At 46.2% G+C, this 144,179-nt stretch overlaps 1 long non-coding RNA gene across 3 annotated transcripts; it reads left to right on the top strand.

The window, feature by feature from the left end:
• Positions 1 to 24,664: 24,664 nt before the first annotated feature.
• On the top strand, positions 24,665 to 91,008 carry LOC121280302. 3 transcript variants are annotated; one of them, XR_005943587.1, is made up of 5 exons: positions 24,665 to 24,910; positions 34,861 to 34,910; positions 75,170 to 75,286; positions 75,824 to 76,009; positions 90,562 to 91,008. It is a non-coding gene; the product is annotated as an uncharacterized LOC121280302 (long non-coding RNA). The 3 variants fall into 3 exon arrangements; XR_005943586.1 differs by lacking the exon at positions 90,562 to 91,008 and adding an exon at positions 81,493 to 82,120; XR_005943588.1 differs by lacking the exon at positions 90,562 to 91,008 and adding an exon at positions 81,493 to 82,120 and having other exon boundaries at positions 75,821 to 76,009.
• The last annotated feature ends 53,171 nt before the right edge of the window (positions 91,009 to 144,179 follow it).

Genomic DNA, 144,179 nt, shown 5'->3' with positions numbered 1-144,179 from the left:
AGAGTGAACTCGAAAACCCGAGTGCCCGATTGCAAGAAACTAACCAACCCAGCAACATTCAACTTCACACGCGAAAAGTGAGTAAATAGAAAGTGAAGTTCACTGAGGCCCAGCAAGAGAGGAAGGAACAAACCCTCTCATGATAAGAATTACTTATCAAATTCAATAAATCCGGAAACTCCCAGGACCCGTTTTGTAGAGAGTTAGTGCAGGGGTCCTGTGCAGAGAGTGATACTCTAAACAGAGATGCAGCATCTTTTAGCTGCTTGTTTGAGTTCAGGCAAGTGTTAATGCCTGAACAATAACAGCAGTGACAGATTAAAGGCCTCTCCTTTCATTCTCATCAGCAGGTTTCGAAATGCTTGTCATTTACGAACAAGGGCCCTTGTTTCTTTTTTAAAAATCAAAGAGACCTGCAGTGCCCACCAGGCAAAACCCTCCACAGCATGTCCAGTAGCTGTGGACAAAGCCTTAGGAAGAACATAGTCCTCTCTCTCTCTCTCTCTCTCCCTGTGTGACTGATCAATGAACAGGCTCCTTTGCAAATCTTCAAGAACTGTCCAACTGAGCAAGATGCTTCCCGCTTTTTCCTCCTTCCTGATGCCTGTCATGTAAAATCTGGATGAAGGAACCACCTCAGAAGGAAAAAGCAGTAGAAACTGGGAAATAAGAATACTGGCCTGAACTGGTCTTGTATACCTTAAAATGGAACACCAGTAAAACTGGGAGATAAGAGTACTGGTCCGAACTGTTTTTTTCCTCTTCTGGCATGGTCTCTATCTGGCTTTTAGTTCACTGATAAAAAGGAAGCGTTGCGTTAATAGTGTACCCTTCAAGACCTGAAGATGCCCCAAAGCACAATTTTCAGGCCATTAATTTTTTCTGAAGTGTAGTCACTGCTTTAAAGTAGGAAACGTGGTTCCCACAAACAGCAATGGGATAATGACCAAGTAATCTATTTGAGGGATGTTGGTTGAAGTAAAGATTTTGGGCGAGGACACTGGGGAGAGCTCCCTCACACTGCTTCACGATAGAGTCATGGGATCATTTGCTTACACCTGAGAGGGGCAGGCATATCACATTCTAACATAGCTGAAAGATGGCACCTCCGACAGTGCAGCTCCCCCTCAGTACTGGCACTCATTAAAGTATCAGCCCGGATTACATGTTTAAGACTCAGGAACCCATGTGACCTCCAGACAAGGGCTACCAAGTGAGCCCCAACAATGTATGTGGGATATTGGAGAGCGGTGTGGGGGCAGGCAGAGGGGGGGTTGTGGGGTGGGGGTGGGGGTGATGGGTTGGGGGTGGGAGGGGAATTGGTGTGGGGTGGGTGCAGGCATTCAGGCCCCTGGAAACCGCCTGCAGTGGGATTGAGTTCAGGCTACACGAGCTGTCAGGTGAGCTAAACGTCATGTTATCAATGCATCTTTGAAAGCAGGAGGTGGAAGGTCCTTCAAATTAGAGATTGGAGCAATCTTTGCCCTTTTGCTAACTAAAACACACAAAGACGTTTACTGTTCCTTTAATCAAACAGCTGCTTTCACTTTAGTAAGGCTCCCGTAGCTCATGGACTCAGGCGCTAGATAACCAGGACAGGAGGAGAGGGGGTGGGGGAGTCCTTTACAGACCTGGTCGCGTCAGGGATTTGGGAACCTCCAGGAAGTAATGATTTTCCACTAAATTTCTGGACAGCTAAGGGAGCTGTAATCAGTCAAGAGATCTGCGGAATTCATTGCAGTATTATGAAGCTCTATCACATTGCTCATTGGGTGAGCAGACCTGTAACTGGCTTAAAGGTACACAACTCCACAATTTATTTAAAGGGACAGTCAGCTACATGCCATGGCTTTCTTTTGAAGAAAGATTTCTGGTTTCTCCTCTCCTACCCTCCGTTCCTGGGCCTTATCCTACAGGCACTAACACCTCCAGCACTGTCACCATGTATCCATCCTCTGTGGCTGAACTTAAGTGTTGACAGACTGTGGGCTATTCAACAACATAGGCATCGCATACCATACATTTGTGCAGGCCCACTTCCCAGCAAGGCTCACTGGTTAGAAGTCCGCAGTGGGTAGGAGATAATGTCCAGTGTAACTTTAAAGGACACAAATTCAAAATGGTGTTGGGTGTCACCCACAGCAACAGCTTATATTTATATGGTGCCTCTGACATATTAAAATGTTCCAAGATGCTTGGGGAGGAGCACTGTCAAACAAAACTTGATAACGAGCCACACAAAGAAACATCAGGACAGAAATAATCATAGAACCGTAGAATGATTACAGCACAAAAGGAAGCCATTCGGTTCATCATGTCCGTGCTAGCTCTCTGCAAGAGCAACTTGATCAGCTCACCCCACTCCCCCACCCTGTGGCCCAACCTACAAATTTTCTTGATTGAGAGAATTATGCAATTCCCTTTTGAAAGCCACGATTGAATCTGCCCCCACCACATTCACAGATACCACATCCCAGATCCCAACCATTATCTGCATAAAGAAGGTTTATCTTCACATTCCCTATAGTTCTTTTTACATTCGCCTTAAATCGGCTTCGCCTGAGGTAAGTTTTAAGGGATGAGTTGAAGGACAAGGAGGAGGCTCAGGTCATTGATGGAGCAAAAGAGGTGAGGGATGGACTCTTCCTTCCTGAGTTCTCTGCCTGAAGCCAGGTCCAACCAACAGTGCTGTGGCCTCCACTAAAGGTCAGGCAAGAAGGTAGGCACTGAATTCACCCCAGGGTTCAAACCCCACTCTGTCGGCACCAAGCCTATCCTCACCAGCTGTCCAGCCAACCGATCCAACCAGCCCCTGCCCAGGCTGCTATGGCAACATGCACTTTTACATGCATGTTGTAGTCCAGAGCTACGGACAGTGATGGTAGAGGCTCCAATTTCTTTTCATCCCATGGCTGAGCAGGAATCTGTCCCACTCTTACCATCACCATGTGTTGGCAGTATTTACAAGTTGATGCACAGTCTGTTTGACCACATTATGAACACACCTTCCTTGGCCACCAAGCCCTGGAGTGGGACTTGAACCCAGAGTTTCTGGCTTAAAGGCAGGGACACTACCCATTGCACCACAACGGCTTCTTCAGAGGGATGGATAAAAGGCCAGAATTGGAGGAATTCATAGATCATATTCCTGCTGGCAGCCCAGTCACCACCACCTTGGGGAGGGTCCTGAGATGTATGGCTGGAGCCCTCGGCTGTTTTATGCAATAGGGCCCACTTCTTTGAATTTGAGTTTGAGGTATGATTTTCTCGGTCTCAACACCCTCTGCACAGGATAAAACCTGGTTGTCCATCTTCTCCTCCTCCTCCTTCCTGGTTCTTGTGCTGATGCCTCTTCTTCATGACCTTCAGCACTCCTTCTGGGCTCCGTGTATTCATGTTGACTGGCTTCTACTGCCTCTATGTGAGACGGTGCCATGCCCAACCTCATATGTATTTGCGGATGACACAAAAATGGGTAGGGTGGTAAATAGTGAGGAGGATAACCATAAACTGCTGGAGGATATCAACGGACTGGTCAGGTGGGGCAGAGCAGTGGCAAATGGAATTCAACCCGGTAAAGTGTGAGGTAATGCACTTGGGGAGGGCTAACAAGGCCAGGGATTACACTATGAATGGTAGGGCCCTGCAAAGTACTGAAGATCAGTAGGACACTGGTGTGCATTTCCATAGATCCCTGAAGATATCTCCAGGGCAGGTAGATAAGGTGGTTAAGAAGGAAGATGGGATACTTGCCTTTATTTGCTGAGGCACAGAATAGAAGAACAGGGAAGTTATGCTGGAACTGTATAAAATGCTGGTTAGGCCACAACTGGTGTACTGTGTGCAGTTCTGGTCACCACATTATAGGAATGATGTGATTGCACTGGAGAGGGTGCAAAGGAGATTGACCAGGATGCTGCCTGGGCTGGAGGGTCTGAGATATGAGGAAAGATTGGATAGGCTGAAGTTGTTTTTTTTGGAGCAATGTATGTTGAGAGGGGACCTGGTGGAGGTGTATAAGATTATGAGGGGCATAGATCGGGTAGATAGGAAGATACTTTTTCCATTAGTAGAAGGGTCAATAACCAGGGGGCATAGGTTTAAGGTAAGAGGTAGAAGGCTAAGAGGGGAATTGAGGAGAATTTTTTTCACCTGGAGGGTGATGGGAGTCTGGAACTCACTGCCTGAAAGGGTGGCTGAGTCAGAAACTCTCATAACATTTAAACTCTCATAACATTTAAGAAGCATTTAGATATTCACTTGCATTGCCACAGCCTCCTGGGCTGTAGGTCAAGCACAGGAAAATGGGATTAGTGTAGTCAGGTCTTTGTTGACCTGCACAAACACGTTGGGTCTAATGGCCTCCTTCTGTGTCGTAAACGTTTATGAGTCTATGAGTGAGAGGGTGCCACGCCCAAGCACTATGAGAGGGTACCATGCCCATTCTCAGTGAGAGGGTGCCATGCCCTACCCATCTTCTGTGAGTGAGGGTACCATCCCCTTCCCCTGTGAGTGAGGGTACCATCCCCTTCCTCTGTGAGAGAGGGTACCATCCCCTTCCCCTGTGTGAGAGGGTGCCATGCCCTTCTTCTGTGAGAGAGGATACCATCCCCTTCCTCTGTGTGAGAGGGTACCATCCCCTTCCCCTGTGTGAGAGGGTACCATCCCCTTCCCCTGTGTGAGAGGGTGCCATGCCCATCCTCTGTGACAGGGTACCATTCCCTTCCTCTGTGTGAGAGGGTGCAATGCCCTTCCCCTGTGAGAGAGGGTACCATCCCCTTCCCCTGTGTGAGAGGGTGCCATGCCCATCCTCTGTGACAGGGTACCATCCCCTTCCTCTGTGAGAGAGGGTACCATCCCCTTCCTCTGTGTGAGAGGGTACCATCCCCTTCCTCTGTGAGAGAGGGTACCATCCCCTTCCTCTGTGTGAGAGGGTACCATCCCCTTCCTCTGTGTGAGAGGGTACCATCCCCTTCCTCTGTGAGTGAGGGTACCATGCCCATCCTCTGTGTGAGAGGGTACCATCCCCTTCCCCTGTGAGAGAGGGTACCATGCCCATCCTCTGTGTGAGAGGGTACCATCCCCTTCCTCTGTGTGAGAGGGTACCATCCCCTTCCCCTGTGTGAGAGGGTACCATGCCCTTCCTCTGTGTGAGAGGGGGTACCATGCCCTTCCCCTGTGAGAGAGGGTACCATGCCCTTCCTCTGTGTGAGAGGGTGCCATGCCCTTCTTCTGTGTGAGAGGGTACCATCCCCTTCCTCTGTGAGAGAGGGTACCATCCCCTTCCTCTGTGAGAGAGGGTACCATCCCCTTCCCCTGTGTGAGAGGGTACCATCCCCTTCCTCTGTGAGAGAGGGTACCATCCCCTTCCTCTGTGTGAGAGGGTACCATCCCCTTCCTCTGTGAGAGAGGGTACCATCCCCTTCCTCTGTGTGAGAGGGTCCCATCCCCTTCCTCTGTGTGAGAGGGCACCATCCCCTTCCTCTGTGAGTGAGGGTACCATGCCCATCCTCTGTGTGAGAGGGTACCATCCCCTTCCTCTGTGAGAGAGGGTACCATGCCCATCCTCTGTGTGAGAGGGTACCATCCCCTTCCTCTGTGTGAGAGGGTACCATCCCCTTCCCCTGTGTGAGAGGGTACCATGCCCTTCCTCTGTGTGAGAGGGGGTACCATGCCCTTCCCCTGTGAGAGAGGGTACCATGCCCTTCCTCTGTGTGAGAGGGTGCCATGCCCTTCTTCTGTGTGAGAGGGTGCCATGCCCTTCCCCTGTGAGAGGGGGTACCATCCCCTTCCTCTGTGTGAGAGGGTACCATCCCCTTCCCCTGTGTGAGAGGGTACCATCCCCTTCCTCTGTGTGAGAGGGTACCATCCCCTTCCTCTGTGAGAGAGGGTACCATCCCCTTCCTCTGTGAGAGAGGGTACCATCCCCTTCCCCTGTGAGAGGGGGTACCATCCCCTTCCCCTGTGTGAGAGGGTACCATCCCCTTCCTCTGTGAGAGAGGGTACCATCCCCTTCCTCTGTGTGAGAGGGTACCATGCCCTTCCCCTGTGAGAGAGGGTACCATCCCCTTCCTCTATGCTTTCTTGGACAAAATGCTATGCATACTTTTGAAGCATTAATATCTTCCTTGTACCTGGTACAAGATTCAGCAGAAGCAACAGAAATTCTCTGGCAGAGCAGCAGCCCCATCCTCCCATTCCCTTGGGTCACAAGGAGACAGTGGGAGTTAAAGGCACTTTTGGCGCATTAAATGAAAACTTTAACATACCTTTACAGGGGTACTTCACCTCTCCAAGGGGGTACCCTGGCTCTCCAAAGCAAATGCACAGAAAATAGATAAAAGCAAAAAACTGCGGATGCTGGAAATCCAAAACAAAAATAAAAATAAAAATACCTGGAAAAACTCAGCAGGTTTGGCAGCATCTGCGGAGAGGAACACAGTTAACGTTTCGAGTCCGTATGACTCTTCAACAGAACTAAGTAAAAATAGAAAAGAGGTGAAATATAAGCTGATTTAAAGGGGGGGGTGGTGGTTAGAGCTGGATAGAGGGCCAGTGATAGGTGGAGATAACCAAAAGATGTCACAGACAAAAGGACAAAGAGGTGTTGTAGGTGGTGATATTATCTAAGGAATGTGCTAATTAAGAGTAGAAAGCAGGACAAGCAAGGTACAGATAGCCCTAGTGGGGGTGGGGTGGGGGGAAGGGATCGAAATAGGCTAAGAGGTAGAGATAAAACAATGGATGAAAATGCACTTAAAAATAATGGAAATAGGTGGGAAAAGAAAAATCTATATAAATTATTGGAAAAAAAGGGGGGGATCGGAAAGGGGGTGGGGATGGAGGAGAGAGTTCAAGATCTAAAATTGTTGAACTCAATATTTAGTCCGGAAGGCTGTAAGGTGACTAGTCGGAAGATGAGGTGCTGTTCCTCCAGTTTGCGTTGAGCTTCACTGGAACAATGCAGCAGGCCAAGGATGGACATGTGGGCATGAGAGCAGGGCGGTATGTTGAAATAGCAAGCGACAGGGAGGTCTGGGTCATGCTTGCTCACACAGAAAATAGGCCTCCTCTGCCCTGGTCTGCTCTGCGCACTTCAGGATTTACACAGTCTGGTGCAAAAATCAGAGGTCAGTGGAGGGAGCTGGTGATTTAAGTGGTCAGTTGCCCCTGTGAATCACGCATGCAGGAACCCCACCCCAGATACTGCCCCAGTGAATATGGGAAATGTGTTGGATCTGGCCCATTCTTAGCCTCTCCAGACGATGAGCTGCTTTGGAGTGCTGAACGGAAATACAACTGAACTACATAGAATTTACCAGACAAACAAGCCATTAGGCCAACGCTGGTGTTAATATTCCAAATGAGTCTCCTCCTACCTTACTTCATCTAACCCTATCGATGTACCCTTTGATTCATTTCTCCCTCACTTAATTTATTCTTTCATCGGATGTAGGTGTAGCTGGCAAGGCTAGCATTTGCTGCCCATCCCTAAATGCAGTGAGCAGCTTTCTTGAACTGCTGCAGTCCCTCTGGTGCAATGCTGTTCAGGAGGGGGGGTTCCAGGATTTTGATCCAGTGACAGTGAAGGAATGGCAATATAGTTCCAAGTCAGGATGGTGAGTGACTTGGAGGGGAACTTCCAGGTGGTGGTTTTCCCATGCATCTACTGCCCTTGTCCTTCTAGGTGGTAGAGATCGCTGGTTTGGAAGGTGCTGTTGAAGGAGTCTTGGTTAGGTTCTGCAGTGCATCTTATAGATGGTACATACTGCTGCCACTGTGCGTCAGTGGTGGAGGGAGTAAATGTTTAAGTTGGTAGATGGGGCACTAACCAAGTGGACTGCTTTGTCCTTAATGGTGTTGAGCTTCATGAGTGTTGTCCAGGCCAATGGAGAATATTCCATCACATTCCTGACTTATGCGTTGTAGATGGTGGGGAGTCAGGAAATGAGTTACCCCTTGGCGAATTCCCAGCCTCTGACCTGGTCTTGTAGCCACAATATTTATATGGCTGGTGCAGTTCATTTTCTGGTCAATGGTAACTGCAATGCATTCAACAGTTTGCTGTATGTCTTAGTTATCTGATTTATCCCAGAATATACAGAGGTGACTCTAGTTCTAATTCCAAACAGGTTCATTTGCGGTACTTTAAAACATCTCTGAACTTTTGGTATATTGTGTACACACATGTCTCTGCAGGGAGCCGTAGTCTTTTTGGAACTTTCTCAGATTTCTTAATTCTTTAGATCCTTCCACAAGCTTAAGCAATCAAGTATAGTTGCAAGGACCAGAGGAGACAAGAATAACATAATCAAACCCAGATCTACAGGATGTTGATCTTTGGGTGTTCAGGGACGGTAATGCCATCAAATGTCAAGGGGAGATGGTTAGATTCCTTCTTGCCATGTACTTAGCAGAAGTATCTGGGAACTAATTTGACTTACGGGTGAGATATTGGCTCTGTCTTCCCTCACAGGTAGACGTATAAGATCCCGTGGCACTATTTCAAAGAACAGGGCAGAGGAGTTATTTCCAGTGTCCTGGCTGATATTTATCCCTCAATCAATTTAATGAAGACAACAGATCTAGTCATTGCTGTTTGAGGGAGCTTGGTTTGCTCAAATTGGCAGTTGTATTTCCTGTAACAGTAACTACCGTTCAAAAGAGCTTCATTGGCTGTAAAGCGCTTTGGAACGCCCTGAGATTGTGGAAAGCGCTGTATAAAAGCAAGTTAGTTTTGTTAAGTCTTTCAAATATAAACACCGCGTTTTTGAAGACCATTGGATGTTATAGTATATAGTAAATTATCCTTTAAAACTGGCTAACCTTTACATTGATGGCAGGAGCAGTACTTTTATGTAAAGTATCTTAAAGCCACTTAATCCCTCGAGTATTACAACCTGTGTCCATTGCTCATCCCCAAAATGTAGGGAAATTGCTTTTCCTTAATGAAATATTTATCAAACTACCGTTTCCACTGCAGATGTTTTGATTCATGGCCAAATCAATTAGCACATCTGCTCTTTCGCTGCAAAGTCCTTCAAAGACACAGCATGGCTTTTTTTCAGAAGTATTCCGTGCAGCTTTTGAATTTCATAGGACTGAGCCCTTTGAAAGAAGATTAGGGGTTACAAAAAGATCAGACAATCTCTGCTAATCATTACCCTCCCATTCTCCCCTCTCCCAACATCCCCCCCCACCGCCCCACCAACCACCACCTCCCCCCTCCACCCTTGAAGCTGCTGACAATTCATCCCAGGTCTCCACACATTTTCTAGGAGGAGTAAGTGGAGATTGGTCAGAAGCAGGAACCAGTTGGTTTCCCTACAGCTCAGAGACACAACAGCAGTTGTAACACTTTAACTGCAACCCCAGCCTATCATCGGTCAGCTCCACACAGTCCGAGAATTTGATGATGGCATCTTCTGGTCTTAGTGCCACAACAAGTGCCTTTTGGGCAGAAGAGTGATGACACTGTGTATAATCCTAAATGATGCAATTTTATACAGGGTGCTGGAAGACAGAGACATAAGAGTTCACATACAAAGATCATTAAAAGTAGCATGGCAAGTTGATAAAATTGCTCTAAAAAGAAACATACTGGCTTAATAAATAGAGGCACAGAGTACAAAAGCAAGGGAGTTATTCTAAATCTTTACAAAGCACTGGTTAAGCCTCAACTGGAGTATTGTCTCTGTTGTGTGCAATGGTTCAATTGCTCTGTGTTCAATTATGTTTGTCTGGTAACTGATCTATGCTGACAGTGTTTGATTGATTAAGTCTGGGTGTGGACTCAGAGCTAAGTTAACAGACAAAACAGAAAGACCTAGAAATTGGAGTTTAGATAAGCATGAGTACAGACATTTTGTGATTGCAGAGATATTTTAAAACACTTGCAAATAAACCTGTTGTCCACTTAAGCTGGGATTTTCTGGCCCTGTCACGGGTGGGACCCGCCCCAGCCAGAAGTCCATTGACTTGCGGTGGCACCGGGAGATCCTGGCAGGGGGTGGGTGCAGAAAACCCCACCCTTAGAAACTAGTGTCATCTCTGCATTGCTGTGAGGTGTGTGAAATATACAACAGTGTCCAATTCTGGCACCAAACTGTAAAGTGGATATCAAGGCCCTGGAAGGATACAAAGAAGACTTATAGAGATTCTATCAGGGATGAGGAATTTCACTTATGCGGGGAGACTGCAAAAGGTTAGAAGGAGATTTAATAGGAATGTTCAAGGGTTGATTGAGTAGAGAGGGAGAAGCTGTTTCCAGTGGTAGGAAGTTGGGGGGAGGTCGGGGGGGGGGAGGTGGGTGGTCAGGTAGCCAGTGGATACAGCTTTAAAAAATCGGGAGAGGTGAAGAGGATTTTTTTTATGCAGCGAGTTGTTATGTTCTGGAATGTGCTGCCTGAAAGGACGTTGGAAGTGGTTTCAGTGGTAACTTTAAGAAGGAAATAACTCTTGAAAAGAAGAAAAATTACAGGGAATGAATGGGACTATAGAATTATAGAATGAAACTGTACAGATGGAGGCCATTTGGCCCACTATGTCTATGCTGGCTCTTTGGAGGAGCTGTCAGCTAGTTCCAAGCCTCACAGCCCTGCAAACCTTTCTTTTTCAAGTATTTATCCACTTCCTTTTTGAAAGTTACTATTGAATCCGGTTTAGGGATTAGGCTGTATAGCTCTTCTCCAGGCTGGCATAGACATGGAGGGCTGAATGGCCTCCTTCATTTTGTATGTTTCTGTTTCCATGTCTCTGCCTCCACCATCCTTTCAGATTCCAGCTCAAAGCAACTTGATGCTTAAAAAAAAAAACAAATTCACCTCATCCCCTCCCTGGATCTTAGGCCAATCATATGAAACCTGTTTCCTCTGTATCAATCTTCCTGTCAGTGGAAACTGTGTCTCCCTACTTACTCTGTCAAAACTCTCCACAGTTTTGAAGATGCTGTCAAGAGCCTGCAGAGGAACAATGGGCTGAATGGTGTCTTCCACATGATTCTATATTTATGCCATTTTGAGATAAAGATTGTGTTTGTCTGTTCGATAGGATCATCGGATATGGAGTGGGCTCGTTACCCGTATAGGAGGGAACACAGAGCGGGGAATCTGGATTCGGTCCAACCTGGAAGCTAAAGTGATTCCCCTGAAAGATATCGTTTCTCTCTAGCTGATGAACTGAAATCTGGATGGCTGAGAGCATCTGCCAACACACAGAGACAGCTGTGGATACAGGTAACCTACAGTAACTGCTGGCAGCAAAGAAAGACAGCCAAGGGTTTTATAACACTTTTTCTGTTACAGTGGCTGAGAGAAAATTCTGGAAGTTGTCCGACCAGACACGGATGTAATTAACTGTCTGAATATCGGTGAGGTGGTGAGGTGAGGAGGTAGGTGAGACACATTCAACGGGTTAAGCTGCATTGTTGGCACTTCACTGCTCCGTTCCTTCACTGTCACTTGGTCAAAATCCTTCCAAACCTGCAGCCTCTACCACCTAGAAGGACAAGGGCAGCAGATAGATGGGAACACCACCACCTGGAAGTTCCCCTCCAACACACTCACCATCCTGACTTGGAAATATATCGCTGTTCCTTCACTGTCGTTGAGTCAAAATCCTGAAACTCCCTCCCTAACAGCACTGTGGGTGTACCTACACCACATGGACTGCAGCGGTTCAAGAAGGCAGCTCACCACCACCTTCTCAAGGGCAATTAGGGATGGGCAATAAATGCTGACCCAGCCAGCAACACCCACATCCCGTGAACAAATACATTTTTAAAAACCGGACAGGCACTTTTAACAAATGACGTGCTGCTTCTGGGCCCCTTTTCAATTTTGAATTTCACTCATACTGATGCCAGGAAAATCCATTTAAAGAAAGAGAATATTCGCAGCAGGTCCCGCTGAGGGGAATTTTTAAAAAGTAACGCTGCTCAAGTCGCACAAATTGTCACAATTTGAAAAGAACTTGCCAAGTACAGTTCCAGGAAAGACGTTGTACATGGGATCTATGACTTGGGACGGAGGTCAATATTATAGGGCGAGATGTATTCAAGCAAAGGGATCACTGTACAATCATGAAAAAGTTGAGGAGTTTTGGATCGATTATTCTTGCATGTCAAGGCTGCCAATCCGGCTGGAGTCTCCAGAATATAAGATTAACCTCTGTGTATTAACACAAGCGACAATCAGCAGAAGAATTACCAGGGCATTAAACAAAAATAGTGTGCTTTTGTTTTCACTTTCTTTGACCGTTTTTGTTTATGTGTTATAAGATTACAGGACAAAGGGATAATGGCTGTTTGACTGACAATGAAGAAGCATCCAGATGAGTTATGAAAAAGTTTCCGGCTTTCCAATTGGTACATGAAGGCATGACATCATCAGGATGTTCATATCAGGTGTCCAATTGCACCTGTGGGCGGGGTGGGGTGGTGGTTAGGGGGGTTGGTGGCAGTGGAAGGTGGGACATTGTCATAAAACCTCCAGGAACGTGTCCAAATCAGCGTTGGCAAATCTACTGTGCGCCTATAATGAACTTACACACAAACAGCCACGATTTTTTGGGCTGTGCCTTTCCTTCCCTCCTCACCGCCCATCATCTACAAGGCACAAGTCAGGAGTATGATGGAATACTCTTCACTTGCCTGGATGAGTTCAGTTTCAACAACATTCAAGTGGCTTGACACCATTGAGGAGAAAGCAGCCCGTTTGATCAGCACCTCATCCACCACTTTAAATATTCACTCCCTGGTGCACCACAGGTGTGTAGCAGCAGCAGTGTGTACCATCCACAAGATGAACTGCAGTAAATCACCAAACTTGCTTTGACAGCACCTTCCAAATTGGTAACCTCTACTACCTAGAAGCACAAGAGCAGCAGACACATGGGAATATCTTCTCTTGCAAGTTCCTCTCCAAGCCACACACTATCCTGAATTGAAAATATGTCTCTGGCCCTTCACTGTAACTGGGTCAATATCCTGGAACTCCCTTCCTAACAGCACTGTGGGTGGGACTGCAGCAGTTCAAAAAGGTGGCTGACCACCCCTTTCTCAAAGGCAACTAGGGATTGCAATAAATGCTGGCCTTGCCAGCGATGTTCACATGTCATGAACGAAAAAAAGGGTAGGGGCTTTTATAAGCATATAAAAGAACAGTTTCTTTATAGAGAGGGAGGATGGAATGCTGTTTCAGGCAAAGACCATGGTTTCTTTTAAACGTAAATTTGATCAATGTTTGAGGCAGATAGTAATTAGACAGAAGATCACTTAAAGTGCACTTTGGTTGTGTTGTTTGAGTTTGGTCAGGATATTGAAACACCTCCTTGAGTAGCCTAAGGAAGCCTTGGAAAACCACCTGAGCCACTGAAAGAAGCAGTTTAATACTTCACCTGTAGAGTAGTACATCTGGCACTGCAATCTTGCCTTGGCACTGAAACTCTGGAGCTGGAGCACCAATGACATTAATTCAATGTAAATAGGTTTAATAATGCGTCATGTGAGAGGGACTAAGACGTCACAATAGATTTTTGTAAAATGTGTATGGAAACCCTCATTGATATTTCCAGAGTTTTTAAAACAGAACAAAGACCTTTAAAATGGCTGAAATCTTGTGTGTCTGTGACACTCAACAAAAGAAGCCACTTGGCAGTTTTAGCAAAACTCACATCTCGTTGTCTCTGAGGAGCCACTAAGGACCCCCTATGGGTTGTACAGCCCAACTTCAAAGAAAGCCATACAAAGGCCATCTGCATTTCATAACCTAGGCTGGCCAGAAGGAGATGGATCATCTGCTAAGACAAAGGCCCTGCAACCTTCCTTTCGGTTGTTAATAGCGGAGACATTTAACAGTCATTGGAATGCTGACGATGGATACAAATCCTTTGACAAAGATGGTGGAGAGGTGGGAATCAGGTGACATGGGCTTGTGGAACGAGTAATACTGCCTTGCTGATCTGAAAAGCCCAGTCTACCATTTACCACCTGACTAGCAGCCTCACAGAAAAGGAGCTGTGCCCAGGTTGAACATCTGGCCCCCATCTGCACTGTTTCAGTTGAAAGTCCTGTGCCATTGCTTACAAGACCGAATCATGTCTGCATGCTTATCTCATCGTGTGAAGTCAACGCCACTGGAAAAGGGAATTCTACAACATCTGTTTTCAGCCTGTCGACCTCCATGAAGGAATACCTTATTGGACTTTGATTCTGGACTTTGGAACCCACGTGAAACAATATTTATTCTCCCTGTGGTGTCTCATACAGTAAAACCTTTTTTTCTCTATCCTCTTTGCTGTCTGTGTGGGGGTGATGTTGCGACCCTCGTTTCGTGCCCTGAACGTGTACAATAAACTAACCTTTTTTTTAGTTTATATTATCTTGAGTTTGCTGTGGGGTTATTAATAGAAAATTGGATCACACCAAAACCTAGGTGTTCGGAAACACGCCACCACCTTTTAAAGAGAGGAACAAATCAAAACACCCTTCTGTTTATGGACGGGTTGTGAGAGAAGAAATTAGTGCTGGTTAAATTAACGGCCCTCCTGTCCATAACACATGCATAAGCATGATTCCTGTGTAACACTTTATCAATCATTTAATGAAATCTCAAACAAAACTGTCTTTAAGCAACTTGTCCTTCTCCCCCACAAAGCCCAAAAAATTCCTCTCAGAATTTACATCAACAAATTTCAGGAGTATGACAATTGTTTATTTTTAATAGTTTCTCTGAGATTTCCAAGCCTGGTTCTAGCCTGAGAAAGTGTACTTACACAGAGATACACTGCCCGAGATCTATGTTTAAAGTTTTGGCTTTTAAATTTTCATGAGATCCACACATAGTTTCAACACAACAAATAGCATCAATCACCATTTTGTGATATGAATACTAAAGGGAGCTTGCTATGGGTCTGATGTGCCTGCCATCCAGATTGCACAGTTCTGTGAGGCCTGGCTATTAAAATCAAGAAAGAGAGGCAAGGGCCTTACACTTCTTCCTCAGAGCTGCTATGTGTGGGCCTCCCTTCAGCTGAGTGCTGCTTATATTACACCATGCATTTACTCCTTTTGTATTACTCCAGATATGTTACTCCAGGTGTATTACTCCAGACATATTACTCCAGATATGTTACTCCAGGTGTATTACTCCAGACATATTACTCCAGGCGTATTACTCCAGGCGTATTACTCCAGGCGTATTACTCCAGGCGTATTACTCCAGGCGTATTACTCCAGGCGTATTACTCCAGGCGTATTTCTCCAGGCGTATTTCTCCAGGTGTATTTCTCCAGGTGTATTTCTCCAGGTGTATTTCTCCAGGTGTATTTCTCCAGGTGTATTTCTCCAGATATATTACCCCAGAAGCATTACTCCAGAAGCATTACTCCAGAAGCATTACTCCAGAAGCATTACTCCAGAAGTATTACTCCAGAAGTATTACTCCAGAAGTATTACTCCAGAAGTATTACTCCAGAAGTATTACTCCAGAAGTATTACTCCTGTTATGATTGCAGCTGATGTTACTACTCGACAAGCCCAATCACAAGGTGAAACCAGGCTTGATAAATCCTAACTTTTCTTTTTTGTTTCGAAACATGGAGGGCGGCTACTGAACAGAGTCACAGGAGTCAGCTGATGATCTTTTAACAAAAGAATAAAACATTTATTAAACAACTATACCTTTACAGATATATACAGATTTGTAAGGATGACACAAGTTACAAAAGCTATCTTATACTCTCATGTTCCAAGTATGTACCCAGTCCATGTAAACTAATAGGCGACCTGTGGTCAGGCACACCACACTCTGAAACCAAGTGACAGATGCCACCCCAAGTAGATGCTATAGATCGTTCCTCAACTCCCCCCAGGCGCTTACCACAGCGTGAGCCAACCGGTCTCACTGAACTCCATCTTTCACATGAGGGTTTTGAATCTCCACTCTCGAAGAACCCGCATGTTATAGAGTGGCAGATGATGTGTTTCAGGCATACCAAATCCACTAGGGAAACTTGGGCGCACTATCACAACCATTTTGCAATTTGTATTTATTATGTGATGCGTGCTCTGAATTCAGAAGTAATAAGTCCACCAAGACCTTTAAAGATTTTTAAAATTAAATTAAAACATTTATTAACAAAATAAAAGATTTCAAGCACATACATAAGACTAAAAATTACTTACAACTATAATAACTCCTAAAATTCTTAATTAATCTGGCTTCCACTTATGCCCCCTTTAAGTCAATGTTCCAAAAATAGATTTTACATTTTAAACTGATCCAGCAAAATAACCACAATACCCTGGACCTCCAAATGAATTTTCTCCAGCTTCTGTTTCGGTAGAGAGCAGACTTATGCACAAATACTGGAGGCTTCATTAAGGCTATTTTGCACATTTCTGTTAGATATTACTTCTTCTAATGAATATCCCATCATTCTCCTTTATGTATGTTTCTCTCTTTTTAATATGTAAATTCTATTGTTTCATATGTCTTTGAAACTGTATCTTCCTCACAATATAAAATATAAACTATCACCCACCTCCAGTATTTTCCCTCCACCTGGACCCCTCCCTCTGGCCTCTTACCTGCTCGTGATCTTTTCAATGAGAACTGTCGGTGTGACATCGGCCATCTCAATTTCTCTGCTTCTCTCACCCACTCTAACCTGTCTCCTTCTGAACCTGCTGCACTTCACTCTCTTAGGTACAACCCTGACTTTGTTATTGAACCTGCTGACAAGGGTGGTGCTGTTGTTGCCTTGCATATGACCTCTATTTTGCAGAGGCTGAGCGCCAACTCTCAGACACTTCTCCCTACCTCCCCCTGGACCATGACCCCATCACCGACATCAAGCCATTGTTTCCAGGACTGTCACTGATTTCACTTACTCTGGAGATCTTCCCTCCACAGCTTCCAATCTCATAGTCTCCCAACCTCGGACAGCCCGCTTCTATCTCTTTCCCAAAATCCACAAACAGGACTGCCCCGCTAGACCAATTGTGTCAGCCTGTTCCTGCCACGCTGAGCTCATTTCTTCCTATCTTGACTCTGTTCTCTCTCCTCTTGTCCAGTCTCTTCCCACCTACATCCGTGATTCCTCTGATGTCCTATGTCATATCAACAACTTCTAGTTCCCTGGCCCTAACCGCCTCCTCTTCACCATGGACGTCCAATCCCTCTACACCTCCATCCCCCACCGGGATGGTCTGAGGACTCTCCACTTCTTCCTTGAACAGAGGCCTGAACAATCCCCATACACCACCACTCTCCTCCATCTGCCTGAACTAGTTCTCTCCCTGAATAATTTCTCCTTTAACTTGTCTCGCTTCCCCCAAATAAAAGGTGTGGCTATGGGTACCCGCATGGGCCCCAGTTATGCCTGTCTCTTTATGGGTCATGTGGAACATTCCTTGTTCCAGTCCTACTCAGACTCCTACAGATCTTTTCTCAGTACATTGCTGACTGTTTCGGTGCTGCTTCATGCTCTCGCCTGGACCTGGAAAAATTGATCAATTTTGCTTCCAATTTCCACCCCTCTATCACCTTCACATGGTCCATCACTGACACTTCCCTTCCCTTCCTTGACCTCTCTATCTCCATTTCTGGTGACAGACTGTCCACCAATATTCATTACAAGCCCTTCGACTCCCACAGCTACCTCGACTACAGCTCCTCACACCCCGTTTCCTGTAAGGACTCCATCCCATTCTCTCAGTTCCTTCGCCTCCATTGCATCTGTTCTGATGATGCCACTTTCCAAAACGGCGCTCCTGACATGTCTTCCTTCTCCCTTAACCGAGGTTTTCCACCCACTGTGGTTGACAGGGCCTCAACCGTGTCTGGCCCATCTCCCGCGCATCCGCCCTCACACCTTCCTCTCCCTCCCAGAACCATGATAGGGTCCCCCTTGTCCTCACTTATCACCCCACCAGCCTCCGCATTCAAAGGATCATCCTCCGCCATTTCCGCCAACTCCAGCATGATGCCACCACCAAACACATCTTCCCCTCAACCCCCCACTGTCAGCATTTCGTAGGGACCATTCCCTCCGGGACACCCTGCTCCACTCCTCCATCACCCCCAATACCTCATCCCCTTCACTTGGCACCTTCCCATGCAATCGCAGAAGGTGCAACACCTGCCCCTTTACTTCCCCTGTCCTCACCATCCAAGGGCCCATACACTCGTTTCAGGTGAAGCAGCACTTCAAATGCACCTCCTTCAATTTAGTCTACTGCATTCACTGCTCCCAATGCGATTTCCTCTACTTTGGGGAGACCAAACGCAGGCTGGGTGACCAGTTCACCTTCGGTCTGTCCGCAAGCATGACCCAGACCTCCCTGTCGCTTGCCATTTCAACACTCCACCCTGCTCTCATGCCCACATGTCCGTCCTTGGCCTGCTGCATTGTTCCAGTGAAGCTCAACGCAAACTGGAGGAACAGCACCTCATCTTCCGATTAAGCACTTATCAGCCTTCCAGACTGAATACTGAGTTCAACAACTTCAGACCATGAACCCTCTCCTCTATCTACACCCCTATTTTGTCCCTTTTTTTCAAAATTCATTTTTATTTTTGTCCACTTATTTTTACTTTTATTCATTTTTATTTTCAGTCAGTTTTTCATTTTTTATCCCTCTTCTTTATCCTCCCCTTTTTATCCCATTTATGATCCTTTTTTCACCCATTAACATCCCCTCCTGCACCCCAACCCCACAAGGGCCATCTCTTACTTGCTCATGTTGTTCTTTCCAGAGTGCTTACCCTTGTCCTATTATCATATTATGCTTTCTTACCTTAATGCCACTGTCAGCAACGTTTTTAGCCCTCACTGTTACCATTATCACTCCCTTTGTCCTTTTGTTCGTGACATCTTTGCCAATCTCTCCTTTACCCCCACCTATTGCTGGCCTTCTATCCAGCTTCACCTGCTCCACTCCCCTTAAACACCATAAAGTTCAATACATTTTTCTATAGCTCTGAAGAAGGGTCATATAGACTCAAAACATCAACTCTGTCTGTCTCTCCACAGATGCTGTCAGAACTGCTGAGTTTTTCCAGCATTTTCTGGTTTTGCTTCAGATTTCCAGCATCTGCAGTATCTTGCTTTCGTAAAAACTTTCATGTTGCTACAATTTATTGTCAGTAAGCTTTGGGAAAAATAAACACATTCTTTAGCCATGCTTATCTGGCTAGCTACAAACAGATTAAAATCCCTTTGAAATCCAAATCTCCCTTCATTTATCTAAAAAATACAAATTCCCTTCACACCTTACATGCTAAGTCAGCATCCATGTTTACTCATTAACATGTCAAGCACCTAGCTTCTTTTGATGAGTTAAGTTTGCAGTCTACTTGACTCCAAATGTAATTAAATCAGACACAGATAGACCCAACAATACTTACTCCCATAAACCTACTTCACAATAAGCTAGAAAAATATTATGAAAATTATTATAATTTCATGACCCCGCTTTGGAATCTTCTCCCAACGATGCTTTCTCTGGACGCCTTCCACAAGAGTCCACCTCCAAGGTCTCGAACTTTTCTTCCAATGTTCCTCTCCCCTGGATCACCATGTGCATTCAAGTTTTGCCTGCCATGCACTCTCTCAGATGCTCAGCCATGCCAATAGAACAAGACTGCTTCACATGCCCATAGTAAGGAGTAACTAACTTTTGGCTGTCTCCTTGGGGCTTCTGGCTTCTCACAAGCCTATTTTGCCATGAGTCTATCTCCTGCAGATTTCTGTCTCTAAACTTGGTGCCTTCCTCTCTGCTCCTTGCTTTCATTTCCACTGAATAGGGTCTTGTTCCAGATTCCTGCCCTGGTCCTTTGACTTAACTTAAAGAGATTCTTGGGGCCTTTTCTTTTTTTCCTTTAGGACCTGCTCCCTGCAGTTCCCTCTCCCAGTAGACTGCTGACAACTTGGTATCTCCCTTGAGATCCAGAACTCACATGACATTCACTGTTACTTTAACTGTAGAGCAATTAATCTAAAACTCTTGGACTTATTTTCCTCAGCAATCTGCTGGTATGTCCAGCGAGAGAGAGACTTAAACTGCTTTCTTCACCTTAGAGCATAGTCACCAAATGAACTCAAGCTGCTTTCAGTTTCTCTGTATCTGTGGGTCCCTCTCTCTCACCCCTGTTGCTCGGCAACAGCAGAGTTTTTTCCTACCTTGCATTCATTTTAACCTCCCTTCAAGAGTCATAAAACCTCATTAAAATGCAGGCATCTTTTACAGTGAAACTAAAACTTAATTTCCTCCCGTTCTTAGCACACAAATATAGAAATGCAAATTAAACTTAAAGTTAAAGTTAAAACTCATTCCTAACATCCAAATATACAAATATATCTTACTTAAAACTATCGCTAGCTCCTAACACTCTTTATATATTTCTCCAGGTGTTTAACCCAGATGTATTACTCCATATGTATTATTCCAGACATATGAATCCAGATGTGTTCTAGGTGTATTAATCCAGACATAATACTTTAGGTGTATTAATCCAGGTGTATTACTCCAGGCATGTTATGCCTTTTTTATTTTTTCAAGAGTTATTAAATAGTTTAATAGTAGTAGAAAATTAAGAACAGTGCAGCTTTTGTGCAAGTGCTATTTAATGCTTTCATTCTAGGCAAAAGGAAAGTTGTTATAACAGTGAGACAAAAATCAAGGGAAATAAAAAGAAAGGACAACATTAAAAATAGCCTAAAGGGTGTAGATAGGTCCCTCGTGTTTGAGAGACAGGGTGGTCCTTGTCATGGGCTGCTCTCTCTGATCACTGCGCATCCCAGCAGCCTCACTGCTACGCGGTCAAAGTAAGCAGCGTCAGCCTCCCATCCACGTCTCCCTGGCCATTCCTGGTGACCTTTCCCTTCAACACCCTTCACTTCTCAACTTTCAGATTCCTCGTCACGCCTCATTAACAAAATGTCATCTGTTAACAAGGTGATTGGCAGGGTTGGGGAGGAGGTTGTCCTCCGAGGCCAAGCTCACTCATCAACAGGGCCTTCGTCAGGCTTCCCTGGCAAAGAACAATCAGCGCTGCGAGGCTCCTCTGTTCCGACGCCATGCACTCACTCCTAGTTTGGCTCCCTTTCCTCCCCCTGCCCACCTCCTTCCCCCCTCCTACCCTGTCCCTCACAATTCCCTGATTTTCCTGACCTCCTGAAAGGCAAGAGGGACACTTGCACTCCATCAGAAAAGCTCCACATATAAGCACACAAACTAACAACTCCATGGCTTCTATAATACAAGTACATGAAGGACATATATTCACTTGAATGTTACCAGGACAAAAAGAGTTAAATTATGAGAACGGGTTACATAGACAACACGCTTAGTCATAGCCCCTGACGTATAGAAGATTAAGGGGGCTTAAGGTGATTAAAATGTATGATATGGTAGACTGACAGAGGCTATTTCCTCTGTTGGGGATGACTCCAGAACTATTAGGGGGCACAATCTTAAAATAAGAGCCAGGCCTTTCAGAGGTAATGGCGGCATTTCAAAATTGTAGTGAAAATCCGGAACTCCTGTCACCAAAACACTAGAGGGGCTGTGGAAAATTTCAAAACTGAGATTGATCGATTTTTGTTGGGTAAACATGGGTAGATGGAGTTAAGGTACAGATCTGCCAGACCTAATTTAGTTTGGGGGAACAGGCTCAAGAGGCTGATTAACCCTTTCCTGTTCCCCTAACTGGAATGAAACCCTACACTCCGTGACCTTCAATGGGAGTGAAAATTGAAAGAGGCGTTCAATGGGGGTGGCGGGGCTGTTATTGAGCATTTTGCACCTTTGATCAGGCAGACACTGCGGAGAGCTACTGAGAGGGTGCTGTACGATTCTGCACAAATCCACATGGGAAATACACCGGTGGCACATCCTGGATCAAGGATTGGAAAGGGGAATCACTACAGCAAAGGAGGGGGAAAAATGGAAAAAACTTGTTCTATAAAATATGGAATGGATAGACGGGAATTGACAGAAACATGTACCTAGTGCCCTCCAACAATGACAAAACATGAGGTATTCATCCACACAAACCACAAAGACCAATCGTTTCCAAAACAGTTTATCAACAATCTTTCTTCTGAAAGACAATCCCACACTGGAAGAAGCTGCCAAAGGAAATAATCACAGCCCCATCACTGGAAATCCTCAAGGCTCATCTTTAGATTATATTCATTTATAAGTTTTCATTGTCAGGACTACCATCTCAACAGGTCAAACCTGGATTAGCTAGCGCTACCCATCCAAATGTTGGTGGAATACAGATATTAGTCTGTGATAACGACAACAACGAAAGCAGGAACGGAAGCATTGCTGGATTTGCTGTCCTTGGGGATGAGATGAGGAGCCAAAATCTAGTCTGTCCATGTCTGTGGTTCATTTGGAGGTTAAGGTTTTATAGCATCAATGCATTAAACACAATTGTCTAACAAAAATTTAATGAAATTTTCAATTGACCCCCCTACCCCCCAGTCTTAACAGCTCTGTGGGCTGCACACTCACCTCTGAGTCAGAAGGTTGTAGGTTCAAGTCGAAGCTAGATACTTGAGTGTATAATCCAGGTTGACACCTCAGTGCAGTACCCAAGAAGTACCGCACTGTCGGAGGTGCCATCTTTTGGATGAGACCAAAGGTCTGTCTGTGCTCTGCATTGGAGGCAAAAGATCCTATGGAATTATTTCAAATAAAGACAGTGGAGGCTTCCTCAGTGTCCTGGCCAACTTTTATCCTTCAATCAGCATCGCTAAAATAGATTAATGGTCATTATCAGATTGCTGTTTGTGGGAGCTTGCTGTGCACAAACTGGCTGTCATGTTGACTGCGTTTCAAAAACGATTTCATTGACTGTGAATGTTTTTTGGGATGTCCTGAAGGTGCTATATAAATGCACGTATGTTGTTCCTGGAGTTTATTCACCATCCTCCTTCCGTCAACAATAACGACGTCAACCATCACTCGTCTCATTGGTGGTCGTTGCATCATGACAACGGCCCACAGGACAATAGCCACTGCACTTTCAAACAAGAAAGCTCATTGCCCCGGGTACTTCCGGATGTTTCAGGGCCAAAAGACTGGGATTCCTTGGAGCTGCTCCATCTCCGCCATTGCAACCCCACTGCCAATGCAGCCGAAACCCTGGTGACCTTTACCACCCGGGTTTCTGTGACACCTCTAGCGAAGTTACTGGAACAGGGTTGGAGCAGCTTCAAGGGAATTCGGGAGATGCAGCCTCATTCAGTTGCAAGTACTAAATAGCATATAGTCCTATTTTCTTCCTATTCATTCTTGGAATGCAGGCCTCACTGCAAGGCCGACATTTATTCCCCATCCCGGGATTCCCTGAGGAAATGGTGTTAGGATTTCGTCTTGAAGCACTGGCGGTTTGAGTGGTCGCTTCTGAGGGCAGATAAGGGTCCAGGACAATAGGGAGTCATAGCCTGGGTAAAGACCCCAGGTTTCCTTCCCTACAGGGCAATACTGAACCAGATGGGGCTTCTTTCGTTAATGCCAATCTGACAGCTTCATGGTTGCCTTTTTACTGGCACCAGATTTTTACCTCCAGATTTCGCAGAATCCCAGAACCACCCAGTGCAGAAGAGGCCCTTCGGTCCATCGAGTCTGCACCGACACGTGAGAAACACCTGACCTACCTACCTAACCCCATTTACCAGCACTTGGCCCATAGCCTTGAACGTTATGATGTGCTTTATGTCTTTTTTAAACAAATTCAAATCCTTAAAGTGTCATTGAGGAATTTGAGCTCACAGGATTATTAATCCAGGCCTCTAGATTGCCCTGTCCAATCCTGTAACCACCAGGACGTCCAGAGTCAGGGGATTACTGGAGGAGAGCTAACAGCTACTGTCCCACGTTTGAGAGGGAGACAATAACATATTGTCAAATGTCAAATTTTGCCTGATGCCAACACACCACTTGCACAAATGCAGTGTGCTCGAGTGGTATGTCATTGCCAGTGACAGGTCAGACAGCTGCCAGTAGGAGAGGTGGTGCTGCCCATTTGTTCACAATCAAGTAATGGAAAGCGACTCTGGAATGTTCCCCGGCTTGGGAATGGCAACTTCTACAAACGACAATGCCGATGTGAACGGACCCTTAACGGCAATGAACAGTTGTTGGACCCCGGGTAGCGGGAGAAATCAGACAGGATGACAGGCCCCGGGGTTAAAGGCCTCGTTGTCGTGTTGGTTGGCTGAGGAGATTGCAGAGGTGGCAGAGTGGAACGGTGGGGGAGGGGGGCCGACGGGCGGGCAGTTGGCGCCGGACTCGTGCTCAGGTAAAGGCAGCGGTGGGGTCCGGGGTCCTGTGGGAGGGGAACTGGGGCCTGGGAGCCCATCCCCCCCCCCACCTGCATTCGGAAGGATGCCACCCCTTCCGACCTCCACCCCCCCCCCCCCCCCCCCCCCAACCCCCGCAAACCCCCCTACCACTCTGGGCGTAGTGATGTCATTTGCGCATGTGCAAGTCGATACTGGCAGCTCCCCTGAAGGTTTTGGAATGACTGCGACCCACTGCACATCCACAGAGCAATCTCAGCCGCCTTCCTTAACGTTGGCGGCCATCTTTAATGTCAGCAGCCACCTCGGTCGCCATGGCAACACACAGAGTGGTGAAAAACAACCTAACTGAATTGGCTTAAGCAGCATGCCGGTAGATATAGAGGCTGGAGTCCATTAGCTTTCTAGCGAGGCTCCAACACAAACTGTTGATACTCCTCCCACCACAGCCTAAGAAATTGTGGCAGAGGCGGGGTCAAAAATCAAAGGACACAAACTTAACGGTGATTAGCTGAAGAGCCAGAGGTGACATCAGGAAACGTTTTTCCGAGCAGTGAGCTGTTACGACCCGGACTGCACTGAACGAAAGGTTGGTGGAAGCACATTGAACAGTCGCTTTCAAAATCGGATAAAGATTTGCCGTAAAAAAAAAAAATAAATAAATCTTTCACGTGGCCTATGGGAAAAGAGCTTCAGGAGGGGGATGAATTGGATGGCTCGGCCAAAGAGCCGGCACAGGCACCAAGGGTTGAATGGCCTGTACTGTGATGCTACCCATGCGAATCTCCATCACAGCAAAACTTTCCCCATGCACGGATTTGTTCCAAAGCTTTGCGTTCGTATAACATGAGGCGCATCAATCTTGCACAATGTGATATTCCACACCACCCCCCCTCCCCCCCCCCCCCCCCCCCAGTGAAACCGCCAATTCAGTAAAAAGGCCGAGGGGCGTTGTTTAAGGCTAGCGTCCAGTTTCCATGGGTGGAATTTTTGTGGCCCCCCCCCCCCCCCCCCCCCGCCGTTGGGGTGGGGGAGGGGCTGTAAAACGCGGCAAGCCGTTCAAAAGTCCCGCCGACTGCAGCGGCTGCACAACGTCCCGTCGGCGTAAAATGCCTGGTCTGATCTTTGCTTATCAACCCGCTTCACCCCTGGACCCCTGCGGCTGACAGAGAGCGCGGTCAAACAGCTGCAGAAAACCCTTGCCACGTTTTGCAAAGTTGATTTGAACACGGTGAGGGCTGCACTGCAGTGGTTTGCTGCCAGCCCCCTCCCCAAGTGGAGTTGCACCTCCCCCCCCCCCCCCTCCCCTGCAACAAGCTTCAGCACGACAACATCTGTCTCCCCCCAACCTGAAGCCCCAACAAAAAACCTACCTCTTTCACCCGGCCTTTCAGCCGCCAAACTCACCATCCAGCTCCGACTTATTGCTGCTGGGATTGGCCCACACGAGGCCTTTGCCATGGTGGGTTCACCACTACAAGTGGGTTGAGTTTTACCAGCGCTCTGGCGATGGACTGCGGGGCTGAGACGGGTGGCAGAATGATGTCCAACGGGCAGCGGGATGTGTTTTTACCCTCCAGGGGACGTTCCCAGCGGTGGGAAGGGCCACAGCTCGGTCACCTGCTGAGCGGAGGAGGGAGGCTAATTAATGAGCTTAGTGCTGGGCCTTTTAGCAGGCTGCTGGGATTCTATGAGTTAAAAACAAAAAAACTGCGACTACAGCTCCTCACACCCCACTTCCTGTAAGGACTCCATCCCATTCTCTCAGTTCCTTCGCCTCCGTCGCATCTGTTCCGATGATGCTACATTCAAAAACAGTTCCTCTGACATGTCCTCCTTCTTCCTTAACCGAGGTTTTCCACCCACGGTCGTTGACAGGGCCCTCAACCGTGTCCGGCCCATCTCCCGCGCATCCGCCCTCACTCCTTCTCCTCCCTCCCAGAAACATGATAGGGTCCCCCTTGTCCTCACTTATCACCCCACCAGCCTCCGCATTCAAAGGATCATCCTCCGCCATTTCCGCCAACTCCAGCATGATGCCACTACCAAACACATCTTCCCTTCACCCCCCTTATCGGCATTCCGTAGGGATCGCTCCCTCCGGGACACCCTGGTCCACTCCTCCATCACCCCCTACTCCTCAACCCCCTCCTATGGCACAACCCCTTGCCCACGCAAAAGATGCAACACCTGCCCCTTCACTTCCTCTCTCCTCACCGTCCAAGGACCCAAACACTCCTTTCAAGTGAAGCAGCATTTCACTTGCATTTCCCCCAACTTAGTCTACTGCATTCGTTGCTCCCAATGTGGTCTCCTCTACATTGGAGAGACCAAACGTAAACTGGGCGACCGCTTTGCAGAACACCTGCGGTCTGTCCGCAAGAATGACCCAAACCTCCCTGTCACTTGCCATTTTAACACTCCACCCTGCTCTCTTGCCCACATGTCTGTCCTTGGCTTGCTGCATTGTTCCAGTGAAGCCCAACGCAAACTGGAGGAACAACACCTCATCTTCCGACTAGGGACTTTACAGCCTTCCGGACTGAATATTGAATTCAACAACTTTAGGTCGTGAGTCCCCTCCCCCATCCCCACCCCCTTTCTGTTTCCCCCTTCTTTTTTTTCCCAATAAATTATAAAGATTTTCCTTTTCCCACCTATTTCCATTATATAAAATAAAAAAAAACCCACTAGAGCTATACCTTGAGTGCCCTACCATCCATTCTTAATTAGCACATTCGTTTAGATAATATCACCAACTTTAACTTTAACACCTATGTGTTCTATTGTACTATTGTTGTTGACATCTTTTGATGATCTGCTTCTATCACTGCTTGTTTGTCGCTACAACCACACCAACCCCCTCCACCTCTCTGTCTCTCTATCTCTCCGCCCCCCACACACACACCTTAAACCAGCTTATATTTCAGCTCTTTCCTGGACTCGAACTCAAGTTCTGTCGAAGGGTCATGAGGACTCGAAACGTCAACTCTTTTCTTCTCCGCCGATGCTGCCAGACCTGCTGAGTTTTTCCAGGTAATTCTGTTTTTGTTTGGGATTCTATGAGTGTTGGAACAGCCCGCATCACCACCCCCAACTGACCCCCACCCCACCCCGCCATGGGGTGAGTCCACCGGCTGCCTCAAGTCAACTTCCCAGCAGCTTCCTGGTGAGGAGACCTTCCTCTTCGGACGCTCCATGGCCCAAGGAGGGGGTCCCCCGGCAGCTGCGGCCACCCTCGCCCAAGGCTCTGATGCCACCGCCGGAGGCTTCACCCCTCTGATCGCCAGGCCCTGCCCTGTCTGCCCGGCACCAACACATCAGTCAATCTCCTACTAGCCCCCTCCACCGGTGACGCTTCCGAGGCTGCAAAGCTACCCGCCCTCTGATTGGGCCAGCAGCTCAGAAAGACAGGCTGGCATCTTTAATTGGGTGGGTGCCCCAGCGGTGGCTCCCTAATTGGTCACCACCCAGTAAAATTGCTGCCAGGGTCCAACCACCCATCCACCCACCCAGGCTTGGGTCCCCGTTTGGTCCCGATGTTTGGATCAACAACGTGACAGGAAAATCCAGCCACAGAGTTTAGAACACAGAGACAGAACAGAAACCTGCTGTTTATGCTCCATACGATGTTCCTCCACTATACTGATCTTATCTCTCCCTATCCATATACCCATCCGTTCCTTTCTCCCTCATGTGTTTATCTAACTTACCATTAAATGTATCCCTCAGCCACTCAATGTGGTAGTGACCCCAGCCATTCCTTCCAAAGAAGTTTCTCACGCGTTCCTTAATTGATTTATCCGTGACTATCTTATTTATGGTCTCTTTTGTTCTTCCGCACAAATGAAACCATCTCCTCCACATCTCCCCTATCAAACACTTGCGTAAATATTTAAGACATCTGTATCAGGTTCCTTTTCAACCTTCTCTTTTCTAGAGAAATCTGACCCAGTTTCTTACTATATTAAAGGAATGTAATGTAAGTGCTCATTGCTGGTATTATAGTTTGCAATGCTATTGCTTCTAAACTAGAAGGTTGAAGATTGCCTAGGTTGGCAATCCCACTAAATGTAATGTCAGAGATGCTGTCTTTTTGATGTCAAGTGAAGTGTAGACCCTGTTTGCATGTACAGGTTCATATGTGTGTGTGTGTGCATGTGCGCGCACGCAAATGGGTATGTGTGCATACACATGTTTGCGTGTTAGTGTTTGTGTTTGTGCATGTGTGTGCACGCATGTATGTGTGTGTGTATATATAACTGAGGTCATTTTCTGCTTTCATCTTTTCACCAGGGGACATACCCATGCATCTCAAAAATCTACAGGCAAGGAATAGCAAATCACTAGGTAGCACACCTGTAATGTTCCAATAGGTGCTAGTGATTGGCAAGATTTCCCTGAAGCATCTTTCTATGGTGCCACAATCACTGTGGTGTATCCAGTGTTTGATTTTATCTTGCTAGAGCCAATTACTGTCAGTGTAATGTCACCGTGAAGTCACCAGGTCCATGAAATGTCAGTGACCTCAATCCCAGATGATTCCTGTTGACTTATCTCCAGTAAACAACATAACTCATTCAGGACTTGCTAACAGGGACAGTTGAGGGGATGGGATTGGGTCAGTAGGTCATGTGCTGTCCTTTCACCTCTTGCCTTTAGATTTAAAACCCAGTCCAAACAGATGAGGTGACAGTCTGCTCTGTGTAATGTAGGACTGGTTGGTATAATGGGTTGGAACATTATTCTCTCACCTCTTGTGATCTTGACTCTAAACTCAGTGTAAACAGACAGGGTGAAAATGATCACTCTCCATTATGGGACTGAGGAGTTTAATGGGCTTGAACAATGTTCCATTATCTCCTGTGTTGATAAGTGGAAACAGTTTTCTTTGCAAGGATGGGAAGGGCAGTGACTAGTAGAGCTCTTCGGGCCCTGTGTTTTGACTCTCCAGTTATTCCCTCTCTTTATAAGCGCTTAGGGAAGGACCAGTTTTTCTAAGAGGCATGTATGTTTTTCACAAGTTCCACACAAGTAGTCCCCGAAGATTTGCTATGCTGGGGGAGTTTGACGAGCTAAAGACAATTCAAATAAACCGTTCTGACAAGATTTACTGCCCACTGATGGTGAAAACCAAGCCTGATTACCCTTGCAGTTTGACAACTGAATAGTTTTAGTGATGGGTCATCAGTGGTGGGGTGTGTGTCGGGGAGGGGGTCTGTTGGTTGCGGAGGGAGGGGGCGGGGGTGAGGGGGTTGCAGTATTTGACAGGGTCCGTGTGCAAAGATTCGATTTGGGCATCTACATTTTTCTATTTTCTAAAATACTACCTACTGAGCCTAGCGTCAAATTATGAGACCCGGTTGCACAGATGAGGCTTGTATTCCTTTGAATATTAAAGATTAACGGGTGAATTTGTCGAGCACTTTTTTGGCGATTTATGGAGTTGAGAGGATAGTTAGAGAGGAAATATTTCCTCTCGTGGGGAGAGGCCAGAATAGGGGGGGGGCATAACCTTAAAATTCAAACTAGGCCATTCACAGGTAATGTTAGGAAGCACTGCCTCACATAAAGGGTAATGGAAACCTGGAACTCTGCCCTCCAAAAGCCTGTGGAGACTTGGGGGTCAATTGAAAGCCGAGACTGATAGATTTTTGTCAACCACAGGTTGTCAACCAAGAGGTTCAGATACAAATCAACCATGATCTCATTTTCCTATGCTGCTTCTTATACCTGTAGATGTACAATCGTGGCAAGGCACCTTGCAACAAGTAATATCAAGCCAGTTGTCAAAACGATCAGGGATTACCCATTACCACTGCATGGATACCCTTCCACTGGATCTGCCCAGCACCTGTGCCATTGCACAGGTCGTAGGGTCTTAGCGGCACCACCCACTTATACGCGAGGGTAACAATGCCATCAATGAAGGGTCAATAAATCAACCCCTAAAATGTGTTCTCTTTCCATCTTTATTATAGATACCCCCCCCACCCCCGCCAAGCTCTTGAACTCTCTCCCTTAACCTCTCCACCTCCCTCTCCTCCTTTAAGGAGATCCTTATTTGACCAGGCTTGTGGTCACCGGTCCTATCATCTAATGTGTCAAGTCTTGTTCTGTTGCGCTCCTGTGAAGTACTTTGAGATGCTTGGCAGTATTAAAGGTGCTTTATAAATGCAAACTGAGCACTGGGGGATTTGACAGGGTGGCCGCTGAGGGGATGTTTCCCCTTGTGTGGGAGTAGAGAACCAGGCCACACAGTTTAAAAATTAGAGGTTTCCCATTTAGGAGAGAGATGAGGAGAAATGTTGTCTCTCAGAGGGCTGTGCGTCTGTGGAGGTTGGGTCATTGAGTATATTCAAGGCAGAGTACCACAGATTTTTGATTGACAAGGGAGTCAAGGGTTATTGAGCGGGGTGGGGGTGGATCAGGCTGCAAAGTGAAGTTGGGGCCACAATCAGATCAGCCATGAACAGCGTTGATCAGCAGAGCAGCATCGAGGGGTCGATTGGCCTTTTCCTGCTCCTAATTCCTGTGTTCTTCTCTATGTTTTCAAGACTGGCATGCGATTCATTGGCCCTTCAGAGGGATTTAGCGTATGGTAGACAGAGATACGTCTGCTTTTACACAATGGAGCTTTCCCGGGCACTGCCAGTCGTTGGGACCACTTTTACATTTGTGACCTCTCCCAAAGATTTTCAAGGATCCGGGAAGCCACATGTCTCCAGCACACGCCAGTCTGTGTCCTGTGATACTACACAGCTCGAATGGGAGGTGGTGACATAGTGATATTGTCACTGGACTAGTATTCCAGGGACCCAGGGTAATGCACTGGGCTGACGATGAAATATGAATTTGATAAAAAATCTGGAATTAAAAGTCTGATGTTGGCCACGAAACCATTGGCGATTGTTGTAAAAACCCATCTGGTTCACTGATGTCCTTCATGGGGAGGGAATCTGCTGTCCTCACCTGGTCTGGCCTACATGTGACTCCAGACCCACAGCAATGCAGTTGGCTCTTAAATACCCTCTGAACAAGGGCAATTAGGGATGGGCAATAAAAGCTGGCCCAGCCAGCGACGCCCACATCCTACGAATGAACTTTTAAAAAATGACCATACCGTGCTGCACTGAGACTTTAAGATGCAGGATGATGTGAGGGATGGTCAGAAAAAAGCCTCTGTGCCTATAAAATAAGATTATGCTACATTTCAGTCTGATGTGACTAAAGTGAGCGCTTTAAAGCATGGCAATGTGCACAATTCTGGTCTCCATGTTACAAGAAGCACAGAGAAAGTTGGACAAAAGATTGACAAGAGCAATAGTAAAACTGAGAGATTTTAACTATCAGAAAATATCATACAGTCTGGGGCATTATTCTCCGGAAAAGAGAAGGCTGAGAGCGAACCTGAAAGATATCTTTAATATGATGAAGGGGCCAGATAGGGTAGACATGGAGAAAATGTTTCCAGTTTATGGAAAAATCCCAAACCAGGGCCGGTAATGTAAAATAGTCACTAACAAACCCATTAAGGGATTCAAGAGAAACGTCAGTATTCAGAAGTGTGCTACCACATGGCATGTCGAGGTGAATAGCGTGGATGACCTTATGGGGGAAGCTAGTTAAGTGCATAAAGGAGAAAGGGATAGAAGAATATGCAGATAGAGTTGAAAGAAGTTGGGTGAGAAAAGGCTCCGTGTGGACCATTAACACCATCATGGACCAGCTGGGCCAAATGACCTGTTTTGCCTCTGTAAATTCAATGTAAATAAATAGTTAAACAGGCCAAAATGAGACACCGGACATCTGAGGTAGTAAATTGCATAATAGCCATCCAGGGATTGAAGAGTCGTGTTTACCCACCGTGCCAACTAGCTCCTGATGCCCCTTGCGGTTAAAACAGCAACAGCTTCAGTGAATTTTATACCTTTTCTTACATCCCAGAGCGGATGTCAGAGGTAATGACCTTTACACCTACCCAAGTGAATTCAACTCTTCCCAGAGCTCTACCACTAAGATAGATCAAACACGGCTTGGGGGGGTGGTGGGTGGGGGGGGGGGGGGGGGGGGGGGGGGGGGGGGGTGGGGGAGGCTCCTGTTGCCATGGCGAACACAAGCGGCCGTGTCTTTGGGGCGTCTGTTGGCCATCTGTTGATCTCATCTTCGCTGCCTCTCGGCATCAGGTTTCCGCCCAGTGTTGAAGGGAAGCCAAGGAAAATCATATTCCCTCCGGCCCCCCCCCCCCCACTAAATTAATGGCAAATTTCCTAACCAGTTTGAAGTAAATGAGCCCGTAGCCCCTGGACTCCACATCTGGAAGCTATGAAACTGCATCGCACCAAGATTAAACCCTCTGCCATTTTTGTCCCGAAAAGAATGGAGAGGAAGTGGTGATTTGGATTTTTCTTTAATGAATGAAAAGAAATTGAAGCCTTTGAGAAAGGAAGGGAGCCGGATTTCCGAACCGCCCGGGCAGTCAGCAAGCGCTGACTCCATACACGGAATTAGCTGTGGCTGTAAAGCCTCCCAAACCTTCTGCCAATCCCCGGCAACGAAACGATCGATCACTCTCCGGGATGCTGACGCCAGCACAGATAGGGAGAAAAATGGCCGGGCAGAACTTTCGGCCTGTCGGGCGGGCCAATCGGGGGAGCGGGCGCGGAGCCGATCGGCGCCCACGGTGGGCTGTGCGCCGCCATTTTACGTGGGTGGGCCAATTAAGGCCAGCCTGACGCATGGCAGGTAGCCCTCAGCACAAACTGCACGGGCAGGGGGGGGGGGGGGGGGGGGGGGGGGGGGGGCGGTGGTGGGTGGGGAGGAGGGAGAGTCGGGGCCTGCGCTCTTTGGCGCGTGCCCATGAAAGAGCGCGGAAACCTCCCTAAGGCACGGAGCTGCCTCGGGGAGATTCAGTTCAAATTGAATGTTTCAAATAAAGAAAGATAAGAATTAATTAGACCTGTCCCCTCATGTGACAGTGTCACACGAGCTGGGACATGTTTATGGATTGTGGGAAAAATTATTTATTTATTTAGTAAGACCTTCAGGAAACCTCGCCCTGCCCTTGGATGAGGCTTCCTGAAGAAGGGGAAGGCCGCCTGAGCTCTTCGCCTGCCCCCACCCCCCCCTCCCCCCTCCCTTAAGCTTGGATGGGCAGCATTGATAATTACTGCCATCGGCTTCTTAACGGCCTTAACCAGGCCTTTGGCAGTTCGGAGGGCGCTCAGCTGCCTCCAGCACCCACCCGCCGGGTGAAACATCTGAATGACGCGCAGTGACCTCAGGACACACGCCCGATGTCACCGCGCCTCATTTTACGGGTCAGCAAGACAGGCTCAGCCCCACCCACCGACGTGAAAATTCTCCCCGTCGTGTACATTTTTAATTTTTGTTTACTAGGAGCGCAAGAACAGAAACAGCCCCTTGGGCCTATTCTGCCATTTAATGAGATCATGGCCGACCTGCGACCAAACATCTTTGACCCAAAAGATCCTTTGGCAACTTCAGTTAACAAAAATCTGTCAACCTCAGATTTAAAATTAACATTTGAGTGCTCTAAATTTCTACTGCCCTTTGTGTGAAGAAATGTTTCTTCATTTCACTCCTGAAAGGTATGGCTCGATTTTTTTGACTGTGTCCTTCTAATTCCAAAGTACCCAACAAGCAGAAATAGTTTATCCAAATCTGTTCCCCTTACTGTCTTGAAATCTTTGATTAATTCCTCCCCTTACACTTGTAAATTCCTAGTTTGTGTAATTTCTTCTTATCCATGCGTCATCCTGTTAAACTTATGCTACGCCAATATCTCCTTCCGAAGGTGCGGCACCCAGAATTGCTTCCCCAGGACTTTGCACAGCTATTGCATGACTTCTCACCTTTTGCATTCTAATTGTAAAGTGTTCTGTTGAAAGGTGAAGAAAGACTGATCGAGCTGAGTGGCTGAAGGTGGGAAATCATATAACGCAACCTCTAAAAAACATGAATGCAGCTAGAGTTGGCATCCCTAGAGCTACCTCAGCTCAGGACCTTTCTGCCAACGTCTTACAAATGGTTTAACCTTGCAGCAAGCAGCAACTCTTTGGCACAAGCCAACTGCTGTGAGGTGGAAGCCATCCCAATCCCAATCCCATGACTGTTGTGTGCAGCGTGAGGAACCAACCACTTCTCCTAGACCCCATGCACTCAGGGCCCACACCGGAGGCATGAGCACAAATATCCAGGCTGAGGGAGCGCTGCACAGTCAGAGATGCCATCTTTCAGGTGGGATGTTAAACCGAGGCCCCGGCTGTCCTCTCAGGTGGATGTAAAAGATCCCGCTGCGCTAATTTGAGCAGGGGAGTTTTCCCAATGTCCTATTTATCCCTCAAATGAAAATCTGAAAATTTATCTTATTGCTGTTTGTGGGTGCCAAAGTGTCTGCCGTGGTTTCGTACATTACAGCAGTGACTAGAGTGGTGCTTGGATGGCTGTAAAACGCTTAGCAATGTCCTTAAATCATGAAAGGTGCTATATAAATGCAACTTTATGCTCTCTTAACAGGAATGAGCGAAACCAGAAAATCCACCTGTAATTCTTTCTGCCAACCACTGGTGAGCGCCATTTTTTTTTCTAATCAGCCCAATTGACTTTGAGGAAATTATGGGTTATTTCATTAGATGCTGGGCCGAGGAGGCTTAATTCATTCCACATAGGCCTCTTTCTGACTAGCAGACAGAAGAGACTGTCACATGGTGGCCAGCATAGTAACTGAAGCAAAATCTGACCAACAGCTGCAAAAAATGCTTCCTCTAAGCAGCAGACGCTTTGAGAAAAAAAGGCCCCCTTTTTATAATCCTATAACGTGCGAAAAGAAGTAGTTTAAATAAATTTTGTAACCTAAGCTATTGGCGTACACTTGTATTCGAGTAATAAAACTTTAATTGTAGGAAAGGGTGGAGCGGTCATTGAGGTGTTGAAGTCAGAAAGTTGGCAGTGCCCAAATCTTCCAGACTCTCCCTGGAAATGTTGAATTTTTGTGTCGAAAGCTTTTCTACTTCACAAATCACGGATTTTTAATGGGGATTAGGAGAACTTTTGGGTTTTGAATAGAAGCTTACACTTTTCAAAAGGTTACCACAAAAGTCACAGCCCCATGTCCAAACCCTCTGTTCCAGTTCAAAGGGGCACTCTGCACCTTCAGTCCCAGTTCCCCCTTACCATCTGCAATCTACTCCCTCCATTCCACCAAGAGCTTTTTCCCACCCTTTTCTCGGAAGCGCGGGTGGCCATTTTACTCTGCAGTAGTTCATATAATCACAGAACGATACAGCCCCAAAGGAGGCCATTCAACCCATCGTGCCCATGTCAGCCCTTTGAAAGAGCAGAATGATTTAAGGGGGAGATAGTGGTGTACTGGCAATGTCATTAGGCTAATAACTCAGAGGCCCAGACTAATATTCTGGGGACATGGGTTCAAATCCCACCATAGCAGCTGCCAGAATTTCAATTCAATTAAAAAATCTGGAATATAAATCTTGTCTCAGCAGTTGAGACTGTAAAACTATCATTGAAGGTTGTAAAAACAATCTGGTGAAGGAAATCTATCATCCTTACCTATGTGTGACTCCAGACCCACAGCAATGTGGTTGACTCTTAACTGCCCTATGAAATGACCTAGTAAGCCACTCAGTTCAAGGGCAATTAGGGATGGGCAATAAATCCTGGCCTTTGCCCGTGAGAGAGTAAAGAAGTTCCATTATCTTTTGCTTTGGAGCACAATCCAAACTCCTTTACTTGGGAGTCTATCTTAGCCCTCCTGAGGGAGACTGGCTGGGGAATTGGCAAGAGTTGAAGGGCAAAAGTCACCACTTGCCTTGGGCACTGGGCAGGACAACACTGAATGCTCTCCTACAGAGGTCGAGTACCGGTTGGCCACAATGTTGTGGTACCGCTTGATCACTTTGTTCCCTCCCCCGGAGTTTGTCACCAAGATGCAGAATAAGCTCATTGACTTCTGGGACAAAAGATGCACTGGGTAATTGAGGAGGTACTGAGTCTACCACTTAGAGAGGACAGTCAGACGCTGGTGTGCCTTCACATCCTGCAGCGATACCTTTACATCGAGCCCCCTCCCTGATGGTGTGCACTGTGATGTATTTCTTCTGCCGGGTGTACGGCCTCAATTGTGACCCGCAACTCCCGTTGACAGACCCAGGAGGGTGTTGCACGCAGCAGTCTGGTGCAACTGAAGACTATGGTTGTTCACAGGCTCCCTGGCGGCTTGTATTTTCAGCAGGCCTGAGGAGCCCGTGTTCCATGTGTACATAGGTTATGCAAGGTTGCAGCCCCTTGTTGATTATTTGAGGAGGTTGCTTCTCAACTTTTGGTTGGACATCGGCCCCACGCTCCTGATCTTTGGCCACCCAGTGTGGAGGGAGATGGACTGAGGGAAGAGCCTCCTCGTAAGCCTGCTCCTGGATCTGGCCAAGGTAGCCATCAACAGGCCCAGGCAGCGGACAGTTGAGGGGGTCATTTGACCAGACTGCCTGCCCCTCTTCTGTGGTTACCTCCGTGCCTGGATGTCCTTGGAGAGGGACGCGGTGTCTGCCGGTACACTTGAGGCCTTCCACAACCAGTGGGCACCGCAGGGGCTGGAGTGCATCATCACTCCCCAAAGGGTTATTTTAAGTGAATTTGTTAAGTTTCCTTTGATGTTTGGCTTTTGTTCCATTGCCCCTTTAAGGGGTCGTCAGCCTGTTAATTTATTTATTTGTTAATTTGTTTATTTGATTATAAGAGTATGAAGAGACAGTTTCCACACAAAATGTTACTTTGCTTTAATTTGATAAGTTTCCTTTAAAGTTTTGTCTTTGTTCCAGTGCCCCTTTAAGCAGTTGGTCATTTAGTTAATTTGTTCATTTGTTCAACGGGACTCAAAAGAGCACAAAGTCTCAGCAGTGGTGACCATGACAACTATCATCGACTATAGTGAAAAACCATCTAGTTCACTATTGCCCTTTAGGGAAGGAAATCTATCATCCATAGCCGATCTGGCTTACACGTGACTCCAGACCCACAGAAATGTGGTTGACTCTTAACTGCCCTCTGGAGTGGCCTAGCAAGCCACTCAATTCAAGAGCATTTAGGGATGGGCAGTAAAAACTGGCACTGCTGGCAATGCCCACATCCCATGAAAGAATAAAGAAAAACCAATTAGTCCCACTCCTCCCAAAGCCCTGCTTGTTTACTAAATTTCTGAGTTTTCTGTCATCCACATACTTTGAAATTATGCCTTGTATGCATAAGTCCAAGTGATTAATATATATCAAAAAGACCACTAAGCCCAATACCAATGCTTGGGAGACACCATTGCATACTTCCCTCAGTCTGAAAAATAACCAACCCTTCACCACTATTCTCAGCTCTCTGCCCTTTGCTGAAAACTCAATACTGTAATCCAATCAATGTATTCTAGTGTGATAAATTGCTTCACCCAGGTAATTCTTTTGAAGTGCGGTGTCTTGGAGTTATACAGGAATTTGGAGTTGCCAATATAGGACCAGGAACATCCCACCACCAGCAAGAGATGAATAACTCATTAACCTGTCTCTAGAGGTTGTCGGTTGAAGAACAGTGGGAGGATTCCTTGCTGTCTTTCCAAAGCTTTCATGAGTTCTTTGATATTCACTTGAGAGAGTCAGGATTGATAGCTCCCTGAGATTAATAACACCCTATGATTAATCTCTCAGACATTGCTACGAAAATTTAGGAGAATTTTTAAAAATCCTTAAAAAATTGTGAGTGTTTCTTTTCATTTTCTTTGAGAATTTTATTAGTTGTAAAAATATTGGAGCTCAGGGCGGGGGAAGAGGCTAGGGCAGTTGGAGCAGGAGGCCATATTATGTAACCTCCAGCGTTACATCTGACCAGAGCTGGCAACCTGAGAGCATGCCGCAGATGAACCTTTCATCTGAAGGACAGCGTCTCGAGCAAGGCAAAATGGAGCCTTGGTCCTGACATCTCATCTCCAAACAGTAGAGCACTCTCTCAGGACTGGACTTACAGCCCAGTTTATATATTCAAGTCCAAGAGGAGGGCTTAAACCAATGACCTTATGACTCTGAGAATAGAGTAGTGTCCCCCCATAAGCTGTACTGTTGTGCAGCCGTGCATTCATCTTGAATGTACCGCTCAGTGCAATAAAGGGAAGGAGCATTAGGTATGAGGATTTCACCACCTTTGATGGTTAGCTACGTCTCTGGCTACAACCTCAACCATGGCCTCTCCATTGATGGGGGCCACTGTCTCCTTTGCTGGGTTCACGGTTTGCAGTCATTCCTGGTTAGACCTGGCTGCCTCTGGTTACGCACCATCTTGCCCTGCAAGAGAGAGGAAAATGTGTTGGTGAGGTTTTTTTATTCATTCATGGGATGTGGGCATCGCTGGCTGGGCCAGCATTTATTGCCCATCCCTAACTGTCCTTGTTCAGAGAGCATTTAAGAGTCAATCACATTGCTGTGGTTCTGGAGTCATATGTAGGCCAGACCAGGTAAGGACAGCACATTTCCTTCGCCCCAAGGACATCGGTGAACCAGATGAGTTTTTACGACAATCGACAATGGTTTCATGGTCATCATCAGACATGACACGGGGTGACGTGGGGCGTGTGTCCCGACATCAGCCTGCGTCATTTACATTTTCATGTCGGCGGGCGCACAGCGACCTGACAATGGGTTTGGAGGGAAGATTGGGTGGAGAGGGCTTCCAAATGAACCAAAGGAAGCAATTGCCCTATCCTGTTAACACTGTGGCACTGAGAAGCTCGTCGATATTTTTCCAGACACACTGACCATTTACAGTGCTTCACTTGGGCCGCACACTTGACACACTGTCACCTCTTGTTAAGAACTTCAGTCATTTCAACAACCTAACAGATTACAATGAGTTAAAGAGTCACAGCAGAATGGAGCACTTTTCAGGCCTATCCATCATGAGGAAGTGCAAGATAAGATTATTGATAGTGATTTAAAGCATGAACAAAATCCAAAAGGAAATGGGGTTATTCACTAAACGGGACTCGACTGTGAGGCTCTGACAGTTTCAGAGGGAGTTCAGTGTTAAACGCTATTATGATGCAGTCTCTGGATATGTCAGGGTAAGCTTTCATCAACTCTGGGAAAACTGTTCGGGGAATGGGAGAGCTCACGTTGAATTCCTGACAGGCGTTCACAGTGACAGGCCGAAGAGGGAAATTTCATCCCTTCACTCAATGATAGGAGATGTGCAAAATCCAGCAAAGCAGCAGTACTAGCTTCTGGCTCTCCGCTGGATATTATTTTGGTGCTTCTCCTCAGTTAGAGGTTGACTCCTTCTATGATTCATTCACAGGGGAGATGGTGGCATAGTAGAATTGTTACTGGGCTAGCATTCTAACAACTCAGGGTAATGCTCTAGGGACCTGGGTTCAAATCCCACCACAGCAGATAGTGAAGTGTGAATTCAATAATTAAAAAAAAACAAAAATCTGGAATTAAGAGTCTGGTAATGACTATTGGCAATTGTTGCAAAGATCTGTCCAGGTCGTTAATCCCCTTTAGGGAAGGAAATCTGCATTCTGTACCTGGTCTGGCCTACATGTGACTCCAGGCCCACAGCAATGTGGCTGACTCTTAAAAATGATCCCTGAACAAGGGCAATTAGGGATGGCCAAGCCAGTGAGGAAACCCCCACAGTCCATGAATAAATTTAAAAAAAGGACAATTTGGGATGGGTAACAAATGCTGGCCTTGCCACTGATGTCTACAACCCATAAAACAATCAATGTGACTAAAACAGATTATCTGGCTGTTATCACATTGCTGCCTGTGGGACCTTACTGTGCCCAAATTGGCTGGTGTATTCCCTATGTTACAAGTGAATAGACTTCAAAAGTATTTCATTGATTGTAGAGTGCTTTGGGATGTCAAAATATAGTATAGAAGTGCAGGTCTTGGAGTCTCTGCATTGACCATTGTAATGAACAGGTTTCTTACTTGAAACAGATAACTTTATTTACAGAGCTCGTGTAGAAGCTATATGCTTGAGCCTGGCCCATCACTAGAAAGATCTGCCCCTAGGATTGCCTGCACTTAGGGCTGATTCGTCAATACAATCATGTGACCCCCCCTAAAGGCAGTAGCAAAGGTTTTACCCACAATCACTACATTCCTCCTCCTTTAATTTTTTTTTACATTTCTTATTTACAAGAATATCTTAACCCACAACATATACATGTATACACAGGTCATGCGATTATAGATTAAGTCTTTGATGTGGTTTTCTAATTCGGTTAAGAGTGATGTAGCTCTACGACTTGAGATTCTCCCACTGGATCAACCTGATCAGGAACTGCAGCATCAGGGACATCCTTAGACAATGGCAGTTCAGAATTAGGTAATCAACAGAGATGTTAGGTCTGTCTATTCTAAGTTGATCTGTCACCTCAGGGATTAAAGGTTTGGCATCAACTACAGGTAGAATAACTGGTTGTTGGAATGGCTCTCTAGTTCTTAGATGATCCACATGTTTTCGACTAATCCGGCCTTCTGTTTCCACTTGGTATAATGAAGGTCCAATTTCAGAGACAATTATACCAGGAAGCTATCTAGGTCCATTTCCAAAATTTTGCATGAAAACTGACTCTCCCACAGTAAATCTTCGAGCCTTGCTATGAATATCATGATTCACCTTCTGACTACTCTGGTCCTTTTCTATCTTCCCCTCTAAGTTTCGAAACACCAGACCTAACCCAGTATGAAGGAGAAATTTCATCAGTAATTCAGACGGTGTTGAACCCATAGTTGTTTGAGGAGTCATGCGATAATTGAGAAGAAAACGTGAAATTCAAGATTCTAACCTTCCTTCAGATAACTTCTTCATTCCTGATTTGAAAGTTTGCATTGCTCTTTCTGCTAACCCATTGGATGAAGGATGATATGGTGCAGTTTTAATATGTTTAATCCCATTTAGGCTTATGAATCTCTGTTTATTCCATACTAGTGAAGCCAGTGCCATTAGCCGAAACAACAACTTCTGGCAGGCCATGCACACTAAAACATTGGCGCAGCATTTCAATAGTTGCAGACAATGTCAGTGATCCACCTTCACACACATCCATCCACTTAGAATGGATGTGTAAAGTGGCATGACTGTTCTTTCTTTCTTTAAGGATTAATATACTCACATTCACGAGGGTAAGGTGTAGCGTCAGAGCTACTTATCCTCATCACTAATTGTAATAAAATTGGTGCACTGGGCAGGTTTCTAACTTGAATCAGATGACTCTATTTACAGAGCACTTTTAGAAGCTACATGCTTGACCAGGTCCACGACTAGAGTGCTCCGCCCCCAGGATTACCTGCGCTTAGGGCTGATTGGTCAGTATAATCACATGACCCCCTAAAGGCAGTAGGAAAGGTTTTACCCACAATCACTACAACCATGGACTGGGGCCGAGGCTAATTATTATTTACTGTCCTGTACGCAGGCCAACAACATAACCCTCAATCTGTCCTCTTCCTCTATGGCATGGACCTGCCTTTCCTTTTTGACTGGTGCTTTTCCCTGCTGCGCAATTCTAATTTATTCTACTTTTATCAATGGCCGATACAAATTCCCTTCTGCCATAGATACCTCTTTAGGATTCAGTGCTGCCAGTCACTTGTGCAACCTTATCCCACATCCTACCTGATCTGGTCTACATATGACTCCAACCTCACACCATGTGGTTGACTCTTGCTGCCTTCAGGTCAACTTGGGATAGGCAAAAATAAACATTGGCGCTCAAATCCCAAGAACGTTTTTTTTATTAAAGGGCTCTGTTTAATTAGAGATCCGTCTGTTAAGCGTAAATAAACTGCTTCAAGCATTGCAGCAGTCAGCACTGTGCACGTCATAAACTCCCATTTCCTCAGCTTGCCTGAGAAACAGATCATTGGACTCTTCCTCCCGGCCAGTAGGTGTTCGAGTGCCCCCCGCTGGTCGGACCCATGCGGTACGGAACACTGGAGGCACCAGGGTGAAAACCCACACTTGATTCAAATCAACTCTGCTGATTTCCCCACCATTTGAGCGGGGATCAGGGGACGTTATTCTCCTCGCAAAGTTGCCTAGACTTTTCAGCTCTGTGTCCCCATCTGCCATTCCCACTGGAGCTAATTCCTCCTGCACAGGTCCCACATTTTGGAGCAAAAAATACCCCCTGACTCCCAAAGTCATTCAAGGTGGTTGTCAAAGGTCGTTGTTGCTTGTGGAGAGAGAATCTTCTGTTTTTATTATCCCTTCATGGGATGTGGGCATCGCTGGCTTACAAAGGCCTACAGGTAAAAATATATGTAGATTCGGAGGCAACACCCCAATTCTTTGAGGCCTGCCCTGTGCTTTATGGTCTAAAGGTGGATACAGAGAAGCTAGGCAAAATCCAGCCAGCCCAATTTTCAGAATAGGCAGCATTTAGTGCCCATCCCTAATTGCCCTTGAGAAGGTGGCGGTGAGCTGCCTTCTTGAACCATTGTCCTTCTCGGTGGTAGTGGTCGTGGGTTTGGAAGGTGCTGTCTAAGGAGGCTTGGTAAAGTACTCTGCCATTTGTTTCAAATGGCTTTTTTTCTGCACACATATAGGTTTAGCTTTCCAAAATGTCCCTGCTTCAGGTTTTCCATGCACGAAGATGGAGAAGGTTTAAGCAGCGGTGACACTAAGATAAGGTGACCCAGAACTGAACTGCCAAAAAAAAGTGTCAATGACCCAAGCAACAGGGCACAGGGCCCTGGCGATGTCAGATGAGAAGTGCCCTGGCAAGCTCTGGGCTCAGTAGGGAGAAATTACGGTGCTCTGCCACCTACTGTAGACTACCTGCATCCAAGGGATGGCACTGCGGGTAGCACTTGAGGTCACCTCCCTCCTCAGCATGGGTGAGGCCTATGTTGCCATTTGGGTAACATCATTTACAAGCCCAAGGATCCAGTACAAGTTATCAGTGGGGATAAAACCTGCTGTCATGCAGTTCATAGTCTCAGTGGGTAGCTCCCACACCTTTTAGTCAGAAAGCTGTGGGCCGCAGGCCAGGGATTTCAACACAAGGTTGAAGCTGACACAGTGCTGAACTGTTGGAGATGCTGTCTTTCAGTAGAGACCTTAAACCTAGACCATGGCCACCCTCCCAGATGAACGTAAAAGATCCCACAGCACTACTTGAAGAAGAAAGGGGACCTTTGGCCAATATTTATCCTTCAACCAGCATTTAAAGCAAATAATTTGATCATTTATTTGACTGCTGTTTGTTAGAGCTTGCTGTGCACTGCTTCTATATGTCATCGGTGACTACACTACAAAATGTACCTCATTGGCGGGAAAGCACTTTACAATGTCCTGAGGTTGCATTAGGGTTACCAACCCTCCAGGGCTGTCCTGGAGTCTCCAGGAATTGAAGACCCGTCTCTAGGACACTGCTGTGTGCAATGCTGGAGAAAAAAATCATCGGGACATTAAAAAAAATTGTTGTTTTTTGTCATTTTCTTTGAACATTTCTCTTTAATAGATATAAAAGTATTGAAAATGAAAACAAAAGGGCTGCTTGGTTGACAGTCAAGCATCATTCAATTAGGTAATGAATCTTTTTGCCGTCCAATCAGCATAGGAAGGCTGTGCATCACAAGGATGGATGTGTTGGTCAACGAATGGCTGGAGTGTGGGGGCAAGTCATGTGATGAAACCTCCAGGGATGCATTTAATCCCAGTTGGCAACCCTAGGTTGTATAAGTGTGAATTTTTCACCCTATCAGTGATCACTTTGCACACATCTGTTACGTTGCTTTCATTCTAAGCCATCAGCTGAGTCAACCCAACCTGTTCAATAATGCACTTCATGGATGGGAAGCTCGAGTCCCTATTCACTCTTGCCTGCATGTGACTCCAGTTCTACATAACTGCTATCCTAAGCATCAAGTCTAGGTCCCGGATAGAGTCACCTGACACAATTTTCAAAGGAATGGCCAATTAATGGAAAGAGAGTGAGCTCGCCATCCTACTAAGGATGGAGGGCAGGCTCAGGAGAGAGAGGGCACCACAAGATGGAGGTGTCCCCCTGGTACTTTTTTAAAACCTTTAAAAAATAGGCCACAGCTGCTGGACCACCACTGTTTTTTTTTCTTTTTATGGGATGTGGGGTTCGCTGGCTGGGCCAGCATTTACTTCCCATCCCTAATTCACAGAATTACAGAATCACAGTGCAGAAAAGGCCCTTCGGCCCATCAAGTCTGCACCAACATGTGAGAAACACCTGACCGACCTACCTAATCCCATTTACCAGCACTTGGTCTGTAGCCTTGAATGTTATGACGTGCCAAGTGCTCATCCAGGTACTTTTTAAAGGATGTGAGGCAACCCACCTCCACCACCCTCCCAGGCAGCGCATTCCAGACCATCACCACCCTCTGGGTAAAAAAGTTTTTCCTCACATCCCCCCTAAACCTCCTGCCCCTCACCTTGAACCTATGCCCTCTTGTGACTGACCCTTCAACTAAGGGGAACAGTTGCTCCCTATCCACCCTGTCCATGCCCCTCATAATCTTGTACACCTCGATCAGGTCACCCCCTCAGTCTTCTCTGCTGCAACGAAAGCAACCCAACTCTATCCAACCTCTCTTCATAACTTACATGTTTCATCCCAGGCCACATCCAGGAGAATATCCTCTGCACCCCCTCCAGTTCAAGCACATCCTTCCTTCTGCCCTTGAGCAGGTTGTGGTGAGCTGCCTTCTTGCCTGCTGTTAGGGAGGGAGTTCCAGGATTCTGACCCAGCGACAGTGAAGGAACGGCCGATGTATTTCCAAGTCAGGATGGTGAGTCACTTGGAGGGGAACTTCCAGGTGGTGGTGTTCCCATCTGTTTGCTACCCTTGTCTTTCTACATGGTCGTGGGTTTGGAAGGTGCTGCCTAAGGGGCCTTGGCAAGCTCCTGCAGTGCATCTTGTAGATGGTGCACACTGCTGCTACTGTGCGTCGGTGGTGGAACCTCTCCACAGCTGAGCCTGCAACTACATCCCTGTCCATGTAGTTGTGGCTGCTCCTGCAAGCTGACTGGAAAATTCCAGTTAGTTGGGCTTCATGGGCTTTTTGAATATGTCAACAAGCTTTCCACCACTGCTGTCACCCTGCCCATTCTGCCCCCTTAAAAATGGCCCAGAGGCAGGAAGATGCTGGAAAGCTGGCATGAGAGCCGGCACTGAAGAATTCCATGCTTGCCCACCTCCGTTCCCACTTCCATCCCTGCTCCTGGCGGACTTCCAAACCCCAGACCAAAGTAACAGGGTAGAGTCAGAAATAGAAGCAATTTCAGGAAATTCTTTGATTAGGATTGGAGCCAAGCAAGAGCGATCCCACTAAGCCAGGCAAAGGGAAAGGAATGGCAGGAGAGAGGGAGCACACACTCACAAGAAAATGCACCAAATTTTCCATTCATTTCAATTAATAGATAGAAAACTGAGTGTAGTCATTGTAAGCTAGACCATTTGTTACTGTTATGGGGAGCATGTGACTGTACAGGCGAATCAGCCCTAAGTGCAGGGAATCTTAGGAGCGGAGCATTTCAGCCTTGGTCTTGGAACAAGCATGTAGCCTCATCTGGAACCTGTAAACACAATTTACTGTTCTTTACAAAGAACCCGTTGTGCACTCCAAATTTATTACAATTGGTGAGGAGGATAACTAGTGCAAATGCAGCACCTTACCTCCCAACTGTGAGGAATTCATTTTTTTTAGGGGAAGAAAGCTAAGAAGTATACCCACCAGCAATGCCTCTCTTTGGCAGAATTAACCCACATGATTCATCGGTCGAGGACTGCAGTCAATACATTGAGCAATTAGGTTTAAACTTCGTAGCTAACAAAATAACGGCAGAGGAGAAACAGAAGGCAATTCTCCTAAGTGTCTGGGGAAACAAAATGTATAATCTAATCTGTAGTTTGACAGCTCCAAACATGCCAAATTCCAGGTTGGAGTCATGCCCAGCACAAAGGAAGATAGTTGTGGTTGATAGAAGTCAGTCATCTCAGCTCCAGGACATCACTGCAGGAATTCCTCAGGGTAGTGTCATCGGCCCAACCATCTTCAGCTGCTTCATCAATGACCTTCCTTCCATCATAAGGTCAGAAGTGGGGATGTTCGCTGACGATCGCACAATGTCCAACACTGTTCGCGACTCCTCAGACACTGAAGCAGTCCCTGTCCAAAAATAGCAAAACCTGGACAATATCCAGGCTTAGGCTGACAAGTGGCAAGTAACATTCACACCACACAAGTGCCAGCCAATGACCATCTCCAACAAGAGAGAATCTAATTATTGCCCCTTGACATTCAATGGCATGACCAGCACTGAATCCCCCACTATCAACATCCTGGGAGTTACCATTGATCAGAAACTGAACTGGACCAGCCATATAGATACTGTGGCTTCAAGGCTACAAGAGCAGGTCAGAGGCTAGGAATCCTGCGGCAAGTAACTCACCTCCTGACTCCCCGAAATCTGTCCACCATCTACAAGACACAAGTCAGGAGTGTGATGGAATACTCCTTACTTGCCTGGGTAAGTGCATCTCCCACAACACTCAAGAGACTTGACACCCTCCAGGACAAAACAGTCTGCTTAATTGGCACCACATCCACAAACATTCACTCCCTCCACCAACGATGCACAGTAGCAGCAGTGTGTACCATCTACAAGATGCACTGCAGGAATTCACCAAGGCTCCTTCGACAACACCTTCCAAACCCACGAGCTCTACCATTATGGGAACACCACCACCTGGAAGTTCCCCTCCAAGTCACTCACCACCCTGACTTGGAAATATATTGCTGTTCCTTCACTGTCGCTGGGTCAAAATCCTGGATCTCCCCCCCTAACAGCGCTGTAGGTGTACCGACACCACATTGACAGCAGCAGTTCAAGAAGACAGTTCACCACCACCTTCTCAAGGGCAACTAGGGATGGGCAATAAATGTTGGCCCAGCCAATGAAGCCCACACCCCATGAATGAATTAAAAAAATGTTAGTAGACCTCGTGAAGGGACTTTTTCAGCCTGAGCCCTTGGTGATCATGCAAAGATTCAAGTTTAACTCTCGAGAAAGGACCCCCAGTGAGTCAATCGCAGCGTACATCACGATGTTAAAACAGTTAACGGAGCACTGTGACTTTGGTGATACTTTAAACGACATGTTGTGAGATCGTTAGCTTGCGGCACAAACGACGACGCCATTCAGTGCCGTTTGTTTGCTGGAGTAGGGATAGACCTGAAACGCAGCATGGAAATAGCGCCAGCAATGGAGAGCGCCGAGAGGGACTCGCAGGCTCTGCAGAGTGTGCAACATGGTGTCTTTCTGCAGTTAGGGTGGGAAGCTGCGACCAGGCGTGGTGCAAAAACCAGGGAGGCAACCGTGAAGCGGGACACAATCCCCACCGCTAGAAAAATAAAAATAAATGCTGGAAGCAGCTCACCAGTAACCCAGAAGTAGACTGTTAGCATTGTAGGGGAAATCGTGCACCCAAAGTCTGTTGACTTAAAGAGGCAGAATGCCACTGCTGTCATAAAAAAGGGCATGTTGCTAAACAGTGCAGGACATGACCCAGGCAGCCATTCAAACATCAGGCCAAGTTAAATAAAGTGCACCATATAGAAGAGCCAGAAGCTACTGAGGCTGATGTTTATTCCCTACACAATCTGAAGGCCAGAAAAACTGCACCAATCGCTGTTACACTTTAAGTAAATGGAAAGCCTCTGCTCATGGAGGTTGACACAGGAGCATCGACCACAGTGGTGGGGGAACACATCTTTAAATAGCTCAGCAAAGGTACCCAGCCATTGAGTTTGGAGAAATCCGCTGCTCAGTTAAAAATATATACAGGAGAAGCAATACAGACAAAAGGCATCACCTCTGTACCTGTATCATACAGGCAACAGACAGCTCAGCTGCCAATAATTGTTGTAACAGGAAAAGGACTTAGCCCTCTGGGCCATGTGTGGTTGAAAGAAATCACACTAAGCTGGTCAGAAATTTTTCAGGTCAGGACAGGAGGAATTCCAGAGCTGTTGAAAAAGTGTGACAGAGTATTTCGAGATGAGTTGGGGAAAATCAAATGTCTATAAGCTAAAATATATGTGGACACTGAAGCAACACCCTGGCTTTTTAAGTCAAGGCCTGTCCTTTATGCTCTAAAAGAAAAGGTAGATGCGGAATTTTGTCATTTGGAGAAGTTAGGAATAATCCAGCCAGTCCAATTTTCAGGATGGGCAGTACCCATAGTCCCTGTGATGAAACCAGATTAAACCATTCGCATCTGCAAAGATTATAAACTAACGGTAAACAAGGTTGCGAAATTATACAAATACCCAATCCCAAAGATTGAAGATCTGGTTGCTAAACTTGCAGGAGGAAAATCCTACACTAAACTGGACAGGAGTTATGTGTATCAACAGCTGGAACTGAACAATGCTTCAAGAGGTTGTGTCACCATAAACACGCAAAAGGGCCTGTACCAGTACACACGCCTATCCTTTTGTGTGTCCTCTCTGTGTGATTTTCCAAAGAACTATGGAGAACTTACTACAAGGACTTGTTCATTTAACAAAAGAAAAGTGCACTTTCCAAGCATAGGAAGTTACACATCTGGTTCAGAGGAGAGAGTCGGGGCAATCAATGAATCACCCTCTCCTACCAACGTCATGGAGCTCAAGTTTTTGTTAGGCGTGTTAAATTATAGCAGTTGATTTTTGCCTAATCTATCTACAGGGTTAGCCCCTTTACACTTACTATTGAAGAAGAACCGCAGATGGTCCTGGAAGGCACAGCAACAGGAAGCATTCACAAGAGTTAAGAAGCTTTTACACTCGCGTCTGCTAGTGCACTATGACCCGCCTAAGAAATTGACATTCACTTGTGATGCATCTCTCTACAGAGCGGGATAGTATTGTCACACAAGATGGAGGATGAGTCTGAAAGACCGATAGGATAAGTACCCAGAACCCTTTCTGTAGCCGAGAAAGATTACTTGCAAATTGAAAAAGAAGGCTTCTCTACCGTATTTGGAGTTAAGAAGTTCCATCAATATTTGCACGGTCAACACTTCACCATAGTGTCAGATCACAAACCACTGGTAGGATTGTTTAGTGAAGGTAAGGCAATCCCACCAATAGCCTCTGCTAGAATTCAAAGATGGGCTTTAATTTTGTCAGTATATGAGAATATTTTTATGCACTATCCGGGTGTGGAAAGATGAAAATGCAGACTCCCTCAGTCATCTCCCTTTGCCCGATAGTATTACACATGTTCCAGCACCTCAAGAAGTAGTACACGCGTTGAATTTTCTGGACTCTTCACCGGTCTGCGTGAAACAGATAAAGAATTGGACAAATCGGGATCCAATTTCAGCAAGAATCCGTGAACAAATATTGCAAGGAAGGTCAAATGCACAAGTCTCTGAAGAGTTAAAATCATTCTTTGTATGTTGATCCAAACTGAGTTGTCGAGATGGTATCTCGATATGAGGAGCAAGAGTCATTATCCCTGATCAAGGAAGAGAACCATTATTGGATAATAACCATCATAGTGTGCATCCTGGTATTTCTAAAATGAAGATGCTCACACAAAGTTATATCTGGTGGCCAGGTATAGACAGTGATATAGAAACCAATGGTGAAACACTGTCTCCAGTGTCAGCAACAACAGAAGTTCCTGTTTCAGCTCCACTGCATCTGTGGGAGTGGCCTGGCCGACCCTGGGTTAGACTACAAATAGACTATGTAGTTCCCTTTCTAGGTATCATATTTCTTGTGATTATCACAGCGTATTCCAGATGGTTGGATGTGTTTGCAGTGAGATCACCTACACTGTCTACAACCAGTGAAAAAACTGCGCTAGTTACAGTGTTCATGGTTTACCTGAAGTTATTGGGCAGAATTTTGCCCTTGTCGGGTAGGCTCAGCGGGGGCAGACGAGTGTCGTCGGGAAGCCGACCACAGCCCACAGTCAGCGCCGGACTGTCATTTCATGCCGGTGGGGCCAATTAAGTCCCGTCCAGCATGGACCATGTGCTGCAATGCCCAGCGCTGCCTGAGTGGGCGGTGGGAGGAGGGCGAGCGTGGTGAGCGGGGAACTTCGTGCCTGTGCATTGGGTGCGCACTGGAAAAGCTCCCTGAGGCACAGCGCTGCCTCAGGGAGAGGGAGAGCTCTGAAAAACAAAAATTAAGAAATTTTGAACGCTAAAAAAACAGGTCCCCTCATGGGACTCAGTCACATCAGCAGGGACATATTATGAATGAGATGCAAAATCTTTTTAAATTTATTTTTATTTGCTGTTGGAAATCTTATCCCGTCCAGGCCTTTTTGCCACAAGGTTGGACAGGCAGCAAAAAATTTAAGTTACTTAATACCTTCATGGCCTTAATAGGCCTTCAAATTGTTGGTGGGCGCGCTGCCGATTCCTGTGCGCACTTGCTGACCGAACTATCGTGCAATTGCGCATTGACGTCCAGATGCTCGCCCGACATCACAGCGCATCACTTCACCCTCCGGGGTGAAAATTCTGCCCATTGTGTCAGACAATGGTACCGCTTCCACCAGCACTGAATTTCAAAGAGTTATGAAGCTAAATGGGATTAAACATGTCGGAGCAGGGACCATATCATCCCTCATCCCCAGCGTTAGCAGAAAGAGCAGCACAAAGCTTTAAAACAGGCATCAAGAAACTAACAGAGGGAACGTCACAAACATGAATTTCAGGATTCCTGTTCAGCTATCGCACAACTCCTCACGCGGCCACTGGTTTCACACCTCCAGAATTGTTGATGAAGCACCGAATTCGTGCAAGATTTGAGTCTCGTTTTCCCTAATTTAGGAGTGAATCATGACGTTCGCAGTAAAGGTCGAGAATTTACTGCGGGAGGGACAGCTTTTGTACGGAATTTTGCAACTGGACCGAGATAGGTCCGTGGTACAATCGTCTCTGAATGAAGACCTTTATCTTATCAAGAGTAGACATACCGGATGTCTCTGTTGAAGTAAATAATTCTGAACTGCCATTGTCTAGGGATGTCCCTGATGCTGCAGTTCCTGTTCAAATCAATCCAATGGAAGAATCTCCAGTTGTAGAGTTGCATCACTGTACGCAAATCCAAAAACCTCCTCAAAGACTAAATTTATAATGGCATGAACTGTATATAATATGGATTAAGATATCTTTGTAAAAAAGAGGGTAAAACAAAATTAAAGGGGGAGGAATGCAGTAATTGTATGTTAAACCATTTGTTACTGTTATGGGGAACATGTGACTGTACAGGCGAATCAGCCCTAAGCACAGGGAATCTTCGAGGTGGAGCTTTTTAGCCTTGGCCTTGGAACAAGCAGGTAGCCTCATCTGGAGTCTGTAAGTAAAGTTTACTGTTTCTTATAAGAAACCCATCTTGCACTCCAAGTAAGCCTTGCTTACTGTTGTCCGCTCTCCTGTGTCCAGCTTTATTGTAACCAACCCATCTGGCCAATATACACAGGAGGTTCTACCCAATTAATTCCAATTCTATCCCCCTGCTCTTTTGTCATTGTCTTTAACGTTATTTTCTTCAAACATTTATAAGGAAAGAGGAAAAAGAATTTGCATTTATATAGCACTTATCATGACCTAAGTGCCCATAACCAAAGAAATGAAGTACAGCCACTGATGCCATATGTGAAACACAGCAGCCCATTGTGCACAGTATCAGCTCCCATAAGAGAGACCTATATTAGCCTGGACACTGGAGATCTTTCACTGTCTTCTTCAAATAGTGCTTAATTTGCACCTAAAAGCTCAGAAAGTGACTCAGTTTAAATCACTTCTAAAATACACTCATTTGCAGTAATACACTGAGGTGTCAGCCTAGATTTATGCACATCAGTGCCTGGAGCGGGGCTTGAACTGCTGACCTTCTGACTTAGAGGGGAGAGTGCCACAACACGAGCCAAGGCTGACACTTCAGCTAGTTAATTCCATATGTGCTGAGATTCACCCAACTTTGATACTCGCTTGTGTTAATGTATCCCATATTTCAACAACCCTTTGTTGACATCTTGTTCTCTTCACATCCCTTTTTATACAGCCAGTGTTAATCCTGGAATTGTACAACATGTGGTATCGCAGCCATGTAGTGGCTCAGTCAATAACACTTTGAGTCCAAAGGCTATGGGTTCAAATACTAGTCCAGAGACTTGAGCCCAAAAATCTAGACAGACACTCCAGTGCAGTACTGAGGGGGTACTGCACTGCTGGAAATTCTATCCACCAGAGTAGATGTTAAATCGAGGCCCCGTCTGCTCCCTCAGGTCCACGTGAAAGATCCCGCGGCACTACCTTGAAGAGGAGCACGAGAGTTCTCCCCAATGTCCTGGCCGATATTTATCACACAGCCAACATCATTATCATTACTCAGACTATCTGACCATTATCACAGTGCTGCTTGTGGGAGCTTGCTGTGCACAAGATGACTTTCCTACAATACAACAGAATCTACACTAAAAAAGTAATCTATTGGCTGTAAAAGGGGGTCCTGATGTTGTGAAAGGCACTATATCGGGGGGCAGGGGTGTTGGCAATGAAGCAAAGCCTCCCAGTTTGACCAGGAGACCCCCTCCCCAACAATATCTGCAGCATTGTCAGATGCTAATGGCTTTCGCCACTGAAAAGCAACCTCTCGCCTCAGAATTGCATGTGCCTCTTGTGCACGGCGCTGGCACTTTAAACTTGCATTGTAATGGCGTTAGGAAATGGGGCAAAGCAAGAGAGCGGGAGTGGCGCACACTTCCGGTCCCACCATTGGGAACAGTGCAGCACGGATAAAATTCTGCCCTACAAGTGTTAGTTTTTCTTTCGTATGAACTCTAAATGAACAATACTTACTCACACTTGTTTGAAACGGTTTATCTATTGACGCAATAATTTCATTCTTGGCAGACGAGGGATTTGAAAGGCTGTGCAATCTCCCTCAATTACGGCAGCCCAACACCGATGGTTGTCTAGACGCAGTGGTGGGGCAGAGCGAGGCTGAGGGAAAGCAGTTTGAATTCCAGTGAAGGGAGTGGAGCTTTCTGTGGCTTTTCGCAGACTGAATGGGCAAGACTGTTAACTTTTAAGGAATCTTCTTGTAACTATCAGGTACAATTGAAATATTCTGAGACTTTACAGAGAAATTCTCAGGAGAAAAGGTGCTTTCTCCCCTGTTCATTGATGACAGCAAAATGCTAGGCAAGTGCATTATAATTAATCGACTTTTTGAATAATCAGCGAACATTATACCTGGGATACAACGCAGAGCTGGTAGGAGTAGAAAATGCTGGAAATACTCTACAGAACAGACAGCAGCTGTAGAGAGTGAGCTCCCACCTTAAATCACTGCAGTCCATGTGGCTCACCAGCAGCACTTCTCAAGGGCAATTAGGGATGGGGAACAAATGCTGTCCTAGCCAATGAGGCTCACATCCCATGAACAAGTAAATAAAAAGGAGCACCCACAGTGCTAGTAGACAGGGAGCTCCAGGCTTTTAACCCAGCTTTGTCCGCATGTGGCCAATGTATTCCGGATGGACCCCTATTGTCTTGTTGGGGGAGGCCAATCACATCGTCCATGTAGGAGCGACCTCCATCCTCTCCAGTGAAATGTGCCATCTACTCCTCAGGTAAGGAGAGTGACCTCAGCTCACAACCCTCCAGTCTTGGCTGTATCCTGGATGTTGTGGGAGATCCTGCCCTGCATAAAGACAGATGGATGGACTCTTTTTTTATTCATTCAGGGGATGTGGGCTTCGCTGGCTGGGCCAGCATTTATTGCCCATCCCTAATAGCCCTCGAGAAGGTGGTGATCAGCTACCTTCTTGAACCGCTGCAGTCCATGTAGTTATACGTACACTCATAGTGCTGTTAGGGAGGGAGTTCCAGGATTTTGACCAGCAGCAGTGAAGGAACAGTGATATATTTCCATGTCAGTGACTTGGAGGGGAGCTTCTAGGTGGTGGTGTTCCCTAGAAGTTCCCCTCCAAGTCACGCTGTTCCTTCACTGTCGCTGGGTCAAAATCCTGGAACTCCTTCCCTAACAGCACCTTGGGTGTACCTACACCACAACGACTAGAGTGGTTCAAGAAGGCAGCTCACCACCACCTTTGCGAGGGCAATTAGGGATGGGGAATAAATGCTGGCCCAGCCAATGACGCCCACATCCCACAAATTAATAAAAATGAAAAAACGTGAGCACTATGGATGAAAGAACAGTTCCAAAGCATGCATGCCTATTGTGTGTGCTGAGCCCTCCCAGTAAGGGATTAGGACATTGTCTGTGCAGGTAACTTACATGAAATGGTGATCTTAAAGTGGCTGACAGACATGCAGTGCTGATGTCCCATCTGCTGGTTGTGTGTGACATCCCTGTGGACTCTAAGCCTTAAACTGCCTGATGCCCTTGTGAAAGTGTGAGTTTGGAGTAAGTAGAAGTTTCACTTACCCTGGTGGAGCGGATCAGATCATTCATTCTTTTCCTGCACTAGAGGATCCACCATTTCTGAGTGTCACGGGCACTAACCTTTCTGGTGACCTCCTCCCAAGGCCGGTGTAGTCAGGTAGAAGGGCCTCTTGCTCCCATCCAGAGGAAAGAGGACCTCCTGCCTTTGCTGGATGGTCTGGAGGAGAATCTCCAGGGGGGTCTCGCTGAACTGCAGTGCTCAGGGTTTTGCCCATTTAGGCAGTGAGTGAATGTGCGTCCGGTGCCATTTAAATATGGCGCCAGGACCTTCGACCCCACGAGGTAACAGCAGGGCGGACGAATCCCTGCCTGCCCTGCCATGAGATTCGATGAGCTCCTCGTAGATGCATCATTAATGAGCTGAAAAGTGGAAAATCGGGTGGAAAAATCCAACCTTCTGCCCAGCGGGAATCCTGCCAATATTCTCTATCGTCAATGCACTTAGTCTTCAGAAGGAAAATTATGCTCTACGTTTCTATTTCCTAACTGCGAGGTGACAGAGCGCTCAAAATGCTGCAGCCCGGCTTTTACCTTTAAAATCATGAACAATAGGGCCTGTAGTGAATCTACTGAAATTCAGATTCTATTTGGCAGCTAGTATTCAGGTTATAATGTGTTTATCACATATTGTGTTACTTAAATTTAACACTGGTAGAAACTTCTGGAACCTATATCATGTTGACCACAGGGCCTCAAGCACTGGTTAAATGTTTTCAATCACTGCCAAGCAAATGTTAGTGAAGACTAGCAAAGCATTGGGATAGAAAAAGCACCAATTTAATCTAGGATATTAATTTCTTAGCCCTTTTGTATAGATCGCAAATTCTTCCAGGGAACGATTTTGTTAGTTTTAATTTAATTATGTGTTAAATTTTATCTCATCAAATTTGAAAATTGAGAGCATTGGGAATGTGGAACACTTGCAATAGGCAATGCCAACAGCAAGTGCTTCAAGGTCAGGTTTAGGTTGCCAATCTGGTTGGACCTATTCCTGGAGGTTTTAAGTCATGCTATCCTGCCTCCAGCTGCCCCACAGGGTCACATGGCCCTTTTTATGTCATCTTCAATATTTTTATAGCTAGTGAACAAAACTGTATAAAGAAAATGAGCAATAAAATCACTATTATTTTTATGTCCCTGTGATTTTTTTTCCCTCAGTGTTATTCACAGCAGTGTCCAGGAGATTATTGTTTAATTCCTGAAGACTCCAGGACAACCCTGGAGAGTTGGCCATGTTAGATCAGGTACAGGTTGGGTTAAGTGCAGGGTAAACTTACTCCTTTTCCAAAGAGCAGGCTTTAATAGAGTCAGTGTGTTAGCATGGCTCAATAAGTGGTGCTCACATCTCTGGGACAGAGGTCATCCCATGAAATCTGGACACCTCGGTGGAGTTGCTATCCCTCTGATGAGACACTTGCCCAAGGTGTTAAAGATCCCCTGGAGTCATTTGAAGAAAAGCAGAGAAGCTGTGTCCAATCCTGGCCAGCACAAAAAGGATTAATGTGGGACCGAGTACAGGATCTTTGACAGCACCTTCCAAACCCGCGATCTCTACCATCTAGAAGGACAAGGGCAACAGACACATGGGAACACCACCACCTGGAAGTTTCCCTCCAAGCCACTCACCATCCTGACTTGGAAATATATCGCTGTTCCTTTACTGTCGCTGGGTCAAAATCCTGGAACTCTCTCCCTAACAGCACTGTGGGTTCACATACATCACATGGACAGCAGCGGTTCAAGAAGGCGGCTCACCACCACCTTCTCAAGGGCAATAACGGATGGCCAGTAAGTAAGGCAAGCTGAGGCCTCTCTAAGATGGGTGTAAAAGATTGCATGGCACTATTTTGAAGAAGAGCATGATGTCTTGATCAATCCCTCAACCAGTATCACCAAAAAAAGTTGATCTGGAAATTATCTCGTCATTGTTCATGGAAGCTTGCTGTGTGCAAATTGGTTGCTATTTATTTTACATCACATTAGTGGCTATGAAGGTCTTGCAGGCGCAGTGGGAGAGTACCTGCCTCTGAGCCAGCAGCTCCGGGTTTGAGCCACAACCCATACTTGACGGCCAAGGAAGGTGCGCTCACAACATGGCCAAACAAGTTTACCTGCAAATCCTTCCAATAAATGCCAATGGCAGGTGGTAAGAGCAGGAATGATTCCTGTTTAGCCATGTGATGGAAAGAATGTTGAAGCCTCTACCATCACTGTCCATGCCTCCAAACTAAAATGTGCACGTTGCCACAGTAACTCAGACTCCCTGAGTGAACTGCAACACACCACAATAATGACTACATTTCAAGAATGCTTCATTGGCTGTAACGCACTTTAGGTCATCCTTTGGTTGTTTTGATGAGTATTAACTGCTTCCGCTGGCAGAATGTTCAGTAATGCAGGTCTAAGGTTATTGGCAAAAGAACAAGAGGCACCATGAATCATAGAAGGGTTACAGCATAGAGGGTGGGCTTTCAGTCCATTGTGTCTGTGCAGGCTCCTTGCAAGAAAAACTCATCTTGTTTCATCGAGGAAAACACCAGGAAAAATGCAGTGAGTTGTTGTGGCCTGGAATGCGCTGCCTGAAAGGGCAGCGGAAGCAGATTCAATAGTGGCACCCAAAAGGGAATTGAAGGGAAAAGGATTACTGGGGAAAAGCCTGGAGAGACTGGGACTAATTGGAGCTGGCATAGGCAAGATCAACCAAATGACCTCCTTCTGTGCTGGTACCATTCTATAACTCAATGAGTAAAATAATCCTCCTCAACTTAATCAGAGAGCTTGATGGTGAGACTTGTCTAATTGGTCGTTAATGTTGGTACAATTAGAGAATAGATAGCAATCGTCATCAGCGGCTAATGGTCTCTTGTGTTCTACATTGAGATGAACATGTTATAGTGAATCAGAATCCATGCCCAGTCAGCCAGCACTCCAGCTCCTTATTCTTATGCATTAGGACATGGAAAGATTTGACGGGCTGGGAGCCTATGTAGGTCAGTAAGCACAAGCACTGTTAGTACGCCAGTAGTCACTGCAGGTCACACATGCTCATCCTGCTATTCTGTTGGAGGACCTGCTGGAGTCAGCGGAGATGTAACTTGGCAAAGGGGGAGTGCTTTAAGGAGGGGAGAGGAGAGGAGATTTTTTTTCATTCATTCCTGGTAAGACCAGCATTTATTGTCCATGCCTAATTGCCCTTCAGAAGGTGATGGTGAGTTGCTGCAGTCCATGTGGTGTAGGTACATCCACAGCATAGTTAGGGAGAGTTTCAGGATTTTGACTCAATGACAGTGAAGGAACGGTGATATAGTTCCAAATCAGGATGGTATGTGATGTGGAGGGGAGGCTTGAAAACAGGTGGTGTTCCGCTGTGCCTGTGGCCCTTGTCCTTTCTAGGCGGTAGAGGTCAGAGGTTCACAAGGTGCTGAAGGAGTCTTGACAAGCTGCTGCAGTTCATTTTGTGGATGGTTACACATTGCTGCCACTGTGAGAATGAACATTAAAGCTTGTGGATGGGATCAAGTGGGTTGCTTTGTCCTGGATGGTGTCTAGCTTCCGGAATATTGTTGGAGCTGCACTTGGCAATTGGCGAATATTCCAGCACATTCCTGACTTGTGCCTTGCCAATGGTAAAAAGACTTTGGGGGATTAGGAGGTGAGTTACTCATCACAGGATACAAAATGAAAATGCCCAGAAAATGATGTTCTATATGTGTTCTAAATAAACTGCTTGTCCTCCAATTCTGTGATTGCCACTTTGGCCCTCAGTGTGTTTCTGCCCATTCTTTACAATCTGCTAGATTGTCTGACAATATTGCCGAAAGTGATATCTACATATCAAGTGGCCAAAAGGAGCGAGCAGCAGAAAATTTCTATTGGTGAGTTGGGGGAAGGGTGGGAAAAGCCCGAATGGCACACTGGACTAAAACATTAGTCTCATTCATTGCTCAGATCTGAATTTGAATGCAGGCCAAACTGATGAGATGATGGTCCTGAATCATTGCCAGCTGTTTACATCCAAGATGAAACAAATTAGGGATCAGCTTAAACCCACTCTCAGTAGGCACCAGTCCATAAAAGCACAAAGCTCATATTTCAGCCTTAATTGGCACTAAACTGGCAGAGATACTAGCCAACAAATACATAGGATGGCAGCAAATTTTACATTGAATCAGGCCATTCGGCCTAACTGGCCTGTGCTAGTATAGAAACAGAAAAATGCTGGACAAACTCAGCAGGTCTGTCAGCACCTGTGGAGAGAGAAACAGAGTTGACGCTGCGGGTCCGTATGACTTCTTCAGAGCTGGGGTCCGTGCTGGTGCTTATGCCCCACACAAGTCGCTTCCCATGCTATTTACTTCATGTGTCCCTAATAGCCTTGGCTTCTTTTCTCTCTCATGTACTCACTCGGATTTCACGTTAAATTTGCCAATGTGTGATGAGTGGAGAAATAGCATACATGAGTAAAGTAGGGCTTGGGTGGGTGAAAGAAAGGCTTTCACATATAAACAATTCTCACCGCTTATAGTGGATGTGCTGGTGCTGACACACATCACCCTTGGGCCAGCTTAGACCCCCACCTGCTGCTCTCATGATGCTCAGAAGAACTGAATAAATGAAATATGCACGGCTATGTACAACAGCATCTTGAATGTATATAACACCTTTAACTTAGTAAAACATCAAGAGGTGCTTCAAACAAAATCTGTCATTGAGCCACAACAAGAGATATGAGGGCAGATGGCCATAAAGAGGTAAGCTGTAAGGAGCAGATTGAAGGACGTGAGAGAGATGGTGACGTTCAAGTAAAAATAAATCCCAGTTATCAAAGTTCAGCTTTGTAAGAGTTTTGATGTTCGAGAACATTCCTTAGGTAAGTATTGCTAGAAAGCTGGGAAATAAATTATGATAAGTGAAGAGTACAGGTGAAAGGGTATGGCGGAAATTACTATACAACCGAGATGGAAGGTTGAAATAAAAATAGAAAGTGCTGACTAAACTCAGCAGGTCCAGCAGCATCTGTAGAGAGAGAAGCAGAGTTAACATTTTGAGTCCAATATGAAACTTCTTCAGAACACCTCTTCTTTGGACTCTTTCCTTTTCACATCCCGAAGAAGTGTAATATAGATATATGCACATCACAGGAGAGCTCAATAAACAGGTCTGCTCTATGGGATTCAACACACACAACAAACACCACCAATGCAACCTGCTGGTCACATACTGCTTCACATCCTGGCTCCATGCTGACATGTGTACAGCATTTGCATAGTCTCTTAAAGGGGTATCGCAACACCCAGGAGTTGGTTAGAATATCGCCACCACAGGAAGTAGTTGAGGTGAATAGATTAGATGCAATTGAGGGGAAACTAGATAAGCTTGAGGGACGAAGGAATAGAAGGGTATATTGATGGGGTTAGATAAAATATGATGGGAGGGAGGCTCATGTGGAGCCTAAATACCAGCATGGACCATTTGGTCCAAATGGCCTACTCTGTACGTTCTATATAATTCTATGCAATATAAGGTAGAATTGGCAAGGTCCTGTTTTGGCAGCAGACTGTGTGTACTGGAAAATCATGAGCAGGTTGGTCACATTGCTCAGCTGTTTGTGTAAGACATCAGCAGTTGTGTGTGGCTGAGCAAATTGAGGCCTTACTCTCTGGCCATTTTACACACAAGATCCCTTATGAAGTTATTCGTAGTCTTAGGCAGTTCAACAGTAAGTATTTATTAACCACTAGAAACCACGTACATAGGTACAGTCAATGTCCAAACTCGGAAGCGTCTCCATGCTTGCTTCTACACATGGCTTTGTCTGACACTACACTGACCCCTAGGTGCATGTCATGTGTTCTCTTACATCACTGTGTGGGCAGTATTTTTCTTTAATCCTTTCACGGGATGTGGGTGTCACTGGCTAGGCCAGCATTTACTGTCCATCCCTAGTTGCCCTTGAGAAGGTGGTGGTGAGCTGCCTTCTTGAATCGCTGCAGTCCATGTTGTGTAGGTACACCCACAGTGCTGATAGGGAGGATTTTGATCCAGCGACAGTGAAGGAACGGCAGTATAGTTCCAAGTCAGGATGGTGAGTGAGTTGATGGGGAGCTTGCAGGTGGTGGTGTTCCGATGCATCTGGTGAGTTCCTGCAGTGCATCTTGTAGATGATACACACTGCTGCTACTGTTCATCAGTGATAGAGGGAGTGAATGTTTGTGGACATGGTGCCAATCAAGTGGCTGCTTTGCCCTGGATGGTATCAAGCTTCTTGATGTTGGTGGAGCTGCACTCATCCAGGCAAGCGGAGAGTATTCCATCACATTCCTGACTTGTGCCTTGTTGATAGTGGTTTTGGGGAATCAGGAGGTGAGTTACCTTCCTCAGGATTCCTAGCCTCTGACCTGCTCTTGTAGCCACAGTATTTATATGGCTAGTCCTGTTCAGTTTCTGGTCAATTGTAACCTCCAAGATGCTGATAGTGGGGGGTTTCAGCGATGGCAATGCCATTGAATGTTAAGGGTTGATAGCTAGATTATCTCTTGTTGTGATGGTCATTGCCTGGCACTCGTGTGGTGCGAATGTTACTTACCATTTGTCAGCCCAAGCCTGGATATTGTCCTGGTCTTGTTGCATTTGTACATGAACTGCTTCAGTACCTGAGGAGTCGCAAATGGTGCTGAACATTGTGCAATCATCAACGAACCTCCCCACTTCTGACCTTATGATGGAAGGAAGGTCATTGATGAAGCAGCTGAAGATGGTTGGGCCGAGGACACTATCCTGAGGAACTCCTGCAGTGGTGTCCTGGGACTGAGATGATTGACCTTCAACAACCAGGACCATCTTCCTTTGTGCTGGTTATGACTCCATCTGCCATTTCTACACTATCCTCCCCACAGTTCACAATGCGTCCAAGTTTTGTATCATTTGCAAATTCTGAAATTGTGCCATCTGCACCAAGACCTAGGTCATTAATATATATCAGCAAGATCAATGGTCCCAAGGATGACCCTTGAGGTACTCCAGTACAAACCTTCCTCCAGCATGAAAAACATCCATTAACCGCTACCCTCTGTTTCCTGTCACTCAGCCAATTTCGTCTCCGTGGGCAGAATTTTACGCTACCCCTCTGGCGGGCTTGTGGGCGGGAGGGGTGAGTGTAAAAACTCTTTGATGGCCTTCCCACCAGATTCTCGCCTGCCCCCACCTCTCTGCAATTTGGACTGGTGAGGCCCGCTCTTGTCTCAATTGCCTTAAGGGCCATTGCCCCCCCCCCCCCCCCCCCCCAGCTTTCAGGCTGGTGGGAGGCATTCTGGGGCAGCAGGGAAGCCTGAAAATTAACCAGATTCAGGCCTCAAGCGGGAAGGTGGTGGGGGGGAGGGGGTTGCACGGTGAGGGGTGGGTGTGGTGGAGACTCCATTAGCAGCCTTCCTTTTAACATCGGGTGGCCCCCTCCACCGAAGGTCCAGTTCCTGCAGGTTCTCCCTCCACCCCCAGTCTCCCCAGCAACACCACCATCCCTTCTCTGCCTAACCGCCTGGGCCTCACCTCCCCTCCCACCCCGAGACCCCCCACGCTTACCTGGTCCCTCCCCCCAGGACTTTGGCTCCAGGGGCTGCATGCAGTCCCAATCCTGTCCACTACATCTTCTGGCACTGCAGTGACTAGGGAGCTGCTAGCCAATCACATTCACCGGCAGCTCTTTTGGAACAGGACTTGCTCCTGGCTGAGCATTAAATGTCTCCGGGGCAGCCATTATGGGCAGGGATGTGTTTGCCGCCAATTCCTCGGATGGTGGGGTAGCTCAGGCAATCTAAAAATCCTGGCGCATTTGTTACTATCCCTTCTATTCCATGAGCTATAACTTTGCTGTTGTGTGGCACTGTATTAAATACCGTTTGGAAGTCCATGTATACCACATCAACAGGATTTCCCTCATCATGTCTCTCTGTTACCTCATCAAAAAACTCAGGCAAGTTGGTTAAAAATTATTTTCCCTTAACAAATCCATGCCGGCTTTCCTTAATTAACCTGCATTTGTCCATGGAACTATTAATTTTGTGCTGAATTATTGTTTCTAGAAGTTTCCCCACCACTGAAGTTAAACTGCCTGGCCTGCTGTTGCTAGGATTATCTTTCCACCTTTTTTTGAACAAAGGTGTAGTATTTGCAATTCTCCAGTCCTCTGGCACCACCCCTGAGTCTAAGGAAGACTGAAAAATTATGGCCAGTGCCTCTGCAATTTCTATTCTCACTTCACTCGGTATCCTTGGTCCAGGTGCTTCATCAATTTTAAGCGCAGACTGAGTGACCGCTTTGCAGAACACCTTCGCTCAGTCTGCAAGCATGACCCCGACCTTCCTGTCGCTTCCCATTTCAATTCACCACCCTGCTCTCATGCTCACATGTCCGTCCTTGGCCTGCTGCATTGTTCCAGTGAAGCCCAATGCAAACTGGAGGAACAGCACCTCATCTTCCGATTAGGCACTTTACAGCCTTCTGGACTTAACACTGAGTTCAACAACTTCAGACCATGAACTCTGTCCTCCATTTTGATCTTTTTTTTCTATTTTTTTTCTCATTTTTCCCTTTTTATTATTTATATGTCCATAGAAGACTTTGGGATAACCTTTTATGTTAGCTGCCAGTCTCTTTCCATACTCCCTATTCACTTCTCTGATTTGCTTTTTCACTTCCTCTCTAAACCTTTTATATTTTGCCTGGTTTTCCATTGGTTTATCCACTTGACATCTGTTATAAGCACATTTTTTCTTTTTTATCTTAATCTTTATCTCTTTTATCACCCAGGGAGCCCTGGGCTTGTTTGCCCTATTGTACCCTTTTGAGGGCATATACCTCGGCTGCACCCCAATTATCTCTTCTTTGAAGTTAGTTCATTGTTCAGCTGCTGTTTTTCCTGTCAACCTTGGATTCCAATTTATGCAGCACAAATCCATGCTTAAGCCCATTGAAGTTGGCTTTCCCCCAGTTAATAATTCTTACTCCAAACAGTTCTTTATCCTTTTCCCTAGCCAACCTAAATCTCATGATACAATGATCACTGTCCCCTAAATATTCTCTTTTTGGCCCTTTGGCCTACTTGGTCCATCCTATTCCCAAGAACCAGGTCCAGCAGTGTCTCCTCTATTCTTGGACTGGAAACCATGAAGAGGTTTCTCTGTTAAGCACCATTAGTGAGAAAAGAACTAGATGTGTAAATTATAATCAGAGTGCAGAACCCAAGTGTGAAATACTTTCAAACGAGGAAAGTTATTTTGAATTAGTTGTTTGATAGTACAGAACTTGAATATTGCTGAAAAAAGAGACATGTCAAAACTTTTTGTCTTGCACTCACCAGGACACTTTGCAAGGATAACAATATAAGGGGAAAATAACAATTTATACCTGTATGTGAAGATTGATTGCCATTTGCTAACTCATTCCTCAGGGCAATGCCTTGACCAATCAGGGTCAAGCTGGCTAGTTTAAACTTCAAGCAATGCTTGGCACTTAACTGTCAGTAACCATCACAGGTGCATTCTCCATGGCAATGCCTCTACCAATCAGAGCCTACTTGCCAACCAACCAGCACTCTCTTCGCATACAGTATAAATTGTTGTTTTCCCTTATATTGGTGTTCTTGCGAACTGTCCTGATGAGTGCAAGACAAAAAGCTTCAATATGTCTCTTTTTCAACAATACTATTTTGAATTATTAAATGGCAATTGGGGGTTGGTTAGCTCAGTTGGCTAGGCGGTTAGCATGTGGTACAGAATAATGCCAATAACATAGATTTAATCTCTGAACCAGGAGGGGCCTGCCTCCCCGACTTGCCCCATAGTGATACATGGCATGAGCCATGAGTTGCAACCCTTGGACAATGAGAACCATATATGGGAGAGAGAAAAATGGCACGTGCCATTTTGCATTAGAATTCAAGAATTCTATTGCAAAATGCATCCAGTTCACAAACTATCCCTGTTGAAGAATCACTCTCTCAACATCCAAATAATAGCTTCATTTAACTTACACCTTCAACCATCAGGGAGTGATAGTTAGCAAGGAACCTATAAAGCCAAGATCCATAAAATGTAGAATCTGAATACTGACTGACACATTCAAATCTCTACGGTTCAAGATACACAGCTCCACTGCCTAACTTACTAATAGAAATCATAGAATGATACAGCATTAATGGAAACCATTCAGCCCATCTTGCCTGTGCTAACTTTTTGAAAGAGCGACTTATTGGTCCCACTTTCCCTTGCTATTTCCTCATGGTCCTGCAATTTCTTTTCCCATTTTAAGTAAGTATCCAATTTCCTCTTGAAAATTATTATTGAGTCGGCTTCTACCGCCTTTTCAGGCAGTACATTCCAGACCATAACAACATGCTGCTTTAGATAAATGCTCCTCACCTCTCCCCTGGATCTTTTGCCAATTATCTTAAATTATGTCCTCTGGTTTCTGACTCTCCTGCCAATTTCTTCTGATTTACTCAATCAAAGCCCTTAGTTATTTTGAACTCACCGATTAAACCTTAATCTCCTCCACTCTAAGGAGAACACACAGAGCTTCTCTCATCTCCCAAGGGAACTGAAAGAACTCCAGTTTCAGGCACAGGGATGTAGCAACGTCAGCTGACTGATCCTCAATCATTTTCCTTTAAAGAAGGAATATTGCAGGTGAGTTGCGAGCAGCTGGGGTAAGGAAGTCTGAAACAGGCCCTATGTGGCCATTGTGCTGTGCAAGAGCCTACTCATGTAACACAGAGTAGTCTCCCAACAGTGCAGAAGGCAGCTCCGTGCCCTTCGCTTCTACTGTAAAGAAACGTGTGCGACTTATTTTGTGACCTGGCTTCAGTACTTTGCCTGCCCATAATGCTTCCATAATAGGTTTTTCTTCATCCCACAGTGTCTTAGTTGCCCAGGTGATTTTCCAACAAGATCCACAGCGATTTTGATTTCCTTTGCGAGAATGCAGCAGAGGTGTCACAGTTGAGAATCACAGAATCTCACAGCATAGAAGGAGGCCATTCAGCCCATCCCACCTTTGGCAGCACTTTGAAAGAGCTATCCAATTAGTCCCATTCCTCACTGATCTTTCCCCAGAGACCTGTCATTATTTTTTTTCCCTTTTCGAGTATATATCCAATCCCCTTTGTGAAAGTTGCTATTGAATCTGCTTCAACCAGCCTTTCAGGCAGGTATTCCAGGTAATATTAAAACATCAACAACAACTTGCATTTTGCATAGCACCCAAATGTAGTAAAATATTTCAAGGCTTGTCACAGGGAAAATTGGACGTGAACAAAAGAAGGAAAGGTAGGAGGGTTAAGAATCTTGGCCAAATGCTTGATTAAAGGAGGAAGGAAATCCCATTTATTTAAATCACTTCTCTTAATAGGACACTTTTACAATGGCTTGCAGTCCAATTGTTAGAAGACAAGTGCAGTTATTTAGTGCACATAAGCTTCCTGTAGCATTTGCTTTTAAGCATTAAGACAAGGTTTTAGAGCTTAAAAAACATGCTCTTTATTGCAGAGTTGTTTTGAGCTAATTACGTGGAGCTGTCAACCTTACAAATACTTCCAGGTCACAGGTAGGTCACAGGAAACTTCCTGCACTTGACTATGGTTGAGAAGTTAATATCAATGGTGCTGCATTGTCCTGCTCAACAGAAAATAAATTTTGAAATAAAGCTTCTTATGAAGTGCTACGTTTCCAGTGTTCATGATTCAAAGTTAATAATAGCTGAAAACTAATCTCTGCCATTCCCTGTTGTTTGGGTAGCAAAATTGTTACTCATTCAGTTGATGTTTTTGTTTCCATTCTGAGGCCCCAGTTGCTGTGTTGGCTCCTTGAGTGATTGATATTGCCCAAGGTCTTTTACTCAGCTGCACTCTCTTTGGCTATAGTTTGCTCTCTGTGGACGGACTGGGAAGCTCTCAACATATTTCAGAGTATTACAGAAGGATGATGTGGCACAGATGGAGGCCATTCAGCCCATCTTTGAAAACTCTTTGAAGGGGCAATCCATGTATTCCATTCCGCTGTGCTTTCCCCAAAGTTCTGTCAGCTTTCCCCCTTTACATTGTCATAAATCCCCGTTTGAAAGTTATTATTGAATCTGCTTCAGACGCTTTCCTACAAAGGTTGAGCATAACTGCATTGCTTTCGTATTCTATGCCTCTGTATATGAAGTCAAGGATCCCATAAGCTTTTTTAACAGCCTTCTCAACTTGCTATGCAAACTTCAAAGACTACAGGTGTTAAGTTGGATAACACCAGAAAAATGGCACAGAGGTAAAGATGCACAATGAATTATCTTTCTGTTTTGCACCCATGTCTCTGGTTCCTCAAAAAAAGATCATTGGAACACCCATTCTGACATTATAGGTTCTGAAATCCACCCAATATTTCCCATGTGCTGATATCCATTCCATTTTTGCTAGGCAGGATTCTGGCAACAATTTCTTCACAAAGCTTAGCAAGCTTGTTGCTAATACTATCAGAGAACATTGAGTGAGGGAAAAGGGCCGTTGTAGGGTTTTCTCTCAGGACATTTCTGCTATTTGGCAGCTAATGAGTTCTTCCTTTCACTGTTGGTTTGAAGCAGCTGGCATATCTCACACTTCCATCTGTTTTATTTTATTCATTCACAGGATGTGGGCTTCGCTGACTGGGACAACATTTATTGAATATCCGTAGTAGCCCTTGAGAAGGTAGTGGTGAGCTGCCTTCTTGAACCACTGCAGTCCACATGGTGTAGGTACACCGACAGTGCTCTGAGAAAGGGTGTTCCAGGATTTTGACCCAGTGACAGTGAAGGAGCGGTGATACATTTCCAAGTCAGGATGTTGAGTGACTTGGAGGAGAACTTCCAGGTGGTGGCGTTCCCATGAATCTGCTGCCCTTCTTCTAGATGGTAATGGTCATGGGTTTGGAAGGTGCTGTCGAAGGAGCCTTGGTGAATCCTGCAGTGCATCTTGTAGATGGTACACACTGCTGCTACTGTGCATCGGTGGTGGAGGGAGTGAATGTTTGTGGATCTGATGCCAATCAAGTGGGCTGCTTTGTCCTGGGTGGTGTCCAGCTTCTTCAGTGTTGTGGGAGCTGCACTCATCCAGACAAGTGGGGAATGTTCCATCACACTCCTGACTTGTGCCTTGTAGATGGTGGACAGGCTTTGGGGAGTCAGGAGGTGAGTTACTTGTCGCACAATTCATAGCATCTGACCTGCTCTTGTAGCCACAGTATTTATATGGCTAGTCCAGTTGAGTTTCTGGTCAATGGTAACTCCCAGGATGTTCATAGTGGGGGATTCAGTACTGGTAACGCCATTGAATATCAAGGGGCAATGCTTGGATTCTTTCTTGTTGGAGATGGTCATTGCCTGGCACTTGTGTAGTGCAAATGTTACTTGCCACTTGTCAGCCCAAGCCTGGATATTGTCCAGGTCTTGCTGCATTTGGGCATGGACTGCTTCAGTGTCTGAGGAGTTGCGAATGATGCTGAACATTGTGCAACCATCAGCAAACATCCCCACTTCTGACTTTATGATGGAAGGAAGGTCATTGATAAAGCAGCTGAAGATGGTTGGGCCAAGGACACTACCCTGAAGAACTCCTGCAGTGATGTCTTGGAGCTGAGATGATTGACCTCCAACAACCACAACCATCCTCCTTTGTGCTGGGTATGAGTCCAACCAGTGGAGAATTTTCCCCCCAATTCCCATTGACTCCAGTTTTGCTAGGGTTCCTTGATGCCACACTTGGTCAAATGCGGCCTTGATGTCAAGGGCAGTCACTCTCACCTCACCTTGGGAGTTCAGCTCTTTTGTCCATGTTTGAACCAAGGCTATAATGAGGTCAGGAGCTGAGTGGCCCTGGCGGAACCCAAACTGGGCGTCAGTGAGCAGGTTATTGCTAAGCAAGTGCCGCTTGATAGCACTATTGATGACCCCTTCCATTACTTTACTGATGATTGAGAGTAGACTGATGGGGCGGTAATTGGCCGGGTTGGATTTGTCCTGCTTTTTGTGTACAGGACATACCTGGGCAATTTTCTACATAGCCTGGTAGATGCCAGTGTTGTAGCTGCACTTGAACAGCTTGGCTAGGAGCGCGGCAAGTTCTGGAGCACAAGTCTTCAGTACTATTGCCAGAAATTGTCAGGCCCCATAGTCTTTGCAGTATCCAGTGCCTTCAGCAGTTTCTTGATATCACGTGGAGTGAATCGAATTAGCTGAAGACTGGCATCTGTGATGCTGGGGACCTCAGGAAGAAGTCGAGATGTATCAAGCACTCAATATTTCTTGCTGAAGATTGCAGCAAATGCTTCAGTATTATCTTTTGTACTGATGTGCTGGGCTCCTTCATCATTGAGGAGAGGGATATTTGTGGAGCCACCTCCACCAGTTAGTTGTTTAATTGTCCACCACCATTCATAACTGGATGTGGCAGGACTGCAGAGCTTAGATCTGATCCGTTGGTCATGGGATCACTTAGCTTTGTCTATCATTTGTTGCTTATGCTGTTTGGCATGCAAGTAGTTCTGTACTGTAGCTTCACCAGGTTGACACCTTTTTAGGTATGCCTGGTGCTGCTCCTGGCATACCCTCCTGCACTTTTCATTGAACCAGGGTTGATCTCCTGGCTCAATGATAATGGTAGAGTGGGGGATATGTGGGCCACGAGATTACAGATTGTGTTCGAGTACAATTCTGCTGCTGCTGATGGCCCACAGCGCCTCTTGGATTACCAGTCTTGAGATGCTAGATCTGTTCAAAATCCTCATGACCCTTCGGACTCGAAACGTCAACTCTTTTCTTCTCCGCCGCTGCTGCCAGACCTCCTGAGTTTTTCCAGGGTAATTCTGTTTTTGTTTTAGTACTTACAAAACTAAGGTTCAAATCCCACCTGAGCAAAAAGGGAACTTTGAATAAGAAGCCTGGAGTTAAAAGTCTAATAATGACCACTTTCAGTTGCCATAAAAGCTGATCTGGTTCATAAATGCCACTTAGGAAGGATATCTGCTGCCTTTACTTGGTCTGACCTAAATGTGACTCATGACCCCCAGCAATGTGGTTGACTCTGATGTCCCTCAGTTATGGGTGGGCAATAAATGCTGGCCCAGCCAGCAACACCCGCATCCTGTAAAGAAAACTAAAAAAATTCTTTGCTCATCAGAAGCAGGTTACAGCAGAGGTATGCTGGAGGCATAGGCTTTCAATCCCACTGTCAATTTGTCGTTTTGAAGATGTAGTAACTTTTTGTCTCACTAATTAAACTCTTACAAAATAGTTTCAAGTGATCACGTTCCAGAATAATTTTCATTCCAATGATATAACGTTGGAATTTGGCCAAAACCACAAACAATGACCGAGTTTTTTTTTTCAATCTCAACATAACTTATCTCTCCTTCCATTCGCAATCAAGGCCTAAGCCTCGTGCACTGGATGAATTCCTGCTCTTTGGGATGTCTTGGAGTTGATATATAAATATATCAATGCACTTTTTTTCTTTGTGGGTTTTGTTGTTTGGTGTCATGTTCCATTCTCTCAAGCTTGTCATGCTCAGGAGGTACGTTATTATTGATGGTAAATTATTTTATCACATTCACACTTGAGTTTTTTTGACCTCTGGCAGATCCTGTCCATGCCCCGTGCGATGACAACGTCTTCCTGCAGTAGGTTACAAGGTGCAGTATTTACTGGTGGCTCAGTGGTAGGACCCTCACTTCTTATTCAAAGGGTCATCAATTTGAATCTACCTTCAGGGAGTTAAGTGCAAAGTCCAGGCTGATGCTCCAGTGCAGTGTGGAGGCAGTGATGTACTGTTGGAAGTGCTGTCTTTTGCTAAGGCCTTAAACCATGACCCTACCTGCCCTCTCAAGTGGATGTAAAGGATCCCATGGTACTAGTTCAAAGAAGAGCTGGGGAGGGTGGGTGGGATCCTTGCGGTTTCCTTGCCAACATCATTAAAACAGACCAACTGGTAATTAATTTCATTGCCATTTGTGGGAGCTTGCTGTGCATCCTATATCATAACAGTGACTACGCTGCAAAAGTAATTTATTGGTTGTAATGTGCTTTGGGATGTCTTGGAGTTGATATGTAAATGCAAGTGTTTTCTTTGTGGGTTTTGCTGTTGGGTGTTATGCTCCATTCGTCACAGTGTGAAGGCTGAACCATCATTTTTGGATCCACTCTATGTTCTTCAATTTCAATGGAAATAGTAACTTTTCCACTTCTTCAAATGCTTAAAAGCTAAAGATTACCATGAGTGACTCTGAAAACTTTGAGTGATTGGAAATTACTCAGCAATTTTAACGGAGTCGTTAAGGTTTTAATTTTAAATGTCAATAGCTTGCTGATTAACCCTTCCATTAGAATAGCAGCCTAAGGAAAGACGAAGGTCAAAGCACACACATGCTAATGTTACACCCTGCCATTTTTAGGCTATAGTTACTTAAAGTGCCTCACAAATCCCTATCATCTCTTGTCTTTGCTAACTCCATCCCACAATCTCCAGGCTTTTAAAACCCAAGCTCGATGTCATCTATTCTTGATTTACTTCAGTTTCCATTTTACCCTTTTCAACTTCGGTGGTCTCACTCCACTTTAAATTCAGGCCCTAAATCCCACCTGACCCTATAACTTTAGAGCAGGGGAAAAGCAGAACCCTTTTCACTGACACTAAGGCGAGTGTAAACACCCCTCACTTTGCTCCAGTTTCATATATTAATTGTCCTCAGAGCTCATTCTACATTAATCACAGCCTTTCAAGGACTACAGGAGTATTTCCTGTAGTGTCCATATGCGAACAGGCTCATAAACTATGGTCAGAAAGGCGCAATGTGATCGGTGCAACTTTGTTAAATGACAAACAATAATTGAGGTAACTGCGACAGCATCACCGACAGTGCAGCGTTCCCTCAGTATTAGACCAAGGGCAGAATTGTCCCAGATTTGCACTAAATGCAGTAGCGGGCAGGCCAAAGGATGTTTTACCTGCCGGCCGCAATGGCAGCTTTTCGCACTTTACGATACGTTTCCCACCTCGTTCATTATGCAGCCACAGGAAACAGGCTGTCTCGCTGGCGGGCAGCCTCTGAATCGCCTGCCACACCGTTATCCCACCGTTTCTTCACTCCAGGTGCTACATCTAAGCTATAGCTGCGCACACAGTTCTCAGCCCAAGACATAGGGTCCAGTGAAGTCATGGCCCTGAAAAACCAAGAAGAGTTCGGTGACCCGTCACTGGAATGCCTTTTAAAGCCCCACCGTGATGTCCTCCACCCCCGCTCTAACCACCACAGGAGGTCCAGCAATCTCCCCACTCCAGCTTGGGAGGCGGTGCCAGTGGTCAATGCCATTGATGCGCAAAAGAGGTTGGCCATCCAGTGCAGAAGGAGGTTGAATGATCTCATCTGTGTCACCAGGATAAGGCAACCACCTTATCACTCTAAACTCAAACACTCACAAGCCCGTCACACATTCACTGGCATCTCACTCACTGCCAGTTCAAGGGACGTCAGCACTCACTCTCTCACACACACCCTCACATCCCCATCTGGCCTCATCTCCTCTGGAGACCGTCTCCTTAGCTTTCACCATCTTGAGGCCACTTGCACAGATCAATATGTGTCCCCACACACACCTTGGGATACTCCCCTTCCCCAGTAATGCCCTTGCCCTGCAACCTTTTCCCTTGCCTGAGGCCTCTTCTCCCCCTTCCCCTAACAAGCCCTAGCCCTGCAGGCCAGGGCTGGACTGATAGGTAGAGACCTGCCCGTGAGGCTCCCTAAAAGTGATGTGGTGCTGCCTGCGAAGCCTGGCGCTGACGACTGCGAGTGCTGCAAACAAACCTCAAAGTCCCCAGCGAAGTGCAGCTCACCAGGTACACGTCGCTTATGTACAGTTGTGAAACACCCACCAGCCAACGTCCCTGGGTGATACAGTGTGGGGGGATGATTCCAGTGAGCAGGGATTATAATTATATGCAGATGCGTTAAAATGACATTCCCAACACCCAGTGGTGAGAAACATGGCCATCCATTGACGGGCAGAGTGGACTATAGCAAACTGGCTTTTGGCCTTCCTGCCATATTGTCCACACACGCTCACCATGATGCCCAATGACAACATGGACGGAAAATTCCGGGCTCAAGACTCTGGAATTGAGCACACAATCATCAGACTTAGGGGTGTGAACGCTGTCCACTAAACAACAGCTGATACTTGGCTGAGGTAACCAACACAGCACACCACACTTCAGCAGCACTGTAGACTTTTCAATGGAGTAGGCACTTTCAAACCGGATTCATTCGAAAATGAGCAATGTATTATATCTATCTTAAAGTGGAGACCAAACACATGACCTTCTGACAAGCCCATGTAGCAGCGAATGCTTCTTTCTCTATCAACGCATATCTCTGTTCAGACTCTGTTTGTAAACTAGTCTGCACGTTCCTTCTATCTGTATCTGAAAGAGCACAGCTCCCAATCCTGTGGAAGATGCATCAGCAGTAATGATAGTGGGTAGCTCTGAGTCATAGTGAACCAAAATATTAGGTGATATCAGCATCTCTTTGATTTTCTCAAAGGACCTCTGTTGTGCTTTCTCCCAGCACCATATGTTGTCCTGTAGTAGCAGCTGATGTAGCGGCTTATTGATGACAGCTAGGTTGGGCAAGCACTTTCAGTACCTACCATACCCATGAATCTCTGGAGCTCAGCCATGTACTGAGGAGCTGGGAACTCCACAGTTGCTCCTGTTTTCTGTGGATCAACTCTGGCACCAGATGCACCCACAATATGCCCAAGGAACTTGACATTCGGTTGTGATAATCTCCTCTAGTCGTTGCAGCACAGCTCACATTCGAGTTTCATGTTCTGTCTGAGTGGATTCATGGATCAGGACATCATCCGTGTGACAAACAACTCCATCCAGTCCTTCTTGGATGCTTGACATTATCCTCTGGAAGATTTCTGGCATTCGTGTGATGCCAAAGGTTAGTGCATTGAAGGAAAACCTCCCAAACGGAGTAAGGAAGGTTGTGAGAAACTTAGACTCTTCATGGAGATGTAGTTGCCAAAAACCACTATTTGCATCTAGCTTCATGAAGACCGACTCTTTCTCAAGTTTAGCTAAGTTCTTGTTCTAAGACAACTTAAGATGAACTTCCCATTCAAACTGCTTTAGAAACATAGGAAATAGGAGCAGGAGTATGCCATTCAGCCCTTTGAGCCTGCTCCACTATTCAATATGATCATGGCTGATCCTCTATCTTGATGCCATACTCCCGCTTTCTCCCCATACCCCTTGATTCTTTTAGTGTCTCGAAATTTACCTATCTCCTTCTTAATTATATTCAGTGACTTGGCCTCCAAAGCCTTCTGTGGTAGAGAATTCCACAGGTTCACCACCCTCTGAGTAAAAGAGTTTCTCTTCATCTCAGTCCTAAATGGCCTACCCCGTATCCTGAGACTCTGACCCCTCGTTCTTGGCCCCCAGTCTGGGGTCATATCATCCCTGCATCTAGTCTGTCCAGCCCGATCAGGATTTTATACATTTCAATGAGATCCCCTCCCATTCTTCCAAACTCCAGTAAATACAGGACTAGTCGGCCCAATCTCTTCTCGTATGACAATCCTGCCATCTGAGGAATCAGTCTGGCGAATCTTCACTGCACTCCCTTTATGGCAAGATTATCCTTTGTTCAGCCGTGTTAGATCTACACAAATTCTGATAGGTCCTTTGCGTTTCGGCACTGGGACTATCCCCAAGCACCAGTTTGTTGGTTCTGTCGCAGGTGAAATAACCCCTTACTTCAACATGGAGTCAGTCTGCTCCTTTACCATTGGCAAGAGCAGATGATGAGCTTTTCCTGGGTGTAAACAGACACACTGGCTTCTTTTCTGGGCATAGAGGGATGGGATATGTTGTCTTCGGCTTTCCCAGTCTCCTGAGCAGCTGTGGGGATTCAGCTCTGAAGTTTTTTGGCTAGCCTCCCTGGCTTTCCAGGTCCTCTACGCTGCAAGTTGGTACAGCCCTTCCTGCTCAAGAGTGAGCAACTCTGATTCTGGGTTACGTACAATGTTTCTGTGAACTCTTTCTCTCGATATTGGAGGGTTGCATTCAGTCCTCCTATAACCTCGAGCTCTAGTCTTCCCAGCCTGCATGGTATTTTGTATGATGGCTGGAGAGAGTTTCAATCCAACCACGGTTCAGCATCAGAAAGAAATGAAACTGCTGCATCTGTGTCTAATTTAATGTGCGTCTTGTTTCCCTCTATTAGGATACCAGCACTGCAGTCGCTTCTGCTTGGTTCCCGGATCTCTCCAAGGAAAGGCACCTCAATATCATGGATATCAACTGCCTCATGGAACTTGCCACTTTTCAAAAGCTCCCCTTTGTGAGTATTCTGTACAGGCTTCTTGTTACAGCACATAACCTGGAAGTGGCCCATCTTTCTGCATAAATATTATAGTTAGCTGGGCCTGTTGATGGATGCTCCTCCTATCTACCCTGCTTTTTTAAGACGGCTTCACTGTTAATAAATTTGGCATACTCAACTGAGTCAGCTGCTTTTGACATAGGGCTCCCCCATTACCTAAAAATAACAGATCAATTTTGCTTCTTGACCTCAGCTTGCCTGCTCAATTGGATTGTCTTTGCTAAAGTTAGGTCATCTCTTGACTGCAAGTGGCCAGACAAGGCATCATCCAGCACTCCCACGACAATTATGTCTCTTATCAGCTCATCATTTAAGGTGCCATACCCCAGTTCTCTGCAAGTCTAGACAAGTCATTTATAAATGTATTAACACTTTCCCCTTGTCGTTAGGTATGTTTGTTCAGTTTAGTCCACTCAACAATAGTATTCTTTCTCAGATTGAAGTATATATCAAGTGATTTGATTCCTTCATTGTACTTGACTTTTATCTCAGCAGTACCCTGCCTGATGAGAATATCATCTACGCAGCAACCCATCGCATACACCAACGAATTGACCTGCTCACTGCTCTCCTTCGAAGCAAGGCCCAACACAGTTCAATATCTGGAAAATCTCTGATACTAATTGAGCCATGCTTCTGCTTGGTTGGGGCCTGTGACTTCCTCAAAGCTTTCCAGTAAAGGTAGAGACTTTTCCATAACTATTCTTTCGCATGCTGCCACTATATAGTATTCTTGGTATTGTTGGACAAATACAGAGTATTTATTGAGCCTACAGAGGTTTATAAAACAGGAACTTTAATGAGACACATATCACTGTGCTGGTTGTATCTTAAACAGGCTGCTTGTGATGATGGACACAGTACCTGATTAGTATATTACACCATTAGAATAAACCCCTTATATGACGCCTTATATAAAATGAAGAATATTGGGGTGTCTGAATGTCCCCTCTTGGAGAGGTGGGACACTTCATTTTATTTAAATAAGGGAGGCACATTGCAACTGATTTAAAACTGACTGTTACTGCATGGGTTTCTTGGGGAGGGAAGAGCTGGTGGTTCCACAAGTGCCTTTTGCAGAATTCCTTGTGGGTGCAAAGGAGCAGGAGAGCTTCCTCCCAACCGATCAGGCCGTCAGCCTCCCCCAGCCTCTCTATTCCGCTGCTATGATATTTGACCTCCTTCCACCACCGTACCCTTGCAGCTCCGACCACCTCTCACTTCCCCTAGCACCAATAACCTATCTCCCAGGCCCAGAAGCCAACTTTACCCCCTCCCTCCCCGCAACAACTGAGCTCCCAATTGCCAAGAATTCTCCTTGGTTGTGGAGTTCTCCCACCCATAGGCTGGGCTATTTGAGTGACTGCTGGAAATGAAACAATAAAGTTATTGTACAATCCTGTTGTCGAGTTTGCCAGGACCTCTGCATCTCTGAACTAGCCTGGTTCTTCAGTTATTTTCAGCCCATAAATACCAGGCCTCCCCATAAATACCAGGCTATTGTGACTGTGAACTGCTTTAAATAGAGACAAATTTCTTTTCCCTAAATAATTTGAGTTTGGAAAGCTCCTTACAGACTTGAGAATGCATTGAATCATCCAACATGGAAAAGAGGCCATTCAGCCCATTGTGCCCATGCCAGCATCCACCCTGTCAAGCCCCCTCAGAATCTTAAATGGTTCAATAGGATCACCTCTCATTCTTCAAAACTCCAATGAGTATCGATCTGAGCTTCTCACTCACTTAACCTATCTATGTTCCTTTATAGACCTCTTTATCCTCCTCACAGCTTGTTTTCCTACCTATCTTTGTATCATCAGCAAATTTGGCTACATTTGTCAGTCTCTTCATTGAAGTCATCAATATAGATTGTAAATAGTTGAGGCCCAGCACTGATCCCTGCAGCACTAGTTACAGCTTGCCAACCTGAAAATGATCCATTTATCCTGACTGCTGTGTCCTGTTAGTTAGTCAATCCTCTATCCAGACGACTATATCACCTAACACCATGAGTTCTTATTTTGTGGAGTAACCTTTTATGTTCCACATCATCAAACACCCTTTAGAAATCCAAATACACTCCATCTACTGGTTCCCCTTTATCCACCCTGTTTGTTCTATCCTAAAAGAACGCAAGTAAATTTGTCAAACACTTTTTCCCTTTCACAAAACCATGTTGACTCTGCCTGATTGTATTATGATTTTAATCATACAAATCTGAGATAATCATCTCCCTAATAATGGATCCTGGCATTTTCCCAATGTTAGATTAACTGATCTACAGTTTCCTGCTTTCTGTCTCCCTCCTTTCTTGAGTAATGGTGTTACATTTGCAGTTCTTCAATCCACTGGGGCTTTTCCAGAATCTAAGGGCAGGATTTTTACCTTGTTGGGTGGGCCCAAGAGTGGCCACGAAACCAACCATCACTCTCAACTGGGCCCTGACCGTGGTTTCACGCTGGCTGGCCAATTAACGGTCAGCCAGCATGAATCGCGCACTACAACGCTCAGCGCTGCCTGGGTGGGGGGGGGGGGTGGGGCTGGGGGAGGTGGGTGAGAGTGGAAGTCAGCGCATGCACTGGGTGCGCTTCCTGAAGGCACAGAGCTGCCTGAGGGAGCTGAAGACTTTTAACATTAAAAACACACGGTTGAAAAATAAGGAATGTATGTCCCTTTATGTGACTCTTGTCACATGAGCAGGGACATGTTAAAAATTAGTTCTAAAAGTTTTTATTATTTTTTTAATCACTGGGCGAAACCTCATCCCGCTCTTGGATGAGCTTTTGCAAAAAATGCCAAGGTTGCATGGCCTATTCACCCACCCACCAACCGAACGGTTGGACGGGCAGTGAAAAATTCAATTTAATTATTGGATTAAGGGCTTTAATAGGCCTCCTGTCAGTGGGCGTGCTGACACTTTACCCGCGCCCGCCGAGTGAAATATCGCGAGAGTGTGCGGTGACATCGGGACGCTCGCCCAATATCATCACCCATTGCTTTTCTCCCCTTCAGGTCAGGCGTGCACCCGCCTAACGAGGGGAAAATTCTACCCTGAGGAATTTTGGAAGGTTACAACCAACATTTGACAGTGCAGCATTGCCTTAGTACTGCACTGGAACATGAGCCTAGATATTGTGCTCAAGTCCCATAGCACGAGCAAGAAAGTACCAGTGTACATGCGCATATAGAGCAATAAGGGCTCTCTAACTATCTGTTAGGTGCCAGGTGAAGCAGGTAAAAGAACCATCTATGAATACTACCACAGGTTGGGCAGGGTACAGCAGTGTAGTAGCTATGAAAGTGCATGAGCAACCCAGTCATCAGGAATTCAAATGTCCACATGCCAAGCTGTGAAGTTGAGTGCTGGACTAATAATCTGCGGGCTGGCAACACAAAACTCAACTGTGTTCACGAGTGTCCTTCAAGGAAGGGAACCTGCCACCTCCTTCAGTTGAGAACAAATATGACTTCACTTCCACGTTATTTAGTTGACACTTAGTGCCTTCTGCAGGAAGCCGGCAAATAATCGCTACCAGCTCACAAAAAATATGGACAACCATTTCAGGTTAAACTTACATTATCCAATAATTAGTGATGCCCCAAGGCAAGTCGATGAAGTTAAGATACAGATCAGCCATCATCAAATTGAACAGTGGAAGAGACTTGAGGGGCTGAATGGCCTCCTCCTGGAGCTACGTGTCCTCCCTATGTGATCGTGCACAGCTTCAGGTGAATTTTTCTTGCATGCTGTTATGTCAGGCGGTGCCATTTTAACCCAGTTATGTTTTGTGTTATCAATTGGACAAGAACAAGTTTGGCAAAGATTGTTTGACATGTCAGATTTTGCTCTAATTATCTCAGATCTGGTGCAGCCTCTCTTATCGTCATTTGACCAACACACAAGAGGCCTCTGAAAGAGCCCAGGACTCTTTAAAACATCAGCAGTGTCACAAGGCAATAAACAGAACTTTTTCTCCCCCTGACTGCCCCACCTTGTAGGCCGCTCTTGCTTTGTCATGACACCTCACACATCTTCAGGAGGCTTTGAGAAAGGAGCAACCACGGGGAGTTAAACAGATGCCAGGATGGGGGCAAAACCTGGCAGACAAGGCACCTCACGCCGCCGTGGAGTAACTACTGGCAGCTGGGTGTACAACTGCTCAGCGAGAGCCACGGGGGCAGGTGGTCTGGCTTCTATCTCAGGCAGTGTGAGGATTTGCAGGAGAAACAAATCCAAAATGAGCATTTAAAAAAAAACCCTCATCCTCTCTTTTACTAGTAATTCAATGAGAAGTAAACAGAACCATGGAGTTATACAACACAGAAGAGAGTCATTCAGCCCATCATGCCCTTTGAGAGCGCTATCCAATTAGCCCCACTCCCCTGACCTTTCACCATGGCCCAAAGTGGTGAAAGCAGAGACCATCAATGAGATCAAAATGAATTTGGATGGGCAACTGAGGGAACTAAGTTTGCAGAGTGGTGGAATGGGACTGACTGGATTACTCCACAGAGAGCCAGTATGGACTCAATGCACCAAATGGCCTCCTTCTATGTCATTATGACTTTATATTTCAAGACTTTGACTGCAACTATTAAAGCTTTATTATTCAGCATGAAATAATACCACCCCTTTAACAGAAAATGCCCAGGAAAGCACCGGGCAGCTGTTAGTTTGGCTGATGATCGTGCCTTTGGCCAGAAGCTCCATTGTTGGCTCAGTTGTTGATTGTGCTTCGTGGTGAAGTACTCACAATGGTACTCTGTAGTTTAAAAGTATCTGAATTTATAATATCAGCCAGGGCTCAGTGGGCACCACTCTTACCCCTCAGTAAGAAAGCTATGGTGTAAAGTCCAACTCCAGGGACTTGAGCACATAATTTAGGTTGACCCTTCCATGCAGTACTGAGAGAGTTCTGACTTTCAGATGAGATGTCCTCCCTGCCTTCTTGGCCAGATTTAAAAGATTCCCACGGCATTATTTGCAAGAAGCAAATGACACGCAATGACATGAAAATTGGTGAGGTGGTAAATAGTGAGGAGGATAGCTTTGGATTACAGGAGGATATAGATGGGCTGGTCAGATGGGTTGTTCAGTGGCGAATGGAATTTAATCCGGATAAGTGTGAGGTGATGCCCTTGGGCAGGACAAACAAGGCACGGGAATACACGATGAATGGTAAGACTCTGGAAAGTACCGAGGATCAGAGGGGCCTTGGTGTACATGTCCACCAGTCACTTAAGGTAGAGGGTGATAAGGTGGTTAAGAAGGCAAATGAGATACTTGCCTTTATTAGCCGAGGCATAGAATATAAGAGCAGGGAGGTTTTGCTGGAACTGTATAAAACACTGGTTAGGCCACAGCTAGAGTATTGTGTGCAGCTCTGGAATCCGCATTATAGGAAGGATGTGATTGCACTAGAGAGAGTGCAGAGTAGATTTACCAGGATGTTGCCTAGGCTGGAGAGTTTTAGTTATGAGGAGAGATTGGATAGACTGGAGTTATTTTCCCTGGAGTAGAGGAGATTGAGGGAGGATATGATTGAGATGTATAAAATTATGAGGGGCATAGATAGGGTAGACAGGAAGGAACATTTCCCCTTGGTGAAGGGTTCATTAACCAGGGGGCATAGATTTAAGGTAAGGGGCAGGAGGTTTAGAGGGGATGTGAGGAAGAATTTTTTCACCCAGAGGGTGGTAGAAATCTGGAACTCACTGCCTGAAAGGGTGGTAGAGGCAGAAACCCTCATAACATTTAAGAAGTATTTGGATGTGCGTTTGCAATGCCATGGCATACAAGACTATGGACCTAGTGCTGGAAAATGGGATTAGAATAGTTAGGTACTTGTTTGACTGGCGCAGACTCAATGGGCCGAAGGGCCTTTTTCTGTGCTGTAGACCTCTATGGCTCTATGACTATGACTCAGCGCAGGGGAATTCTCCCGGTGTCCTGCCCAATATTTATCCCTAGACCAGCATAACAAAAAGAATGTGTTCCGACGAAGAGTCCTTGGGTGGGATTTTATGGCCCTGTCACAGTGGGGGCTGGACCATTAAACATGGTGAGCCGTTCAAAAGCCCATTGACTTCGGCAGGACCAGAAAATCCCACCAGTGGGAGGGGCTGTAAAGCTCCACCCATTAACTCTGTTTCTCTCTCCACAGATGCTGCCGGACCAGCTGAGCATTTTCTGTTTTTATAACAAAAGGAAACGTTCTTCTCATTATCACATGACGATTTGCTGTTTGCACATTGGCTGCCATGTTTCTTACATTCCAAAAGTGATGACACTCCAGAAAGAACTCCATCGCCCGTGAGGCACTATGAGCCACCCTGAACCATGGGGTGGGGGGGTAAAAAGCGATATATAAATGCAAGCCTTTTTCTCAAAGTGAGAAATCTTGATTTGCCCTCAAATTGTGTAAGAGGGGGAGGTTTTTAGAGTGGAAATGTGAAATTATGGAACAGGACGTGTGGGGTCTGAGATCAGGGGATCGAGGGTGGGACTCAGCTGAAAGTCGGGAGCCAAAGGAATGAGGTCTCGCAGCTTGGAGACTTCATTATAGCTTAAGTGCAATATAATTACAGGGGAAAACACAATCATTTAATCAGACTGCATCCTGAGGCTATATTACTCCACATAACCTTCAAATCAAGGTTCTAAGACCGAAGCATCATCAAAAGAAATAATTTTGATGTTACAGAAAACTAAGGGATGTTTTATTCCATAAAGTAAATGGAAGTTAAATTTCTGCCGTGAAAGATCAGCCAAATATTGTGGATTGCCGTTTTTATAAAAAGTCATTCTCACAAAATGAGTGCCACTGGCCATTGTGTAACCTTACTCGCCCTGTTTGATTAAACTGAGTGACATATGGTGCCGCCTCAGAGGATAATTAAGAGTCAACCACCACGTGGGATTGGAATCACATAAAGGCTACATTGAGTCAGGATGACATTTCCTTCCTTAAAGCGCATGAGTGAATCAGCTGGGCCTTTTAAGACATTCCGATAGCTTTATGATCGCCGATATCAGCTTTTCGTTTCCGCATTTTTTTAAAACCTGGACCAGGACCTTATGGCCCCTCCCACCCGGCGGGATATTACGGTCTCATGTGGAGCCTTAAGTGGCTCGACGCATCCGCCGGGGGTTGCGGGGGGGTGGGGGGGTTGGGGAGACACGCTGCGGAGGGACTGTACAAATCCTGGCCCTGAATTCAAATCCCCACGGCAGTCTTTGAATTCCCATTGGCTGGATTATTAGCCTAAACCTTGTGGAATAACATTAGCCCTTTTTCACTGCTGCTATTAATCGGAAGTCTGGATCACCATGGTTGGGAACAACTTCCCAGACCACTGCTTGTGCCAAAATTGTAAATGTGAGCTTTAAGGACTTGTTTATGATTTCACAAATAACACACAGAGAGAAAAAAAACCCTTAAATTTTTAATATAATCCTGGCCAATACTTGAGCTATACAGCAGGTGTAGAATTCCTTGAAGTTAGCAAATCTCCTTCATTTGTTAACTTGAAAACAAATGTTAGCGAGGCATATTTATTTTAAGATTACAGTCAATGTTAGTAGCTCTCCCAACTGCTCACAACAAGTTAGATAATATCCCTGAAGCCTGTCCACCATCTACAAGGCACAAGTCAGGAGGGTGATGGAATACTCCCCACTTGCCTGGACCAGTGCAACTCCCATAACACCTAAGAAGCTCAACACTGTCCAGGGAAAAGAAGCCTGTTTGATTGGCACCTCAAACCCACCTTCAACATTCACTACCTCCACCGCCAGTGTAACAGTGTGCACCATCTATAAGATGCACTGCAGCTCCACCCAGGCTCCTCTGACAGAACCTTCCAAACCCATGACCCCTGCCACCTTGGAGGACAAGGGCAGCAGATATTGCCATTCCTTCACTGTCGCTGAGTCACAGCACTGTGGGTGTACCTACACCACATGGACAGCAGCAGTTCAAGAAGTTGGTTCACCACCACCTTCCCGAGGGCAATTAGGGATGGGCAACAAATGCTTGCCTTGTCAGTGACTCTTAAATCCCAGGAATGAACAAAAAATTGGGGCTTTGTAAAGACAGCAGAATTATATCTTGTGACTCATACTATATTATTTTGCTGATAAAGTGCCTGTCCCTTTAAGACCATGTGATCCGTTTTCTGTAGTATTGTGAGGTAACTGGAAGCTGGCTCATCGCCAGAGCCATGGGCACAACGACCTAGGCAGACACTCCAGTGCAGTACTGAGGAAGTGCCACACTGTCTTTCAGCTCAGGCATTAAACCAAAGTCCTGGGCTGGATGTTTTTTTTACACCCCGCCAGGCGTGTTTGTGATGAGGGGGCACGTAAAATAGGACAGGTACCCACCTGGTCACCTTCCTGTCCACCCCTGAACTCACCCCCATAATACAGGGGGTGTGGGTGGGTGCCAAAATCGGCAGCCTTGCTCCGGGATCCATAGGGCCTTCTTGGTACTGCTTACAGTCCCGGCAGCCAGCTCTGCTGGATCTGCTGGATCTGCTGGGCAACCGGAATGGCCGGCAGTTGCCTCCGGTGCTACTTTCCCCCCCACAGTGAGGGGCAGCCTATTTATCCTGCTCACCAGGGGCAGATTTACAACAAAAAAAACACCGTGCCATGGCACAGACCTCCAAATGACTGGGGGGGGTGGTGGGGGGGCCAAAAATTCAGGACAGTGCCGGAGCCAACCAGAGCAAGCCGGAACACCGCCCCGGCACCTTCCAGCAGACTTGTACATGGGTCTGCCAAATCTGACTGATCTTTGAGAAAGATCACTAGTGAGCCTATCAGCAGCAAATGCAGAGAGAAACCAGCCTGCGATTGGATGAGCAGCAAAGAGTGGAAATGTAGGTTTTAAAGAAGGATCCCAGACAGGGCAGCACAGCGGATCCCAGGCAGCGCATAACAGCGGATCCCAGACAGGGCAGCACAGTGGATCCCAGACACGGCAGCACAGCAGATCCCAGACAGGGCAGCACAGTGGATCCCAGACAGGGCAGTACAGTGGATCCCAGACAGGGCAGCACAGCGGATCCCAGACAGGGCAGCACAGCGGATCCCAGGCAGGGCAGCACAGCGGATCCCAGGCAGCGCAGCACAGTGGATCCCAGGCAGCGCAGAACAGTGGATCCCAGGCAGCGCAGCACAGTGGATCCCAGACAGGGCAGCACAGCGGATCCCAGACAGGGTAGAGAGCCCCAGGTGAGGCAGTGGATGGATCCCAAATGAGGCAGTGGACCCCAGGCAAGGTGAGAGAGAGAGAGAATGTGAGGGTGATGGAGGACAGAGAGTGTGTGTGAGTTTGTTGGGGGTAGAGAGTGTGTGTATAAAGGTGGTGGGGGGTGAGAGAGAGTGTGTAAGGGTGGTGGGGGGAGAGAGAGAATGTGAGGGTGATGCGGGGAGAGAGAGTGTGTAAGGGTGGTGGGGGGAGAGACAGTGTGTAAGGGTGGTGGGGGGAGAGAGAGAATGTGAGGGTGATGGGGGAGAGAGAGTGTGTAAAGGTGGTAGGGGGAGAGAGAGAGTGTGTAAGGGTGATGGGGGCAGAGAGAGTATGTGGGTGGTGGGGGCAGAGAGACTGTGTGAGTAAGGGGGTTGGGGTGAGATGGAGTGTTGTAGGAAATCCATGATCAGAATCACAGCTTCATTGTTAAAAGATAAATCCCGTTTTTGCAGAGCTCGGGGTCACTGTGCTGCCTCGCCTGGGGCTCGCTTATCCCATTTGAACTTTCCTTCTTTAATACCTACATTTCCAGGCTGCTGCTCATCCAATCGCAGGATTGACTGTGTAAAACCCAGTTCTGTCAGACATTTTTAATCTGCCTAAAATCAAGGGCAGTTTCTTCGCAATATAAAGTGACATCAGGGCCAGAACGTTCCCCCACGGTGGGGCTGGTGAGCCACTGAAATCTCCATTCACATCGGTGGGATCGGAAGATCCCCCCCCCCCCCCCCCCCCCCCCCCCCCCCCCCCCCCAGCGTGAGGGGCTAGAAAATCCTAGCCCATGAGTCTGGCAGCTCAAAACACAAAAAATGAAGGCGGGGCAAGGAGATGAAGCTAAGCAAAAAGACAGTTTGTCATCTCATTTTAAAATGTTTGAAGCAATAAATACTGGACATTCACCAAAAAGTATGGGCAGGGAAACATCTGAATTATCTGATCTGTTGTTTATCTGGTGCTGTTGTTGTCTGGTGCACTGACCTCTACCTCGCAGAGGCTGAGCGTCAGCTCGCAGACACTTCCTCCTACCTCTCCCTGGACCATGACCCCACCACTGAACATCAAGCCATTGTTTCCAGGACTGTCACTGACCTCATCTCCTCTGGAGATCTTCCTCCTACAGCTTCCAACCTGATAGTCGCCCAACCTCGGATGGCCCGCTTCTACCTCCTACCCAAAATCCACAAACAGAACTGTCCCTGTAGACCGATCGTGTCAGCTTGCTCCTGCCCCACGGAACTCATTTCTCATTATCTTGACTCCCTTCTCTCTCCCCTTGTCCAGTCCCTTCCCAGCTACATCCGTGATTCCTCTGACATCTTACGTCACATCAACAATTTCCAGTTCCCTGGCCGCAACTGCTTCCTCTTCACCATGGACGTCCAATCCCTCTACACCTCCATCCCCCACTGGGATGGTCTGAGGGCCCTTAGCTTCTTCCTCGAACAGAGGCCCAAACAATCCCCATCCACCACTACTCTCCTCCATCTGGCTGAACTTGTTCTCACACTGAACAATTTCTCCTTCAACTCCTCTCACTTCCTCCAAATAAAAGGTGTGGCTATGGGTACCCGCATGGGCCCCAGCTATGCCTGTCTCTTTATGGGGTATGTGGAACATTCCTTGTTCCAGTCCTACTCCGGCCCCCTTCCACAACTCTTTCTCCAGTACATCGATGATTACTTCGGTGCTGCTTCATGCTCTCGTCGGGACTTGGAAAAATTTATTAATTTTGCTTCCAATCTCCACCCCTCCATCATTTTCATATGGTCCATCACTGACACTTCCCTTCCCTTCCTTGACCTCTCTGTCTCAATCTCTGGTGATAGACTGTCCACCAATATCCATTACAAGCCTACCGACTCCCACAGCTACCTCGACTACAGCTCCTCACGCCCCGCTTCCTGTAAGGACTCCATCCCATTCTCTCAGTTCCTTCACCTCTGTCGCATCTGTTCTGATGATGCTACCTTCGAAAACAGTTCCTCTGACATGTCCTCCTTCTTCCTTAAGCGAGGTTTTCCACCCACTGTCGTTGACAGGGCCCTCAACTGTGTCCGGCCCATCTCCCGCGCATCTGCCCTCAAGCCTCCTCCTCCCTCCCAGAAACATGATAGGGTCCCCCTTGTCCTCACTTATCACCCCACCAGCCTCCGCATTCAAAGGATCATCCTCCGCCATTTCCGCCAACTCTAGCATGATGCCACCACCAAACACATCTTCCCTTCACCCCCCCCCCCGGCGGCATTCCGTAGGATCGTTCCCTCCGGGACACCCCGGTCCACTCCTCCATCACCCCCTACTCCTCAACCCCCGGCTATGGCACCTCCCCATGCCCACGCAAAAGATGTAACACACCTGCTCCTTCACTTCCTCTCTCCTCACTGTCCAAGGGCCCAAACACTCCTTTCAAGTGAAGCAGCATTTCACTTGCATTTCCCCCAACCTAGTCTACTGCATTCGTTGCTCCCAATGCAGTCTACTCTACATTGGAGAGACCAAACGTAAACTGGGCGAACGCTTTGCAGAACACCTGCGGTCTGTCTGCGAGAGTGACCCAAACCTCCCTGTCGCTTGCCATTTTAACACTCCACCCTGCTCTCTTGCCCACATGTCTGTCCTTGGCTTGCTGCATTGTTCCAGTGAAGCCCAACGCAAACTGGAGGAACAGCACCTCATCTTCCGACTAGGCACTTTACAGCCTTCCGGACTGAATATTGAATTCAGCAACGTTAGGTCTTGAACTCCCTCCTCCATCCCCACCCCCTTTCTGTTTCTTCCCCCTTCCTTTTGTTTTTTCCAATAAGTTACATAGATTTTTCTTTTCCCACCTATTTCCATTATTTTTAAATCTTTTCTGCCCCCTCACCCCCACTAGAGCTATACCTTGAGTACTCTACCATCCATTCTTAATTAGCACATTCGTTTAGATAATATCACCAACTTCAACACCTCTGCGTTCTTTTGTTCTTTTGTCTGTGACATCTTTGGTTATCTGCTCCTCTCACTGCTTGCTTGTTCCTACAACCACACCCCCCCTCCACTTCTCTACCCCCACCGCCCCCCACCTTAAACCAGTTTATATTTCACCCTTCTCCTTGGATTCACCTAGTTCTGTTGAAGGGTCATGAGGACTCGAAACGTCAACTCTTTTCTATTCCGCCGATGCTGCCAGACCTGCTGAGTTTTTCCAGGTAATTCTGTTTTTGTTTTGAATTTCCAGCATCCGCAGTTTTTTGTTTTTATGAATTATCTGATCGTTTGCAGAGTTGTGGAGATATCACAGTGACAGTAGAAGTGGAACCTGAAGTGAAAAAATATTGGTGATTTTGTTGAAGTAAGGGAAGTAAGTACCCTGATGACATTGCACTATGGCCAAAATCTGTTTCATTGGATATGACAGAATATTTCTTATTAAATACACCGATAAATGTAGGTAATGTGGACAATTTGAAAGGTATGAGGCTGGAGGTTAAAAGCAATTTAGAGGTCTTCATGAATTCCATTTCTGAGGATGAAGAAAAATGGGACAACAAGAATGGGAAATTGGTTGATTTTTTTCCAGAAAGCTCGAAGGCAGTTACTTGGCAAATTAATCCCTGAACCTAGTAAAGGAAACCAATCGCTCATTGACAGGCACTCTGATGCAGGAACGTTGGAAGTGATATAGCTGATCATGAAACTTCCAAAGCTCATATTAATGCCGTGTGTAAGTTAGTTCAAAGGTGTAAATTATCTGGAAGAGTTGATTCTGTGTTATTGGCTCAGATTGAAAAGGAGCGTTCTTATTGGAGGAAAGCGCTGTGACCTATTGTTGCTGGGGTCAAACTGCTGTCTCCTTTGGGAAGACCTCTCAGAGGACATGATGAGTCATCATTGTCAGAGCGAAAAGGTAATTTTTTTAGCCTGCCTTGAATATCTTAGTGAATTTGATGATTTTCTCAAAGAGCATTGGAAAAAGTTGTCAGCATTGTGGGCTCAGGAGAGACCAGCTTTTTAACGCACCAAACCTACGATGAATTCATCACAATAATGGCAGAGCGGCTCAGAAAACAATTCATTGATGAGGTAAAGGACGCCAGGCACTATTCCACAATAGTCGATTCAACACCAGATGTGAGTTATGCGGCCCAATTAACATTAATTTTAAGATATGTGACCAGCGATGGTGAAGTGGTAGAACGATCTCTTTGTTCCGCTAAAACCCCACACGCCTGAATGTCTAGAGACAACGGTTTCACAGATCATTGCAAATTTAGGCTTGGACATCGAAAATTGTCGTGGGAAGGGCTTCGATGGTGTTGCAAATATGGCAGGAAATTATTCAGGTCTACGGGCAAGACCAAACAATGCAAGCCCCTCTGCTTTACTCACGCCATGTTCCAGCCATTCCTTCAACTTAACCTGCAACGTTGCAGCTGAATCTTGTGAGAGAGCGACACATTTTTTTTTTACTTGGTTCAAAACATATATGCCACTTTTATTTTGGTTTTCCCCACTTTGGTGGAATAGGCGGTAATCACACTTGGAGCTTGGAGCAGGCAAATGAAAAACATTTGACAGTCAAAAGAATTTGTGACACCAGGTGGTCTGTTCATGCAGGTGCTGTTTTGACCTGGAAAATGAGCTGTGATGACATTAAAAAAAAACCTTACTAGCCGGAGCCACATCAAATTCAGAAAAAAAAACCCACATGTGAAAATCAAAGCAAAGCCCTGAGCAGAAAGATTTGAAAGGCACGATATTGCTGTCTTTACTCTTTTGTGGAAACGTTTATTTCAAAGGATTAATGCCATCAGCAAAAGGTTGATGCAAATTTATTGAATGCGGCACAATTGTTAGCCTCAGTTAAAAGTTTCGTCACGGAATTTCAAAATGACTATAGCTCAATGGAAGAAGAGGCACTAACATTAACAGGAAATATAGGCTCATCTGATACATCCGATGAGAAGCGGAAGAAAAGCAGGAAGATACTTTTCGATGAAACTATAGGGACAGGGAAATCAATTTTACAAGGGAAAGAGAAGATCAGCGTTGAGACTATCAATGTTATTTGTGGCGCAATAATGGGTGCAATTGCGGAGTAGAGGTGAATCTCTAAAGAAAACTGCTGCATGTTTTTTTGACAGAAGCGTGGAGAAAAATGGTAAAAAGCCACCACAGTGAGAAATTAAGTGAATTCTACGGGGAGGACGTGGATACGCACCTTTTTTGAAGATGAAGTGAAATATTTCATTCATTTATTCGAAAGTGATGAGGTCGTGCTTCGAGCTTGGCAGTTAATTTGTAAATAGACTTGTACATAAATGTTTGCAGGCAACCTTTCCAGATGTGGGAACCATTATGAAAACATTTTTTAACAATACCTGTCACAAATACTTCTGGTGAATGTCCTTTTTCTGTATTGAAGCAAGTTAAAAATGATTTGCAAAATATGAAAAGTTAGGAACATTTGACAAGCTCGGCAATATTGACAAGGGGAAAGTGCCTATTTTCAAGTTATTACTTACGGGGACGTAACTGACGATTTTGCAAAAAGTGTAGAAAAAAAGCCATCTGAATTGTCATGCCAACAAGGCATGAAGAAAAATAACTTTTAAAGACGTGTTTCTCTTCCACATTCTCTTGTTTAAATTCCATTTTTCAAAATGGGCAATTGCTGGCCTGATAAAATGGCTTCAGCAGGTCACATGTTGAATATTCTAAGCTATTCCAATGGGCAAAAGGTTAACATCCTCCTCCTGGAATGTGACGCATATAAGCATTCTAGCCAAAACCAACACAAAGGATCCATAAGTCTGCGCCAGCCAGCTCTGGGCAAAGACAGAGCTATTTGTGACCCGCCATCTCCAAAATGATGCTAATGGCTCTGAAGCTACCTGCTCAAAACACAATGGGTTTTACCAAGGGGGTCTCATTAACTGAATAGCTCTACCCTAAACCAACCTGACTGTTTGAATTGCTTTAACTACACAGCTTTCAAATTCCATCTTCAGCCTCTGCTTTAACCTCTGAAGAGAGGCAGGACACCACGTGATAGCAGCCGGCCTCTGACCACCATCCCTCTCCTAGGCTGGCCTCCAGGAGGAATCCTGGAGGAATCCTACAAAGCGCGCTAATTCCCAGGACACAAGAATACTTTGCTGCGTCCTCAAGTGCCTCAACCATGTTGCTCGGACCAGGACCTGGAATTCTGCCAGACAAGCCCGTCTGAAATTGGACTGGGACTCACTGGACTCGACTCACGTGAATTTATGCCAATACCTTCTGCAGAGGAAGTCAACTTTTATTTTTCAAACTAAAGGAGAAGCTGTGAAATATAGTGAATGGCAGCCTATGTATCTTGTTGATTGGAGTATTGGGTCCTGCACAGGCTCATTCCCAATAAATCCTAATTGTGATGGATGAATCTTTAAAAAGAGAATTACTCGGCAATGTTTTCGCCTGCTATGCAGGTCGCTTACATCGTTTAATTAAAATTATCTAACAAAGGACTCGATCATTCAAAATGCTTCTATACGCATGGCCACATAGTTTTTTTTATTTCCTCATAGATTATAAAAAGCACTTACAACATAAACATGTGAAAATAAGTGCATTCCCAGGTTCCTGCGGTACCAGTTTTCTATTTGGCCTTGCCGCTTTGAAGCTGTCTGTGCAGCAGCGATATCATCGGCTGATTCTTCCATCTCGCTTCTCGTCAGCAAGTTCCAGGTTTGCTCGCCTCGTGTCGCAATATTCACCATCTTGTCTTCAGGCAAGAGGTAAGCCTGGATATCAACAAGGCATGTTGATAATTGTGCAGGCATGTTTTTACGAACGAAGAAGCACTGGCCAATTTTGTGTATTTTCTTGGCTTCGGCCTGAAAATGGAACTGAGCACAAGGCCCTGCTAACTGCAAATCCACCACTGCACCCCCCCCCCCCCACCCCCTCCCCACAGCATCTTATGGCTGTGGGGAGGTCTGGTGTGGTGCAAGTCAGCTCCATGCCAACTTTGTTTCTGGAGGGGGTATTGGTGGAGGTGAGCCATCTGTGTGCCCCCCCGCCCCCCATAAAATGCTGCCCCCCCCCCCTTCCTGCCCTCCCGGATGCACTTCAAGGATAAGCCACTGAGTGTGAAGCAACTTGGGGTGTCACAGGTACATGAAAGAAGCTATGGTGTTGCAACCCTCTATTTCCCCATGGATTTAAGGTTGGCTAAATCATCAAATCAGCTTCCATCTGGACCCAGTATGTTCTCCCAAATATGGCAGAAAACCGAGTGGGAAACAGCCAGGCCGTGAAGTAAATCTTTACAGACTGTCACAGGAAGTCATTGTCTCTTGACCTTCCTGGTGTGGAATGCTCGATCAGTGAACACACTAATAACCTAATAACAGACAGATGTTGGTGTGATGCAGAAGACAAATTATTGTAAATTATTCAATATATATGTTATACAAAACAGATAGCTCAAGGTGTTGATTTAACCGGTGTCTCCCACTCACACGGTCAATATATTTTCAGTCAATGATGTATTTTGCTGATTTGACATAGCGACCAGGAGTAGGGTTGTGTCATTAAAGACCAGCAATTCAGAAGTGTGAAGGGTGTTACACGCTAAATGTGCTGTTCACATATTTAAGCCGTTTGTCTGGAAGTCATGGGGATTAAAATCTTTGCCTCAAAAGTTGCCACATCATCAACCTTCCCTTTGTTTCTGAGTGGAGGCACCTGGGGAACTGTTCGTAAGTTTGATGATGATCCAAGGACGTGTGTAGATAGAAGAACCCTCCATGTGAAAGACAGTAGAGTAGACAGATCTCAATGTTACATCGAATTACATAGGCAGAATTTAATCCAGCCCCTCACAGACGGCCGGGCCCGTTTAATCTTGGGAGAGGGCGCAAGTCGAGAAGCCTCCCACAATTAAGTGGCCAGTGCAAGGAACTTGCTCGCTCGCAATGGATGTCAATTAGGCTCATTAATGAGTCAACTGACACCAACTATCCCTGAGCCCATCGGAATTTAGCGATGGCTCAGGGATGGAATGGGATGAGCATGACTCTCCTGTGCCTCCCGAAGACTGCCCAACAAACTTTGTCGAGTTTACCGAGGCCTACTGGCAGGCTCCCTCGTGGTCGGGCGCTCTTTGCCTGATTAAGGAACCTGTCATTGGGAAGAGGGGGGGGGTGCATGCTCAAAGCCAACCCCCTACCCTTGCCTCCAATGATCCTGTCCAAATTCTCCTATGTGCCCCCTCTCCCCCCCCACCACCCCCCAAGACCCCATCCTGTCCTCACGCATCTTTGACAAGGAATCCGGCAACGATCTCTGGTGAAGTCCTTGGAGCGCGACTGGCAACAGCCACCAGGAGCAGTAGCGCTGCTAATAATGGATTGGCTGGCATCTCTCGGGAGATGGGATTTCTGCCACCAGGGGTTGTCCTAAGTCCCGGGGAAGGCCTGACGCTGGCCAGTTAAGTGCCTGTTAGGGAATTAAATGCTTCAGACCACCCCTCAGGAACGATGTGGACCTCCCAGTAGTTCTCCAGTCCAATGGGTGAGGCCCTCCCTATCACCCACATTAATCCAGCCCAAAGAGCCTACAGCACAGGAACTGGCCATTCAGCCCATCTGGTCTGTGCTGGTGTTTATGTTCCACACAAGTCCTCCTCCTATCTTCTTCACCTGAACCCATCCACATAACCTGCAATTCCGTTCTCCCTCATACTTATCTGGTTTCCCCTAAAATGCACCTATGCTATTCACCTCAACTACACCTTGAGTAGAGTGTTCCACATTCTGACCCACTCTCTGGATAAAGAAGTTTCTCCTGAATTCCCGATTGGATTTATTGTATTTGTGGTCTCCCCTCAAGTGGAAACATCTTTCCTGTCTATCTTATCAACCCACTTCATAACTTTAAAGCTCTCTACAAGATCACACCCTCAACCTTCTCTTTTCTAGAGAACAGAGTCCCAACCTGTTCCACATTTCCTGCTTGGTATGCCTTCTGACTCCGATAGCTCCTTGGGAATCTTAGTTACAATTTCTCCAGTGCTTTCCAGTCTTTTTTATATCACGGAGACCAGTACTGTGCTATGATGGGGGTCTTGGATCCAAATGCAACAGGTGTATTATAATATAGACAGATGGAGCGTTACGCACTTGGGTTAAGTCAATGCCAAGGCAGATTGTTCCAATAAGTTCCCAGTGTTACAACAACAAGGACTTGTATTTTTATAGCACCTTTAACACAATAAAACTTCCCAAATTATGACACCGTACTACATAAGAAGATATTAGTCAGGTGATCAAACGCTTGGTCAAGGAGGTAAGATTTAAGGAGTGTCTTAAAAATATTCGTTTGGTCCTGCAGTATTGCTGAACAAAGACATTTTTTGTTGAAGCTTTTCACCTTGCACTCATCAGGACAATTTGCAAGAGTACCAAATGTAAAAGGAACCACAGTCTCGTTTGTCAGCAATACTTGAGTGTCTTAAAAGAGGAAAATGAGGGAGAGAGGTGGAGAGCTGTGGGAAGGGAATTCCAGAGTTTGAGGCCTAGGCAACTGAAGGCATGGCCACCAATGGTGGAGCAATTAAAGTTGGGGATGATCAGGGGACCAGGATTAGAGGAGTGCAGATATCTCAGAGAGTTGTGAGGCTGGAAGAGATTACAGAGATAGGGAGGGGCGAGGCCACGAAAGGATTTGAAAAGAGGGGTGACGGTTTCTGTGGAATGCAACCCCTGCAGCAAATAAAACATCATTTGCTTATTTCTTTCTCTTTCCGCAATTTCTTTCCTTTTAAGATTCCAGAAGGTGAGTGATGCCAATCTCGGAGAACTGGACGTTTTCCTGTTTCTGCACCAAGTGGCCATCATGGAAGGGGATGCTCTCTCAATATAGCACTAGCTGCATCTCAGTCACTGCAGGATGCCCCTTACTGCTGCAGGGTGGCATTTCCATGTCCAATGTGCGTCATCCAGTTTGAAAGGCTCCCAATTTAGGGGGTCCAGAATTCCTATATGCCCTTTCCAGTGCATACCTTATGCTTACCTTACGAAGAAAGGTTGAGCAGGTTGGGCCTATGCCTATTGGAGCTTAGAAGAATGAGAGGTGATCTTATTGAAACATATAAGATTATGAAGGAACTTGATATAGCATGAATACTTGGAGCATGTTTCCCCTTGTATAGGAGATTAGGTCTAGGGGACACAGTTTAAGAATAATCGGTCTACCTTTTAAGGTGGAAATGAGGACAATGTTTTTCTCCCAGAGGGTCATTAGTCTGTGGAATTCTCTTTGGCAAGGAGCAATGTGGGATTGGTCATCGAATGCATTCAAAGCTGAGCTAAGGTTTTTTATGGACAAGGGAGTCAAGGGCTATGGGAATCAGACAGGAAAGTGGAGCTAAAACCACAACCAGATCTGCCACGATCACATTGAGTGGCAGAGTGGGCTCAAAGGAGCAAATAGCCTACTCCTCTTTATAAGCCCTGTGTTGCTATTTTCCTATGCCAGGAGCGAGTACACCGCAATAGTTCAGTGCTTTCCACAAAACTAGGGATCTGAACTGGTTTCAAATAGAATATGCCTGAGCCTCATTTCCCCATTAAATTGGAAAACATCCGAATCACAAAGAACTTGCATTTATATAGCACCTTTCAACCTTCAGGACATCCAGAAGCTCATCACAGTCAATGAATTTCCTTTGAAGTTCAATCTTTGTTATTTTGTAGCATAAAGAGCATCCAATGTGTGCTCAATAGGATCTTACAAAAGACAATTAGAGGAATGCCCAGTTAACGTCGTCCAGGACACTGAGACAAGTGGTTGTGGTCTTAACTCCACTTTGCTGTCTGCTCCCCCTTGACTCCCTTGTCTATCAAAAATTTGTCTAACTCAGCCTTGAACATATTCAAAGACCCAGTCTCCACTGCTCTCTGGTGAAGAGAATTCCACAGACTGATGACCCTCTGAGAGAAAAACATTCTCCTTCATTCCATCTTAAAAGATAGATCTCTTATTTTGAAACTACGTCCCTGAGATCTAGTCTCCCACACAAGGGGAAACATCCTCCAGGTATCCACACTATATCTATTCTCTTCAGGATCTTATATGTTTCAATAAGATCATCTCTCATTCTTCTAAACTCCAGTGGGTATAGGCCCAACCTGCTCAACCTTTCTTCATAAGGTAAGCACTGGAGAGGGCATATAGGAATATTGGACCCCCTAAATTGGCAACCTGTCAACCATGGGATGATGCACAGTTGGATGACTCCTCGTACCTCTTTGAGAACAGCATAAGTAACTTGCATTTAAATAGCACCTTTTGGGCAGCAAAACACCCCAAATTGCCTCTGAGGAGTATAATCAAAGGAGGAGACTTTGGGTCAGGTGACCAGATGCACGTTCAAAGAGGTTTTTTTTTCATTAGTAGTTATTTGGTAGTACTGAACTTGAGTACCGCTGCAAAAAGAGATGTGCTACCTAATTTGGACTGTTGTCATTTATTGCAAGGGGAATGGAAGATAAAAATAGGATGTTTTACTACAGTTGGTGAGACCACATCTGGAGTGCTGCGCACAGCTTTGACCTCCGTATTTAATAAAGGATTATAAATGCATTAGAAGCAGTTCAGAGAAGGTTCACTGGACTGATACCTGGGATGAGAGGGTTATCCTTTAAGGAAAGGCTGGACAAGCTGGGTCTGTATCCATTGGAGTTCAGAAAAATGAGAGGTCATCGTACTGAACCATATAAAATCCTGAGGGGATTTAACAGGGTGGATGCTGAAAGGTTATTTCCTCTCAGGTAACAGACTGTAACTAGTGGATTTAAAAATACCAGGTCTCTCATTTATGACGGAGGTGAGAAGAATTTTTTTCTCACGGAGAGTCATCCATCTTTGGAGCTCTCTTCCACAGAAAGCAGTGGAGGCGGGTCACTGAATATTTTTAAGGCGGAGGTAGATAGATTCTTGACTAACAAGGGAGCCAAAGGTTATCGGTGGAATGTGGAGGTCACAATCAGATCAGCCATGGTCTTATCAAATGGCAGAGCAGACTCAAGGGGCTGAGTGGCCTACTCCTGCTCCTAATTTGTGTGTTCGTATATTTGTATGTTCGTAAGCTTTTCATTTGCATTCATCAGGGCAGATTCACAGGAACATCAATTCTAAAGGGAACAACAATTTATACTGCATGAGAAGAGAGTGTTGATTGGTTGGCAATGGACATTGTGCATTGCACCTTTTTCAACGAAACAAAAGCTTGGGGGGACAGCCATTCCTTGGTTCATTCCTCATGGCAATGCCTTGATTAATCAGAGTGAACCTGCCTGGTTTGATTTTAAACAAAAGATTTGCAGTTAACATTTCCCTGGTGTATTCTTCATGGCAGCGCCTCTACCAATCAGAGTCCACTTGCCAAGCACAAAGCATTCTCTTCCTGCGCAGTATAAATTGTTATTACTTTTAGAATTGGTATTCTTGCAAATCTGTCCTGATGAGTGCAAGATAAAAAGCTCCAACAACAGGTCCCTTTTTTCAGCAACACTCAAGTTTCTTTTATATTCTTTCACGGAATGTGTGTGCCACTGGCAAGGCCAGCATTTATTGTCCATCCCTAGTTTCCCTTGAGTAGATGGTGGTGAGTGACCTTCTTGAACTGCTGCAGCCCATTCTAAAAGCAGGAAGGAGAGGTTTAGGGAAGGAATTCCAGAGCTTATGGCCTAGGCAGCTCAAGGTATGGCCCCCAACATTGGAATGATGGAAATGGAGATGGACCGTGAAATATTTCACGCTCATCTGAACAATGTCTCAGTGTAATGTTTTACCCAGAGGATTTCACTTCTGACAGCCCAGCTGTCCCTCCTGGCTGCACTGAAGTGTCTGCTTCATTTTCTCAAATCCTGGACCAGGCTTTAACTCACAACCGCTGACTCAGAGCTGTGAGTTGGCAGCAGAGCCAAGGTGACACATAGTTCAATCAATCAGCTCCCACAGCTCATGACTTGCCATGATTTAGCATTACTTAGCATTCGCACTCAGAGGGATAAGGAGAACGGCTAAACAAAATAACAATGAAGTGTTTTATCAAGGTGAATAGCAAGCCTGGTTTCAATCTCTATCCAAAGCATAGGAGATCTGTATGCATGCTCCCTATGGGATTCAGCCCATACTTCTTGCAGTGGACTTATCCGTCCCAGATGTTCAGGAATGAAGCCAAATACAGCGCTGATTCTTCCAGGTACGATACATGGTGTGAAAGAACAGTTCATTGCCCTATATGGCAATCTACATCTTGTGTACCGCCTTACTGCCAGCTCTCGCCAATCAATGGTGCAAGCTTAAACAAAAACAGAATTAGCTGGAAAAACTCAGCAGGTCTGGCAGCATCGGCGGAGAAGAAAAGAGTTGACGTTTCGAGTCCTCATGACCCTTCGACAGAACTTTGAAGGGTCATGAGGACTCGAAACGTCAACTCTTTTCTTCTCCGCCGATGCTGCCAGACCTGCTGAGTTTTTCCAGGTAATTCTGTTTTTGTTTTGGATTTCCAGCATCCGTAGTTTTTTTGTTTTTATCAATGGTGCAAGCTTGATCACTTGTAGGAGTGAGGGAGTGCTGCACTGACAGAGGTGCCATCTTCCTGTGGGGGGAATCAGTGAAAAGAAATGCAGCCATAATGAGAGGTTATAACATTAAAAGAGTTATTTTCCTATAAATGAAAGCTTAAAGAATTGAAAGGGTTCATTTCTTTTTAAAGGGTAAATGTGGTTCACAGGCCCTGACCACAAATTCCTAAATGAAGGGACTTGTCTCTCCTTACAGCAATAGGAGATTCCCTGATAAGAGAGATATATAACAGAAGTCAGAGAGTAACACTTCTTGTTGCAAACTGTCAGGAAAGACAATAAAGTGTGGCATCTGATGAGATGATTTATTCTGATAATCTTAGACCAGTCAAATGAGATTTTTACAAGGTAGCTCAACCTTTGAACTAGAGGGACCTGGGTGTCCTGGTACATGAATCAGGTAAAGTTGATATACAGGTGCAGCAAGTGATTAGGGAGGCAGATGGAATGCCGGTGTTTATTGCAAGAGGAATGGAATATAAAAGCAGGGAGGTTTTGTACTGTACAGCTGTACAGGGCTTTGGTGAGACCGCATCAGGACCAGAATTTCACATCCTTTGCGCGGACGCCTGCCTGACCCCGACAGAGCGTGGCATCACGCGGGGAGACCTCGGGCGCGTGTCCCAACGTCGTTGCGCAATATTCCGCACGGCGGACATGCCGGGCGTGTCAGAAACACGTTCGCCGACAATCAGGCGGGCAACTAAGCCCACGAAGGAGTCGATTGGAAGCGACTTTACGTGGCCCATCCGCTCTGACAGATGTCGGACAGGCCAATTGGCCTGACGTGCTTCGTGGTTTCGCTACAACCTCGATCCAGGGAGGAACGAAACGTCCGAGGTGAAGCATAATTTGAAAAAAAAAAAGAAGTCTGGGTGATTGAGGTCTTTTTTTTTTTGGGGGGAGTCCTGCTGCCAGGTGCTTGAATGTGCCGCGCGGGTGCAGTTTGATGCGTTTTCCTGCTTCCCGTCTAACCTGTGCGGGTCTGCAGCTCCGCAGCCGCTGTCTGCCTTCGAGCGGCTCGCTAGAAGCGCCCCCCCCCCCCCCCCCCGCCCCCACCCCCACCGCGCTCTCACTTTCGTCAGCAACCGCCTTCTCGCCGCTGTCCTCCAGAGCAGCGCCGAGCCTCCTCCCGGTGCCGGTTTCACGCCGCCCGCCCGCCCGCCCGCCCGGGGTAAGGGGCCGGCCGGCGGGTGAAAACTGGAGGGCCGACGGCGACCGGGAGCGCGTTTGGCTTGGCGCCCGTTTCCAGGCCCCGCCGACTGCGGGCAGCCCGACGGGCGCAAGGTTCGAGCCCGGGGAGCGCCGTGTGCGGTCTCGGCCGCCTCGTTGAAGATGAGAGAGAAAGGAAAAAAGAAAAAAAAAAGAAAAATGGACGCCGGGTAGGGCGTTTACCTCGTCGGACGAGCAGGCCTGGGATCGGCCGCCAGACCAAGTGCCGCCCGCGATCGGGCCCCCGACTGCGATCACACGCTGGCGGGCCGATGAACGGGCAGACAGCGTGAATCAGCCCGCTGCCGGGAGGGGGAGGGGGAGGGGGAGGGCGGCCAATGCGCAAGTTTGCGCGGTGGTCGGTGGTCGGTGGTCGGTGGGGGTGGGGGGGGGGGGGGCGGTTGCGCTCAGGGAAAGCTCCCTGAAGGCACGAGGGGCCGCCTCAGGGAGCTGCAGAATTTTAAAAAGACACAAGTAAAGAATTTTGAAATGTTAAAAAAAAAAAGAACCACGTCCCCTCGCGCGTGACTCTGACCCGTTATAAATGGGATGTCAACATTTCTATTTTATTTTTAACTCCCGTGGGGGACCCTCATCCCGCCCGCGGATGAGGCGCCATTAAAAATTCCAAAGGCCGATTCACCTGCACCACCCCCCTCCCCTCCCCCAGCGCCAACCATAAAGTTGGGCGAGCAGCGTAAAAATGGCATTAAGTTGTTACGTTAACGGCCTTTAATAGGAGGCCTGATCATTGTCGGTGACACGCTGCCCACTCCCACATGCGTCCGCCGACTCAAATATCGCGCCTGTGCGCAACGACCTCGAGACCTTCGCCAGACATCGTCACACGTCTTCTTACGCTCGAGCGGGTCAAGCGTGTGAGACCCCCCACCCCCACCCCCCACCCCCCACCACTCACCCCCCCCCCCACCACTCAGCGAAACGTTCTGGCCGTAGTTGCTTTCGAGAAGCAGTTCGGAGAAGATTCGCCAGACTCCATCCTGGGATCAGAGGGGGGGTCATCTTATGAAGAAAAGTCGAACAGGTTAGGCCTCTACCCGTTGGGGTTCAGCAGAATGAGAGGTGATCTTACTGAAACATGTAAGATCCTGAGGGGGACTTGATAGGGTGGATACCGGGAGGACGTTTCCCCTTGTGGGGGAGATTAAAACTAGGAGACGAAGTGTAAAAGTGAGAGGTCTCCCTTTTAGGACAGAGATGAGGAGAAACTTTCTCTTCCAAAGGGTCGCTCGTGTAGGGAATTCTCTTTCCCCAGAAAGCAGTGGAGGCGGACATCACTGAATTTATTCAAGGCCGAATCAGACAGATTTTTGATAGAGGAGGGAGTCAAGGGTGATGGGGGGTCCAGACAGGAAAGTGGGAGTTGAGACCACAACCAGATCAGCCTTGATCTTATTGAATGGTAGAGCAGGCTCGAAGGGCCGAATAGCCTCCCCCTGCTCCTATGTTCCGATGCTCCTGTTATAATCTTAAAACGCAGACACAAGGTTATTGAAATTTGGCCAACACAGTTTCCCTAGAATCGATGGGGCCCAGACCGTTATGTGGAAAAATAACAGTTATATACGTTTTCATCGAATCGAAGAGGGCCATCTCCACATGGAAATTAAGAGCGATCAAAACCATATTTGGAATGTAAAGGGTCTGAACCTAATTACAATTAAGATACCACCCCTACACGTAAGAAATTGCTTATACAACCCAAGGCACATTATGGGCTGAATTTCCCCCCCGCTGGGGGAGCAAGTTGATGGGCGGGCGCATACGGGTGCACTTCCGATCGGCATGGCGCCATTTTATGTGGGCGGGGCCAATTAAGGCCCACCCAGTGTGACGTCTGCAGGAAAGGGCAGGTGGGGAGGGGGGGAGGGGAATCCCAAAATCAAGAGTGCGCTTTTTCACGTATGCGCACGATAGACCGCACTCATCTCCCTGAGGCTAAGTGCAGCTTCAGGGAGATCGGCTTTAATTTCAAAAATATTAAAAATAGAAAAAAAAAACTTCCCTTACATGTCTCCTCCTGTGACAAAGTCACATGAGCTGGGACATGGCCATAATTTTTACAAAATCTTTATTTAAATTTTTAAAAACCTACCTGAAACCTCATCCCGCCCGTGGATGAGGTTTCATGTTTTTTCTACTTCTCGCCGGGGCTACTGACCTGCCCGCCAACCTTAAGCCAGCGACAGGTCAGCGGGCCGGCAGCTGATATTGCTGCGCTCCCGCCTTCCTGAAAATTTAAATCGGGCGGGGTGATGCCGTGAGTTCCCCCCGATGTCACCGCGCATCAGTTTATGTGTCGGTGAGCAGGCCCCACCCCCACTCGCTGACTCATAAAATCCTGCCCTATGAGTATTGAGAATATACATCAGGTTTTCACTTGCTTGAGCGTCTCTCAAGGTAAAGATACGGTCACTGGGGCTTTTTTTTTCTTTATTCTTTCATGGGATGTAGGTGTCGCTGGCAAGGCCAGCATCTTCTGCCATCCCTTAATTGCCCTTGGATGGACCTTGCTCGGTTATTTCAGAGGACAGTTAAGAGTCAATCACGTTGCTGTGGGTCCTAAGTGACATCTAGGCCAAGACCAGATTTCCTTCCCTAAACGACATTATTGAACCAGATGGGTCTCTCCGTCAATTGATGATAGTTTCATGGGTCCCCATTACTGAGACTGGCTTTATACGAACATACGAATTAAGAGCAGGAGTAGGTCACTCAGCCCCTCGAGCCTGCTCCATCACTCAATAAGACCATGGCTGATCTAATTGTAACCTCAACCCCACATTCTTGCCTACCCCCGATAACCATTCACCCCCTTGTTAATCAAGAGTCTATCTGGCTCTGCCTTAAAAATATTCAAAGACTCTGCTTCCACTGCCTTTTGAGGAAGAGAGTTCCCAACACTCACAACCCTCTGAGAGAAAAAAAACTCCTCATCTCTGTCCTAAATGGGTGATCCCTTATTTTTAAACAGTGACCCCTAGTTCTAGATTCTCCCACAAGAGGAAACATCCTCTCCACATTCACCCTGTCAAGACCCCTCAGGATCTTGAAGGTTTCAATTAAGTTGCCTCTTACTCTTCTAAATTCAGTGGATACAAGCTTAACCTGTCCAGCCGTTCCTCATAAGGCAGCCCACCCATTCCTGGTATTAGTCTAGTAAACCTTCTCTGAACTGCTTCTAACGCATTTACATCCTTCCTTAAAGAAGGAGACCAATACTGTACACAGTACTCCAGATGTGGTCTCACTAGTGCCCTGTACAACTGAAGCATAATCTCCCCACTTTTGTAATTAACTCTCCTCACAATAAATGATAACATTTTATTAGCTTTCCTAAATACCTGCTGTACCTGTATACTAACATTTTGTGATTCATACACTAGGACACCCAGATCCGTCTGAATCCCAGAGAACTACAATCTCTCACCATTTAGATAATAAGCTTTTTTATTCTTCCTGCCAAAATGAACAATGTCACATTTGCCCACATTATACTCCATTTGTCAGATCTTTGCCCACTCACTTAACTTACTTATGTCACTTTGTAGCCTCCTTACATCCTCTTCACAACTAACTTTCCTACCTATTTTTGTGTCATCAGCAAATTTAGCCACCATTCCTTCGGTCCCTTCATCCAAGTCATTTATATAAATGTAAAAAGTTGAGGCCCCAGAACTGACCCCTGTGGCACACCACTCATCACATCCTGCCAACCAGAAAAAGACCCATTTCTAGCTACTCCCTGCTTCCTGTATTTAGCCAATCTTCTACCCATGCGCCCTACACCATGAGTTTTTATTTTCCACAATAACCTTTGATCTGGCACTTTATCAAATGCCTTCTGGAAATCTAGATATAGTACATCCACCAGTTCCCCTTTACCCACATATGACTCCTTCAAGGAACTCCAATAAGTTGGTTAAACATGATTTCCCTTTTACAAAGCCATGTTGACTCTGCCTGATTGCCTTACAGTTTTCTAAGTGCCCTGCTATAACATCTTTAATAATAGCTTCTAACATTTTCTCTATGACACATGTTAGACTCACTGGCCTGTAGTTTCCTGCTTTCTGTCTCCCTCCATTTCTGAACAAAGGAGTTATATTTGCTATTTGCAATCTAATGGAACCTTCCCCGAATCTGGGGAATTTTGGAAAATTAAAACCAGCGCATCAATTATCTCACCAGTCACTTCTTTCAAGACCTTAGGGTGAAGTCCATCTGGACCTGGGGATTTGTCAGCCCACAGCCCCAACAATTTACTCAATACCACTTCCCTGGTGATTGTAATTTTCCCGAATTCTTCCCTCCCTCCCATTTCCTGATTTACATCTATTTCTGGTATGTTACCTGTGTCCTCTGTAGTGAAGACCGAAGCAAAATTCCTGTTTAATTTATCCGCCATCTCCCTACTTTCCATTATTAATTCCCCAGGCGCACTGTTTATAGGACCAACACTCACTTTGTTAATATTTTTCTTATTTAAATACCTATAGAAACTCTTCCTATCCGTCTTTATATTTCTAGCTAGTTTTCTCTCATACTCTAATTTTTCCCTCCTTGTTAATCTTTTTGTCATTCTTTGCTGTTCTTTTTATTCTTTCCAATCTTCTGACCTGTCTTTGTGTAATTAAATGCTTTTTCTTTAAGTTTAATGCTGCCTTTAACTTTATCAGTTAACCACAGATAGTGGGCCCTTCCCTTGGAATTTTATTTTCTCATCGGAAAGTATATATTCTGTTTATTCTGTAATATCCCTTTAAATGTCTGCCACTGAACTTCTGTTGACATCTCCTTTAACCTCATTTAGCTAGTTCTGCTTTCATGCCCTCATAATTGTCCTTACTTAAGTTTAAAATACTAGTCTTGGATGCATTTGTTTCTCCCTCAAAATGAATGTAAAATTCAATCATATAATGATCGCTGTTACCTAGGGAGTGTCCTCACTAGGAGGTCATCAATTCATCCTATCTCATTGCTCAATACAAGCTCTCTGGTTGGCTCCAGAACATGCTGTTCTAAGAAACTATCCTGAAAATATTCAATGAACTCCTCAACTACGCTACCTTTGCCCATCTGATTTTTCCAGTCTATATGTAGATTAAAATCCCCCATGATTATTGCTCTACCTTTCTGGCAAGCTCCCATTATCTCTTCTTTTATACTCTGTCCTGTTTTGTAGTTACAATTACGGGGGCCAGTACACCACTCCCACAAGAGACTTCTTGCCATTATCATACCTGTCCTGCCTAAATGTCAATATTCAGGTCCCAATCTATGTCATCCGTCAGCCATGTCTCAGTAATGGCTATCAGATTGTACTTATTTCTATTTGTGCTATCAGTTCCCCTGTTTGCTTCAAGTGCTACGTGTGTTTAGATACAGAGCCTTTAGTTTTGTCCTTTTATTATTTTTGCACTGTCTAGCTTTATCTGCTGATTTACTCATAGATTTGTACTCTCCGTCCCTTCCTGTCACAGTCTGTTTGTCATTACCCATATTAATACCTGTCTCTCTCACCTTGTCTCTACTCTTTGGTTTATTACATCCTCCCAAATTTGATCCCTTGCCCCCACTATTCAGTTTAAAACCCTCTCTACTTCCCTCATTATGCGTCTCATGAGGACACCAGCCCCAGCATGGTTCAGGTGTAGACCATCCCAACAGTACAGATCCCACTTTCCCCAATACTGGTGCCAGTGCCCCACAAACCGGTGCCCACTTCTCCCACAGAGCTATTCTAAGTCATTTTTATGGGTGCTTCCTGTGTGAAAATTGCCTGCCCATTACCACAGTGACTACCTTTAAGAAGTTTTTAGTTGGCTGGAAAATGCTTTAGACTCCCTGGAATATGGTATACATCCAAGTTCTTTATATTTTTAGAGTTCTGAATAAGCTAGCAATTCATTTTTAATGGAAAAATAGCTGATTTGTTCTGGTAGAAAATACATTTACATACAACTGCTGGCTGCTCGCTTGCAACCTTCAATTTGCAGACTATCTATCTTATCCAGTCTAGATCTCAAAGCTCACCTAATTCGAACATTTACACAGCACTTTAATCTGTAAATATAAAAACAAAAAAACTGCGGATGCTGGAAATCCAAAACAAAAACAGAATTACCTGGAAAAACTCAGCAGATCTGGCAGCATCGGCAGAGAAGAAAAGAGTTGACGTTTTGAGTCCTCATGACCCTTTATGATCTGCTTCTATCACTGCTTGTTTGTTCCTACAACCACACCCCCACCTCTCTCTCTCTCTTTATCTCTCCGCCCCCCACACACACACCTTAAACCAGCTTATATTTCAACTCTTTCTTGGACTCAAACTCAAGTTCTGTCGAAGGGTCATGAGGACTCGAAACGTCAACTCTTTTCTTCTCCGCCGATGCTGCCAGACCTGCTGAGTTTTTCCAGGTAATTCTGTTTTTGATCTGTAAATATGTCTATTCAAACGGAGAGATTGTTCCAAAAGCCGACTTTTCCAAAAGAATAAACTGGTGTCCCAAGATCCCTGTCCAGAATGGAGTGTGATCCCATCAGCCATTCGACAATCTCCTTTAAAACCGGGTTATATCGGAGTGGGAGGCACACAGAGACTCTGTCTGAAAGTTGCAAATCACAACAGCCTAAAGGCCACAGCTAACACCACAGAGACAGAGCAGTGGAGCTGTTAATGGGAAAGAGATTCTTTCTGTTCAGCTGGGAGGTTATTCAAAGTGTGAAGTGAAAGCAGCTGGCGGGGGTGGGGGGGTGGGGGGAGGAAGGTGCCAAGGGCAAAGCTGCCACCTGGGGTGATAAACATCCCAAGAGCACCTGGCGGGAGGAACCTCAGAAACTCTGCGTCAGCTGCTGAGCAGTTCATCCCGTGCCTTTCTCACCTCCAGACTCAAGCAGTGCGATGCATCCCTGGCCGAACACTCACCCTATGGAAATCCAGCTTATCAGAAACTCTGCTGCACCCACCCCCGCCCGACCGATCCTATCTCGTTCCCCCCCCCACTTCACCCCTGTGGTGGCTGCCCCACATGGACCCCAGGACAGCTATCGTCGCCTTCAGCCCCCTCACCCTGCCCTATTCCTGTAACCTCCCCCAGCCTTACAGCCACCATTCGCTACACAAAAACTCTCTGCTCCTCCTCCGACCGTTAGTCACCCACCTTCTCTCTCCGCCCTATGATTGGTGGCCATGATTTCAGCGATCAAGGAAATCCCTCCCTAAATTATTCGCTTCCCCCCATCCCAACCCCCACCCCCACCCCCACCCTACTGTCTCTCTCCTTATTGCTCTCCTCCTTTCGGGTCCTCCTTGAGACCCACTTCTTTGACTTTTCCTAATAACATCTGCATCTCAGTCTCAGAAACCATTTATATTTGACTGATTACACCTCATTGGAGCCCCTCAGGACCTTCGTCTAGTGCAAAAGCCTCTCAAGGGGACGGGTTGGCTAAATAGTTCGAGTGTGGTGTTTTTACCTAAATCATTCACAGAACGTGGGCATCGCTGGCTGGGCCAGCTCTTATTGCCCGTCTCTAATTGCCCTTGAGAAGGTGGTGGTGAGCCTCCTCCTCGAACTGTTGCTGCAGTCCCTATATCCTGGGCTGTGTTCATTTTATATATATCTCAGAACAATTCAGGAATGTCACTAGCTTTGAGTTTACAAGAGTTTTAAAATATCCCTTCAATCACAAAATGCTTGCACTCATGCTTACAGTTCAGCCCCTATGAACGTACAAACGTACGAATAAGATGAAAGCAAAATACTGCGGACGCTGGAAACCTGAAACAAAGACAGAAGATGCTGGAAAAACTCAGCAGGTCTGACAGCCTCTGTGCAGAGAAAGACAGAGTTAATGTTTCCAGTCCGTATGGCTCTGAAGAACAGTCATGTGGACTCGAAACATTAACTGTGTCTTTCTCTCCACAGATGCTGTTAGATCGTACGAACATACAAATAGGAGCAGGAGTAGGCCATTCAGCCCCTCGAGCCTGCTCCACCATTCAATAAGATCAGGGCTGATCTGTTTGTGTTTTGAATTCCACTTTCCCATCTAATCCCGATAACCTTTGATTCCCTTGCCTAACAGGAATCTATCTACCTCTGCCTTAAAAATATTCAGTGACCCCGCCTCCACCACCTTCTGAGGCAGTGAGTTCCAAAGTCGCACAACCCTCTGAGAGAAAAATTTCTCCTCAGCTCTGTCCTAAAGGGGTGACCCCTAATTATAAATCAGTGCCCCCTAGTTCTGGACTCACCCACAAGAGGAAACATCCTTTCCACCTCCACCTTGTCAAAGCTGTTCAGTATCTTGTACACTTCAATCAAATCACCCCTCACTCTTCTAAACTCCAGTGAAAACAAGCCCAGTCTGTCCAACCTTTCCTCATAAGACAACAAGCTCATTCCAAGTATCAACCTAGTAAACCTCCTCTGAACTGCCTCCAACGCATTTACATCTTTCCTTAAATAAGGAGACCAAAACTGCACACAGTATTCGAGGTGTGGTCTCACCAATGCCCTGTATAACTGAAGCATAACATCCTTACTTTTATGTTCAATCCTGCTCATAATAATGGACAGCATTCCATTAACCTTCTCAATTACTTGCTGTATCTGCATATTAACTTCCTGCGACTCACGCACGAGGACACATAAATCCCTTCTGTACTTCTGTGTTGTCGCTTTACTTTGCCCTGGGTCAACACCCAGGCTCGACCAATCAAGCAAAGGGAGCATAGATCAGTTACCAGCCTCACATAATCGAGCACAGAACAAGTGAACAATGGAACATGACAAGTTGCAATCCCTGTGCACATACCATGAGCTAGCTCTTGGGACCTGCGCCCTCTGCTCACCCCCTGGTGATTTCACTGCATGAGCCATGATTAGTAATCCTTGGAAAATAAGGACCCTACATAGAGAGAGAAAGAAGGAGAGAACGAAGGAGAGAAAGATGGCTTCGGTAAGAAACTGCAAGATTGTTCCATCCGAGATGGTGTGTTCTCAAGTGTTCTAGATTCTGAGATAGAACCCATTGTGGTGATTGGCTTGTTAGCTCATGGATTTTGTAGCTGAGACCCATCGGGCTAATTTTACAAATCCAATCATCGGGTGCAGAGCTTTTCCCAGTGGGATTGCGCGGTCGGAATTCCAGCAGGTGTTCCGATCATTTTCCATCCGGAAAAGGGGCATAAAAAAAAATTCGTAGGAGCAGGAAAAGGCCACTCAGGCCTGTGAGCTGATCTATCAGATTCTGAACAGCCTGTATCTTACCTCCATTTACCCACCTTATCATCTTTAATAACCTCCCTCGGCTAAAATCAATCAATTGCAGTTCTGCCATTTTCAGTTGATACCCCAACTTCTACAGTTATTTTGCGGAGGAGAGAGTTCCAGAGTTCCTGAGTTCTAGAGTTCCTGAGTTCCATTCCCCTTGGAGTTAGAAATGCTTCCTGACATCACCAGTGAACAGCTCAAATTCTAAGGTTATTCCCACTTGCTCTGGACATCACCCCCACCCCCACCCCCACCAGAGGAAATAGTTTCTCTCTATCTACCCGAGTAAATCCTTTAATCATCTTAAACACCTCGATTACCTCACCCTTACATCTTTCGTCTTCAAGGGAATGCCAGGCTCTCCTTTGCAATCTGGTTTCGTGAGTTAACCCTTCTCATTATCACGTTGCTGCGCACCAAGTGGCAGCCTTGTTTCCTCCATTGCACCAGTGACTGCGGTAAAGAAGCATTTCATTGGCTGTAAAGAGCTTTGGAATGTCCCGGGGTTGTGAAAGGCGACATGTAAATGCAAGTCTTTCTCTTTCTCTGGAACCTGAGTTAAAATTAACCCAGAATTATATGTCAAAAAGGACCCTTTGGAAGCCACTGAAAGGTCCTATTTTCAGGTGATTTATGAACCCAGCTCTGATCCCTGATCTCTGTAAACCAAGGGAATAACGTTTACAATCTGATGGCAAGTTATCATTTAAATTGGATTCTGGCACAAATGGTGCTGTGATTTATGATTTATGAAGCTCTGCCGCCCTCTGCTGCTGAGAGTCTTACAGCTCCACCACCTGCAGCTGGAACTCTGCCCTCTGTTGGTAGGGCTATTAATGATGACAGCTCTGTGGGTACAAAAACCTGTAATGTGAAAAAACCACACACAGGCACACATACACACACGCACGTACACATACATGCACACACACACACACACATTCAAACACACATACACACACATACATATACACACACACGCACATACACATACATGCACACAGACACACACACACACGTACACACACAAACATACACAAAAACACACACACACATACACGCATACACAAACACACACATACACACACATACATACACACACACATACACATGCATACACATACACACACACACACGTACTGAAAATCCACAGCTGGTCAGGCATCTGTAAAGAAAAAAAGCAAGTTAATGTTTCAGGTGAGGTTGGAAAAATAGAGAGGAAAAGAAGCTGGAGTAATGAGGGTCTTTCTAATCAGAGGGAGCACAGCAAGCTCCCACAAGCAGTGTGAAAATGAAGGTTTGACATGAGTTGAACAAACTCAAAAATTGACCAACATGCTTTGGAAAGCCAAAAGATCTTTTTCAGGTTAAACCGTGCTGCTGAATTCTGAAATCTCTCTTTCTCAGATGAGAGGGAAAGAAAGAAACATTACCCACTGTGAAGTAACGTGTGGACTTCAGCAAAACCCTTTGGGGGGATTGTCCGTGCCCGTGGACGTGGGGCATCATGGGAGGGTGTGAATGGACAATATGGTGAGAAGGCCAAAAAGCGGTTTCATTACGTCATGGACCAGTTTGCAATCGTCTGCTCTGCCCGTCAATGGCGGGCTGCATTTCCCATCGGGAACTTCATTGTGACACATCTGCATGTGGTTATAAGCCCAGCTTGCTGGAATCACCCCCTGATGTGTGATTGCACGCCAACGTGTTTCACAACAGCAGTTGTGTAAGGCGCGCACCTGGTGAGCTGCACTTTGAGGGGAACTCGGAGGTGAGTGCGTGGTAACAGTGTTTGCGAGGGTCACCTGTTGGACTTCAAGGTTGAGGTGCCGTGCGTTCACAGAGGCATGTCCCACCTGGCTGAGAGTGCGGTGCCGGGGCAAGAGCAGCACTGCAGTTGATGGTAGTGCACAAGGACGTGCGGGATAGGGGGAGGGAAGTGGCCTTGCATCAGGGAAACCTTGTATAAAGTGACCATTTCCTCTGCAGCTGAGACAGTTCCGGCGCAGCCACATTGATATGGTTGGGGCCAGGCTTCTAGCTTATCTGCCCACTCAAGCAACGCAGAGGCATCAAAGTGCTCACCACTAGCTCTAGAGCTTTTCACCCCCTTAGGCACAGACTGCAAACTAATGTGTGTTTTAGTGGACTGCAGAACAGTTGGACGACTGGACACGTTGTACAATCTCCTTGCTAAATCTGGCCATGGAGCAGTCACTGGTGGAGATGCTCACAGCCCCTTGCAATGTCATCATCCTGGTTTGGACCAGTCTCCCCCATGGTTCAAGCTAACAGTGCAGCCTTGCAGTGTGGGTTAGGAGAATGCCTGTGCCTGAGCTGAGAACACAGCCTGCAGTCCAATGGGTAAAGCTGCTGCCAATCGGTCGGGTGGAGTGGGGCGGAGGTGAGTGGGGTTTCGGGCAACCATGCAGCACATTAAACTCTGGCCATCTAAGTGGTGGCCAGCACTGTCTGAGATACGTTAAGGGGCCTTTAGACTTAACCAAGAAAGGTTCTTTGTACACCCATGCTAACCCATGCGTGTCTCTCTTTCATCCTGCAGGAGGAGTACATCAGGATCATGGAGCCTGGTGAACTAGCTGTATGTTTCAGGGTGTAAAGAGAACAGAGACAATGGAGGATAGAGCGACTGAGGTGCCTGGCTGCACAGAGGGAGGAGCAGCACAGTCAGGGAGAAGGGGCAGCCGGGACTCCCATACACTCCGCTGAAGAGCCACAGCGTTGCTGGTCGGTGTCTAGCAACACCCAGGGTCTGTAGACGCTGCCTTTCAGTCCTGCAAATGACTGAGAACCAGTGTCGCTGAAGGCTGCGCACATCTGGGGAACTGGTCAGTCACATCTGCCAGCTGCTGCAGGATTTGGTGCCACGGGGACATGGAGGGCATCCACTGCCTGTGGCTGTGAAAGTGACCCCGGCGCTCAATTTCTATGCCAGTGGCTCCTTTCAGGGCTCCACAGGTGACCTCTGTGGGATATCACAAGCCTCCACCCACAAATGTATCCATGAGGTCACATATGCCACCTTCACAAGGGTACACAACTTTGTGCATTTCGCCCAGGACCAGGACAGCCAGGATGCAAGAAAAATTGGATTTACCCAGATCTCGGGTTTCCCACAGGTGCAGAGTGTGATCGACTGCACTCACCCGGCGCTCAGGTCTCTGTCCCAACACACGGTCAACCACAAGGGATTCCATTCGCTGAATGTTCAGCGGCCTCAGAGCGAGGCTATAATGAGGCTCATGCTGCATCTCCCAACTTATTGGAGCAAAACATCAGGATGTTGAGGTTCTGGTGCCTGGACCGGTCTGGTGGAGCCTGCAATACATTCCACAGAGGGTGTCGCACATTATCGTCGTCTGCTGTGCCCTTTACAACCTGGCACTGCAACAGGGAGAGGAGCTGCTGAGGAGGTGGAGGGACTGGAGGTCACCTCCGATGAGGAGGACGCTGATAGAGATCAGGGTGAGGAGGTACTTGAAGGTGAGGAAGATGGAAATGAGGTCCTCGTACTGGCCGGACAAGGCAGGCCTGCTTGGGAGGCCCTCACAGCCGCTAGATTTGTGGAGAATGATGACGACATAGAGTGAGGACACTCCATAGATCCTCACATTGCAGCTGTGAACGTTTGACCCCTGTCTCGCTGGTGACAGTGCACATACCCTCTGTGATAAGGCTCCTGTCATGGAGAAGCAGCGATGCCCATAGTCCCTACATTCCAGGAGGATGATGACGACATGCAGAGGGGACTCTCTACAGACCGTCACATAGTTTATGTGAATGTCTGACTCTGTCTGGCTGGTTGGTACCTCGCTTGCTCTCTGTGAACAGGGTCATATCGTGGAGATGCAGCGGGGAAACTTTAACTTCTCCTGATCCTATGGCATCCTGCGTGAGCTGAACCCTTCAGGATCACACTGTCACCGGACACAGATGCTGGTGAGACGTGGGCCAGCTGAGAGCACACAGAGAGAAAGATGGAACTCTGTGCCACCGGCCCAGGACATTCTGGCAGCAATGATAAGCCCCATCGAGGTACAGGCATGACTGATGTGACCAGTGACTGTGAAGGCGCAGCATCAGTGTGCTGGGAAGTTTGTACAAAACACAGGGAAGAGGCCCTGGACTGAGACACCTGCCTTTATCTTGTGCAGGGACCAAGATTTCACATCTGAGCAACATGACCACTGTTCATCAGAACAGGAGCCATAGGCAGGGAGACATTCTTGGGAGTTTATTTATAACAGTGAACATTATGTACAAGCGATTAACACCCGTGCCCAGGCTGTGCAGTTACAGCTTCTTAACTGGAAGGGGGTCGGGAAGGAGGAGGACCTCCTTGTGAACCTGCTCCTGGGCCTGGCCAAGTTGGCCATTAACAGGTCCAGGCAGCGGGCGATCGACGGGGGAGTCCCGCCCGATTGTTTGTCCCTCTTCCGCGGCTACGTTCGCGGCCAGATGTCCCGGGAGAGGGAGCACGTGGTGTCTGCTGGCATTCTCGAGGTCTTCCGTGCTCGATGGGCACCGCGGGGACTGGGATGTTTTGTTGACGCCTTTAATCACATTTTGATTAAAAGTTTGTAAGTTTCCTTTAAACTTTGTTCTTGGTTTTACAGCTGACCTGAATTAGGGGCTGTGCCTGATTTATCTGTTAATTTGGTTTTATTGGTTTTAACTGGAAACAGTTACATCTTCTTAACCTTCCTAACCCTGCCACTACAGCTTGGTGCTCCCCCGACATCCACAGCGGAGGTGGAGGCCTCCTGCTGACTGCTATCCCCTGCCTGTGATAACCTTGATGGGCCTACTGTGGAGGGTTTGACCTGGAGGGTCCCGGCCTGCTTTTGGGGTCCTGCTGTGTGGCAGTGGCACCTTCCTTGGCCTGTGGAGCTGGAGCTGCTGGGGTCACAGGAAGGGGGGTTTCTGATTGGCCGAACACTCCCGGAGTCACATGGGTGGATGACCCCGGGTGGGGGGGGTGGGGGGGTACACCTGCTGATCCTCCTCCTTATGGGTGTCCGAGGGCCCCTGGCTATGACTCCTTGGGGAGAAGGGGAAGCTGCAGTGAGATCAAGCTGCCCCGCACTCCTCTCACATTGATACTTTTGGAGGCCAACTATAGTGCCTGTGATGGAGTTCAGCCCGCACAGCAACAGAGGACCAATGACCCAGACCAAGGTCTCCATGGCGGCCAGCACACTACCAGTGTTGACCTCGAGCCATTGGCCTGCCAGTGCTATCACCTCAGACTGAAGGCAGACGGACTCTCCCAGCATGCCTTGCAATCTGATGAGTGCAGCGGTCAATCCTTCCTGATGTTCCCAAGTTTGTCTTTACAGCTATTTTTTTGATTCAGTCATGGGATGTGGGCTTCACTGGCTGGGCCAACATTTATTGCCCATCCCTAATTGCCCTTGAGAAGGTGGTGGTGAGCTGCCTTCTTGAACCGCTGCAGTCCATGTGGTGTCGATACACCCACAGTGCTGTTAGGGAGAGATTTCCAGGATTTTGACCCAGTGACAGTGAAGGAACGGCGATATATTTCCAAGTCAGGATGGTGAGTGACTTGGAGGGGAACTTCCAGGTGGTGGTGGTGCCATCTATCTGCTTCCCTTGTCCTTCTAGGTGGTAGCGGTCATGGGTTTGGAAGGTGCTGTCTAAGGAGCCTTGGTGAATTCCTGCAGTGCATCTTATAGATGGTACACACTGCTGCTACTGTGCGTCGTTGGTGGAGGCAGTGAATGTTTGTGGATGTGGTGCCAACTGAATGGGTTGCTTTGTCCTGGATGGTGTCCAGCTTCTTCAGTGTTGTGGGACCTGCACTCATCCAGGCAAGTGGAGAGTATTCCATCACACTCCTGACATGTGCCTTGTAGATGGTGGACCAGGTTTTGGGGAGTCAGGAGGTGAGTTACTCATCACACAATTCCTAGCCTCTGACCTGCTCTTGTGGCCATAGTATTTATATGGCTAGTCCAGTTCAGTTTCTGGTCAGTGGATGTTGATAGTGGGGGATTCAGTGATGGTAATGCCATTGAACATCAAGGGCTGATAGTTTTATTCTCTCTTGTTGGTGATGGTAATTGTCTGACACTTATGTGGTGTGAATGTTACTTGCCGCTTGTCAGCCTAAGACTGGATATTGTCCAGGTCTTGCTTCATTTGGACATGGACTACTTCAGTATCTGAGGAGTCACGAATGGTGCTGAACATTGTGCAATCATCAGTGAACATCCCCACTTCTGACCTTATGTTGGGAGGAAGGTCATTGATGAAGCAGCTGACGATGGTTGGGTTGAGGACACTACCCTGAGGAACTCCTGCAGTGATGTCCTGGGACTGAGATGACTCCAGTTCCAGCTCCAGCAACTGAGACATGACTGAGTCCAGGGGCTCGTCATCTGACTTGGACTCAGCAACATTCTGGCCTCCAGCAGTCCTCTGAGTGCTGAGTATCTGGGAAGTCCCTGCTGTGGATCAGAAAGTGCGATGAGCTCACCAGATTGTGATCCTGAGGCTACTCTAAAGCTAGGTCCCACCGAAGTGTGTGTCTCTGTGCTGGCAGAGGATGTGGGTAAGCGTGTGACAGGACTTCAAGGGAGGGTTTCAGCAGATTCTTCTTCTGAGATGTCATCGGGGCTTGAGTTGAGGATCTGGGTCGTGGACTCCCTCAGCTGTTTCCCGGATGTGCCTGTGACAGCAAGGGGAGATAATTAGTGCGTGGCAGTGGCCTGTGAAACAGGACACATCACTCACGGCATGGCTGTCTACTGGATCCCTATTTGGTTAAGCACCATTGACCTCACCATCAGCACAGGAACAGTCCAGATGTGTGATGGGGTTTGTGAGTGTGAGTTGAGAGTGATGAGCAGAGTGACTTACTCTGGTGGAACTGAGGAGATCATTCATCCTATTTCGGCACTGGGTGGCTGTCCTCCTTTGCAGGGCGTTGGCACTGACCATCACTGCCACTGCCCCCCCCGCCCCCCCCAAGCTGGATTAGTGATGCTGCTGCCCATCCGGAGGCCACAGCTGGGGTGGAGGACCTCACAGTGGGCTTCCAAAAAGTGTTTGAGGGACGTGTCGCTGAAGCGGGGGACTGCAGTATTCTTGCCTTTCTGGTCTATGTCTTCTGTGCAGTGGTCCTGGGCTGGAGGCTCTGGGAGGTGTGCGCATGGCTGCACTTTAAACATGGTATCTAGTGTGAGAAAGCATGATGGCGTGGCGGGCGAATCAGAGGCTTCTGCCAACGAAACAGCGTTGGGAATGCATGATTAATGAGGCGGGATTGGGATGATAGGGCGTGAAAAGCTGACACTGAGGCCTGTGGGTAAAATGTTTCAATAGTTTGACTGGATAGTCATTGTTTTAAGTTAAGAGGCAGATGTGAACAATGATGTTTTTAAAAGTAGGCTTGAAGGCCGAAGGCAATTGAGAAACTGGCCATATAAGGAAACAAAGAGATAAGAAAGCAGCCCTGTATGTGCTGTGCATTCAAGAGCCGACAAGTTGGCCATGGAGGGTGACTTAAAGGCAGGTTTTGAGTTCATGATTTAGACAAAGAACTCAACATTTCATTGGACGTTTTGCATTAAGAAGATCACGTACAGGACAATAAGGGCCTGTTTTAATATAAACAATCCTGGTCCACTCCTGAAAAGGGGTATGAAAGATATTGCAGAGTGCTCACTTTGTTACAGTCAAAAGGAGGTGATTTACTGTCTCACCCAAAAAGACCCTCAATCAACACAGACTGATCACCCATTGATGATTGTATATGCAGTAATCTCTCACAAAATAATTGGTGTGATCTTCACACTGGAGTGTTAGGTTATAACTTGATTCTGTGGCGGTGGTGGTTTTGAACCCGTCTTGAAGATACAATAAAACTGTATAGATGGAACTTGTGTATCCTGTGTTACTGTCTCCTAAATTCCAAGTATAAATTATGAATTGTAGACTCCAGGGATAAGATCATACAACAACAATGCCATAATAATAACCTAGTTTTCGTAACATTGGTTGTGGAATCAATATTGACCAGGAACCAGGGAGAGCTGCTTTAGTTCGGTTATAGTACAGATCAACCAATCATTACCCAGATATCCATGATGTTATTACTTTGAGTAATTTCATCTTTAACTCTGCTCTGCAAACTGCCAGCATGGCCATCTCTATGTCCTCCACTGTTCCCTCAGTAACCCCTGTCACCACTTTCTGATGGCCTCAGGGAGATTGGCTCTGCAGTAAAAAATGTGGAAAAATAGAGAAAACAAAATTTCCCTGACGTGTCCCTGTCATGTTACACTGTCACGTGAGTTGGGACATGTCCATCACTTCTAAATACACTTTAATTAAACTTTTTAAAACCCTACACGAAACGTCTTCCCGCCCGTGGATGAGGTTTCATTGCTTTTTCTAATGCCCGCCAGGGCTCCCCTTCTGCCCACCAGCCTTAAGATTGGACGGGCAGGTCCATTAATTAGTTTAATGACTCTGTCAGTGGCCTCAATTGGCCACTGACAAGTCGGCGGGCGCACAGCTGATTCTGCTGAAACCCCCGCCTACCTGGAAATTAAATGGGGCGCGGTGATGTCGGGGGTTCCACCGACCAGGATACCCTGGCCAAGAAGCGGGTAAAGTTTAAGTTATAGTGTTAGAAATCAGCAGTTCATATTTCTTTCTTTTACCACTAGTTAAAGACAATTTATGCAATAAACAGTTATTTACTTATTAAGTTTACAAACCTTGGGTCTTGATATTACAGCGCACTATCCCCAGTGAGTCGTGACAGATCTTTTTATTTCCTCCTCCCTCTAGCTTCCCATTAATGTATCTATGCTTAATCACCTCAACTAGTCCTTCTGGTAGCGAGTTTCTAACTCCTCTCTGAATAAAGGAGATTCTCCCAAATTCCCTCTTGAATTTATTAGCGTCTACCTTGTATTCATGGCCTCTAGATGTGGGGATCTGTTGGCTAGCCAGCTAGCCTGTAGATCAGATTAATGCCAACAGCTCCCAGTTCGATCTACACCGTGGCTGAGGTAGGCTCAGCGCTTGCCCCCTCACCCCAGCTACAAAATCCCAGCACTCTGCTGTGGCTTGACGAGGGCCTTTGAGCAGAGAACTAAAGAAGGTTTGGACCCCACCACGAAGGGAAGCATTTTTCTCCCTGTGATTATTTTAGCTTGCTCCTCAGCTTTCTCTTTCCTGGAATAAAGCACTCCAATTTCTTGGAATGCTAACACCGGGGAAGAATTTTGAATCTGTCAGGCCGGCAAAATTGGCCAAGGGTGCTCTCTGATTGGTCAAAATTGGCAGCTGTAAAACAACCCAAGACTCCAGAAGGTTTGTGGGCGCAAATCCAGCAAAGGAGGAAGAAGGTGGCTGAGACTTTGTGGCTGTGGTAACGGGCTGCCCATGGGCTGGATCCAGCCGCTCTCCAGACTCTCTCAACGCACGCTCTGCTTAGTAATGGATTAGAGTTAATGATCCATGTCTGTTGCCTGGGTTTAACCACCACCCCCCTCCCCCACCACCTCCCAACACCCAATTCCACTCCAGAGTCTGGAGCATCAGCCTGGGCTGGCAGTCCCAGCGCAGTACTGAGGGACTGCAGCACTGTCGGAGGTGATGTCTTTTGGATAAGAGGCCCCATCCACCCTTTCAGGGGGATGTAAAAGATCCCACGGCTGTTACTTGAAGAAGAGCAGGGGGAAGTCCCTGGGCCAATATTTACCCCTCGACCAATATCACTGAAACAGATTATTTGCTCATTATGTCTGAGAGAGCTTTTTAATTAATTCATGGGATGGCTGGGCCAGCATTTATTGCCCATCCCTAATTGCCCTTCTTCAGGGGGCATTTAAGAGTCAACCACATTACTATGGTCTGGAGTCACATGTCGGCCAGACCAGGTAAGGACAGCAGATTTCCTTCCCTAAAGGACATTAGTGAATCAGATGAGTTTTTTTAACGACAATCAGCAATGGTTTCATGGTCATCATCTGATTTTTAATTCTAGATTTTTATTGGATTCAAATTTCACCATTTGCCATGGTGGGATTCTAACCTGGATCCACAGAGCATTACCCTGGGTCTCTGGAATACTAGCCCAGTGGCAATGCCACTCTGCCACCACCTCCCCCAAACATTACAACACTGACCACACTTCAGAATTGTTTCATTGGGTCAGGGTAGCTGGGATCTTGGTTCGACATTTCGTTCAAAATTTAGCACCTCCAACAAAGCAGCACTCCCTCAGCTGACTCTGGGTCAGCCTAGATTTTGTCCTCAGATCTCAGGAGTGGGAGTTGAACCCATGATCTTCAGACTTAAAGGCCGACACTGGTGTGTGAAACTATTCTTCAATAGTCTAAAAGCAAAATATGGCAGATACTGGAAATCTGAAATGCTGGAAACCCCTGCTGAATATTTCTGGTTTTACTTCAATAATCTACTTCCCTTTGCTCAGGGAGACTGGTCACCTCAGTATAACATCCAAACCGTTAAAGGTGTTAATTGTTGGCTTTGTTTCATTGAATTACTGAATGAATGACTGAATCAGTTGCCATAAGAAAGAACTTAAGAAATAGGAACAGGAGTAGGCCATTCAGCCCCTCGAGCCTGCTCCGCCATTCAATAAGATCGTGGCTGATCTATTTGTGTTTCGAATTCCACATTCCCATCTAACCCCGATAGCCTTTGACTCCCTTGCCTAACAAGAATCTATCTACCTCTGCCTTAAAAATATTCAGTGACCCCGCCTCCACCACCTTCTGAGGCAGAGAATTCCAAAGTCGCACGACCCTCTGAGAGAAAAATTTCTCCTCATCTCTGTCCTAAAAGGGCAACCCCTAATTTTAAAACAGTGCCCCCTAGTTCTGGACTCACCCACAAGAGGAAACATCCTTTCCACGTCCACCTTGTCAATACCATTCAGGATCTTGTACACTTCAATCAAATTACCCCTCACTCTTCTAAACTCCAGTCTGTCCAACCTTTCCTCATAAAGCAACCCACTCATTCCAGGTATCAATCTAGTAAACCTCCTCTGAACCATCTCCAACATATTTACATCCTTCCTTAAATAAGGAGACCAAAACTGCACACAGTATGCGAGACAGTAGTCTCCCCAATGCCCTGTATAACTGAAGCATAACATCACTACTTTTATGTCATGGGAGGTTTTATAAGTTATCTTTAATCTGTGGTTCCCTGTGATCCTGATTCCAACCAAAACATTTGTTGGCAACACCGGTTTGTGTATTTATTGGGATTCATATCAGGAATCTCTTATTCAATTAGACAACCACTGGATTTAACTCATGGCCAGCGAGCTGGGTCAAAGTTATGAATACAATAATTGCTCAGATCATTGAGAGAAGGACTGGGAGGGTGGGGGGAGGGTGGGGGGCAGGGGTTGATCGTGACTTCCTGTTAGACTGTGAGATAGATGAAAGGGCATTGGCAAACTGCTGTAGATGTTAATAGGATCCTAGGTGAAGCCAAAACCAATTCACAGAGTTTTTCTTTATTGTGGGAATTTATTGACTTTGTCAGTCTCACAGCTCTCCTCCCACATACCCAGTGTCCCAGCTCTCCCCTATTTATAACACAATTAATACCCTTCACCTGTTTCACTTAACCTTAACAATATAATTGACATTACCAAACTTTGACAATGTAATTGACAAGACATTAACATTAGTATTGCTGAAAAGAAGAGACATATCAAAGCTTTTCATCTTGCACTCAACAGGAAACTTCACAAAAATGCCAATATAAGGGAAAAACAACTTATACTGTATGAGAAGAGAGTGCTGATTGGTTGCCAAGCAGACTCTGATTGGCAGAGATGTTGCCATGGAGAATGCACCAGTGATGGTGACTGACAGTTCACTGCCAAGCATTGTTGAAATTTAAACCAGGCAGCTTGACTCTGATTGGTCAAGGCATTGCCCTGAGGAATGAGTCAGTGAATGGCTTTCATTATTTTGTTTAGCTAAAACAGGCGCAATGTGTGTACATGTTCTTTCTGTCTGCAAAGAACAGGGCCCTGTGTATTATATGTAGCTTGCAGTACATGCAAATGTGCCACAATGCGAGCCCGCCTGACAATCTGAAATTGGTTGCCAGCATAATTTTTAGCACACTGAGGATTATTTAACAAATGTTGTCCAAAAGCAGAATCACATCTAATGTGGGATATTGTTTTGAGATTTGCAAACATGGACTGGTTGAGTACGGTCTGCATCCTGCCCATTGTGAACTGGGACATGTTGCTTGATACAATCCACCAGTCTTTGGGACATACAACCTACATACTGAGCATCACACTGGCACTGAAGTTCATATACCATGCTACTCATTTGTGTGATAGGCAGAACGTCTTTCTGGCTTGACAGCAGGATCCTGTTAATGGCGAAAACCACTCATGTTGCTACTGCATAGGAGCAGCGTGAAACAGTTAGCTTCACCTGGTGCTCAGATTTTTGAGATACCTTGCCCTTCCAGGGTAATCTGAGGTAGACCGGGCACTTTTCAAGGCCTGTTCATGAGTTTGCATTAGGTCGCTCACCATTTCCATGTCCATTCACTTCAGTTGTGCTAACTGTGGCTCAGTTGGCAACTCTCTTGAGTCTGAAGTTCAGGGGTTCGAGCCTGACTCCAGAGACTTGAGCACAAAATGTTAGGAAATAGAGACTGTTTAAGAAAGTTTTATTGGTATTTGTAGGTGTTATGAATGAGTTTTAGCTTTAAAATTTAAGCTTGATTTGTATTTCTGTAAGTGTGTGTTAAGAAAGGTCCAACTGAGTTTTGGTTTTACTTTGTAAAGATGCCTGCATTTCTAATAAGGCTTTTCTTATGACTGTAAACTAAGGTAAACATCAAGGGTGGAAGAACAGTGCTGTTGCTGAGCAACAGGGGTCCAGAAAGATAGGTCCCTCCCACAGATGCACACACAGAAGAGAAACAGCAGTTTGATTTTGGAAGCTGTTTGATTGCAGTTGGTTTTGAAAGTAGCTGCCAAGAGAGGCTAGAGCAAAGGGGACAGATAGCCAGTCCCAAGCTAAAGAAAAGACCCCAAAATCCAAGGGAGTGGAACAGGGAAAATTCCCAAGCAGACCTTCTAGTCAAAGGAAGAGCAGGAACCTGGAAAAGATCCTGTTAAATGAAGTTAAGAATGAGGGGCAGAGAGGAAGGCTCTAAGCTTCATATTTAAAGAGACAAAAGCTGCAGAAAGCAGATTTAAAGTGACAACAGCTTGCAAGAGGCAAGAAGGTCCAAAGAGACAATTGAATGTCTGTAACTCTTTGCTATGGGCATGTGAAGCAGTGGTGTACTGTTATAGCTGAGTTGGTGAGAGAGAGAATGTGGAAGAAAGCTTGAATCCATTTGGTGAGCCAGGGAAGAAGAGTTAAAAACCCTAGAGGTGAACCCTTGCGGAAGGCATCTGAGAGAAAGCATCAGTTTGGGAGAAGATTCCAAGGCAAGGTCTTGGAGAGTGGAGATTGGAAACCCTTGTGTGAAGGACGGAGTTCATCGAGACTGGTTGGCTCATGGTGTGACAAACATCTGGGGAGAGTTGAGGAGAGATCCGTAGCATCTGGTTGAGGTGGCACCTGTCACTTGGCTTCAGAATGTGGTGTGTCTGACTACAGGGTGCCTATTGGAACATGGATTGTGCACTTACTGTGGACATCAGAGTATAAGATAGCTTTTGAAACCTGTGTTATCTTTACAAATCTGTACATATCTGTAAAAATATAGTTGTGGGTGAAGTATTGTAATACAGTTCATCTTTTCTTGTCGAATAAATGTTTTATTCCTTTGTTAAAAGTCCAGCAGCTCAATGGCATTATCATGACTGAATCCTCTACTATCAACATCCTGGGGGTTACCATTGACCAGAAACTGAACTGGATTAACCATATAAATACAGTGGCTACAAGAGCAGGTCAGAGGCTGTGAATCCTGTGACGAGTAACTCGCCTCTTGGCTCCTTAAAGCCTGTCCACCATCTACAAGGCACAAGTCAAGAGTGTGATGGAATACTCCCCACTTGCCTGGAAATATGCAGCTCATACAACACTGAAGAAGCTGGACACTGGCCAGGACAAAGCAGTGTGATTGATTGGCATTACATCCACCAACATTCACTCCCTCCACCACCGAAGCTCAGTAGCAGCAGTGTGTACCATCTACAAGATGTACTGCAGGAATTCACCAAGGCTCTTTCCAAACCCACGGCCACTACCACCTAGAAGGACAGCAGCAACAGATAGATGGGAACACAGCCACCTGGAAGTTCCCCTCTAAGACACTCACCATCCTGACTTGGAAATATATCGTCGTTCCTTCACTGTTGCTGGGTCAAAAGCCTGGAACTCCCTTCCTAACAGCACTGTAGGTGTACCTACACCACATGGACTCCAGCAGTTCAAGAAGGCAGCTCACCACCACCTTCTCAAGGGCAACTAGGGATGGGCTATAAAAATGCTGGCCCAGCCAGTGAAGCACACATCCCGTGAATGAATTAAAAATCAGCTGACTCCTGTGACTCTGTTCAGTGACCCCTCTCCACGTATCTAAATAAACAAATAAAAGTTAGGATCTATCAAGCTGGGTTCCACTCTAGGATCAGGCTTGTCCAGGGGTAACTTCAGCTGGGATCAGAACAAGAGTCTAGGCTGACACTCCAGTGTCATACTGAAGGAGTGCTGCACTGTGAGATGTGCTGTCTCTTGGCTGTGATGTCAAACTGAGGCCCTGCCTCTTCTCTCAGTAAAACATTCTATGACAGCATTTTGAAGATGAACAGGGTGTTCTGCACAGTGGTACGAAAGCGAAGTGCTGGAAATCTAAAATAACTGCCCGGTGTTCTGGCCAATGTTTACCCCTCAATGAATTCAGATAATCTGGTCATTACCACATGGTTGCTTGTGGGATCTTGTTGTGCACAAATTAGCTGCTGCATTTTCTACATTATAACAATGACTGCACTTCAAAATACTTCATTGGCTGAAAAGTACTTTGGGATGTCTTGGGCTTGATAAAGGTGCTATATAAATGCAAGCCATGCTTTCTTGGCTGATGATGAGGCTGATTGCAATCAAAAAGTGAAAGGAAGGGACAGAGTGTGTGAACGCCATATTGCACCAAAGAATGATTATAAGTGTAGGGAAAACTGACAGTAGGGCAAACTTAAAGGCTTTGTATCTGAATGTGCGTAGCATTCGGAATAAAACTAATGAGATAACAGCGCAAATAGACATAAATAGGTATGATTTGGTGGTGATTACTGAGACGTGGTTACAAGGAGAACAGGTTTGGGAATTGAATATCCAAGGATACTCAGTGTTTTGGAAGGATAGGCAGGAAAGAAAAGGAGGTGGTGTAGCTTTGTTAGTAAAGGAAGCGATCAGTGCTATAGTCAGGAATGATATAGGCACTGGAAAGGAAGACCTAGAGTCAGTCTGGGTAGAAATAAGAAATAGCAAGGGAAAGAAGTCCCTGGTGAGGGTAATCTATAGGTCCCCAAATGGTAGTTCAGCAATAGGGCACAGTATAAACCAGGAAATACTGAGAGCATGTAAGAAAGGCATGGCAATAATCATGGGTGATTTTAATATGCATATAGACTGGACTAATCAAATTGGCAAAGGTAGCCTCAAGGGAGAGTTCATAGAGTGCATTAGAGATTGTTTCTTGGAGCAATATGTTGTGGCACCAACCAGGGAGCAGGCTATTCTGGATTTGGTATTGTGTAATGAGGTGGGATTAATTAATGATCTCATAGTAAAGGATCCTCTAGGGAAGAGTGATCATAGCATGCTAGAATTTCAAGTTCAGTTTGAGAACGAGAAACTTGAGTCCCACACTAGTGTTCTGGAGTTAAACAAAGATAATGATATAGGCATGAGGGCAAATTTGGCCCTAGTAGACTGGGCAGGAAGACTACAAGGTAGGACAGTTGATGAACAGTAGCAGATATTTAAGGAGATATTCAATTCCTCCCAAATAAAATCTGTCCCAATGAGGAAGAAAGATGGTAACAGGGAGAAAAAGCATCCATGGCTAAGCAAGGAAGTTAAAGATAACTTAAAGGCAAAAACAAAGGCATACTAAATTGCAAAGGTCAGTGGCAGGCTGGAAGATTGGGAAACTTTTAAAGATCAGCAAAGGGTTACTAAAAAAATAATAAAAAGAGCAAAGGTAAATTATGAAAGAAACTAGTGCAAAATGTTAAAACTGATAGCAAAAGCTTCTACAACTATATAAAAGGAAAGAGAGTAGCTAAAGTGAATGTTGGTCCCTTGGAAAATGAGACTGGGGAGTTAATACTGGGGAACGCAGAAATGGCAGAGATGCTTAATCAATATTTTGCCTCAGTTTTCACAGTGGAGGACACTAGTACCACCCCAATAGTAACAGGTAGTGCAGAGGGTATAGAGAAGGAGGAACTTAGAACAATCACCATCACTAGAGAGAAAGTACTGAGCAAATCATTGGGATTAAAGGGTGACAAGTCCTCAGGACCTGATGGCCTGCATCCCAGGGTCTTACAGGAAGTGGCAGTGGAGATAGTGGATGCATTGGCTATAATATTCCAAAATTTCCTGGATTCTGGAAAGGTTCCAGCGGATTGGAAAAATGCTAATATAACACCCTTATTCAAAAAGGGAGGTGGGGGGAGGCAGAAAGCAGGAAACTATAGACCAGTTAGTTTAACGTCTGTCATTGGGAAATTGTTGGAATCCATTATTAAGGAAGTAGGAATGGGGCATTTGGAAAGTCAAAATGCAACCCATCAGAATCAGCATGGTTTTATGAAGAGTAAATTGTGTTTGACTAATTTGCTAGAGTTCTTTGAAGATGTGACAAGCAAAGTGGATAATGGGGATCCTGTAGATGTAGTATATCTGGACTTTCAGAAGGCCTTTAATAAGGTGCCACACAAAAGATTAACACACAAGATAAGATCACATGGGGTAATATATTAGCTTGGATAGAGGATTGGCTAACCAACAGAAAGCAGAGAGTCAGGATAACTGGGTCTTTTTCTGGATGGCAAGCTGTAACTAGTGGGGTGCCGCAGGGTTTGGTCCTTGGGACCCAACTATTTACAATCTATATTAATGACTTGGATTCAGGGATAGAAGGTACTATAGCTAAATTTGCAGATGACACCAAAATAGGTGGGAAAATAAGTTGCAATGAAGAAATAAGAAATTTACAAATGGATATGGACAGGTGAGGTGAATGGGCCAAAATTTAGCAGATGGAGTTTAATGTGGATAAATGTGAGGTTATCCATTTTGGTTGGAAGAATAAAAAGGCAACTTATTATTTAAATGGAGAGAAACTTCAGAATGCTTCAGTGCAGAGGGATCTGAGTGTCCTCGTGCATGAATCTCTGAAAGCTAGTATGCAGGTACAGCAGGTAATAAGGAAGGCAAATGGAATTTTGGCTTTTATCGCTAAAGGAATAGAGTATAAAAATAGGGAAGTGTTGTTGCAACTGTACAAAGCATTGGTGAGACCACATCTGGAGTACTGTGCACAGTTTTGTTCCCCTTATTTGAGGAAGGATGTAGTTGCACTGGAGGCGGTTCAGAGGAGGTTCACTAGATTGATTCCAGAGATGTGGGGCTTGTCTTATGAGGAGAGATTAAGCAGTTTAGGTCTATACTCACTAGAGTTTAGAATGATGAGAGGAGATCTAATTGAGGTATATAAGATACTAAAGGGGATAGACAAAGTAGATGTGGAGCGGATGTTTCCCCTTGTGGGACATTCTAGAACGAGAGGCCATAGTTTTAGGCTAAGGGGTGGTAGATTTAAATCAGAGATGAGGAGGAATTATTCTTCTCAAAGGGTCGTGAATCTGTGGAATTCACTACCTCAGAGTGCAGTGGATGCCGGGACGCTGAATAAATTTAAGGAGGAGATGGATTTTTAATTAGGTACAGGTTGAAAGGTTATGGTGAGAGGGCGGGAAATTGGAGTTGAGGCTGAAATTAGATCAGCCATGATCATATTGAATGGTGAGGCAGGGTCGAGGGGCTGAGTTGCCTACTCCTGCTCCTAGTTCTTATGTTGTTATGTCCTTCCTTTACCACTAAATTAGAAGTTCATGGCTTCAAATCTAATTTCAGATACAGTGTGTAATCTAGGCTGGCAGTCCTAAAAGCAGTTGTTTGTTGGATCTTGCTGTGCATGAGTTGGCTGCTGTGTTTCCGACATTACAACAGCGACTAGACCTCACAACGGCCGTAAAGCAATTTTGGGTCTCCTGAGATTGTGAAAGTGCTGCCTAAATACAAGTCTCTCTCTTTTTTCTGCCCTTTTAAAATGGGCTGCCAACCTGCTATGGTCCATTTCAGACGGTCACTCTGTGATTCTTTTCAAACGAGCTGCAGTTTGGGAAGTTTCGCAGCACCCGAGCCTCTACACTAGAGGGCGGTGTAGCTCACAGGACGCTTTCAATGGGCGCTGGACCGGTGCTCACTGCTCAGGAGAGTTTTCGTTTGCTGCTCAAGGGGATGAGAACTTACTAAAAATAGAAATCCAATACACTCAAGTCTGTATTTTTAAAGAAGAGAGCCCCCCTCGCCCTCCATCTTTTTCTCATGATGTGGACACGCTTTTATAATAACAGCAAACCATGATTGCTTGCCTGTGGCATGTGGAACGTTAAAAGTCACTCCCCCTGAGTGAATGACTGGAGTGTGGTATCTGCTGCAGATGGAAACATGACACACACATCTTGTCCCAGAAACATCCCATTAAAAGCAAAACAAGTCCAACGACTCTAACATTTGGTTTCTTGGTCTTATTAATGCAGTAATAGATTTCCCTGTCTCTCTTCAAATAATATCATTGGGTCTTTGATATAATGGCTGTAATATATACGCTTGGTTTGTAGTCTCACAGGATAGGCTTCTTAAAAATATTGCATTTCCTGCACCCCCTTCACCCCGGCATTACATAATTCACATAAACTATACAGACCTCTTCTCCTACATGTAGATCCTAGTGGTCCATAGCTTAAAGTTCCTACAATCTATATATAACCCATGGCCTCGTTCTATCTATCTCTGTAACTTGCTCCAGCCCTGCCTTCAGTTGACTCCTCCCTAAGCTCTGGAATTCCCTCTCTAAACCTCTCCACTGCAGGAGTTCAATTATGCGAGTCTGCCAACTGATCTATGCTCACTGAGCTCGATTAGTTAAGTCTGGATGTGGACTCAGAGCAAAGTAAACAGACATCACAGAAGCTTCTCGAAGCCAGGGCAGTAAGCATTTTCTGATTGCAGCTATATTTTAAAACTCTTGTAAATAAACTGTTGCACAATTTTTGTTAAGTGTAAGAGATGACAGTATTTGTTTAGTGTCATATCTGCATTTCTCTGAGATATATAAAATACGCAACACGTACCTCTCTCTGTCTCTCTCTCTCTCTTTCTCTCTCCCTCTCTCTCTCATTTAAGACCCTCTTTAAAACTTATTTTGGTCTTTGACCAAGCTTTCGGTCATCTGCCTTAAAATCTCCTTATGTGCCTCAGTGTTATATTTTGCCAGATAATCATACCTTTGAAGTGCCTTCGCTATGTTAAAGGCGCTATATAAATGCAAGCTGGTGTTGTGGTGAATTGTCAGCAGATTCAAGCAACTGATTCAAGCGACGATCATTCCTTTCTCCTGGCACGTATCTGCTTTTGCGGCCAGTAACAGGTATCCACCCAGGCAGTATAAAAAAATCTCAATGTTCCTTATTCAAAAGGGGCAATGAACAGAGTATTTGTGGCGTTGAAAAACACAGTCTCAATTTTGTTGATGGGATTCCATTTAATTAACATCCAGCCCATTTGTGATGTCAAAGGGAGAATAAGCAGGAAGGTTGAAGCCACAATCAGATCAGCCGTGATCTTCTCAAATGGTGGAGCAGGCTCGAGGGGCTGAATGGCCTAATCCTGCTCCTAATTTGTATGGATGTTCGTAAGGCTCCTGTGTCAATACCTTGGAAGCAGCAACAATGGCACCCAGAGCCAGAGGGTGCAGAGGGTGTACAAATCTAAAGAAGGCCCCTGGGATTATAGTAGCTGAATAAAAACAGATCACAGGGCATACTGAAGTCTCATTTTAGATACATCTGGGGGCAGACCCGCAGCTCAGTACAGCAGATGTCTCTGGAATCATTGTTGCTTGCTACTTTCTGCAATATGTCCGTACAGAAAGGATTGGTCCTTCCTGAAGCTGAAGGGGATCTGACGAAGAACACTCCCCGTGCCTCTATCAGGGAGGAGGGGAGGGGGAGGATGAGGAATTGATTTGGAGTGACATCAGCCTTCAGCCAAGGTTAGAAGGAGCCAACTTCCAGTACAGTGCTTTCAGTAATTATAAGTTGTGAACTCCAATACTAATTAGCCCTCTCTGACCTATGCCTCCTCCCCCCGACACCACCCGGCCCTGACCTTATTTCACCTACTTCACCAGAATCAGCATTGCTCCTTGCCTCCTTAACCCAGAGGATAAACTTCCATATCTCGCACTGCATGGCCCAAATTGACTGGTCCTCTGATCTATGGTTCTATTATCTCATCATCCAACTCCACTAAGATACAAACATCTACAAAAAGAATGGTCAGAATCACTGTGGTCAAACAATGTTTACTTTTCACAACTCAATTTACCAAAAGTTTCCAATAATTTCTTACCCTCTAAGTGTAACCATTTCATGCTACATTTCCCCCTGGTGACAGTTGACCTTCCATCCTACAGTTCCTAGTCAAATACTTGTACACGACGCTCTCTGAGTGACAAAAGGTTGAAAGATGGGAGGCTCTAAAAGACTCATTTGGAGCCTTTGAGGACTGTTCTTGGGGCCTTGAGTGATCTGGCAGGTGCCAAACCCAGCCACACTCAACAGTCTCAGTGAAGCTGCTCTTCCTGAGAGACCCAGTGCCTCAGTTCACAGATCTCTGACTGGTCAGATTTCTCTCACACTTGTTGAGCTGATGCTAGGTCTATATGCCTGAAGTTCCCTCAGATGCTGATGTTAGAGAGGGGTTTAATAAATATCCACGTTTTCACTGCCATGACATACAGCAAAATCAACACCACTCCTTCATCAACTGTTACCATGCCTTTATTAACCAATCAAAGACTGATCACTCACACTGGAAGCCAACATGGGCCAATCAAAGACTGGTCACACACACCTGAGACCAACATGAGCCAATCAAAGGCGGATCACACACACCTGAGACCAACGTGGACCAATCAAAGGCTGAACACACACACCCAAAACCAACTTGGTCCAATGAAAAGCTGATCATACACACGGGACTAACATGGGCCAATCAAAGACTGATCACAAACCCTGGAGACCAATTGAGTGGCTTAGAAGGATCAGGCAGGGCAATTGCTGTGCAGCCAAAGCATAGTGTTTGGTCAAGGACCCACAATGATAGGGCACCGCCAGAGTGAGACCATCAATGGGAGAATTCCCCCTGGAAATGGATTGGGCCAAGTCAGATCGGATCTTACCGACCTGCCGTCAACCTAGTCTGAAAAACTAGTGGATAACGGTATGTTTTAAATTTAAGTTTAATCTTTTGGCAATAAAGCTGATGGATTTATAATGAAATTGTTTCAGTTGGGGATTCTCAATTTCTCGGACATTACACTCCTCCTCTAGCCCTATAACCTCTGAGATCAAAGCAACACACTTTGGATGCTGGAAACCTGAAATAAAAACAGATAGTGCTGGAGACACTCAGCAGGTCTGGCAGCATCTGTAGGGAGAGAAACAGAGTTAACATTTCAAGTCAAGATAACCCTTCGAGATCTCTGCGCTCCTCCAATCCTGGCCGCTCACATGTCCCCGATGTTGATCGCTCCACCATTGGCGGCTGTGCCTTCAGCTGCTGGGGCCCTAAGCTCTGGAATTCCCAGCCTAATCATCTCTAACCCTCTCTCCTCCTGTAAGACATTCCTAAAATTAATCTCTTTGACCAAGGTTTTGTTCACCTGCCTGAATATCCCCTTACCTACTTCGGTATCAGGTTCTGCTCGGTATCATTTCTGAGAAGTGCCTTGGGATAGATGCGTGTTACTGTTGTTGCTGTTGTAATTACCCACCAACAAACCGTCCTCCAATATAACACATGCATCTCAGAGCTGTCTCATTAATTAACAATATAACTGTGAGACAGACAGTTCTCTGTGACTGCCTTTGTATATCTCCTTTCAACACTCCCATAGAGTCTGCCTTGTACCATTGCAAAATATTTCACGTCTGTGTCCCTTCATTAAATCGGCCCTGGGAACCTTTTAAACTTCCCTTTAACTTTTCTACTTTAAAAAATATGCACTGACGTCAAAACCTGCCATGAAAATACAAGCCACCGTAGCCACAATTTAGAAGTGACCGGTTGGGGGCCGGTAGAAGTGGATTGGAATTAGATCAACGCAAAGCTGAGTTTAATTAATGGCGGATCCTGGAGTAATGGCCAGAACTTTATGCCCTGGGGACTGATGCGTACCCCGCCCGAGCGGGTGTGAAACAGCGCAAGACGATGTTGGGCGAGCACCCCAACCCAACGTCATGGCGCACTCACACCATGTTTCGCTCGATGGGCAGTCTGAAGCGCGCCCGTCGACAATTGAGCGGGCAATTAATCCCGTCAACAATGCAAGTAACGGCGACTTTTCATGGTCTGTCCACACTCAGGGCTGGCGGACAGGACATTCTCCCAGGCGGCCTCTCATTTTTGCTCAAACCTCGATCCAGGGTGGGATGAAATCTCCGTGGGGAAATTTTTTTTAAAAAAAGGGATGCCTGGAGGCTGTTTTTTTTTGGGAGGTATGCTTACAGGTGCTTGATTGTGCTGCATGGACATGTTTTGCAGCATTTTTGCCGTTTCCTTTAGTCTGTGGAGGTCTGCAGGTCCCTGGGACCGCTGTCTGCCTTCAGGGAGCTCAATGGAGGCGCTCACCCGCACCCTCGGTTAGATGGGCACCCGCTCTCTTCTTGCCCACGCCCCCATTTCTCAATGCATGTTTCACCTTGGCTGGCCAGCCAGTCCGAAATCGCGGCCAGGGGGCCGATCGTCATCATAGAGCCCAATGCCGTCCATTTCTGGGCCTACACGCCCGGCAAGCAAGACATCCAGGCCAAGGTGTCCTTGAACCAACAAACAGGAGGAACCTCTTTACACAGCGAATGGTTTGATTGTGGAACTCGCTGCCTCACGAGGCAGCTGACGAATAGGAGGATCGATGAATTTTAGTGGAAACTAGATAAACACATGAGGGAGAAAGGGATAGAAGAGTATACTGATAGGGTGAGGTGAATTTGGGTGGGAGGAGACTCGTGTGGAGCGTTAAGGGCCAACAGGAACCCATCAGGTTGACACAGCCTGTGTCAGTGCTGCACATTCTATGTAATTCTAAACCTCCGTTACTGGTCTTACACAAAGGGAGGGAGTAAAGTGCTACGCTCTCTCAGACTGGGAGTGGTTTTGTGTGTATTTTGTGCACGTCAAGCTGAGGGAGGCTGTAAACCGATGATTGAGACGCCCCAGTTCAAGGACAAGTTAGGAAAATTGTGAGGGAGCTACTTGTACTGCCAGAGCCTTCAAGGAAGTAGAACCTCTGAACAGGCCCAACCTCTCCATCCTCTTCAAGCTCTTGTTTCTCAGCTGGAGTTCCGCGTTCTGCTTCCTTTAGAAGCCCGATGTCTCCATCTCTCAGTTTTGAAAATTCCTCAGGGATTAAGACTGACTGCTGCCAGCCTCAGCTCGTGTTTATTTTAGTTGTATTGTTCAGCTGCGACCGGGATGGTTTGGAATTAGGACTGGAATGAGGGCTCGTTCATCGAACGTCTGAGGCAAAAAATAAAAAAAAACCTTTTAGACCCAACGTCTGTCATTAGCGGTCCGTTTACTTTCCCAATCACTGCGTCTTTTTCAGAAGCTATTGGTACTGTTTAGTTCTTAGCCACTGCAAAAACTCGTAACGCAGAAGGAAACTCTTCCAAGCTTTCGACGGTCAATAAAATTTCTTCCCTCATTTCTTGATGATTCTTGTTGCGTTATGGTTTATTGGGGCATCCTCGAAGACCTAACCCAGGTGGTCGTTCTTCATGGATACGAACCCGAAATGGGTTATGAGCCCATTTTGCCCAGGCTGGCACACCTCACCACGAGGACGTCTGTCTGCCTTTTACTTTAAAGCTTAAGTGGTGCCCTCACAGCAAACAAGACATCAAGATGTTCACCATTTTTAACAATTAGATGGACAGGATATGAACTGAAGCTTTTTGACAAGCCGATGGATACCTGTCAAGTGAAAAGAGCAACAGTGTGTAAAATAACCTTTCGAAAGGCATAGAATTTGATTAACGTAGTATCAAGCCTTGACTAGCATTGTGAGCAGGCAAACATAGTCTGCTGTAGATGTCCCAATGTTTCCGAAATGCAGCTGCATGTCAACTCAAGAGTGCACAATGTCAAAATGATATATATATGCACAGGTATGCATCTCCAGGTACAAAACCTCTGTCCCACGTCTGCCTATTCAGGTAGGTGTTAAGCCCTCTTCAAAAGGGCCAAGGAAATCCTCCCAATGTTCATCCCTCTACCAACCCCGCCATAAACAGATTAACTGCTCCTTTATCTCACTGGTGTTTGTGGGAATGGTGCCGGTGGCAAAATGGCCACTCCTACATCACAACAGCCACTACGCTTACTTGGGTCAAGTGCTTGAGGCCATTGCATTGGTGAGATAAAAGTGCTTAATATTCCCCTCCCGTGTTCTTGCCCACCATGAGCCTCACCATCTGCTACACCATTGGGCCATTCCTTCTCATTACTTCAGTGCTGCCCTTTCTATCCTCCTTCCACATTGTGTTGGAAAAGCAGGCAGCCTCAGCATCTTTGCCGGGTTTTCTCACTGAGCCATGTAGTGATGTCACTGTATAAGCTGAGTACAGTCTCCCTTTCACATCTCACGATAGGCCTCCCCTTTGTCCCAAACACAGATGTATGCCCTTAAGTAGTCATACAAATCACCCGGCACCCCACAATCTATGAACCGCCTCTTCCTCCTCTTGAACAATGAACAATGGGTAAAAACAGCAGGCAGCTCTTCAATCATCGGGCTACAGACCAAACCAACTTGCAACATCACCTCTGAGGTGCTCCATTCCTGCAGTCCATCCTGAGCTGGCTGGGCTCTCAATGACCGTGCTATCCAGATCGTGCAGTTTATAATCTAGAACATTCCATAAAACAAAAGCCAAATACTGCGGACGCCGGAAACCTAAAGTGGGAACTGAAAATGCTGGGAACGCTCAGCAGGTCCGGCAACGTCTGTGGAGAGAGAAACAGAGTTAACGTTTCAGGTCAATGGCCTTCGTCAGCACTGGAAGACGTGAGAGTGTTAACGGTTTATAAGCAAGAACAGAACTGGGGAAATAGAGGGGGAGAGGGAGATGAAGAGAAATCAGAGGGCAAGGTCTGAGAATAGATGGAGGGCAAGAGCGATTAAATGTCAAAACGGATGAGAAACAAGAGAAAATGGAGCCGTAAAGAGACGATAGACCCAGAAGCGATGTAAATACTTTAGGCCGATTTTCTTCTTCATGGTGAAGATTTGTAAACGAGGATGTGGAGTTTCAGTGTGTTGGGAGGGACACGTGCCCCTTCACAGGTTCGAGCCCAGCCTAGTAAAATTGTAACGCGCAATTTATTTAAAAGCTTTCGGCCTTCAGTCTCAGAGCCTTCTTTAAAAGTTCAAATCCAGCAGCGGTTGTAAAGTGACAAATTGCGGGAATCCAGGAGGCTCCAAGAACGAGGGGAGAAAGCGGAACAAAACATTCCATTCTCCATTAATTTTTGTGCGGCATTTTAATTTATTCAAATATGTTGGAAAGGGAGCTGGTAGCCCAAATTAACTTTCATTCAAAAATAAAACCCAGGGACTGCTGGCATCTCACAGGGTTACTAATGAATAACCACTGTGCTGTTTTAAAGCAAAATATTGAACAAGTTAAAACGACTGAGCTGTGAAAGGCAAGGTCACATAGGACAGCCCCTACCCCCCTGTGCTATAGCTGGTCTTTTTTCCTCTAAATAAATTACCTTGCAATAGACAGGGGCCTGGGAAAGTGCTTTAAGGAGCAAAATGATGTTAGTTTTTAATTCAAGAATGCTTTTAATTTGCAATTTGTTTGGTTCCCATCTAAAAGCAAAGAAAGACTTTGCTACGAGGGGCAGGGGGAGGGCTCATGTTAATAATACTTGGCATCTGCTGTCAACTGCACCGCGATAGGGCAACTGAGGGGATTGTTCAACGTTTCATTGCAAATGAAAGGCCAGGTGGGAAGCTGAGAGATAAAGTAATAATCAACATAGAGGCTTCTGTTTCAGAAACCCCTAGGATGCATGTCTGTTTTCTTTCTGGAAATGTAGATTCCATCCCCGGTCATTGATGTGAAGGGTTCGACGTGACAGAATGTGTCACACCGCCTTCTGACTCTCAGTGATCTCCCCAGGTTGTTGTTTTTACTGGGGATTGCTGCAGAATGCTTTGCTAAAGGAATCCACACACACACACACACACACACACAAACACACAGACCGGGAAAACCTCTTGGCTTAACCAGTCAATACAGGCACATTTGGAAAATATCCACTTTAGTATTAAGTGGACATTACCCTAATGCACTGACTGGTTAAGCCAAGAATTTGTCCAGTGCAGGTTTAGAGGGTGGGGAGTGGGGGAGCTGGGCATGTTTAGTGTCTTTACAACCTTGATCTAATACATAGGAATCTCCCTTGCACTGTCTCACCTTCTGCACTTTTTCTTTCCTCTATCGTTTACTCTAGCTCTTTCTTACTTCTCCTATCCCTGCATCCCTGCTGGGAAGGATTTGACTCTGTCGTGGGCCACGGTCACCAGAGTGACATTTGTTTACACACAAACTTTGACAGCGCAGACCATTGCTGCTGGAACAGCATCGCAGCTCAACCCCAATTCTATCACAGAACCATATGGCTCAGAAGGAGGCCATTCAGCCCATCGTGTCCCAGTCCTGGCCCTCTGGAAGAGGGATCAATTAGTCCCGCTGTCCTGTCCTCACTGAATTTCCACACATGAACGCCCCTGGCAGGAATTTCTGGACAGTTACCAGGCCTAGACCGTTGACCAACCCTACTCCATCCCCGCCTGAATGCAGCTAACTCAGCTTGAGATTGATTGTGGGATCTTGCTGGTTTATATTGCTTCACTACCCATTTACATGAGGGCAAGTTCCATCATTTAAAGCTCAGGTTAGACCCCATTTTGAGGAATGTGTGCAGTTCTGGAGACTGGATCTCCGGAAGGGTCTTGAAGGGAGTGTAGCATAGATTCACCAAAATAATAAGGGAGATAAAGACCACATCTGGAGTAGTGTGTGCAGTTTTGATCTCCTTACCTAAGAAAGGATATACTTGACATAGAGGGAGTGCAGCGATGGTTCACCAGACTGATTCCTGGGATGGCAGGATCGTCGTCTGAGGAGAGATTGGGCTGACTATGGCCTGTATTCACTGGAGTTTAGAAGAATGAGGGGGGATTTCATTGAAACATATAAAATTCTGACAGGCCTGGACAGACTGGATGCAGGGATGATGTTTCCCCTGGCTGGGGGATCTAGAACAAGGGGTCACTGTCTCAGGATTTGGGGTGGGCCATTTAGGACTGGGATGAGGAGAAATTTCTTCACTCGGAGGGTGGTGAACCTGTGGAATTCTATGTCTACCGCAAAAGGCTGTGGAGGCCAAGTCATTGAATATATTTAAGAAGGAAATAGATAGGTTCCTGGACTATAAAGGTGACAAGGGGTTTGGGGAGAGAGTGGGAGTATGACGTTGAGATAGAGGACAAGCCATGACCATATTGAATGGCGGAGCAGGTCGAAGGGCTGAATGAGCTATCCCTGCTCCTGTTTTCTACGTTTCTATGTAAAGGGTTAAATTGTGAGGGCAGACTGCATAGGTTACTCTGGTATTCCATTGAGGATAAAGGGTTAAAGGGTGATCAAATTGAGGCGCTTAAAATAGGGTGGAGAGAAATTTCCTTTGGTGGGGGTGTTCAGTACAGGAGGTGGGGGCATAACATTAAAATTAGTGCTGAGCCATCCAGGGGATAGGAATAGCTTCCTCACACAAAGGGTAGTGGAAATCTGGAGCTCTCTCCCACAATAAGCTGTTGAGGTTGGGAGGATCAATTGGAAATTTCAAAATAGAGATTGATGGGTTTTAGTTAAGTACGGGTATTAATGACCAAGGTGGGTAGATGGAGTTAAGACAATCATCCATAATCTAATTGGATCATGGGGCAACATTTCCCCCCCTCGTCAGTTGGGGGGGTGGGGGTTGGTTCCTGATAGACACCCCCAGTTGGGGGCATGCTGCCATTTTATGTGGGCGGGCCAATTAAGGCCTGCCCAGCGTGACATGTGCCAGGAACCCTGTGCCGGGGTGGGGGGGGGAGGAGGAGGGGACATTCCCTGAGCCGGGAATGTGCTCTTTCGTGTGCTCCCTGAGGCAAAGTCTTGCCTCAGGGAGATCGGCTCAGACTTGTAGCTTTAAATAAAGATGAGGAACAAACTTCGTTGCCATGTCCCCTCATGTGACACTGTCACATGAGTTGGGACGTGTCCATAACTTGTATTTTAACATACTCTGAAATTTTAAAATCCCTCATGAAGCCTCATCCCGCCAGTGGATGAGGTTCCATGCTTTCTCTGAAGCCCGCCAGGGCTCCCAGCCTGCCCGATAGCCTTAAGGTTGGACGGGCAGGCGCACTAATGACTTCAATTACTTTTTTAATGGCCTCAATAGGCCATTGATGGGTCGGCGGGCACACACCCAACTTGGCTGCCCCCCCCGCCAACCTGAAAATGTAAATGAGGCAGGGTGATGTCGGGAGTTCCACCTGACATCATGCCGCGCAATTTTACGCGTCGGCGAGTGGGCCCCACTCCCGCTCGCTGACCAGGAAATGCAGCCCATGGAATAGGCCCAATAGGAGTTGAATGGTCTGCTCCCACTCCTATGTTCCTTGATGGACAATGGTTGGAGCCCATCTGCTCTTGTTGCTGGGCCTCATTGTAGTAAAATTGGAGAGCAGACAGTGCTGGATGGGAGCCAGGGTGACAGGGTAGAGTTTCTGAGGGCGGGAAACCCAGAACTTCCTTACTGCAGATACAATCCAAAATGGACACTAATTGTCTGGTCAATTTATTTTTGCCAGTGCAACATGTTTACGTCTAACTTAAAAGTGCTGGTAGCATGCACTCATCCCTTCATCTTCACTGGTCAAAATCCCTTCATCCCTTCATCTTCACGGGTCAAAATCCTGGAACTCCCAATCTAACAGCACTTTGGGAGTCCACCCTCACCACACAGACTTCAATGGTAGCAGTTCATCACCTGTTTCGCCAGAGCAAGTAGGGATGGGCAACAAATGCTGGTCATTACCGTGACACCCACCCTTTGAGGATGAAAAATAATGATTGGGAATTACGATTCATCCATTCGCCTATATAACAATATGTCCTTTTACCTCAGAGCCGCTGGCTGTGAAAGGGTAGTTCTGAATGTGATGGAGTGTTATATAAATGTAAGTCTTTCCTTCAATCCATTCAAGCAGGCCCTGTGTAACTGGTAATGGTTTTAACTGGTGCTAAAGGTACAACTGGCAATACATTTGTTAAATGACCATGAAGACCAATGGTGAAGTTAAATAGCACAAATTCTGAGTCATTCTTTTCCCCATGTGTTCCCAGTGGTGCTGCAAAATAACATGAATCTATATAAATGTCTCATCGTGTTATACTGTAACTGTGCAAAGCTAACAAAGAGAAACCCTTGCAGCTAGTCTCCATGGGCTTTCAATACAGGGGGCTGGTGATCCTCTTCACTTTGTGGTCTGTGTGTTGACATTCAAGAATCAAACTCATTCTGTAAGCACTTTGATCGCATCCAAAGCTCAAGCCTCAGAAGGAAAGAATCACACACGTAGGAACCAGATCATTGGTTACTGGAGATGAATGCTTGTGTCAGCTGTGGCTCAACTGGTAGCACACTTATTCCTGCGTCAAAAAACTGTAGGTTCAAGTGTCCTACTATATTGCTGAGAAAAGAGACATGACTAAGCATTTCATCTTGCACTTATCAGGACACTTCGCAAGAATACCAATATAGAGAGAAAAAAAACAACAATTTACACTTCATGTGAAGAGAATGCTGATTAGTCGGCAAGTGGCATTGCCATGGAGAATGCACCGTTGACTGTGACTGACAGCTCATTGTCGAGCATTGTTTGAAATTTAAACCAGGCGGCTTGACCCTGATTGATCAAGGCACTGTCCTGAGGAATGAGTCAGCGAATGGCTGCCACTTATTTTGTTTGGCTGAAACAGTGTGTGCGTGGGCAGAATTTCCCACTTGGCGTGCAGGTGGGCACCAGACACGCTCGGGCGTCAAATGGCATGCGATGACATCCGGCGAGCATCCCAACGTCATCGCGCGCTCGCACGATATTTCGGTTGGCAGGTGTGCACAAGAGTTGGCAGCGCGCCCGCCAACAACGAAGGCCCATAAAGACCATTAAGGTAGTAATTGATGGCGATTTGTTGCTGCTCGTCCAACATCACAGTTGGCGGGTGTGCCAATCGGCCAGGCAGCCTTTGCATTTTTGAGGAAACCTCATCCAAGGGCGGGATGAGGATTAAAAAGCTTGGGCAGAATTTTCAGCATCCCGTATGTTGAGGTGTCTCATCCTGAGGCTTGGCCGTTTTTTCAGGATTTTGAATTCTGCTTTTATTGATTTTAAATTCATCAGCTCCCTGGGGCGGCTCTCTGCCTTCGAGGAGCTTTCCTTCTGGGCTTGCGCCCGCGCTGACTTCAGCGCTCGCCCTCTTCCCACCCCCCACCCCGGCAGCGCTGACCCTTTCAGCGCTGACCCTCTCACGCCGGCTGACCGTTAATCGGCCAGCCAGCGTGAAATCACGGTCGGGGGCCGATGGCGGCCGGTCCGTTCCCCGACCACTCCAGGGCCCGCCGACCCCAAAATTTACCCCTTTCCTTTCTGCCTGCAGAGACCAGGGCCCTGTGCATTAACACGTGTGACTTCCAGCACACGCCAACGCGCCAAAATGCAAACCCCGACTGGACAGGTTTAAATTGGTTGTCAGTGTAATTGTTAGCACGCTGAGGATTATTTAGCGAATGTCTTCCAACTGCGGAATCACGTCTAATGTTGGACGCTGTGCTTTGCGTTTTGCAAGCACGGGCTGGTTGGATACGGCCTGTGGAAAATTTCCTTACATCTCTTAATGGGCCCCGTCCTGTGCTCAAATTCACCTTTGAAATGGAGCAGCAACATACTGGTTGAGAAATCTGCCAGGGGGTGGGGTTCTCTACCACGGTCTACCGCAAGCCTATCTTCACTGGTCAATAAAGGCGATGTGATTCTTACAGTTCCGCACGATGTAAGATTGGTCTTATTGGCAGCCCTGTAAATAGGACCCGAGCCATTTGCTCATCACACAAGCTTGATGCTGAAATAGGCACATCAAAGGCCTCCTGCAGGGTATTGGCCACCCTGATCAGATCATTACGCGCTGTAAATCACGAAAACTCATGAACGGCCCGAAGGCCATCACGTTCTGCCCTGAAAAGTGCCCCGTCTACCTCAGATTACCCCGGAAGGGTAAGGTATGTCAAAAATTCCAGCAACAGGTGAAGCTAGCTGTTTCACGCTGCTACTATGCAGTAGCAACACGAGTGGTATTCGCCACCAACAGGGTGCTGCCTTCAAGCCAGAAAGACATTCTGCCTATTGCACAAATGAGCAATGTGGTATATCAATTTCAGTGCCAGTGTGATGCGCGGTATGTAGGCTGTATGTCCCAAAGACTGGTGGATTGTATCAAGCAGCATGTCCCAGCCACTGTTCGCAATGGGCAGGGTGCAGGCTGTACCCAACCAGCCCATGTTTGCAAATCTCAAAACAGTGTCCCGCATTAGATGTGATTCTGCTTTTGGACATTAGTTAAATAATCCTCAGTGTGCTAAAAATTACGCTGGCAATCAATTTCAGATTGTCAGTCAGGCTCACAGTCTGGTGTATTTGTGTGTACTGGAAGTTACATATATTAATAACCAGGGCCCTGTTCTTTGCAGGCAGATAGAACATGTACACACATTGCGCCTGCTTCAGCTAAACAAAATAATGACAGCCATTCGCTGATTCATTCCTCAGGGCAATGCCTTGACCAATCAGAGTCAAGCTGCCTGGCTAAATTTCAAAAATGATTGACAGCGAATGGTCAATCGCTATCACTGGTGCATTTTCCATGACAATGCCACTTGCCAACCAATCAGCATTCTCTTCACATACAGTATAAATTGTTGTTTTCCCCTTATATTGGTATTCTTGCAAGGTGTCCTGATGAGTACAAGATGAAAAGCTTAGACTTTTCTCTTTTTTCAGCAACGCTCACTGTACTACCAAACGACTATCTCCAAATACAGCACGGGGGCTGCCACATTGTTGGAGATGCCATCTTTTGGATGAGATGCCAAATCAAGGCCCCACCTTCTTATGTCTTGAGTCTATGAGTTCACTAGCCGAGTAACCTTGAACTGCACTTGTTAGTTGATGTTTGCTATCAATAATGGAGAGAGACCGACATAAGAATAAACTGTGATTGTTTATTGCAACAGAAGACAGAGCACTAAACCCTTGCGTGCTCCCACAACCAACTCCAGCTCTAGACTTACAGTTAACCAGTAGCCTGCGCTGTACATTGATGGCACAATGGTTAGTGCACTTGCATTTTCTTAAAGGTACATGGTACTCCACTTTACCACACATCTGCTCTCTCAGGTGGACATAAAAAAATCCCATATGGCACTCCAAAGAAGAGCAGAGGCGTTCTCCCTGATGTTCTTCTCAATATTTCTCACTAAAATCACCCATCGCCACAATATATTATCTGGTCATTATCACTGTTGTCTTGTGCAAGTTTACTGAGTGTAAATTGGTTGCTGTGTTTTCCAGTTTACAGAAGTGGTGACACTTCAACAAAGCATTTCATTGGCTGTAAAGTGTTTTGGGACATCCTGAGGTTCTGAAATGTAAATACAATCCTTTTTTAATGCAATAGAAAATAATGCAACATAAAATATTTTTAAAATACGCCAGTCAAGCAGAGTAAAACAGCCGGACAAACTCCACCATCTGGAATATTAATTCTGGTCAGGAAGCGGCCAAAGGCAGAATTGGGGGAGAAATTTGACTCGGACAGCAACACAAAACAGGTGGTGTCGAATCGGATACCTGTTAGATATACCCTTGGCCCCGACATTCGGTTCCAGAACTGTAAATGTCGATTGCTCCAATAAAGGTGCGGTGGACTCCATGGTAACAGAGTGACCCCACATGATCCCCATGCCCTAGTTACCCTACACTGTTTGTTTAAGAAAAATCATTCTCGGGATGTGGGCGTTGCTGGCAAGGTTGGCACTTGTCCATTCCCAGCTGGCCTGAGGAGATGCGGGTAAGGCCCTTTCCTTGAGACAAGAGTTGTGTTTTGCTACAGCTCAGGAGCTTACTAGGCCACTCCCGAGGCCAGGCGAGAGTAACTGCATTGCTGTGTGATCGGCATCCAATATCCCAGACCAGGGAGGGATGGCAAGTTTCCTCCCCTGAAGTGAACCAGTTGTCCGCTTTTTAAGCGACAATGCAACAGCTTAATGGCCACTGTTACCCTCATGATTAAGGGGGATGGTGGAATCTAGTAATCTAGAGGCCTAGGCTAATGCCCTGGGAACCATGGGTGTATATCCCACCATGGCAGCTGGTGGAATTTAAACCTAGTTAAGAAATCCTGATGATAAGGCTAGTCTCAGTAATGGTGACCATGCATCGATTGTTGTTAAAACCCATCAGGTTCACTAATGCCCCTTTAGGGAAGGAAATCTGCCGACCTTAACTGCTCCGGCCTACATGTGACTCCAGACCCACAGCAGCAGCGATGTGGCTGCCTCTTAGCTGCCCTCTGAAATGACCGAGCAAGCCACTCAGCCAAGGGTAATTAGGGATGGGCAACACGTGCTGTGCCAGCCAGCGGCACCCACAGAAAGAGAGATAAACGTTCTGCGGATTTCCGGCCTCAAGGATTACAGCATCGGAGCCTCTACACCACCACACACCCCTTTACAACCATTCAGGTTGCTGCTAAAGAGCCAGCCTGACTGGCCCGTGAGGGAACACGTTCCTCCACGGTGTTCCTGTTCAGGCCAATAGATGGTTCCTACTCTACCCCCCCCCCCCCCCCCACCTCAGTGAGGGCACCAAAAGTGACGCAAAATTTAAAAAAAAAATCCAAGCTCCTTTAACATTGAAATAAATATACTAGTCTGGACACTTGGGCAATAGTAACTCAAGCGGTGAGGAGTGGAAGCAGTGGCTCAAATATCGAAACGTATTCACCTCCCAGATTTGTGCTGCTTTTTTTTTTACCAGCAAGCTACCCGACTGGGTGGAGATTGCAAAGCGCTGAATTCCAGTGAGAGAGAGTGAACCAGGAGCTCACACTCAGTCCCTATTTCTGACCCACTGCTCCGGCAATTTCCCCTCTTTCCAAATACCTCCAAATTTATGTGACAGTTTAACAGAAAGCGGTGATTACCTTACAATAATACAGTGGCAGGTCAGACTGGAATTCCGGAGTGTGGGCCTTTCCTAGGCAGGAATGCTTTCATCCTTTGTCCTGGTACCTTTAGCGGCATTAATGAGCTTGAACGAGTTCAGCACTTCATTTAATCCATTATTCACTCCGGAGCCAGGAGCAGGCTGCCGAACAAGCTCGTACAATCCAATTGCTTTCCACCCACCCTGGCCCCCTCACCCCACCCGAAAACACATAATCCTAAGGGAAGGATGTTCCATCGAAACTACACATAACACGGCCAGTGAGCACCCATAAAGACAAGGGGACAAGTTAACATTCCGGATGTACACCTTTCACCATAACTAGGAGGGCACCTAAAGCCCGAACCTGCCTTCTCTCCTCACATAGCTGCCCTGTCTTTCACTGAGAGCCTTTAGGACGGTTACTGCTCCAAAGGAGGCCATTCAGCCCTTCATGTTCATGCAAGTTAACTTGTCCCCGTCCTTTCCCGATCGCACTGCCGATTTTGTCCCCCCCCCCCTTCCCCCTTCAGGTGCTGATCCAATTCTCTTTCGAAAGCAGCGTTTGAATCTGCCTCCACGCCCACACACTCTCAGGCCCAGTATTCCAGGTCGTAACCTCTCCCTGTGCAAAACAGGCTTTCCCGCACGTTGCTTTTGATCACCTTCA

The sequence above is a fragment of the Carcharodon carcharias genome, chromosome 7 (assembly GCF_017639515.1).
Source record: "Carcharodon carcharias isolate sCarCar2 chromosome 7, sCarCar2.pri, whole genome shotgun sequence".
Classification (NCBI taxonomy): domain Eukaryota; kingdom Metazoa; phylum Chordata; class Chondrichthyes; order Lamniformes; family Lamnidae; genus Carcharodon; species Carcharodon carcharias.
The sequence above is the reverse complement of the archived record's forward strand: the minus strand, read 5'-3'. Positions and strand labels throughout refer to the sequence as shown.